This window comes from Phyllobates terribilis, unplaced genomic scaffold, assembly GCF_046119375.1.
Source record: "Phyllobates terribilis strain yellow unplaced genomic scaffold, ASM4611937v1 Scaffold_13__5_contigs__length_258822181, whole genome shotgun sequence".
Classification (NCBI taxonomy): Eukaryota; Metazoa; Chordata; class Amphibia; order Anura; family Dendrobatidae; genus Phyllobates; species Phyllobates terribilis.
Window position 1 is genome coordinate 209637545 of NW_027362773.1, and position 144179 is coordinate 209781723.

The 144179-nt window shown below is 45.0% G+C and overlaps 2 protein-coding genes across 5 annotated transcripts; one reads left to right on the top strand and one right to left on the bottom strand.

The window, feature by feature from the left end:
* Positions 1–22481: 22481 nt before the first annotated feature.
* On the top strand, positions 22482–29583 carry TRAPPC2L (trafficking protein particle complex subunit 2L). 2 transcript variants are annotated; one of them, XR_012252846.1, is made up of 6 exons: positions 22501–22601; positions 23098–23270; positions 27387–27474; positions 27649–27728; positions 27800–28468; positions 28737–29583. XR_012252846.1 is itself a non-coding variant. In XM_073659179.1 (5 exons), the coding sequence occupies exons 1-5, from the start codon at positions 22569–22571 to the stop codon at positions 27843–27845; spliced, it is 420 nt and encodes a 139-aa protein (XP_073515280.1). In that variant the 5' UTR covers positions 22482–22568; the 3' UTR covers positions 27846–29583. The 2 variants fall into 2 exon arrangements, 1 of the variants encoding a protein (XP_073515280.1); XM_073659179.1 differs by having other exon boundaries at positions 22482–22601; positions 27800–29583.
* Positions 29584–43312: 13729 nt separating this feature from the next.
* CBFA2T3 (CBFA2/RUNX1 partner transcriptional co-repressor 3) lies at positions 43313–96988 on the bottom strand. 3 transcript variants are annotated; one of them, XM_073659180.1, is made up of 11 exons: positions 96547–96988; positions 69088–69234; positions 64251–64492; positions 58858–58947; positions 58468–58652; positions 53868–54103; positions 52746–52816; positions 52093–52297; positions 51929–51997; positions 50255–50445; positions 43313–50160 (listed from the first exon to the last, which is right to left on the bottom strand). In XM_073659180.1, the coding sequence occupies exons 2-11, from the start codon at positions 69206–69208 to the stop codon at positions 49903–49905; spliced, it is 1668 nt and encodes a 555-aa protein (XP_073515281.1). In that variant the 5' UTR covers positions 69209–69234; positions 96547–96988; the 3' UTR covers positions 43313–49902. The 3 variants fall into 3 exon arrangements, with proteins under 3 accessions (XP_073515281.1, XP_073515282.1, XP_073515283.1); XM_073659181.1 differs by having other exon boundaries at positions 50023–50160; positions 50255–50485; XM_073659182.1 differs by having other exon boundaries at positions 50023–50160; positions 50255–50440; positions 96547–96987.
* Between the last annotated feature and the right edge of the window lie 47191 nt (positions 96989–144179).

Sequence of the window (144179 nt, forward strand, 5' to 3'; positions counted from 1 at the left end):
CTCTCCCCCACCCCACATTCATTATGTGCAGCTCATTATCCCCCTACTCCTAATTCCCCCATGTGCAGCTCATTTTCTCCCAATTCCCCCATGTGCAGCTCTCACCCCCCCATGAGCAGCTCTCACCACCCCCCCATGTGCACATCTCTCATCCCCCTCCCCCACATGTGCCCCTCTCTCATCCCCCTCCCCCACATGTGCCCCTCTCTCATCCCCCTCCCCCACATGTGCCCCTCTCTCATCCCCCTCCCCCACATGTGCCCCTCTCTCATCCCCCCCATGTGCATCTCTCATCCCCCCCATGTGCATCTCTCATCCCCCCCACATGTGCACATCTCTCATCCCCCTCCCCCACATGTGCACCTCTCTCATCCCCCGCCATGTGCATCTCTTATCTCCCCCCCATGTGCATCTCTTATCTCCCCCCATGTGCATCTCTTATCTCCCCCCCATGTGCATCTCTTATCTCCCCCCCATGTGCATCTCTTATCCCCCCCACATGTGCACCTCTCTCATCCCCCCCACCCCATGTGCATCTTTTATCATCTCCCCCCCACGTGCACCTCTCTCATCCCCCTCCCCCCACGTGCACCTCTCTCATCCCCCTCCCCCCACATGTGCACCTCTCTCATCCCCCCACCCCATGTGCATCTTTTATCATCTCCCCCCACCCCATGTGCATCTTTTATCATCTCCCCCCCCCATGTGCATCTCTTATCTCACACACACACACACACACACACACACACACACACACACCTCCCATTCCCCCCACTCCTAGTAAATTGTATTTTGAAAAAAACAAAACTTGTTATACTTACCCCCATGCGATCCCTGCAGAATCCTGGCGCTCGTCCAAATCGCTGACACTAGGTTCTCCTGACTTCCGGCCATGTGACGGCGCCGTCACATGACCGGAAATCAGGGGAATCATGAAGGCGCTGCCGCAGGAGCGCAGCGCAGCGCTGAGATGTCCCGGACCCGGCGCTTAGCATGGGGCCGGGGGCCCCATGAGGAGAGAGACTCACAAGAGGGGGCCCCCAACGGGGCTCCAAGGGGGCCCCTACCGGCTGGGCCCCACACTGGAGTCAGGGCAGACATGCCCTGATGGCGGCCCTGCTGGAGGCTGGAGGGGCCCCCTCTCCCTCGGGGCCCCCGTTCAATGAACCGGCTGCACGGGCGGTAGTTCCGCCCCTGCCTCTGCAGCAATGCTGGCAGCTCTGTATGTCTATTTTGAAAAGACAACCTCTAGATATGAGTCATTGATCACCGACTGATGGCCGAAATTTAGGATAAGCAACCTACAACATCCCCAAAATATCTGATTTGTTCAAAGAGTATAAAAATGATCATGGAGCTGAATAACTGTGGTAACGCACCTCAGCACTAGATGGCGCTGTACCCTCAGCCACAGTTCTGCATACGGACAACATGGAAAATGAATGATAGAACAAAACTCTGCAAAACTGAAGTTTTCCCTAAGATAATGCAGAGATCCTCAACTGTATAACGTTTTGTACTCAATCATATATTGTGATTTCACAGGGCTACAAAGATTTAAAGGGGTTATCCAGACTTTTAAAGGGAAGATTTTTGCTATGTAATCTGAGAGCACCAGGATATACAGGCAGAGACCCTGATTCCAGTGATGTGTCACTTACTAGGTTGTGTTTTGTGGTTTAAATAAAATCAGTGTTTTATCAGCGGGAGATTATCACTACAGGACTAGGTTTCTTGTGCCTTCTGGTCCAACTACGCCCCCCAGCACTGATTGGCGGCTTTCTGCTAACATAGTGTAACACAGAAAGTAGCCAATCAGTATTGTGGGCGGGGTTATACAGAGCTCAGCATTCTGAGATCTGCTGCAGAGAAAACTGTGATTGTATCATAACTGCTGCACCCAGTAAACTAAGTGATACATCGCTGGAATCAGGGTCTCTGCCCCTACATCATACTGCTGTCAGATTACTTAGCAAAAACGTGTTGACAGATTCTCTTTAAAATGGAGGAGTTATCAATATTCGATTGTGGGGGGCTGATTTTTGGCACCGATTAGCTGACTGAAGGGGCCAAGGTGCTCATATGAGCGCCTCAATGTCTTTGTTGTTTACAGTTAGATTTTTAGTAGTGGCTATGCTTTGTCCCATTAATGATTTATTCCCATCTTCATAGATGGATATTATCAGATAGTGTTTAGAAATGCAAGCAATTTTGCAATTTACTGCTTATTAAAATTTCAGCCGTTCTTGAGATATTAACACTTTTCTTTTGTTTACAGCTCATTGCCTTGGAGACCGACCACAGCTGCTAGACAGCAGAACAAACTCCGTGCTTACAAGCTCTTTTCTATTGAGCTTGTAAGCTCGGTTTTGACGTTGGACAGGATCACTGGAACGCGCTGTAACCTTGTAAGCACTGAGTTTGTTCTGCTGTCTAGTAGCTGTGGTCGGTCTCCTCGGCAACAAGCTGTAAACAAAATAAAAGTGTTAATATCTCAAAAACGGCTGCAAATATTAATAAGCAGTAAATTGCAAAAATGCTTGTTTTAACAAGCTCTATCCATCTACGAAGATGGGAATAACCCTTTAAAGGGCGAAAACTGCAGTACCAAGCATAGCTGCTGCTAAAAATCAATGCAAAATCAGATGTAAACAACAAAGTGGCAGCAATCCCTTGAAGTAACTGATGGACAGTCTGAATTAGGATCTTCTTCATTATTTGAGTCTTATGTAATTCTGATGACAATATTACAAGGAACGTTCGTGTATGTGGGACATACACACCCCTGGTGAATATCCCAGCCACTCACCATGACAGCCAGGTCAAACATCTGCTGACATGGTCGCCTCCAGAGAGCACCGAAATCCCAGTGCAGCATCACGAAGGAAATCCTCTACCTGTCATCAGCAGAGAACAAGTGGGACTTAGGGAATTACAGAATGGTCTGACGACATTGCAAAACTGTGCACGTCCCCAACACAAAGTCCATTTAGTAACAGAGAAGAGCTGCAATAAGGAAGGATGTCACTGTTCCCAAAATTAGTCTCTGTTTGCATTCGCATCATGGATCGGTGGTGCCATATGGAGTCCCATACGGGAAAAATACAGGTAGAGGTGTAAATCCCTACCCAAAAAAAAGGCTCCATGTTCCGAATTTGTGCATTGGAACCTTGACTGTGCATGTCGGGGAAAGAAATATTTCGGAAGAAGCCTGGTTATAGCAGGTCTGGTCCCTTTGGGGCGCAGGATTAACCCTTCCAATGTCACAGTAGACATTCTAATAAGAGCGGGGATGTAATGGAGCGATGTGCCGGAGGTTCCGATATTCTCAGAAATGTCGTACTGACGGATAACACCCCCCCCCCTCCTCGCAATCTTTCCAAAGACCTGCCTGTCCTGTCCCTCGGGGTCCTGAGCACAGGTGTGCAGTGCACTTACTTCATTTATTATAATTGCCCCTTTGGAGCTTCCGGTGCAGGGAAGCAGCTGCATATTAAGACACCAAGGTCACATTCCTGATGCTGGAGAGACCTGTGGGACCCCAGGTCTGGTTGCGTATCATTTGCTTTGGACTGTCTGTATAATGGCAGAGAAAGGGAAAAAAAAGCAAATCTTCTCCCATCTGTCACTGCATATAATAAACTGAATGTATTCCTCTACTATACTGGTGCCGTCAAGTACCCCTGTGCAAGAACAATATATAAGCCCTTTGCAGCCAAAGAGCTCTTAAAAATGCAAAATTGCACCTGCTTTGGATGTAGAAATGGCCCGCCACCTACCTCTTGGGAGCCTGGTTGCAGCAATATGTTCGCCCATGGGTGCCGTAATCAGCGTGGAGCAATGGAGGAGCTTTGTACAGGATACACGCATCAGGGCGTCAAAAACACTGTATGATCCAATTATAAGTCAAGTGGATCTGTAAGGGCTCGTTCACATGGGTTGGATTTGCAGCAAATTGTTTTGTCTGAAAAAAAATCTACAGAAGTAGCATTGTGGCTTAAAATGTCTAAAAATAAAATCCATTATTGAAATTGACGTTAAATTTTGCAGCAGATTTTCACCGCTGATTTTATTCTTTGCAAATGGGTAAAATCTGCGTAAAAAATTTCTGAGAAAAATTTGCAGTGAAAAAGTCTCGTGCGGACATAAGTGTTAGAAATATCAGTAATCAGAGTTGACGTTGGGTGTCTAATTAGTGGCCATGAGGGTAAGGAGCTGAAATCTAAAGGCAGCCGTAGTGACCAATGGGCACATGATTTTGTTTCGGCCTCCGTGGGTGGCCAGGGGGTCAGGCTTTGTCGCCTATGTGATCTTCACATGTCCACATTCAATGGACCTCGATTTTCGGACCGACCACAGTTTTCCTGATCCAAACTAATAGCTTTGTAGGATACAAGGCTGTTAGTACAGGTCAGGAGAACTGAGGCCAAACTGTATATTGTAGTCTGTCTACAGAAAAGAGGACACAGGAATTTGCCATGATGGAAAGTGACCACACTGGGGTCTCAGTGGTTCTAAGAAATGGCGTAGTAAAAGTAAAATTCCTTAGAAGCACTCAGAATCCCAGTGGTCGGACATTGATTGCATTCTCATTAATCATTGCTGCTTCTAGGCTTGGACTGGCCTAATGGAGAGCAGGAGAATCCTCCGGTGGGCCCCTCTTATATGAGCAGTCACAATGTACTGAATCACTATGTACAGACAAAGGCAGCAACTTATTCATTTAACAATCTACCCTGTTCATTGTTATATACAGTAAATTTGGGATTGAGGATAATGTCATATGTAGTTGAAAAGTGGGGCCCTGGAGTTGGTTACTGGTGGGCCCTTGGCACCCCAGTACGGTACTGGCTGCTTCTCAACTTTTCTGCAGTAATTAGTTCCTTTTTAGTGGTTTTTGCACCTGTACCTCATTCACTAAAAGTTTTGCGCCACTTGTCAATTTCTCTTTCTTTTTTAAGTCTTTTTTATTATTATTATTATTATTTTTCCTAGACAATTTGATGTTTTAGCCACATCCATGAAATGCAACTTTTACCAAATGTTGCCTTTTTTTGGCATTTTTAGGGCACATCTCACTTCAATCTTCTTCCCTTTCTGGGAAGGTTTATGAAAGAGTTTTGAATTTTGTGCGTTTTTTGCGACTTTTTAAAGAATTTATGACTTTTTGTACTAAGAAGTTGCAAAAACTGATTAAAAAAAAAAAAAGAATATTTTTTAATTCATGAACGTTCGTTCCATTTTGAAGAATTTTGCCAAGGAAATACATCAGGGAATACCACAAGACAAAAAAAAAGGAAAAGGAGATTTCAATAAATTGCAAATGAAGAATCGGGCCCTATATTCTCTCAATGACCCCAATTTATCAGGACTGATGTTGTTCTCGTCAATCTGGTTGGGGGGCGTGGTAGAGTCATAGTCTCCTGATTGATTAAGAGGTGCATGCCAATTAAAGAATCCGTTGTGTCTTAAAAAGTGGCGCCACAATTTTTACTCCAGTTAAAGGTAGAGATGGTCAAAAATGGCGTAAAAACGCCAAAAATCTCAATATTTTTTACTCAAATTTTCAGACTTTTCAGTGTTTTACAACAGATTTTTGGCTTAAACACTTTGATGAATCAGGGCACAAGTCTCCAGCTTCAGTCGGGAGGAAATGGAGACGATCTCAATGAGAGAGGCATCTTGATCCCTGGAGATAAATCACTTCATTGATTCCGTGTCTTATGAAGATTTATCTCCAGAGATCGCAGATTTTCATCTTCAGCGTTGTATCCATTCACTTAATAGTCCTAATCAGAACGCTGGATCTATGGACACAATGATATTGTCTCCCTCATCTAGTTAGACAGGGTGTAAGTGTCACTTGTCATTGTCTCGCAGTTTTAGTGCATAAGAGCAGTGTTTTTAGCAAGACCCTCACCAATCCACAGCACATTTAAGTATATAAAACATACAAAAATCATTTAAAATTAAAGGTACCCTTTAAGGAAGGTAAGCTGTCGGCATAAGTGTCTGGCAGTGGCTAGGGTGTGGTGAGGTGAGAAGATGGTTATCTAAATGTATGGCCAGCTTAACAGAGCGGCTCTCTGGAATGGCGCATAAAAGGGGTTCCCAACTGAGGAGGTCCCGTTATGACATCCAAGATATATACAGTACAGACCAAAAGTTTGGACACCTTCTCATTTAAAGATTTTTCTGTATTTTCATGATTTTGAAAATTGTACATTCACACTGAAGGCATCAAAACTATGAATTAACACATGTGGAATTATATACTTAACAAAAAAGTGTGAAACAACTGAAAATATGTCTTATATTCTAGGTTCTTCAAAGTAGCCACCTTTGGCTTTGATGACTGCTTTGCACACTCTTGGCATTCTCTTGATGAGCTTCAAGAGGTAGTCACCGGAAATGGTCTTCCAACAATCTTGAAGGAGTTCCCAGAGATGCTTAGCACTTGTTGGCCCTTTTGCCTTCACTCTGCGGTCCAGCTCACCCCAAACCATCTCGATTGGGTTCAGGTCTGGTGACTGTGGAGGCCAGGTCATCTGGCGTAGCACCCCATCACTCTCCTTCTTGGTCAAATAGCCCTTACACAGCCTGGAGGTGTGTTTGGGGTCATTGTCCTGTTGAAAAATAAATGATGGTCCAACTAAACGCAATCCTGATGGAATAGCATGCCGCTGCAAGATGCTGTTGTAGCCATGCTGGTTCAGTATGCCTTCAATTTTGAATAAATCCCCAACAGTGTCACCAGCAAAGCACCCCCACACCATCACACTTCCTCCTCCATGCTTCACGGTGGGAACCAGACATGTAGAGTCCATCCGTTCACCTTTTCTGCGTCGCACAAAGACACGGTGGTTGGAACCAAAGATCTCAAATTTGGACTCATCAGACCAAAGCACAGATTTCCACTGGTCTAATGTCCATTCCTTGTGTTCTTTAGCCCAAACAAGTCTCTTCTGCTTGTTGCCTGGCCTTAGCAGTGGTTTCCTAGCAGCTACTTTACCATGAAGGCCTGCTGCACAAAGTCTCCTCTTAACAGTTGCTGTAGAGATGTGTCTGCTGCTAGAACTCTGTGTGGCATTGACCTGGTCTCTAATCTGAGCTGCTGTTAACCTGTGATTTCTGAGGCTGGTGACTCGGATAAACTTATCCTCAGAAGCAGAGGTGACTCTTGGTCATCCTTTCCTGGGGCGGTCCTCATGTGAACCAGTTTCTTTGTAGCGCTTGATGGTTTTTGCAACTGCACTTAGGGACACATTCAAAGTTTGCCCAATTTTTCGGACTGACTGACCTTCATTTCTAAAAGTAATGATGGCCACTCGTTTTTCTTTACTTAGCTGCTTTTTTTTTGCCATAATACAAATTCTAAGTCTATTCAGTAGGACTATCAGCTGTGTATCCACCTGACTTCAGCACAACACAACTGATGGTCCCAACCCCATTTATAAGGCAAGAAATCCCACTTATTAAACCTGACAGGGCACACCTGTGAAGTGAAAACCATTTCTGATGACTACCTCTTGAAGCTCATCAAGAGAATGCCAAGAGTGTGCAAAGCAGTCATCAAAGCAAAAGGTGGCTACTTTGAAGAACCTAGAATATAAGACATATTTTCAGTTGTTTCACACTTTTTTTGTTAAGTATATATACTGTGTTCCAAATTATTATGCAAATAATATTTTCTCAGATTTTCCCAAATTACCTATATGAATTGCAGTCATTGTAATTTTCCAGTCAAATAACTATTAGAGTACAAATGAAAGGTTTTTGTAAAAACTGCCTATGATAACAGTATATTTTTTAAAAAATAAAGAACTCAAACTGCACTCAAAATGCATGTTCAAAATTATTATGCACAGCAGAGTTTTCAGCCTTTTCATTTTAATAAAGAACAAAAAAATGGTCATTTTTGAAATTATAAGCATTAGCAGGTTATTACAAACTGAAATCAAACAGTTTTCAACTCAAAACTTTATTCTAGGTGATGTTACATTTGCACATAGGACCGCTTGTTCGAAAGGAGCTTCTGAACTCTCTCGTCCATTGAATTTGTCAGGTTTTGGATGGTTTCTGCTTTAATTGTTTTGCATGAGGACATAATACCCTCCCAGAGCTGTTGCTTAGATGTGAACTGCCTCCCGCCATCATAGACACTCCTTTTGATGATGCTCCAGAGGTTCTCAATGGGGTTGAGGTCAGGGGAGCATGGGTGCCACACCATAAGTTTGTCCCCTTTTATGCCCATAGCAGCCAGAGATGTAGATGTGTTATGTGCAGCATGAGACGGGGCATTATCATGCATGAAATGATCTCGATGGTCCAGATGGATGGAGTGGAGGATGGCTGGTTGATGGACACCCCATGCAAACACGGCTACGGCGCTAACAAGGAGGAGGTGGAGTAATGTTTTGGGCTGGAATCATGGGGAGAGAGATTGTCGGCCCTTTTAGGATCCCTGAAGGGGTAAAGATGGACTCCATAATGTATGTTGAGTTTCTCAAACAGCACTTCCTTCCATGGTTCAAGAAGAAGAACCGTGCATTCCGCAGCAAGATCATTTTCATGCATGATAATGCCCCGTCTCATGCTGCACATAACACATCTGCATCTCTGGCTGCTATGGGCATAAAAGGGGACAAACTTATGGTGTGGCACCCATGCTCCCCTGACCTCAACCCCATTGAGAACCTCTGGAGCATCATCAAAAGGAGGGTCTATGATGGCGGGAGGCAGTTCACATCTAAGCAACAGCTCTGGGAGGGTATTCTGTCCTCATGCAAAACAATTGAAGCAGATACCATCCAAAACCTGACAAATTCAATGGACGAGAGAGTTCAGAAGCTCCTTTCGAACAAGGGGTCCTATGTGCAAATGTTACATCACCTAGAATAAAGTTTTGAGTTGAAAACTGTTTGATTTCAGTTTGTAATAACCTGCTAATGCTTATAATTTCAAAAATGACCATTTTTTTGTTCTTTATTAAAATGAAAAGGTTGAAAACGCTGCTGTGCATAATAATTTGGAACATGCATTTTGAGTGCAGTTTGAGTTTTTTATTTTTTTAAAAATATACTGTTATCATAGGCAGTTTGTACAAAAACCTTTCAATTGTACTCTAATAGTTATTTGACTGGAAAATTACAATGACTGCAATTCATATAGGTAATTTGGGAAAATCTGAGAAAATATTATTTGCATAATAATTTGGAACACAGTGTAATTCCACATGTGTTGATTCATAGTTTTGATGCCTTCAGTGTGAATGTACAATTTTCAAAGTCATGAAAATACAGAAAAATCTTTAAATGAGAAGGTGTGTCCAAACTTTTGGTCTGTACTGTATGAGCAGGGTTTTGTCACGCAAGGTGTGGGAAAGACTAAGTGCAACGCGAAGGGAAGAGGGGAAGGGAGCCCAGACACTAGGTTAAGGGGGAGTGGAGACCTCCTAGGCAGATCTGATATCACCCTGACTCCCTTATCGTCCCTATATTGGTTCCTCACAAATCGCTGCACAGGAACCTAAACCCTGTATTTCCCTAGAGCTTGGCCCTGGATAGGGAAGGGGGGATGAGCACGAGTCAGTCCCCACTAGCAACTAAAGACAACAAGGGAGACAAACACAGGGAAAAGTAACTTAACTTGAGCCAACTTCAGAGAGATTACACCAAACTTCCTCCTAGCACCAGGGAGAAAGTAAGCAGACTGCAATAGCGCCAAGCCTTCACAAGAAAACATGTGAATATCACCAGCACCACCCTGCTGCAAACTGAAAGTATTTAACCACCCAGGCCTGGGTGTCAATTAGCAGGAGGGAGGTAGCCGCTGGGTCCTTGACTGAGACAGATTCAAGACGGTGTCTGTAATGCCAAATAAAGAGATCTTCTACAACCAACTGCAGAGTGACTGTCACATCTGATACATCCATGACAGGTTTGTCCTGATGGAACAACCCTTTTTACTCTTAGTATACAATACTTTGCAAATATATCTCTTTAGTAATCTTGTAGTTAAGTTTTGTTTTACACACGTGGTCAAAATTGTTGGTACCCCTCGTTTAATGAAACAAAAACCCACAATGGTCACAGAAATAACTTGAATCTGACAAAAGTAATAATAAATTAAAAATCTATGAAAATGAACAAATGAAAGTCAGGCATTGCTTTTCTGCTTCCACAGAATTAAAAAAAAAATTAAACTCATGAAATAGGCCTGGACAGAAATGATGGTTCTTCTTAACTTAATATTTTGTTGAACAACCTTTTGAGGCAATCACTGCAATCAAACGATTCCTGTAACTGTCAATGAGACTTCTGCACCTCCTGACAGGTATTTTGGCCCACTCCTCATGAGCAAACTGCTCCAGTTGTCTCGTGTTTGAAGGTTGCCTTTTCCAGACGGCATATTCAGCTCTTTCCAAAGATGCTCAATAGGATTTAGGTCAGGGCTCATAGAAGGCCACTTCAGAATAGTCCAATGTTTTCCTCTTAGCCATTCTTGGGTGTTTTTAGCTGTGTGTTTTGGGTCATTATCCTATTGCAAGACCTATGACCTGAGACTGAGACCAAGCTTTCTGACACTGGACAGCACATTTCTCTATAGAATCCCTTGATAGTCTTGAGATTTCATTGTACCCTGCACAGATTCAAGACACCCTGGGCCAGATGCAGCAAAGCAGCCCCAGAACATAACAGAGTTTCCTCCATGTTTCACAGTAGGGACAGTGTTCTTTTTTTGATATGCTTCATTTTTCCGTCTGTGAACATAGAGCTGATGTGCCTTGCCAAAAACTTCCATTTTTGTCTCATCTGTCCATAGGACATTCTCCCAGAAGCTTTGTGGCTTGTCAACATGTAGTTTGGCAAATTCCAGTCTGGCTTTTTTATGAGTTTTTTTCAACAATGGTGTTCTCCTTGTTCGTCTCCCATGAAGTCCACTTTGGATCAAAGAAACGACGGATGGTGCAATATGACACTGATGTTCCTTGAGCTTGAAGTTCACCTTTAATCTCTTTAGAAGTTCTCCTGGGCTCTTTTGTTACCATTTGTATTATCCGTCTCTTTGATTTGTCATCAATTTTCCTCCTGCTGCCAAGTCCAGGGAGGTTGGCTACAGTCCCATGGATCTTCAATTTCTAAATAATATGTGCAACTGAAGTCACAGGAACTTCAAGCTGGTTGGAGATGGTCTTATAACTTTTACAGTTAACATGCTTGTTTATAATTTTCTTTCTAATCTCCTGAGACAACTCTTTCCTTTGCTTCCTCTGGTCCATGTTGAGTGTGGTACACACCATGTCACCAAACCGCACAGTGAGTATCTGTAACCCTATATACAGGCCCACTGGCTGATTACAAGATTGTAGACACTTGTGATGCTAATTAGTGGACACAATTTGATTTAACAAGTCCCTTTTGTCACATTATTTTCAGGAGTACCATCATTTCTGTCCAGGCCTATTTCATCAGTTTAATTTTTTTTAAATTTCTGTGGAAGCAGGGTTGAAAAGAAATGCCTGACTTTCATTTGTTCATTTTCATAGATTTTTAATTTATTATTACTTTTGTCAGATTCAAGTTATTTCTGTGACCATTGTGGGTTTTTCTTTCATTAAATGAGAGGTACCAACAATTTTGACCACATGTGTATACTAATATGTTTTTTTTATACTAATTGGTCTCTGTTTTACTAAACCCTCTCCTCTCCAATCCATGCTAAATGCAGCAGCCAGGATCATACTTCTGTCAGCTGCTATACTGAGGCCTCCACACTGTGCCAGTCATTGCACTGGTTAGCCATCCGCTACAGATTACAATCTAAACTTATCACAAAGCTCTCCACAGTGCTACACCGCCCTACATCTCCTCCATCATCTCAGTCTATCACCGTATCCATGCTCTCCACCATGCTTCACCGCCCTACATCTCCTCCACCATCTCTATCACTGTATCCATGCTCTGCACAGTGCTGCTCCGCCCTACATCTCCTCCGTCTTCTCTGTCGATCACCACATCCGTGCTCCCGACCATTCTGCACCGCCCTACATCTCCTCCGTCATCTCTGTCTATCACCATATCTGTGCTCTCCACAGTGCTGCATCGCCCTACATCTCCTCCGTCTTCTCTCTCTATTCTCTCTATCACCGTATCCGTGCTTTCCACCATTCTGCACCGCCCTACATGTCCTCCGTCTTCTCTCTCTGTCACCGTATCCATGCTATCCACCACTCTGCACCGCCCTACATCTCCTCCGTCATCTCTGCCTATCACCGTATCCGTGCTCTCCACCATTTTGCACCGACCTACATCTCTTCTGTCATCTCTGTCTATCACCATATCTGTGCTCTACACAGTGCTGCATCACCCTACAACTCCTCCGTCATCTTTCTATCACTGTATCCATGCTCTGCACAGTGCTGTAACACCCTCTATCTCATCCGACATCTGTCTATCACTGAATCCGTGCTCTCCACCGCCCTACATCTCTTCCGTCATCTCTGTCTATCACCGTATCTGTGCTCTCCACAGTGCTGCACCACCCTACATCTCCTTCGTCATCTCTGTCTATCACCGAATCCATGTTCTCCACGGTGCTGCACCACCCTACATCTCCTTCATCACCTCTATCACCAAATCCATGCTCTCCACAGTGCTGCACCGCCCTATATCTCCTACGTCATCTCTGTCTATCATCATATCTGTGCTCTGCACAGTGCTGCACTGCCCTACATCTCCTCCGTCATCTCTATCACTGTATCCGTGCTCTCCACCATTCTGCACCGCCCTACATCTCTTCCGTCATCTCTGTCTATCACTGTATTTGTGCTCTCCACAGTGCTTCACCGCCCTACATCTCCTCCGTCATCTGTCTATCATTGTGTCCGTGCTCTGCACAGTGCTGCACTGCCCTACATCTCCTCCGTCATCTAGGTCTATCATCATTGCTCTACACAGTGTTGCACCGCCCTACATCTCCTCCTTCATCTCTGTCTATCATCTTATCCATGCTCTCCACGGTGCTGCACTGCCCTACATCTCCTCCTTAATATCTGTCTATCACCGTATCTATGTTCTCCACAGTGCTGCTCCGCCCTACATCTCCTCCGTCATCTCTGTCTAACATCGTACCGTGCTCTCCACAGTGCTGCACTGCCCTACATCTCCTCCATCATCTATGTCTATCACTGTATTTGTGCTCTCCACAGTGCTTCACCGCCCTTCATCTCATCCGTCATCTGTCTATCATCGTATCCGAGCTCTCCACAGTGCTGCACTGCCCTACATCTTCCCCCTCATCTCTGTCTATCATTTTATCCATGCTCTCCACGGTGCTGCACCGCCCCACATCTCCTCCATCATCTCTATCACCGTATCTGTGTTGTCCACTTTGCTGCAGCGCCCTACATCTCCTCCGTCATCTGTCTATCACCGTATCCGTGCTCTCCACAGTGCTGAACCGCCCTACATTTACTTCTTCATCTCTGTCTATCATCTTATCCATGCTCTCCACGGGGCTGCACTGCCCTACATCTCCTCCATCATCTCTGTCTATCACCGTATCTATGTTCTCCACAGTGCTGCTCCGCCCTACATCTCCTCCGTCATCTCTGTCTATCACTGTATTTGTGCTCTCCACAGTGCTGCACCACCCTACATTTCCTCTGTCATCTGTCTATCACCGTATCCATGCTCTCCACAGTGCTGCACCGCCCTACATCTCCTCCCTCATCTATGTCTATCACCGTATCCGTGCTCTCCACAGTGCTGCACTGCCCTACATATCCTCCATCATCTGTCTATCACCATATCCGTGCTCTCCACAGTGCTGCACTGCCCTACATCTCCTCCATCATCTGTCTATCACCGTATCCGTGCTCCCCACAGTGCTGCACTGCCCTACATCTCCTCCATCATCTATGTCTATCACTGTATTTGTGCCCTCCACAGTGCTGCACCGCCCTACATCTCCGTCATCTATGTCTATCACCGTATCAGTGCTCTCCACAGCGCCGCACCGCCCTACATCTCTTCCATCATCTCTGTCTTCCACCGTGTCTGTGCTCTCCACAGTGCTGCACCGCCCTACATCTCTTCCATCATCTCTGTCTACCACCGCATCCGTGCTCTCCACAGTGCTGCACTGCCCTACATCTCCTCCTTCATCTATGTCTATCACCGTATCCGTGCTCTCGACAGTGCTGCACCGCCCTACATCTCCTCCCTTATCTCTATCATCTTATCCATGCTCTCTACGGTGCTGCACTGCCCTACATTTCCTCTGTCATCTCTGTCTATCACCGTATCTATGTTCTCCACAGTGCTGCACCGCCCTACATCTCTTCCATCATCTCTGTCTACCGCCGTATCCGTGCTCTCCACAGTGCTGCACTGCCCTACATATCCTCCCTCATCTATGTCTATCACCGTATCCGTGCTCTCCACAGTGCTGCTCCGCCCTATATCTCCTCCGTCATCTATGTCTATCACCATATCCATGCTCTCCACAGTGCTGCATTACCGTACATCTCCGTCATCTATGTCTATTACCGTATCAGTGCTCTCCACAGCGCCACACCGCCCTACATCTCTTCCATCATCTCTGTCTACCGCCGTATCCGTGCTCTCCACAGTGCTGCACTGCCCTACATATCCTCCCTCATCTATGTCTATCACCGTATCCGTGCTCTCGACAGTGCTGCACTGCCCTACATCTCCTCCGTCATCTGTCTATCACCGTATCCGTGCTCTCCACAGTGCTGCACCACCCTACATCTCCTCCCTCATCTCTGTCTATCATCTTATCCATGCTCTCCACGGTGCTGCACTGCCCTACATCTCTTCCATCATCTCTGTCTATCACTGTATTTGTGCTCTCCACAGTGCTGCACCGCCCTACATCTCTTCCATCATCTCTGTCTATCACTGTATTTGTCCTCTCCAGTGCTGCACTGCCCTACATCTCCTCCGTCATATGTCTATCACCATATCTGTGCTCTCCACAGTGCTGCACCGCCCTACATCTCCTCCGTCATCTATGTCTATCACCATATCCGTGCTTTCCACAGTGCTGCACCGCCCTACATCTCCTCCCTCATATATGTCTATCACCATAACCGTGCTCTCCACAGTGCTGCACCGCCCTACATGTCCTCCCTCATCTATGTCTATCACCATATCCGTGCTCTCCACAGTGCTGCACCGCCGTACATCTCCGTCATGTATGTTTATCACCGTATCAGTGCTCTCCACAGCGCCGCACCGCCCTACATCTCTTCCATCATGTCTACCACCGTATCCGTGCTCTCCACAGTGCTGCACCGCCCTACATCTCCTCCGTCATCTCTGTCTATCACTGTATTTGTGCTCTCCACAGTACTGCACCGCCCTACATCTCTTCCATCATCTCTGTCTATCACTGTATTTGGCCTCTCCACAGTGCTGCTCCACCAGATATCTCCTCCGTCATCTATGTCTAACACCATATCCGTGCTCTCCGCAGTGCTGCACCACCGTACATCTCCGTCATCTTTGTCTATCGCAGTATCAGTGCTCTCCACAGCGCCGCACCGCCCTACATCTCTTCCATCATGTCTACCACCATATCCGTGCTCTCCACAGTGCTGCACCGCCCTACATATCCTCCATCATCTGTCTATCACCATATCCGTGCTCTCCACAGTGCCGCACCGCCTTACATCTCCGTCATCTCTGTCTACCACCGTATCCGTGCTCTCCACAGTGCTGCACAGCCCTACATCTCCTCCTTCATCTATGTCTATCACAGTATCCGTGCTCTCCACAGTGCTGCACCGCCCTACATCTCCTCCCTCATCTCTATCATCTTATCCATGCTCTCCACGGTGCTGCACTGTCCTACATCTCCTCCGTCATCTCTGTCTATCACCGTATCTGTGTTCTCCACAGTGCTACACCGCCCTACATCTCCTCCGTCATCTCTGTCTATCACTGTATTTGTGCTCTCCACAGTGCTGCACCGCCCTACATCTCTTCCATCATCTCTGTCTATCACTGTATTTGTCCTCTCCACAGTGCTGCTCCACCAGATATCTCCTCCGTCATCTATGTCTATCACCATATCCGTGCTCTCCGCAGTGCTGCACCGCCGTACATCTCCGTCATGTATGTTTATCACCGTATCAGTGCTCTCCACAGCGCCGCACCGCCCTACATCTCTTCAATCATGTCTACCACCGTATCCGTGCTCTCCACAGTGCTGCACCGCCCTACATCTCCTCCCTCATCTCTGTCTATCATCTTATCCATGCTCTCCACGGTGCTGCACTGTCCTACATCTCCTCCGTCATCTCTGTCTATCACCGTATGTGTTCTCCACAGTGCTACACCGCCCTACATCTCCTCCGTCATCTCTGTCTATCACTGTATTTGTGCTCTCCACAGTGCTGCACTGCCCTACATCTCTTCCATCATCTCTGTCTATCACTGTATTTGTCCTCTCCACAGTGCTGCTCCACCAGATATCTCCTCCGTCATCTATGTCTATCACCATATCCGTGCTCTCCGCAGTGCTGCACCGCCGTACATCTCCGTCATGTATGTTTATCACCGTATCTGTGCTCTCCACAGTGCTGCACCGCCCTACATATCCTCCGTCATCTATGTCTATCACCATATCCGTGCTCTCCACAGTGCTGCACCACTCTACATCCCCTCCTCCATCTCTGTCACCTTATTCATGCTCTCTGTTTCGGTAGTGATCTAAGACTCCATAATCCGAACCTCCTACTCCCGTCTCCTAGACTACTCTCGTGCTGCGCCAGTTCTCTGGAATGCTCTACCCTGGACAATCCAGCTAATTCCCAGTATTCACAGTTTCTCCATCACATCCAAAGCTGGTTTCCTGTTTGTTACTGTGGCGCCCCTGCGGGTTCAGTCGCCACAGAGGTACTGCATCTCACTCAGAGGTGTGATATCCCACTCTCAGGTAAGGATAGAGTGCTGCCTGGGACCTTAACACCTGCATCCAACACATCCACTTCAGTAGGGCAGGGAGAGATTGCTCCTAAGGGAGAGCACAGTCCCTGGTCCCTAGCTGAAGGGTGGAACTATGTAGTGGGTGTGGGTGGAGGACGTAGTTCAGGGGAGCACAGGAAAGGAGGTGATATAAAAGAGGGAACCATCTTGGAAAGACAGGTCAGTCAGAGGAGGAGAGTGTGTGGAGCAGGAGCTCAGCACGAGCTCTGCTCAGGAGGAGGGCCTAGTGAGAGGCCCAAGGCTGTGAAGGAGAGAGGAGCAGGGGAGAAGGCTCCAGGAGGAATGAGGGGATCCTAGGGGTACGGGCAGTGCTGGCGGCCACCCGTACGCCCGAATCTGCAGGAACGTGGAGGGATCAAGCCGCAGAGAGGGGACCGGCCCCTAAACTAGTGGAGAACTACAAGGCTCAGCTAGAAACTGGAGGCTTCTGTACTTTTAGGGTGCAGTTGCCACAGCCACAATTACATCGCCGAAAAGGTGGCCACAGAGGGTCCAGGGGACTGCAGGTCGCCCGACAAGATCCGAGGCTACCGGCTTGGGACACTGATTGTGAGGCGCAGGGCAGGAGGGTGAGAGCCAGCGCAGGAAGACGACCGAGGAAGGCACATAGAAAGGGGTCCCGTTAAGTGCTCTTGAATTACCTGAGGGATTGCTGAACCCCTCCCTGAGTAAGCACAGGACGACGTGGGAAGTTACACCGGTACCTGTAACTTGGATTGCAACAACTGTGAGTAAACTCTGAAGACTGCACCCCACTGTCTCCGTTAATTACTACTGCGCCATCATCCCTGCAGTACACTGCACTACAATGCCCAGCAACATCTATACATCTACAGTGCCCTGGAGCTAAGCTCTACCTGTGGAGAGCTGAACCAACTCTGCTGCATTCACACCAGCTCCAGAGGATCTGCTCCGCAGCGGCGGCTCCCTTTAGCCGCATACCACAGGTGGCGTCACGAACAGTATATAAAAACTATAAATCCCCAGTAAATAACCCCCTTTTGATTGACAGCCCTGGGTCACGGACCGGGTCACCGCCACTGTGACATCTCCCCTAGTAACAACCGGCCCGGCACCGAGTACCCCACGGCCCAGGGGGCGCGTCATTACCACATTACTGAACCTTGCAGTTACTTTCTGGTTGAAGGTGTCCAATAATCAGTAAGTGACAGCACATGTGGGGAGCACTATTCTACAAATAAAGTGCAATCTTGAGTGGTCCTGCATTAGATGTCAGTTTTCGCCTTTGCAAAAAAAAAGTTTTACTGTAGACGAAAATAAATAACGTTCTTGGCGAGAATAAGAAAGGGCCGTTCCTAACAAAGCCCATGAAAAATTACTCAGCTCTGCAGCATGAATAAGTAATAACGCCGCTCCAGAAAAGACGTTCACCTTTCTCCTGGAAGACTCCTCGGAAGGTCAATGCATCATTATCATCTATGGCAGCCGCTCGCCAGGGAGGATGTTATTGGGTGCCGGCCATCCTTACATTGCTCCAGTATCCAGTCCTCCTTTTTTTATTTTGCAGCAAATAAAGTTATCAGGAGAGAAAATGTAAAAAAATTATAGATTGAAAAATCAGGAGGTACTGCCTGTCTACTGTCTCTTGTGGGGGCACTGCTGCTGTCATTATTACAGGGACATTGGCTGTCTCTTATGGGGGCACTGCTGCTGTCATTATTATGGGGGCACTGGCTGTCTCTTGTGGGGACACTGCAGCTGTCATTATGGGGGCACTGCTGCTGTCATTATTATGGGGACACTGGCTGTCTCTTGTGGGGGCACTGCAGCTGTCATTATTATGGGGACACTGGCTGTCTCTTGTGGGGGCACTGCAGCTGTCATTATTATGGGGGCACTGCTGATGTCATTATTATGGGGGCACTGGCTGTCATTATTGTGGGGGCACTGCTGCTGTCATTATTATGGGGACACTGGCTGTCTCTTGTGGGGGCACTGCAGCTGTCATTATTATGGGGGCACGGCTGCTGTCATTATTATGGGGACACTGGCTGTCTCTTGTGGGGGCACTGCAGCTGTCATTATTATGGGGGCACGGCTGCTGTCATTATTATGGGGGCACTGGCTGTCTCTTGTGGGGGCATTTTTGCTGTCATTATTACGGGAGACACTGGCTGTCTCTTGTGGAGACACTTGCTGTCATTATTATGGAGGGCACTGGCTGTCTCTTGTGGGGGCACTGCAGCTGTCATTATTATGGGGACACTGGCTGCAGTCATTATTATGGGGCACTGGCTGTCTCTTGTGGGGGCACGGCTGCTGTCATTATTATGGGGGCACTGGCTGTCTCTTGTGGGGGCACTTGCTGTCATTATTATGGGAACACTGGCTGTCTCTTGTGGGGGCACTGCAGCTGTCATTATGGGGATACTGGCTGTCTCTTGTGGGGGCACTGCAGCTGTCATTATTATGGGGACACTGGCTGCTGTCATTATTATGGGGGCACTGGCTGTCTCTTGTGGGGGCACTTGCTGTCATTATTATGGGAACACTGGCTGTCTCTTGTGGGGGCACTGCAGCTGTCATTATGGGGATACTGGCTGTCTCTTGTGGGGGCACTGCAGCTGTCATTATTATGGGGACACTGGCTGCTGTCATTATTATGGGGACACTGGCTGTCTCTTGTGGGGGCACTGCAGCTGTCATTATTATGGGGACACTGGCTGTCTCTTGGGGCACTGCAGCTGTCATTATGGGGGGCATTGGCTGTCTCTTGTGGGGGCACGGCTGCTGTGATTATTATGGGGACACTGGCTGTCTCTTGTGGGGGCACTGCAGCTGTCATTATTATGGGGGCACGGCTGCTGTCATTATTATGGGGCACTGGCTGTCTCTTGTGGGGGCATTGTTGCTGTCATTATTACGGGGATACTGGCTGTCTCTTGTGGAGACACTTGCTGTTGTAGCACCCCGAGGGCTCGGCTGCTACAGGGGTATTGCACCTCAGTCCAGATGTGTGATATTCCACTCCCGGGTAAGGATGGAGTGTGGACTAGGGCTCGGTAGGCTGCATGCACCACACACACCCCATTTCCGAGGAACAGCTCAACGGTGCTCCCACTAGACAGAAGTGCAGGCACAACAGCATCTGTTCCTGGCCGGAGTGGGGAGGGGGGTGGAATACCCAGTGGTGTAGGAGCAGATAGGGGTGGGTCTCTGGGCATAGGTAGGAGCCCATTGGTTGCTAGTCACCTGGGCTCGGGTGTCAGAAGGAGGTATATAAGGTGGGCACCATCTTAGAACAGAGTTCAGTCCAGTAGCCAGTTCAGTGGAGACAGTCTGAGGAGAAGACGGGAAGCAGAGCCCCTGCATGGGCTCTGCTCTGCAGGCAGGCCTTGTCAGGAGGCTGGAGCCTGAGAGAGAGAGAGAGAAGAAGGAACAGAAAGGAAAGTAGGAAAGGAACTGGAACAGAGGAGAAAGGAAGCAAGGAACACAGAGAAAGGCCCAGAGACACGAAGGCAGAAGGAACCCCATATGCCCAGGAGATACAGGGTGAAGGGTTGGCAGAGCAGGGTACCGGAACCCGAATTGGTGGAGGCGACTAATCCTCAGCCAAAACCGGAGGTTGTGACCACATCTTGGTGCGACCCCTCACTACATCCACCAGAAAGGCATACCGTATAGGGTCAGGGAAACCGGAGAGAGGTTTCGCCAACAGAAGGCCCGAGGAAGCTGGACAAAGGTGGGTCTCTGGTGGGGACGGCCAGTAGAAAGGAAGAGAGGGGAGCTCTGAACCACACTCTGGAATTGCCTGGGAGTTGACTGAGTCCCTTGCCTGGTGAACGCAGCACGGCTCAGGCGGTCCCTCATGTGCACAAGTGACCAGAATAACAACCGTGAGTAAAGCTTTGAAAACTGCAACTGCACGTCTCTGTGATTCCTTGCCGCTCCTGCACCATTAGCACTGGGACCCTCACACCATCACTCCCATCATCTTCCACATTAGCTGCCCTGAGGCAATACTCCTCCCGTGGGGAGTTATCCCATACTCGGCTGCGCAACCAACATCAGCCTCAGCGGTCGGCAGCGCAGCGGCGGTCCCCACTGACCGCAATCCACGGGTGGCGTAGTCGGACACTTATTACAACATTTAGACTGCCACTGGTTTGACCACCCTGGGCACGGACCGGGTCACCGCCACGGAGAACTACAACCCCCAGCGATCCGGCTCCGGGTATTCCCCCTGCACAGCAGCAGCAGCACAGGCCCAGGGGGCGCGTCACTGTCATTATTGTGGAGGGCACTGACTGTCTCTTGTGGGGGCACAACAGCTGTCATTATTATGGGGACACTGGCTGTCTCTTGTGGGGGCACTGAAGCTGTCATTATTATGGGGACGCTGGCTGTCTCTTGTGGGGGCACGGCTGCTGTCTTTATTATGGGGGCACTGGCTGTCTCTTGTGGGGGCATTGTTGCTGTCATTATTATGGGGACACTGGCTGTCTCTTGTGGAGACACTTGCTGTCATTATTATGGGGACACTGGCTGTCTCTTGTGGGGGCACTGCAGCTGTCATTATTATGGGGGCACTGCTGCTGTCATTATTATGGGGACACTGGTTGTCTCTTGTGGGGGCACTGCAGCTGTCATTATTATGGGGGCACTGGTTGTCTCTTGTGGGGGCACTGCAGCTGTCATTATTATGGGGACACTGTCTGTCTCTTGTGGGGCCACTGCAGCTGTCATTATTATGGGGGCACAGCTGCTGTCATTATTATGGGGACACTGGCTGTCTCTTGTGGGGGCACTGCAGCTGTCATTATTATGGGGGCACTGCAGCTGTCATTATTATGGGGGCACTGCTGCTGTCATTATTATGGGGACACTGGTTGTCTTTTGTGGGGGCACTGCAGCTGTCATTATTATGGGGGCACTGCTGCTGTAATTATTATGGGGACACTGTCTGTCTCTTGTGGGGCCACTGCAGCTGTCATTATTATGGGGGCACAGCTGCTGTCATTATTATGGGGACACTGGCTGTCTCTTGTGGGGGCACTGCAGCTGTCATTATTATGGGGACACTGGCTGTCTCTTGTGGGGGCACTGCAGCTGTCATTATTATGGGGGCACTGGCTGTCTCTTGTGGGGGCACTGCAGCTGTCATTATTATGGGGGCACTGGCTGTCTCTTGTGGGGGCATTGTTGCTGTCATTAATACGGGGACACTGGCTGTCTCTTGTGGAGACACTTGCTGTCATTATTATGGAGAGCACTGTTGCTGTCATTATAATGGGGGGGACACTGGCTGTCTCTTGTGGGGGCACAGGCTAAACCTCATGGAGGCTCTGCTGTCGCAGTATATATGTAGGATAACACTAATAAAAGGCGGGAAACCCACAAGCTTCATTGAACACCAGGAAAGAACACGAGCGCGATATCGGCGACTATTTTGGACTCGCGCGGCTTCCGTACCGTAACTGACGCAGAATACCCACGTGATCACTGTGTCATGTGATTACAGGCCAGCTCTCGCGGAGTCATGTGACCGGTAGTGGACGTTCTGGGTTGTTTTTCTTTGGGAGGACTAAGATGGCGGTGTGTGTGGCTGTCATCGCTAAGGAGGTGAGCAGAGCTGTGCGATATCGGCTGATTCTGCAGATCCATCTAGCACTGGTCTGTGGAGGAGGAGACCTGGAGGGCAGCTGTGGGCTTATCTGAAGCTGATGTTTTAGGGAAGGATTTGATTGATTGTGATGGGAGTTGTAGTCCCTCAACCCACATCGGGCTTGTCATCACAGTGTGCCCTTGCTAGTTTTTGATTGGGAAGACATGCTGGGACTTATAGTGCTTCAAATTGCTTCACAACTTCTAGTATTCATCTGCTAGGAGTAGTAGTTGTCCATAGTTTTTTTTTTAAACTCCCTCAATGCACTTGGTGTTGGGAGTTGTAGTAATCCGCTGTTCAATGATCTTGAAGGTATGCTGGGAGTTGTAGTTGCCCATGGGTTTTTGCATCTGCTGTTTTCTGGTTGGGAGTTGTAGTTTGTGTATCACGGCTCATAAGGAAGGCAGGAGGGGGGCGCTGTAATAACCATGGCTGTGCTGATCTCTGTCGCAGAATTACCCCCTCTACATCCGCAGCATTCCCACCGAGAACCAGCTGAAGTTCCACTACACGGTGCACACCTCCCTGGACGTGGTGGACGAGAAGATCTCCGCCATGGGGAAGGCGCTGGTGGATCAAAGAGAACTGTACTTGGGACTTCTGTATCCCACAGAAGACTACAAAGTGTATCCTCCATAGGGGAAACCCCAGCTCTGCACAGGAAGAGGGGAGGAAGGGGCTTCTGGGGAAAACTACAACTCCCAGCATGCTCAGCAAAAGCCTGAAGCTGCCAGAGCTTATTCCCCAAAAGTCGGGGAGCCTTAGGTTATGTACAAAATATGTTTTTTTTTTTCATGCAGAGCTTGCCTGAAAAGAGCTAAATATATATATATTAGTACAGACCAAAAGTTTGGACACACCTTCTCATTTAAAGATTTTTCTGTATTTTCATGACTATGAAAATTGTACATTCACACTGAAGGCATCAAAACTATGAATTAACACATGTGGAATTATATACTTAACAAAAAAGTGTGAAACAACTGAAAATATATCTTATATTCTAGGTTCTTCAAAGTGGCCACCTTTTGCTTTGATGACTGCTTTGCACACTCTTGGCATTCTCTTCATGAGCTTCAAGAGGTAGTCACCGGAAATGGTCTTCCAACAATCTTGAAGGAGTTCCCAGAGATGCTTAGCACTTGTTGGCCCTTTTGCCTTCACTCTGCAGTCCAGCTCACCCCAAACCATCTCAATTGGGTTCAGGTCTGGTGACTGTGGAGGCCAGGTCATCTAGCGTAGCACCCCATCACTCTCCCTCTTGGTCAAATAGCCCTTACACAGCCTGGAGGTGTGTTTGGAGTCATTGTCCTGTTGAAAAATAAATGATGGTCCAACTAAACGCAAACGGGATGGAATAGCATGCCGCTGCAAGATGCTGTGGTAGCCATGCTGGTTCAGTATGCCTTCAATTTTGAATAACTCCCCAACAGTGTCACCAGCAAAGCACCCCTACACCATCACACCTCCTCCTCCATGCTTCATGGTGGGAACCAGGCATGTAGAGTCCATCCGTTCACTTTTTCTGCGTCGCACAAAGACACGGTGGTTGGAACCAAAGATCTCAAATTTGGACTCATTAGACCAAAGCACAGATTTCCACTGGTCTAATGTCCATTCCTTGTGTTCTTTAGCCCAAACAAGTCTCTTCTGCTTGCTGTCTGTCCTTAGCAGTGGTTTCCTAGCAGCTATTTTACCATGAAGGCCTGCTGCACAAAGTCTCCTCTTAACAGTTGTTGAAGAGATGTGTCTGCTGCTAGAACTCTGTGTGGCATTGACCTGGTCTCTAATTTGAGCTGCTGTTAACCTGTGATTTCTGAGGCTGGTGACTCGGATAAACTTATCCTCAGAAGCAGAGGTGACTCTTGGTCTTCCTTTCCTGGGGCGGTCCTCATGTGAACCAGTTTCTTTGTAGCGCTTGATGGTTTTTGCAACTGCACTTGGGGACACTTTCAAAGTTTTCTCAATTTTTCGGACTGACTGACCTTCATTTCTTAAAGTAATGATGGCCACTCGTTTTTCGTTACTTAGCTGCTTTTTTCTTGCCATAATACAAATTCTAACAGTCTATTCAGTAGGACTATCAGCTGTGTATCCACCTGACTTCTGCACAACACAACTGATGGTCTCAACCCCATTTTTAAGGCAAGAAATCCCACTTATTAAACCTGACAGGGCACACCTGTGAAGTGAAAACCATTTCCGGTGACTACCTCTTGAAGCTCATCAAAAGAATGCCAAGAGTGTGCAAAGCAGTCATCAAAGCAAAAGGTGGCTACTTTGAAGAACCTAGAATATAAGACATATTTTCAGTTGTTTCACACTTTTTTGTTAAGTATATAATTCCACATGTGTTAATTCGCAGTTTTGATGCCTTCAGTGTGAATGTACAATTTTCAAAGTCATGAAAATACAGAAAAATCTTTAAATGAGAAGGTGTGTCCAAACTTTTGGTCTGCACTGTATGTGTGTGTGTGTGTATATATATATATATATATATATATATATATATATATATATATATATATATATATATATATATATATATATATATATATATATATATATATATATATAGTGCCTACAAGTAGTATTCAACCCCCTGCAGATTTAGCTGGTTGACACATGCGGAATTAACTTGGCATTGTGACATTTGTACTGTAGATCAGCCTGGAAGTGGGAAATGCACTGCAGCAAATTTTTTTTTTTTTTTTTAAACGTAAAAAGTTAATTCAGAGTGTCATTTATTATTCAACCCCTCAAACCACAAGAATTCTGTTTGGTCCCCCTAAAGTATTAAGAAGTAGTTCAGGCACCAAGAATAATGAGCTTCACATGTGTGGATTAAAGATCTCTTTTGCCAGCCTTTTCTGACTATTTAAGACCCTCCCCAAACTTGTGAACAGCACTCAGACATGGTCAACATGGGAAAGACAAAGGAGCATTCCAAGGCCATCAGAGACAAGATCGTGGAGGGTCACAAGGCTGGCAAGGGGTACAAAACCCTTTCCAAGGAGTTGGGCCTACCCGTCTCCACTGTTGGGAGCATCATCCGTAAGTGGAAGGCTTATGGAACTACTGTTAGACTTCCACGGCCAGGACAGCCTTTGAAAGTGTCCTGCCGTGCCGAGGCCAGGCTTGTCCGAAGAGTCAAGGCTAACCCAAGGACAACAAGGAAGGAGCTCCGGGAAGATCTCATGGCAGTGGGGACATTGGTTTCAGTCAATACCATAAGTAACGTACTCCACCGCAATGGTCTCCGTTCCAGACGAGCCCGTAAGGTACCTTTACTTTCAAAGCGTCATGTCAAGGCTCGTCTACAGTTTGCTCATGATCACTTGGAGGACTCTGAGACAGACTGGTTCAAGGTTCTATGGTCTGATGAGACCAAGATCGAGATCTTTGGTGCCAACCACACACGTGACGTTTGGAGACTGGATGGCACTGCATACGACCCCAAGAATACCATCCCTACAGTCAAGCATGGTGGTGGCAGCATCATGCTGTGGGGCTGTTTCTCTGCCATGGGGCCTGGCCATCTGGTCCGCATCCATGGGAAGATGGATAGCACGGCCTACCTGGAGATTTTGGCCAAGAACCTCCGCTCCTCCATCAAGGATCTTAAGATGGGTCGTAATTTCATCTTCCAACAAGACAACGACCCAAAGCACACAGCCAAGAAAACCAAGGCCTGGTTCAATAGGGAAAAAGTCAAGGTGTTGGAGTGGCCTAGTCAGTCTCCTGACCTTAACCCAATTGAAAACTTGTGGAAGGAGCTCAAGAATAAAGTCCACATGAGACACCCAAAGAACCTAGATAACTTGGAGAAGATCTGCATGGAGGAGTGGGCCAAGATAACTCCACAGACCTGTGCCGGCCTGATCAAGTCTTATAAAAGACGATTATTAGCTGTAATTGCAAACAAGGGTTATTCCACAAAATATTAAACATAGGGGTTGTATAATAATTGACCCACACTTTTATGTTTAAAATTTAATAAAATTCAACTGAGCAACATAACTTTTTGGTTTGTAAGATTTATGCTTCTGTTCATAAAACCTACTCTCGTTTGCAGTTTGAAGGCTCTAACTTATTTGCATCTTATCAAACCAGCTAAATCTGCAGGGGGTTGAATACTACTTGTAGGCACTGTATATTTTACACGCACCAATTTGCTGTACACGTTTCGTCCTTTGTCACTTTTAACCGCTTCTGACTCCGTAAACCGTGAAGTGGATAAAAAGAGTGACCGGTCCATTCTTCAGGAGGCTTCAGCTTGGAAGATGCCACGGCGCTGTCCTAAAGCTTCTTCAGCCTCAAAACCCATGCTGGCATCTAAAAGACACTGTGTGCACGTACCCTTAGCTTGTAGACTGCTGGAGGAAAAACCCTAGAACAATTAAAAAAAAAAAAAAAAAAAAAGTATTTAATCACCCTCCCCAGGTCCAGTGGGGAGTCTCTACCGCTGCTTCTGGTGTCACATTGAGAGAGCTGCAGCCATTTACAGCTTCCTGAGTTGACACTACTCACTGATCAGATGCAGAGTTGTGATATCAGCCCTGCAGACAATACAATGCGCAGCAGCAGAGACTCGGCGCTGGACCCGGGGAGGATGAGTAAAGATCAGTTTGTTTTTGTTTTTTTGTCTTTTTTAAATAAACTACACCGGAGAGATATGGGTTTTTGTAAGCTAGTAACCTCTCAATCATATTGGATAGGATCATCCTTAATTCTGTCTTCAGATACGGCTACGTCACAAACTCCAAAGTGAAGTTTGTGATGGTGGTGGACTCCTCAAACACCGCTCTCCGGGATAACGAGATCCGCAGTGTGAGTACAGGACGCGGCCACCTCTGATTCTACATTTATATGTTCGGTGATTGCATCTACAGCAATATGTAGATTATGGAATTGCTTTATATGCATTTTCCTAACATACAAGAGGAGACTGATGATATTTTTCAGTGATCGCTTTTATGGATGTGTTTCTATTTAACCCATCAGATGTTCCGGAAGCTTCATAACTCCTATACAGATGTGATGTGTAACCCCTTCTATAACCCCGGAGACCCCATTCAATCACGGTAAGTCGCTACTTTTCCACTTGCGGTGTCGTATGCGTCTCTTTGCTGACCTTCCTTTCGTTTATTTTCAGAGCCTTTGATAACACAGTCGCCTCCATGATGGTAGCGGCGTGCTGAACTGCGCACTCGGATCAGATCAGAATCAAGTTCCCAGAACTTTGTATTCCCAGCACCTATGTCGGTTACTGGGGATGTGTGTGGATCCTTTCCAGTGGGCTGGTCTGGTTGCTGCTACACAACCCTACAATCTACCAGTCCTACACGTGTAACATGACAGGAGTACATCATATAATAGACTTCTTATCTTCATATGTGCATGGTATGCGAGGACATTGCAGTATTGTATCAATTCTTTCATTAAAGGGGTTTTCTGGGACTTTAAGGGAACAATTGGCCTCGGACGAGGATCGCAACACAATGTTCGGACTGTCTGTCGGCCTTCTCGACCCGAGTGGGACAGCTGCATAGAAATACGTGCTGTCACAATCGGGTCAGGAGAGTCGCCGGCCGATCCGAGCATTGCCTTGCGATCCTTTTTGATTTTTCCCTAATGTTGATGGCCTATGCTTAAAGGGAACCTGTCACCAGACAATCCCCTTAATCAGCACCTGTGCTGCATTCCATAAATGGGTATATAACACCCTGACTCCCCCTGTAAACCTTTATAAATTCGCCCGTGCTCTATATAAATCCTGCCGGTCCGATAGCCATCTTTTCTGTGGTTTCTATCCCTCCTCCCAGCTTCTGATCGCCGTCCTTCTGCTCTGATTGACGTGGATGATGCCTCCTGTGTCAACCACCTATTCGAGTGACATCCCCCGGCTGCACAGAGACATCACCTGCTCGTGCCTGTGCACTTTGCTCTGCCCAACAGTGGGCAGAGCCCAAAACATGAGGGCGCATGCACTCATGTTTTAGGCTCCTCCTGCAGTAGAACGCATGCACACTTATGTTTTAGCAAAGTGCACAAGTGTGAGATGTCGTCCGGCCATGTGAATGATGCAGGAGGCTTCATCCACTTCAATCAGAGCAGGAGGCTGATTGAAGGCGCCATACATTGTGTAACTGCTGTGAATGGTAGTGGAAACCCTTGCTCTTTTTCACTTATGATCAGTGAGTCTGACCTCCTTCAATATCAAAGTCCCTTTAAGGGCTATTCCAGCTCTGCTCACTTTTGGGTAGGGTCGGTTAGTGACGTCACATCTTCTGCTACCTGCCAATCACACATGACCCAGCGGGTATTAGTGTTGATCCTGATGCAGAATAGTCCTTTAATTTACCCCTAGGTTGACAAATGGTTGCCACACCTCCACCCTGCTTCTATCACCACCTAATATAACTAGCTGTTACACAGGCAAATATAATGTATTATACTCAGCCCATTTTGCACAAATCTTTCATAGGCTGCATCAACACATCCTAGCGCTGTCTGATTTATTTATTTTCCACTCCTTGGACAGCACTCGGACCCATAGAGTAGAATTGATGTGAAATCAGCGAGACTGAGGTTGTCCCATCCTCATCAGTCTTGCTGATCAGACTGCCATTAAAGTCTATCGGGATTCCTATAAGACGGATGCAACGTGGAAGGCAGACTTTGTACATCAGCGTTCCATCCATGTTGCATTTGTTTTTTACTCAATGGATAACAATAAGACAGTCCACTTGCTTCAGAGAAAAAAAAAATGTAACCAAGATTAGACCTGAGAGCGTAACACACGGAGGTGTGAATGTAGCCGTACAAAAAGGCATGTAAACTTCTTCCATCCAAAGTTGCAAGAGAGTCATTAATTGCCCCTAGTGTGAATATATTCATATGTTTGATGTATGGAATAAATGTAAACTGTTCAATGTGTTTTATTCTTGAAGTGCATTAATCCACACGTCCTGACCGGCATTTAAACACATGAAAACCATCATTTAGGTGCTATATAAATAAGCATGTCATTTGGAAGCGGCCTCCTGGAATATCTTTAAAGGCTCCCATACATATTAGATTAACGTCGGTCGTACCCACCAATAGCGGTGGCATTGGCTGACAGTCTGTGTATGGTGACCTAATTTTGAAGGACTGATTCTCTTGGTTCTCCTGAGAAACCACTGCCAGAGATTCTCATGAAGAACACAGGAGCCAAGCACTGCTGCAGGGTATGGAGTAGTCGGGAGAGATAGTTGTCAGCTGAACGATTTGTTCAGCCGACAACTATTATATATGGGGGGGGGGGGGGGGGGGGGGTTTAGACAAAGCAGCTGCTTTGGGGGAACTAAACAAATTATTGCTTTCCTTGCAGTTAAACAAATGAGGGATTCAGATGCAACAACCTCTTCATAATAGAAAGTATTGTTTGGGTGCTAGTACATATAATTGCACCCCCGATCCCAGCAATAAGCTAAGACAGTGGGGGAGGCTGCTTGAGGCCACTGAACTAGTGCTTGCAGGACCCACCCCTCCCCCCACAATTATACATTAGTCATCTATTATGATAGATGTCCATTGTATCTGCACTGATCAATGATTAGAACAGGCGGCCACGAGAGGTGGTGAGTTCTCCTTCAATAGAAGTCTTCAAACCATCCGTCTGAGATAATTTAGTGAACCCTGCATTGAGCAGGGGGTTGGACACGATGACCCTGGAGGACCCCTCCAACTCTAACATTCTAGGATTTCTCAGATTGGAGGACAATCCGCAAAGTTGCTTTGCACAAATCGGCCAAGATACATGCATGCACCAGTACTGTAGATTTTGGGGCCGATAAGTTGACAGCCCTCCTGTTATGGATATTTTTCCACAGCTTATGCCTACTGTAGGAACATTTTAAATTAGGGTTCCCCAACTCCAGTCCTCAATGCCCACCAACAAGTCACGTTTTCAGGATTTCCTTAGCATTACACTGGTGATAATTGCATCAGCTGCACAGGCAATAATTCCATCACCTGTGCAATACTAAGGAAATCCTGAAAACATGACTTGTTGGTGGGCCTTAAGGACTGGAGTTGTCTGAATGCTTTAGAACAGGGTTCCACAACAGTGGTTCTCCGGATGTAGGACCCCCACTGATCACTTATCAATATAATGTGATCATCGCACAACCCTTTTTTAAAGGGGTTGTCCGAGACCCAAGTTATCACTTATCCACAGGAGAGGGGGATGACTTACTGACTAGTAGAGACTTTACCATTGAGACCTGCACAGATTGTAAGGGAAGAGTCATACGGCACAGTGCCTGGTCTGGACCGCAGCGCTGCATAGAAACATATGCTGTCACACTCAGGTCAGGAGAGCCGACTTCCAGTCCAAGCACTACGTTGCGATCCTCGTCAAACGACCTTCCCTACCATTATCAATAACTTATCCACTGGACTAGTAATGTAATAAAATTGTTTTCACCGGACAATGCCTTTAAAGGTTTTAGCACTATTGTAATGAGGGGTAGAATTAACATACTATGCCCCATATCATATAGTGTTCTTATTAAGGGAACATTGCAGTCGTCAAAATTGTATCACACAGCCACATGCAGAAGAAGATTTACTCAGAACCATATATCCAAGATCCTTTGTGCTTTCCCATAGAAACGTATTAATACAATATCAGGTATCCATCGTCACTGAAGGAATTGTGACCGACACATTTGTACTTAAAGCAATAGAGATATTTATTTATCCAGAAGAGAAAAAAAAAAAAGTCCAGTGCGACGTTAAATTGTGCGGTAACCACACTACGTGCAGATAATTCACGTTTCTCCGATTTCTCAGCACTACGTGTAGGTCACACAAGAATAATCTGTTGTTTTGAAGAGGCACTGACGCCAGGTGTAGAAGAGGTGGGAGGTCTAGGAGGGCCTAAACCGTTCTTGACACGGGGCGGACATACTTATACGACTTCCAGCCACAATACTGAGGTTCAGTAGGGCTTATTCCATTGGCCGGTTCTTCCACGACCTCTAGGGAAAAGAAAGAATTGGGGGGGGGGGGGGGATCAGAGGAATCCAAAGCACTGAAAATATCCACACAGTTTATGTAAGGATAATAAGACGGGTATTTTAAATTGAGTTAGTGGGGAAAAAAAAAAAAGAAATGACATGGGGGATGAGGCATCAGCGCTGCCTTACCTGACAGATGAGACACAGAACCCCTATACTAGTCTCATACAAACCCTTCAGTCCCCGTTCGAACATATGGATGAAAGGCAAAACAACCCCCAAAAATGAACAACCCCTGGAGTTCAGGTAGTGGGTGCTTTGTGGCACATGCCATTTAAAAAAATATTTTCCCTATTTTTTTTTTTATTTTAAAGAATCCATGCCTCTTCTTCGCCTCTCTCCCCTCCACCCAACTGAATGTAGAGACACAAGAAACCTTCCTTGAAGGCTTTATTGGTGCCAAAGAGATTTGCCAAATTCTTCCAAGTGTCTTGGAAGTCTCCCCTTTTTCCAGGAGAGTCAGCAAATATGGTCCATGATGTCTCAAGTTCTATTCCAGGACAGATCACAAGGGCAATCACAAGTTACAGTATAAACCACTTTGCTGGTTTCCCCTTTCCAAAAACAAGTGCACAGACCTGTATGGACGATTCCTGGGCCTCTGACCTCTCTGGAAGTTTCCCCTGGGCCCTCGGGGTCGTCCACGGAACCCTCCCCTGTCTGTGGAGCTAATGCCGGGCATGTTTGTCCTCTTTGGTAGAACCTACAGGAGGGCAGAAAAACAATTAGGGGTCCGTATTTAGAAGTGAAACGGTTAGCGGGGCAGGTACAATAAACTATTGACCACCACGTTTCCTCAAGAAGGATTCCCCTCTAGGGATCATTGTGCCAGTACAATGGGACCAGTTTTTAATATTTCCTAGTCAGTTAGAACCATAGACAGGTGAAGTGAACAACATTGATCATAGTGTTACAGTGGCATGAGGGGATTGGGTATATTAGACCGCAAGTGACATCAGTTCCTGAAGTTGACGTGTTGGAAACTGAAAAACTGGGCAAACTTAAGGATCCGAGTGACTAGGACAGGGGACAAAGATTTGGAGAAGGTGTCTGATCATAGCAACGTGCCGTCTATGGGGTTGCATAATCGCAGACCAGTCAAGGTGCCTTGCCGACCCTCTGTCCACCACCGAATGCACCTGCAATGAACCGGATTTGGTGGTTAGTTGGGGGGTGAGTGGATCTGCCACTCCGTTGGGCCCTCATGATAAGATTACGGTTGTATAATGGCAGGTACTTGCTTTACACAGTTTGGGCATGGTTCAAGATGTTGACTTGTCTCTAAATCTCAATCTAAAAATTGATAGTCTGTGGGACGTGCTAAGAGAACAGGTCATATCCATGGAGGTCACACCAAGCAGTTTACTAGAAGAAGGACCTGCTGCTGACATCTTTATAGGCATTCTGGTTTTATGGTGGATCGGATCTATAACCTCACCTTGATTGTTCGTCCACGGAAAACAGATTCATCCATTGCGATGGCAGCTTCCATTGAGCTCTTTTCTGCAAACTCTATATATGCATATCTACAGGATAAGGTAGGACCAAAAAAAAAAAAAAAGTTACACCTCCATTATAAAAACACACAGTGCAGATTGGACTCTTCTACCTGTCCATTATCTCACATGCACAGAACGTCAGGAATTCAGTGTGCCAACATTTTTTGAAGCAGTCATTGTTCTCCTGTTAAAAACCATGGATAGAAGATCTCTGAATAAGGACTTAAACCACAGAGACTTCTCTTACCCTTTGGGATGTCCTGAAAATTTGTCACATAGAATTGTGATCCGGTTGATGGACCCACAACTGCTAAAGTGAGATTCTAAATCCTGGGCTGTGCCTCCATAATCCACCTGAGAGGATAAAATACAAAAACTTTACCCAAATTATTAAAAGAATTACCAATCATGCCAAAATCCTGCTCAGATTTCCCTCTCTCCAGAGGCCAAATCAATACGACTAGCGTCAGAAAATAGATCCTTATTTCCTCCTATTGGACCGTCAAGCAGTCCCTATGACCACTGTATTGCAGATTGGCCAAATAAAAATAGTTTTATCTTAAAATAAATAAATCTACACATTGTAGACATCTTAGTTTTTGTTCATATCACATTGGAGTCTCCATCATACATTCATCCTAAACAAAATGGCAGTTTGTTACACTATTTTGTTTGTAAAATGTCAGAAACCCCATGTACCGGGTTAGTCAGACACCTAGTACTGCTCTTAATTTTTTTTTCTGCTCCGTCATAGCCAAAATGTGAACAGAACCCTAATATTTTTTTGTTCTGGCTCAGAGGAGGTCCAGAGCAGAGGACCGAAGAGTTGTGTATAGAGATAAATACCAAATGTACCATAGAAAGTAAGACTTAAGTAAATTCCTAATTAGTGAGGCAAGTTCTTAAAGACTTACATTTCCTACATATACAGAGCGTTTATCAGCCTCCCGCTTCTCTTCTGCACTCAAAGAATAAGGAAGACCTGAGAAATGGAGAGAACAGCACGTTAGCTTGTGTGCCAGATGTTGGAGGATCTAATGCCCTTTGGATAACCAGTAAATAGTAAGTTAGGTATGATAATGGGAAAGCACATGTCAAATGAAGATTACTTTATATCACTGCTCCAATAACCAAGGGAACACATGCACATCACGGTACAACCATAAGAAAAAAAAAAAAAAAAACAAACAACCTTTGAAAACTGACTGGAGAGGAAGCATCAAAACTGCTCAAGAAGGAAATGGTTTTGCAGGTGGTGGCCACAGATCGTTCCTCTCTCCTCTTCCGTCCTCTAGTTTTGCTTGTGTCCATGTCACTACTTGTAGTGTGACATGCAGAAGTAGTGCTGTTGCTTCCAAAGCATCCAGCAACTACTGCAAATAAGCACAGGAGACAGGAAGTGTTGTGCTTCAGAAGCATCCAGCAACTAGAGGGGTTAACACAGTCACAGGAGACAGTGAGTCTTTTATCAGAGCCCCAGGGGGATTGTGGGGAACTTGTTATTGTAGTCTGGCTGAAGCCGAAGGGATAGGTAGTGTGTTATCTGGATCTGACAGAAGGCAACTGAACAGGATTCAGATCAGGTGAGAAACTAAACACAGGTCAGCTAAAATCCCTGAACTAACAGTGCAGAGTATTATCAGGCTGGAAAATAAGGACTGGAAGGAATTGTGTCACAGGGATCATCTCCCTCATCAAACCCTCCCCCCTCCATCTCCATGCAGGATGAAGAATGCTGTGTACTATTGTGTCCTTGTGAAGGAAAAGCCTGTGGTTGTGTATGTATAGAAGTGTGCTGCTAAGAGATCTAATCTATGCTGAATTATGCTACTGAAGAGACTAATACTGTGCCTTGTGAAGAAACTACTGTATTGTTACTGGAGTCGGTTGCTCAAGAAACTCAGACTGTACTATAATGAAGATTGTTGCTGTAATATCCCTGGCCATGCTTCAGATTAAATTCCACTGTTAAACTGTTGAAAAAGACTCTTGTCAGATGCGTCTGGTCAGCAATTGAATCCATCGTGTGACTCTGAGAAGCTGCAGCCTATGGTTGCCCTGAGTAACGGTTCCCCCAGGATTCCAAAGAATTCATAAAAACCTGTCTCGCCCCATCTGAACCTAGTGGCGTGCGTGTAACAGTAGTATGAGGTGGTCCCTGCAGCCAATTCAGGTTGCACAGATCGTCCCGTGTCTACAGACTAGCAAGAAGTGTGCTGGGAGACAGCAAACAATAATAATTTTTATTTTTAAAGTGCCAACATATTCCACAGCACTTTTACAAATTTTAGGGGGAACTTATGCTTATTCTGTATTGTCTGTATATCTCATATCAAAAGGAGTGAGGGCCCTGCTCGCAAGCTTACAATCTATGAGGAAGTGGGGGAGACACAAAAAGGTAGAATGTACATATATTGTATAATGCAGCCTTGATATACTAAATAGGATAAATACATGGACTGGTTGCCTGCCAGTATGTGTACAGTCCTGAACGAGGCTATTAAGTGCATGGTTGATATGAACCTGAAATTGAAGATTTTAATATGGGGGAAACTGGGATGGACAGATAGTGTGTGGAGGCGATACGCCAGTCTAAAGAAATGGGTTTTTAGGGTCCGCTTGAAACTGTGGGTATTGGGAATTAATCAAGCTGTCCTGGGTAGTGCATTCCAAAGAATTGGCGCAGCACGCGAGAAATCTCGGAGACGGAAGTGGGAAGTTCGGATTATGGAGGATTTTAGTTTTAAGTCATTGGCAGAACGGAGGGCACGTGTAGGGTGGTAGACTGAGACGAGGGAGGAGATGTGGGTAAGCGTGATAAGTTTAAATTGAACTCTATAATAAAAAAATATATATATAAAAATAATAGGACATGGACCATTACACGAGGAGAACTGGGTAGGGCATCAACCCAGCAGCAGGAACGGTATCTACTCCTTTGCATGAGGAGAAGGAAGAGGACAGCCAGATCTCTACAAAATGACCTCCAGAGACTACTTGTGGAGCAAATTTCTGCCAAAACTGTCACAAACCGACTGAGGGCAGACGTCCTGTAGTGGGACCTTACATCCCAGCATCTTGTTGCTCTATTGACATTAACCTGAGACCACCAGAATTGGAAGGTCTACCGTTCTCTGCACAGATGAGAGCAGGTTCACAATGAGCACGTGAAAGTCTGGAGACACCATGGTGAAATTTTATGCTGTCTAAACCATCGTCCAGCATGATGGGTTTGGCCAGCAATGGTCCGGCCGGGGAGGCTTCTCCCTGGAGGATCACACAATTGTCCATGTGGTAGCCAATAGCACTTGTACCGGTGAGGTACCAGAATGAAATCCTCAGATCCACTGTCAGACCTTACTCTAGTACAGTGTGCCCTGGGTTCCTCCTGGTGTCGGACAATGCCTGTCCATAGTGGGTAGGCAGTTCCTTGATTAAGGCGTTGATGCCATTTTCTATTCCTCAGACCTGAATCCAATTGTGAACCTGTGGGGCATTAATTTATCAATGCAACCAATTCTAAGTAGCGCCACAGGTTGTCCAAGAGCCACAGATGCCCTGATCCAGGTCTGGGAGTAGATCCCACAGGACACCATCCACCGTGTCATCAGGTGCATGCTGATACATGGGGGACCGTACACACCACTGACCACATTGTGAGTTGCCGTGATGAAATTCACCCCAATTGAATCTGGCTGTGATTTAAGTTTGTTTCCCCCGCCCCCCCCCCCCCCCCCTTTGATTTTCAGGTCAATTTGGAATCCAACAGTCAATGGGCTGATTATTTTGTTTTAATCAAATTATACAATTTCAGTAAAGATTTTCAAGTTGAATATTTTGCTAATGAGATCCAATATGTAATATTTGTTCCATTATTTTTCTTAAGCAGTGTGTAATACATCTCAAGTTTGACAGTCCATAATCCCCCATCATGCAACACACAGGTAGATTACCTACCAACTTTAGAGTTCTCATCTGTCATCTCATCCCCGGTCAGTCCCTTCAGGCGCTCCGCCTCTTCTTCCATCTCTCGTACCCGCATCTTTATGGCTTTCAATTCCTGGAGAATGCATACCAATGACTACAACTGTACCGTTATTTGGATGTGCAGTAACTATCAGCTCACAAGGCTATGGGTACAGGCCAACTGTCTGCAACTTCCATTGAAATTGGATTTGACTACATTTGCACAAGAATTAAGGTTTGCTGCTGCACCAGTGCAAGTTCCCCGCCTCTAGTCATTGCTGCTGTGGCAAAAGGTCCATCGATGTGGCTGCAGTGCACAATGTAATGTCGACATCATATGACCACTGCAGCCAATCGCTAGGCTCAGCGGTAGAGCCGACCAGAAGGCTGAGCCCATTGGGTGGCTACAGCGGTCATATGATGTCATGACTTCACATCAATGGACCCATTGTAAGATCGTATACAGAGCATTATACATTGTTTTTTTTTGTTTGTTTGTTTTTAAGATGGTCAGAACAGAGTGACTATTCAAAAAAAAAAAAAAGCACTGGCACTTGGTGCATCATTGCGTCTCCAAATATTTAAAGGGACTGTCAGCACAGAATGACTGTTCAAACTAAGTCCAGCCACTTGGTGCTCCACGGTGGGGGCAATCATTTAAATACACCTTACCACCTGCTTAATTTCCCCCTCTCTCCACCCCTCCCCCCCCTTTGATTGACAGCTCTGGCTTCAAGGGGCCAGAGAAGGGTGGAGATAGATGGAAAGGTGTAGTTAAATGTTTGGCCCGACCACAATGCACCAAGCGCCTCTACTTGGTTTGAACAGTCATTCTTTGCTGACAGAGTCCCTTTAACCCTTTCACAACCAATGACTTATAGGTACGTCATAAGTAGTGTCCCTGACTTTGATGCGGGCTACGGCGCCGAGTCCGCACCTTTCCCTGCACATGACAGCTGATTCGATCAATTGTCATGTGCCTCTAGCAGCCACAGGTACATCCGCGATCCACCAGCGGCACTTAATGCGCTGGCGGGAAGTGCATCACATGATCGCTGAAGCACTGCTATGTGTAGCACAAGCGATCAGATGATCGCAGCTTCAGGTCTCCTAAGGGGACTATTGAAGCCAGGAAAAAAAAAAAATATTTATTATATTATATTATTTAAAATCACCCTCCTTTTGCCCCATTCAAAATGGAAATACAGAGTTGGTATCGTTGCATTGAGAAATGTCCGATCAAGATAAAGTAAATTAACCTCATCAGTAAAATAACGTAACGAATGAGAGAAGAAGAAGAAAAAGAAAAAAAAAAAAAAAAAAAAAAAAAACACATACCAGAATTATGTTTTTTTGACCACCTCAGGCAATCAAAACATCATATCTACCCCAAAATGGTATCAAAAAATAAGCCCTCACCCAGCCCCACATCCTGAAAAATGAAAAGGCTACGGGTGGGTCTCAGAAAATGGCAACATAGCGGCAGTTTGTAAGAAAAAAAAAAAATAAAAAATAATAATAATAGCGTTTTTTTTTAAAACAAGAACATTTAAAACATTTTTAACATTTAAAAAAGAACCTATACTTGTTTGGTACCTGCGTACCCACACTGACCTGATGAATCATATTGCCAGGTCAGTTTTAGCATTTAGTGAACATTGTAAATAATCAATCGGGGAATTGCATTTTTTTTTTTTCCCCCAGTTTCACCGCACTTGGAATTATTTTTCCCGTTTTCCAGTATATGGTAAAAATCAATGGTGTCGTTCAAAAGCACAACTGACGTAAAAATAAAAGTTATGGCTCTTGGAAGAAGGGGAGGAAAAAAAATAAATAAATTGTCCGGAAAGCGAAGGAGTATACGGTGGTATTTTAGTATATAGTGCAAGCGATTATACGACTGCAGGTTAAAGTGCCCTAAAAAAATACAAATCACCTTTCCCTGTTAAGGAAATTTTTTTGCTTTTTTAAAATTAACATAATCGCATCTGTAAAAGTCAACAAAACATACTAAACACCTTTACGAGTCAAAAAAAAAAATTTATATATATATATATATATATATATATATATATATATATATATATATATATATATATATATATATATATATATATATATATATATATATATATATTCCAAAAAGCACCAGATGCAAGTTTGATATTGCTGAATTCATGCTGACCTGGAGAATCAGGTTTCCAGGTCATGTAGACAAAAAAAATAAGTTACAGCTCTTGGAAGAAGCCAAGGAAATAAACCAAAAGTGCAAAAAGTCATTAAAGGATTAAATATTAGCACCACGATATAGGAACGGCAGAGCGCGCTGGGACTCCAACTTACAGGATCATCAAAGTCTCCATCTTCATGGTGGTCCCTTTCACCGCTGTTGATCTCCAGTTCTGAATCCTTCCCAGACATTTCCCACGTTACATCCCAGTCGGGAGGCAACTGGCTGTGGTTGCCCCACACCTGACTACTGTAGCCCAGGCCTGAAGAACAGAACAGGAGAGCAGCAGACATCAATGCTATAGAGATAAGAGCAGAAATCAGTCTCAGCTGCAGCTATTCACGGCCACATGGCAGCGGCAGCCATCTTGTACCACAATGGCATCATATTAGGTGGCTACATAATAGATTAAATACTTTCTTTAGCTACACGACTAACTAGATACATGGATTTGATACAGATAGATAAATTCCCAAGCATGTATCCTGGATTTTTTTTGTTTTTTTTGGAAACACCAAGCACCTCTGATTTACCTGTGTGTATCATGACACTCACACCAAGACTCCTGCAGAAAGCTGCATGACTGCAAGGAGGAGACAGCCATTCCTAATACAGCCGCCCTCATATTGCACGCACTCATCCCACCCTTTCAGGCCCAGGAGAAAGGCCTGGTACTCTGCACAAAGGACCTGCGGACTCCCTGACGGCAATGCAGGGGTTAATGAGACAGGTGCAGATGCAATCAGGAGGACTGAATTTAAAGGGAGTGGTGCAATGGAAAATTTAGGCGGTTGCCCTTGGCGACATAGCAAGATTAAGGCTTTAATTTACCCTAATTTTATCAATGGCGTGGAGTTGGTTGCTATGGGGCATGTTCATAGCAACAGGTGCAATTGCTACTCCTAGATAGGCTGGAGGGCCTGTTAGGCCTCGTGTATAAAAGGAGCCCAGTAGACATATATACGTTGATTTTGGGCCGAGTACGCACATTCATCGTGCACCTACAGCAACCAATCAGACCTTGACTTTCATTGTCTATGTTGCACTGGATACATGAAACGTGCTATAGGTAACAAGGGGGCCACGTTCCCCGGACAGCTTGGATATGAAGCCCCCTGGGATCACTGGATTGCCGGGCAAAGAAAACGTGTATATTATATTTTACACTATTTGCGTCTTCTTTTTTTTTTTTTTTTTTTTATCATTGAGGCCTCATTCAGGAATACGTTTTTTTTACTCTTACGTTCGCTTCTTCAGTGTTCGTCTATGTTCACACTGGTTCAGATTTTTTTCAAAAACTTTGAGTTTTTCAAGCAGAAACTTCTTCAGGAAACAACCTTTTTTTTTCTGGTGGGGGGAGGGGGTTGAGAGGACGTTTTGGAGGAGTTTTTTTACCTGTAGAGTTTCTTGAAGCAGTTTTGGAAAAGTTTTTTTTTTTTTGGCCAGAACAGGCCTTTTTTGCAGTCTTTTGATTGGACAGTGCCTAGTTTGGACAGGGTTCCTTCAGAATAATCTACAAAGAAGTGACCTGCACTTTATTTTTTTCCACCAAGAGCTTTTTATAAACCTCTTTAGAAAAAAAAAAAAAAAAAAAAAAAACACCATCATATGAACAGCAAAGTGGATTTTCCATAGAAAATAATTGCAACAGTTTTCAAAAATTTTTAGAGGAGCGTTTTGGAGAAGGCGCGCTCAAAAAAACTGAAAAAAATACACTCAGTGTGAACATAGCCTTATGGATCAGATTTTCCTCAGTGTTTAGTCCACATGTCAGTTTTTTTTGCCATCAGTGTTTCATCAGTTTTTGTTTTATATATATATATATATATATATATAGCTAAAACTTTCTCAAAACTTTCCTAACAAAATGGACAGCACTAGGATAGTATCAGGATGCTGTCTGAATTTTTCACTGACCAATAGGTCTGAATGTGTGAATTTGATGCATGAGGGGTCATTCAGACGTCTGATTTTCATATACGAGTGCTGTCTGTTTATGGGGCCATTCACATGTCCCATTTTTTTCCTCCAACCGGTTGGTCCTCGGAAAATATCTGTCACGTCTGATTTTCAACTCAGGATCGGATCAATGGATCTGTGAAAAAAATCAAACCACGCTCAGATGATATCCGAGTACAGTCTCATTTTCACGGACTGTGAGAATGGAGAAGGTGGAGAATTTTTTTTTTAATTTTTCCACATGTGAGAAAATAGTATGACACTCGTACTGCACTCTGATCAGAGTCTGATCAGAATAATAGGTCCGATTTTCTCGTACGTGAAAAAATTGGACGTCTGATATAAGCGACGTCACTTGTCTAACGCTGACTCCTCGAATTTTGACACTGTCAAAAGGCTAAAAAACATTGCATGGAAAAAATCTCTTTAAAAAAAAAGGAGAGTTTTCTAAAGCGGATTCCACTTGAAAAAGTTGTGGGATTTTACGCCTCCAAAAAACTCCAAGTGACACTAGCTTATGGGTAAATACACATATATTGCCGATTAATTGCAAGAAAATTGAAGATTTTTGTAGATGATTTTGCTGCGGCTTTCCATGGCAAAAAATGTAATTTATGCTGCAGATATAAAATCCACACTGGGGGTAAATTTTTGCACCAGAATAATTTTGGTAAAATCTTTTTAATTTTGTTGTTACTGTAATGCGCTGCGGATGTTTCATTACAAAATCTGGACAGGGTATCCACTAAGTGTGGACATATCTTTAAATTTAGGTTGGCCCTCTTTTTGGTAACTTTATTAGAAGAGAAAAATCACAACGTTTCGGCCACGCAGGGCCTTTATCAACTAAAAAATATGCATCTCTCTTGTTTTATGGCTTGATAAAGGCCCTGCCCTGCTGAAACGTGATTTTTATTATTAAAAAAATTATTATCTAAAGGAGGACGTCTGGTACCCTGGTTCTTGGATTTCTCTCCTATTCAGGCTTTTCACTCAATTTTTTTAATTTAAACTGAGTATCTCCTCTAATTCTGGAACAGTCTTTCTTTTGTGACCCTCCGTTACAAAGTTATACCCCCCCAGAAATAATGATGCAAAATTTACCTTCAAAAACTGGGTTCTTTGTTGGTGTTTCCTTTTTCCATTCTGCCCAATCAAAACAGAGCCACGCCCACAGAGAAGTTCTGTGGTACACGCCCAGTTGGTTGAAATGAAAATTTCCTTCTTTCTAACTAAGGGGCATAACTTTGGAAAGGAAGGACACAGAAGAAAAAGGAAAACTGTTCCAGAATCAGCAGAGCAGTGCCAATTCGAGGAGGTAATCAGTTTAAATCCAGTTAGAGGTCCTCTTTAATAGTGTCAAGAGATGTTCATTATGATCAGACTGCAGAGGTCTGGTTTCATCAGAATTTCTCAGTAGTGCAGCCTCAGGGTTTGGGCCCATATCTTCAGAGGAGCATATCTCCAAATAGCAGAAATATATTAAAAAACTGTTTTCACATGTGTATAAAGGGCCTCTTATCTACCGATTGATGACTTGTAGGATTATACCTAATACTGAAATCAGAAAACAAGCCAATCTCCATAGTAAAGTTTCCTTTATGACACATAAACTGATCACAGAACAGACATTGATCTGAATGAATGATTACAGCTGTCACAGATCAGACATACAACACATTGAGATACCAGCATGCAAAGATACACAGCTCTGTGTCTGCTGGGGCCACAGGGGACCCCAAGCCTTTCCTATCAAGAATGCCCGTCCCCAGTTCTTTGTGCATTCTGCCTTTCAGCGTCCTGCTTGGTGCAACTTTATTATGCTCTGGTAGCAAAAGTCCCCCTATGTAATGCCAATATCTGTCCTCTAGTGGTAACCTAACCCTTGTAGGACCACCATTACATTGCTTGTAAACATGATGGGTATAAAAGTCAAGATTTTATTCTCTGCATCCCCCCTACTAGCTCCTGTTGGGTAACTAATGCTGTAAGTAGGGGTTTTATTTTGGAAACTAATGTCCTATCATAAATATATTCCAATATAATCATGTGGTCAGGGACTCCCAGTTAGTTTGGCCCATTTTAATAAAAAAAAAAATTGTAGGAGGCCATGTTCAATTTTCAGACCCATGGCAATCCCATTGTATATTTTTAATAATTTTTACATGCATTTTCTTCCCTCTTATAGGAATCGGCTGATACAGCTGGTGCTTGGAAAAGTTTCGTTGTCAAGTTTTGCGCCATTCTCCGCCTACAGGACACAGCAGGTATTACAATTCATTCTAAAAAGTTAGAGGTAAACTACGTGGTACACGCTAACGCTGCAAGCAAAAATAAAACCTTAAATGAAGGCAGGTTCACTTCCTAGTTTTACTGTTTCTTACATTAATTAAAAATATATATATTTTTTTGCTTATGCTGTCTGTTATTTGGTCTGTAACAATGTTATATCATCTTTAATAGGTCATTCTTCATCCATTGTTACATTGATTATGATAAAATAAATAAAGCTTAATCACTGTATAGTAAATTTCTTAATAATTTTAGGTCCTGATTGCTGTCAGCGAATGAACGTACTTGTCATGACATAGTTGGGCAGCTTTGATGTACTCCTATTATCTAAATATATCCAAAATTATGAGTTAATTAACATAGCTTTATAATGGTGTCTGTTTTTCGGACACAGAGTTCCAAATCACCTGCGTAAACAGTACAATAAACTATCATTCTGGCTGCCATCAGGGGGAGCTTAAGAGCCAACTGTATACTGTTTTATTATTGAGTTCAATGCACATTCAGTATGCAGTTAGCCCCACCTAATGGTGGCAACAGGTAATTAGAATTTTATATTCAGATTTACTAAAATTTTAAGTCTTAAATTGTAGTAAAATGTACAAAATTTACTAAAAATATGCAGCACATTTGGACTAAAATTGAAATCTGTGTAGATTTGTGCTATAATTTGTGCCACTTTGAGAGTCATTATTAATCAATGTTTGGACCGACGGTGTCTATCCTTGATCCTGCTGACTTTATTGGCAAGAGGAGTAATAAAGTGCAAATATAATGTGTAACTATTTATTTTGCAAGCAAAGCCTTCGACAAGTTTCTCCATAAGTCTATGCAGGGAATTCAAAAATCCAAACCCCAAAAGAAGACCCAATCCAAACCCAAAAACCCAAACCCAAATCGGCTCAAACTTTTTTTGGGCATGGCGTTAAAATGTGGACCAGCCCTTTAAGGTCACATTCAGACTTCTGTGTGTCATGTACATATAAAATCCATATTGTTTTTATCAATTGAACATGTACCCATTATAGTCTATGGGGCTGTTCACGTGTTTGTCTGCAAAAAAAAATGGAGACGTCCAATGGAGTCATGTATCAAACCTGCCCATTGAAATCAATGGCACCATGCAAAAAAAACGCACAGCATCAGCAAGCCATGCGAATGCTGTCTGGTTTGTACCGGTGAATGGGTAGGAGAAGCTTTAACATATTTTTTTTGCATACAGGAAAAAAAATTGGATACCATACTGATCATAAAAAAAAATAATTAACTTTTCATGATTGGGGCGGGTTTCAATCCTCTGGGTGTAAATAATAACATGTGCATTCACTGACAGCAAGCAACTAGTGCAAAAAAAGGTGAAAAAAAAAAATTAAAAAAAATCCTTAATTTTTAATATGCAATAATTAAGCTTTATTTACATGAATCTGCAAAAAAAACCTCTTTGAAGATACTTTGGCAGTGAAAGAAAAAAAAATGATCAGAAAACACAGTAATGAAATAATTTATAACAGAAGTATTGCAACATAAAAATTTGGATTATTTGGATTCAGGGCTGAGGCTTAGAAATGACGGAACGGTGGCTCTTGGAGGTTGACAGTGTGATGCAGGAAAGCCATCCCCGGTGCCAGGCTTGGTTTTTTTTTGGAGGCCAAAGCAAAAGATATAAGAATGAATCAAAGAGCTGCCATCTTTTAAAGCTACGACCTCTCGGAGTTAACGACAAGCCTCGGACTGTGAGGTCCTTGTTAACTGATCCTCGGGACATCAGATTTTTTATTTTATTTAAAGCTGCTTTTTTTATGTTTTTCAGTCTGCACTGCCCAAGTCCGTTCTCCACGATGACATTTTGGTTTAAGTATGAAGCTTGGTGACCATTTTGTAGTTCCACATAGGTTCGTGAACGTAAGAGGTAGTGCAAGAGAATCAAGAAGGGCAGTAATCCGTGCTGAGATTGAAAGTCCGGCTGTTCAGATCTCCTCAAATCCACCTTAAATATGGCCCCGTTTGGAGGCAAGTGCATTGGATATGGGTTACAAAAAAAAAAAAAACATAAACAGAACAGAAGGCGTCGGGTGAGACGGCCTCAAGAACACAGGAAGAGACGGCTGCATGAAACGAGGAAGGTGCCACCTTAACAAAATTCGCGCCCATACGGGGATCATACATACAGTAAGGATTAGGGAAGGGTACAGCGTCTTGCTGCTATAAATACGCACACACACATCAAATATTTTATATATTACTTTTCATAAGATGTATAAAAAAATAAAAGTCCTTCATATCTGAATAATGTAAAGAGCTGGATGCACAGCAACACGGGGGACGCATTTAAAGGAAAACTATCATAAGTCTACATATTATATAATAAACTGTACATCATCAGATAATGCAAATCATAACAATCCTTGCGATATTATCTAATATTAATATCGTTCGACCTGCCGAAATGGCTCAGTGGGGCGACAGGTGTCCTTTGAGGTCTAAGCGCAATTTTTCAATATGGCCAACAGGTGTCACTCTAGGTAGTAATATTTAGGGAGAATTTTTTTCGTCTTTTTTTGCAATTTAAATAGAGGATGTAATCTATGCAAATAAGGAATAAGTCAAATTTATGGCATTAAAAAAAAAGCAAATAATGTGAAAAAAAAAAAAGAAAATTACAGAACTGCTATACCTACAAACGGAAAATTAGGTTTGGCACAAACAATAGGTGACTTTCTTGTGGGTGCAAATTCCCTCCTTTCCTGAGTGAGTGGTTTGTCACCAGCTGTTGTAGAACTACAACTCTCAGCATGCTCAGGTTGCAGACCACCTTAGATACTGTACTTTAGTATTGAAGATAATGTATTTTTATGATAGTTTTCCTTTAAAGGCATTGCAGATGTAAGAGGGGATAGGGAAAAATACTTGATTTTTGCACCGTGCGATTCGGATGCCATTTCCAAAATATCCCATGGAAATCCAGTAAACGCTGGCGCTTATACTGGTGGTTTAGATATTGCTTTACTGGTTTTTGGTTGCAACGTGGTGCTCAACTGTGTACTGGGAGACATAGTCTGACCCCCTATGGACTTTGTGGACATTTTTTTGGCTGCCTTTTATTATCCCTTTTGCTTTTGGTTACAGGACTGGGATAAGGATGAGCATATATAGGCCATAATACATCTATATACTAGTGGATGTCTAATGAGGGGGTTAAAGGCTAACGAGCCTATAGGTAATGAGCTTATATGGCGGCTTCTCCGTCCTATAGTGATCTTTAAATGAACTCTGCTGCGGCCGGTGCCCGCGTCCGAAATTCCCGGTCCCAGTACGGGCCACGCTATCCGGGCCCGCTACGGGTCTCCTAGCCCAAACTCAATAATAGCCTCTCATATATGACAATGAGGCTGCTGAGTTCAGGACAAGAGACCCATGGCTGGTCCAAAGTCAAACCACGAGTGTCGGACATGTAAAACCGGCCGTGGCAAGCTCTGGGGCTCCAAAGAAGCTGAAAAAGTTTGTGCAATCCTATAGGATGACGCAGGATGCATCCATATAAGCTCATTATTGGGTCTTCTGGAAATGTAAAAAAATAATAATAAAAAACTATTAACCATATTTTAACCCCCAACTTGTCACTGCAGCCAATCACTAGCCTCGAATTTGGCACATGTGGGTGAATGTGCAAGACGTCATCCCTGCGGACCACCGAAGCGCCAGTGTGGGATTTATCAGCAATACTATTTTTTTTTCTATTTTAACACATGTCCAATTATTACTTGAATTTTTTTTTTAACTCCTGCAAAAGCTAAATATTCTGCACTGCAGGGTCAGGAAAATTTAGAGGAGCGATTGCCCCTACTATTGTATCGGCTCTAGGGTATTGGTGCAGGAAAGATCCTATTAGGCTCTGTTCACACGTAACCTTTTTTTATTTTCTACATGAAAAACGCAGGCTTAAATCGAGGCGTAAATTTACATGCATTTTTGGTGTTTATCCGCTGGGAAAAACTGCAGTAAAAACTTTGAAAGAATTAACATGCTGCGTTAACAAAAAAAAAGGCACCATGGGTCAAAAAAAATGCAAGAAAAAAAATTAAAAAGGGCAACGTGAATAAGATTTTGCAAATCAAAATCATAAAACACTGGGTTTTTTTCGTACAAACCAAAAGCGCTACGTGTGAATGAGCCCTTGGGGTCCTGTCCTGCAAAATGCATGGAAATAATTGTGACTTGATTAGTAAGAGTTTCTCTATGCAAAGTTTCCTCGACTCATGGTCCCGTGCGGAATACTAAAACCAGTCCTAGATCAGTGGTCTGCAAGCTATGGCTATCCATCTGCTATAACTCCTAGCATCCCATGTCAACGGATGCCTGGAGTTGTAGTCTCACTACAAGTACAGATCTTGGAAGTGTAATGGTTTCCTGTGCAGAGATCCAGCATAGATTAGGGAGACTTGCTTTTTTTCCCCAGGGAGCATTGCCTGTATGTAAATGAGCTCCGCAGAAGGAAAAAAAGTGTCTCTCTAGTGCCACCTACAGGTACAAACTAAAAAGCCAGAGAATGATATAAGTGGGGATTTGGAGCCTCCTGCACGCACAGGAAAGCTGGTAATGGAAGAATAGCACAATGGAGATGTGGTTCCTCATGGGTGGGTATGCTACATGATATTAAAGATAGTAAATATATAACCAAGAAACGTAAGCTCCATGCAAAGGATCGTTTAACAAAACGGTTGTTGCTTGGCCTAAGTGCCATGAATTCTTATTACAGCGGAAATCTGCCGCAAATATTGGGGCGTAATGACATCACAATGCTTTAGCAGCTCAGACGACCACCTAATGTTGCATGTGACGGTCCCATACATGGACTGTCCGCAGGTCTCCTGAGCCAATATTAGGCTGCGGAGGTGAAAATGTAAATACTTTGCTCCTCCCTACTCCCTATAGGAGACGGTAAGCCCCACCTATGAGTTAACCGTGATAAAGCAAAACTGCTTTTAGAAAAAGACCCTAATGAAAACTTCTACGAACTGTTCGCCATTGACGAGCTGCCATGACATTCACGCCCGGATTATACCTAGGTAGTTGCACGCTGCATAATGACAGTTACCCTTTTTTTAGGGGCAACAATGCACCCCGCCGACAATCTACCGGTGACGCTGACTGCCGCCATTCCAGCAGCCACCGTCACTAAATTATTGCATTGGAGCACAGCTGCTTGGAAAAATTTAATTTGGGAAATACATTAGATGATTTTTAATCTCTGCTATCAGGCTTTTTTTGGGTTGATCTTATCGGTCGCCCATATTTTTTTTCTTTTTTTACAAATATATAAATTTGCAGCTGACATCCCGTCCTTCAGTAGCCTTACACTTTTTATATTGCACTCATGTCCCCTACATGGGATTTTTTTTTTTTTGTTTTGCATTTATAAATAGAAAATAAAAAAAAACTGTACAATTTAACCCCCCAGCCCCAAAAGTGGACAAAAAAGTCTGTGATCCAGGATGGGAAGGGTCCTGGGTTCACCTCCCACCAAGTCCCCAAAAATTGACGTGTTAGCTGCAACAATCCAATAAATATTCCATTCAGTGATTCTCCACACTTTTGACACAGAGACGAGAAGAACTGGGGATGTAGCCAAAGACGCTTATACACAAGATCTCAATGTCAGTCTGAACAGGACAAGAAGACGTGTCTTTTTTGGGGGGACGGGGGGCGTCTTTTTTACTCCCTACTCAGATGATCCAAGAAAGCCTCCTGGATGTCCGAGCATTCAAGAAAAAAGTAGAGGAGAGGAAGATCCAAGTGTTCTCCGCCAGTGACTCCTTCCGTTCCTCTCGCCATGACGGACCAGGCTTTGGCAAGGCTGGTAATGGTTTGGATTAGGGTTTCATTTTTGGGATTTCTTTATAAGAGGTGTTCTTGGTGTCTGACATTTCTTGGCTGTCTAGCAAGGTAGTTTCATTTGTACATTTCTGTTATTTTATTTTATTTTTTTTTTTGGATTTCAATTAGGTTTAAAGCCAAAGATATGAGTGTAGTTTTAGGTAAAATAATTCCCGCACCCCATAAAGTTTGCCTCCTCTTAGGTAAAAAAAAAAATGGAGGGGTACGGCTTTTCTACGGTGATCCATTCCATACTGACGCGGCCTATTACCCACCTAGAGGCAGAAGCAACAGGGGGCAGGGTTGTCTTCACAGAATTGGAGGTGCGCCTGTTGAGTGGCTAGTCTTTTTGCGGATATTGTATGATCCATTAACGAGAAGCGGTATCCAGCAGGAGAGGTGTGGCGGGGGTCCCGGAGCGAGAGGCTGAACTGCTGGCGGTGGGACTGGCAGCAGGTGTGGCTGGGTTGGTTGGTGCTGGCTGTACGCTGGGTGGGTGGTGCAAGGATTGGCCGCAGATATGATGGTGTTTCTCCCAGTCTTTGTGTTGGCAGAAGGAACCACAATATCGCGCCGTGTTGCAGCCGCTGCAGGTCTCACTTGCTTTCCGTCCGCAATTCCAACAGCTCTGCGCATGAGACGAAAAAGAATTGAGAAAGAATTGAGAAATGACAGATCCTAGTCTACGAAAACCCAATTATGCTACGCGCTACGGCCGTTACCTCACTTGAGTCTTCCTGTTGATTGATGACGGACACGGCATCCTCTGACGCTTGCCGCTTTGCTTCCGCCAAGGCTCGCTCCATCTTGGCCCTCTCTAAAGTGATGAGGTCGTGAGCCTTGCGTTCCGCTTCGGACACAGCTTTCTGGAGCTCCGACATGGCCTGGCGTTTGACTTCGTTCACCGCCTCCTCTGTGCGGGCAGAGAGACAGCTCAGATGGGAAGATGAGCCCTGAGAGGTGGGGGGGACTCAGGTATAGGAGGGGTTTAAACATTTAAGTATATACCCTACAATACAACTTTTATACAGTATGTGAACATTTCATCATTTGTACGACATCGTATATAACAACCATGACATTTTACTGATACATGCAATATTACAGAAATGCCTTAAAGGAGTTTTCCCATGAGCAAAATAAATTTTAATCAACATTTTAATCAATAGATCTTGGAATAATAATACCTTCCACAATTGGATGTGTTTTAACAAAATGTTCCTGTGCTGAGATAATCTTATAAATGTGCCCCTGCTGTGTACTGTGTAATGGCTGTGTCTCACCGTGCAGGAACATGATCTGATCATACCACATCTCCTGGGCAGGGGAGGAAGCAAAAGAGAGGACACAGACATTACAGCAGGGGATCGCAAATTATTATTTCTTTTATGTAAAACATTGCTTAAAAACAGACAGTGAAATGTTTTGCCTCACAAAAAGAATCCGCTGTGATCCCGTGCTGTAATGTCTGTATACTCTCTCCTCTGTCCAGGAGATGTGGTATCATCAGACCATGTTCCTGCACGGTGAGACACAGCCATTGCACAGTACACAGCAGGGGCACATTTCTAAGATTATCTCAGCGCAGGAACATTTTTTTAATCACATCCAATTGTGGAGTTTATTTTTATTCCAAGATCTGTTGATTAAAATATACTTTTGTTAGTGGGGAAAATCCCTTTAAGGCCGCTATACACATTAGACTAATCGTCGATATCGATGGGTTCAGCCAACGATCTAATGTGTATGGGGGCACCGGCCAACTGATGGTCGAGGGACATGTCGATTAGTCATGTCCGATTTTGGACACGCCAATCCCATTGTCCTCCATGACACAAGCAGCCAGCCGACATGTCAGAGATAGAGAACAAAGCACTTGCCTGAACGACCGCTCCGGTGTATGGGAGTGTCGGCAGAGAAGCATGGTTCAGCCAACAACCTTCTGGCGTGTATAGCCAGCTTGATTCTCTTTTCTTTATCTAGGGCCCAATTTGCAATCTAAGGGCCCCCTTTAAATAATAAGCAACACTCGATGGAAGAAGGATAGTGGGTGCAAACATAAATGACTGGGGAAAAATGAGACTCCCATCTCCCATCCCATAAGATATGCCATAACTGTATCTTAGATGCGAGTCCCGCCAACTAGACGCTCATCTGTCTCCAGAACGTTGGTTGAGCATGCCGCACCATTCTAATAAAAGTGCTCCCTTTTGCCGATCGGTGTGGGTCCAAACTGACCCACAACGATCAACAAGTTATCTTCATTGGTCAACCCCTTTAAGGCTCCACATGTGGGATGCAGATGATAACACTATGGTCACTATGCCAATGTTACACCATTTGCCACTTATGTACCTTCTGCCCTCTCCCTGATGCCCACAGAGCTTATCACTCACCCGCCTTTCTCCAGATCTCTTCTGGCATATACCCGGCTGGCGTCCTATGTAGGAATTCCCGTGATGGTTCTAAAAAGAGGGGAAAAAAATTGGGAAAAATAAGTGCACAAGGCCAAAGATGTCAACCATGCACAACCATGCCCACAGATGTCATTATTTCTAACCTGCTGGGGAGGACTCGGTGCTGGAGGAACTGCTCAGGTGTCTGGCCGGCTGAGCCACAGAGCTGGCACTCTTCTTCAAGTCCTCAGCATCGCTGTAGCGGCGTACCCAGTGGTTAAGCTCTTCTCTGTCTGCTTCTTGACAGCGACGGAGGACGGTCAGTGAACGTCTGGTTTTTTCTACCATATCCATGATGCAGTTTAAGAGCTGGAAATAAATGGTAATAGTCGTCATGTGAAAACTAGCTACCACCCATCCATAGAGGATTTCCGACCTCTGAGACCTGCACTAACAGGTATAGATCGGCAGTGCCCATGCCAAACCTCCGCTCCATCCATTTTCTATAAGGCTGTTTTTTTCAGAGAGGCGGACGGCTTCCGATCTGCAAGCCCAATTTTGTAACTTGGATAAAAGTGCCCGGTCGGGTATAAAAATTCAAGTTGTGCCGATCCCTGGTGATAAGTAAGTTATAACTTGTTTTCACCATACAACACCTTTAATAGTGTATCTACCAGACACATCTCTTTATTCAACAGGAATTTAATATGCGGGACTCTGATCCCTGGAGTGGCCAATACATAAACTAGAAGGATTATTTTTTTTGTAAAGTAGTATCCCTTTCTCTTTAATACCGCCGTTGACTTGGCCCACTCACGTTGTTAAGATGTTTCCATTCCTCCGCCCACTCGCGCTCCGTCAGCCTATGATCAATTACTTCGTGCACAGCTGAAACGTAGAAACAAAATACAAGCTGGTTAGGATAAAATCCTTTAACAATTAGGTTTGCTTTCCCCACAGCCTTGGAGGAAGACATATGGGTCAATTTCACAAGCACATTTCTAGCCTTCTGGCAATGCAAACCTGCAAAAAGCAGTGAGCAAGCGTTTTGTATGACGGCGGTTGTGATCGCCCGGTATGCAGAATGTAGGCAGCACGGTGGGAGTCTTCACACTGATGTACGAGTGACACAGCGCAATGGTGAGATCACACCGTATTATTGGCAAGCACCTTCTGACATTGTATTCTATAACTCCAAAGTTGCATACACACCTTTAATAGCGCTTCGGCTGACAGCTATTCCTCCCGACCACCCCCACAGACATGCACGCTCCTCCAAGAATGGCTGTGGAGTAATAATCCACTGCCAGATGCTTTAGGTGGTGGATTATTTCCTTTGAGAACAAAAGGATTTGGCATGTTGAAATTCAACATGTCCAATCCTTCTCCCCCTCCCCCCCCCCCCTCCGAAATGGCTTGCTAGGATGAATATGATCTTATGTGTATATAACACAACTGTCAATTGAGAGAACGCCAATAGCAGTCACTCATATTTGGTGGCTCTCGACTTTGGTTCATAAAGGAGGTTTCCAGAGTTGAGGACCCCCATCTTTGATGTTCATGTGCCCTACTAGGTTAAAGAGGTTGTTTTGGTTAAAAGAAGTTATCACTTCTATAGATCGGTGGGGGGGTCTAACTGTTATACCCTTCACTGAATGGGGCATTTTTCTCCCCATTAGAATGGAGCGGCAGAGCGCATGCCCGATCTCAAAAGTCAAGCGCTATGCTCAATAGTCCTATAGAAAATTAATGGAGAGGTGGTCGGGCACGACCACTACTACTCCAGTCCAAAATGGATAAAGGTGCCCCGTTCAGTTGGGGGTCCCAGCGATCGTACGCTCACCAATCTATAAGTGATCACATATCCCTAGGATAGGTAACAACTTTTCTTCACCAGGTAACCCCTTTAAGTGTGAGCACACGGCATCATCTCTCTCACCTGCCTGTCGGTGACGTTCTCGCATCTCCCGTGGATCTGTATGTCGATAGTGGTGGGCCAGCACCATATCCTCTAAGCGATAGTGCTGTGTCGGTGGAGGTGTGGGGTGTGGGAGGCCATTGGTGGGTGGGTGAAGAAGCCCATTACTGGGACTGTATCTTTGTGCTGGACTTGTGGTGCATGGACGTTTGGGGAGGTGATCCGGATGGAGACCTTCCTGCGCACTCTCTTTGGTCCTGATGGTGAAGAAAAACATCATTATTCATTTTTAGTAACACAAGCTCCTTTGCCTTTTTTTACAGTACACAACAGAAGTAAATTAGATCTTTTCGCAAAGTCCCATCAGTAAAAAGTTTCTTACTAGCTCCAAAAGGGGCATCCAAGAATCACAGTGGTGGACAAAAAAGATTATTTGGCATTGAGGGTTACAAGGAGTGTAATCCCGCGTGTATGTAGCGATCTAATGTTTTCGATTAAAGACTAACTAATTTTTGAACTTTTAAAAAAAAATAAAAAATTTTAAGCACTTAATTTGGCTGCAGATCTGCAGAGCCCCCATTGATTGCTCAAAAAAACCTCTGAGAAGATGGAGTACGAATTCAGTAGAAAACCTATGACTTTCTATTGAGTCCGAACTCTGCTCTGTGCACTTTCTCAGGCAGGCGTGCACATTGGTCTTTTGAGCAATCGGTGAGGGTTTTGGGACCCGGACCCCCACCGATCTGCAGGCAATTAATGTGCCTGAAAATATATGTATATACAAAAACTGTTTAAAGTTCTCATTATGATACCAGATCAGATAGAGATCGTGCCTTTGAGAAAGTGGCACAAGCCATTGTTTTGTTGGGGATGTTGTACCTGTCGGGTGCCATTGTTTTGTTGGGGATGCTGTAGCTGTCGGGTGTCATTGTTTTGTTGGGGATGCTGTACCTGTCGGGTGTCATTGTTTTGTTGGGGATGCTGTACCTGTCGGGTGTCGTTGTTTTGTTGGGGATGCTGTACCTGTCGGGTGTCATTGTTTTGTTGGGGATGCTGTATCTGTCGGGTGTCATTGTTTTGTTGGGGATGCTGTAGCTGTCAGGTGTCATTGTTTTGTTGGGGATGCTGTATCTGTCGGGTGTCATTGTTTTGTTGGGGATGCTGTACCTGTCGGGTGTCATTGTTTTGTTGGGGATGCTGTATCTGTCGGGTGTCATTGTTTTGTTGGGGATGCTGTACCTGTCGGGTGTCGTTGTTTTGTTGGGGATGCTGTATCTGTTGGGTGTCATTGTTTTGTTGGGGATGCCGTACCTGTCGGGTGTCATTGTTTTAACATAGTAACATAGTTTGTAAAGCCGAATAAAGACTTGCGTCCATCAAGTTCGACCTGTTAGTTCTGTAATTGCTAAAGTTGATCCAGAGGAGGGCAAAAACCCCAAATGATTTAGCCAATCTTCACCTGAGGAAAAATTCCCTCCCGGCTCTGAAACCAGCAGTCAGAGTAAATCCCTGTATCAACCTACTATTTTATTTTATTTTTAAGTATACGCTGAAATCTGCCTGGTATCTAGAAAGCATCCAGTCCCCGCTTGAACTGGTGTAGTGAATCCGACATTACCGTCTCCTCACTCAGTGAATTCCATATTCTCACTGCTCTTACCGTAAAGAACCCCTTCCTATGCTGGTGCTGAAACCTTTTCTCTTCCAGTCTTAGTGAGTGCCCTCTTGTTACCGTAATATCCCTCCTTTTGAACAAATCCCGGGCAAGATCTCTATACTGTCCCCTAACATATTTGTACACATTTATTATGTCCCCCCTCAACCTTCTCTTTTCCAGGCTGAATAGTCCTAGTTTTGCCAACCTCTCTGGGTATTGCAGTCCCTCCATTCCCTTTATTAATTTTGTTGCCCTCCTTTGTACCTTTTCAAGCTCATTTATATCCTTTCTATATATTGGGGCCCATAACTGAGCACAGTATTCCAAGTGTGGTCTGACCAGTGCTTTGTACAGTGGAAGAACAATGTTCTCATCCTTTGCAGCTATACCTCTTCTGATACATCCCATTACCCTGTTTGCCCTTACAGCAGCGGCCTGACTTTGGGCACTCCAATTTAGTTTGCTATCAATCAAGATGCCCAAGTCCTTCTCCATCTCTGAATTCCCCAATGATTTCCCATTCAGTGAGTACTGGTGACTTCCATTTTTCCTTCCCATATGTATGACCTTACATTTCTCCTCGTTAAACCTCATTTGCCATTTAATGCTCCACCTACCCAGCTTATCCAAATCCCTCTGTAGGTCTGCACTGTCCTCTTTTGTATTAATTGTTTTACATAACTTTGTGTCATCTGCAAATATTGATATTTTACTATTTATCCCGTTGACTATGTCGTTAATAAAGATATTAAATAACATTGGGCCTAGTACAGACCCCTGTGGTACCCCACTAGTGACGCTTACCCAATCTGAGTATATTCCATTTATAACCACCCTCTGCCTTCTATCCCTTAGCCAGTTTGCTACCCACTTGCAGACATTTTCCCCCAGCCCCATCATTCTCATTTTGTATACCAACCTATTATGTGGCACGCTATCGAACGCTTTTGAGAAGTCGAGATACACGACATCCACTGGTTCCCCCTGATCTACTCGAGAGCTAACCTCCTCGTAGAAGTCAATCAGGTTTGTTTGGCAGGAGCGATTCCTCATGAATCCATGTTGGTTCGGGATTAAAAGATTATTAGCATCAAGATGCTCCGTAATTGCCTCTTTAATGAAGCTTTCAAAAATTTTGCCCACAACGGACGTCAGACTCACCGGCCGATAGTTTCCGGCGTCACTTTTCGCTCCCTTTTTGAATATTGGCACTACATTCGCCTGTCGCCAATCAAGTGGCACAGACCCAGTCTCAACAGAGTCCTTAAATATAAGATATAACGGTCTGTCTATCACATTACTTAGTTCCCTTAGTACCCGTGGGTGTATGCCATCAGGTCCTGGTGATTTGTTTATTTTAATGTTACTGAGGCGTTTCTGTACCCCAGCTTGGGTTAGATTTGTCATACTTAGTGGAGGATTAAGCTTGTCACTTCTCATTTCTCCTGTTAGTTCTATTTCCTTTGTGAAAGTTGTCGAAAAAAAATTATTTAATAGATTAGCTTTATCCTCATCTTTCTCTATGATTTTGCCTTCCTCACTTTTTATCGGTCCAATATTATCCGATTTAATCCTTTTACTATTTATATACGTAAAGAACAGTTTGGGATTTGATCTACTTTCCCTAGCAATACGTCTCTCTGTTTCCTCCTTCGCTATTTTTATTTGTTTTTTGCAGGTTCTCGTTTTTTCCTTGTAACACATTAGTGCCTCCTTACTGTTTTCCTGTTTTAATCTCTTGAATGCCTCTTTTTTGCTATTTAACGCCCCTTTTACGTTCTTATTCAACCATATTGGTTTCCTCTTATTTCTGGCCCTTTTATTCCCATACGGTATATACCTCTCGCACTGAGTATTCAGAATTCTTTTGAAGGTTTCCCATTTACTATTCATATTCCATTGATTAAGTACTTTGTCCCAGTCAATAAGTTGAAGGTTTTCTATCAGTTGATCAAACTTCGCCCTCCTAAAGTTTAATGTTTTAGTTGTTCCCTTATTGATAACCCTACTGAAGGGCATTTTGAAGTCGATAATATTATGGTCGCTATTACCTAGGTGCCCCCCTATCTGTACCTCAGTTATTCTATCAGGCCTATTAGTCAATATTAAGTCCAACACGGCCTTCCCTCTCGTTGGTTCCTGCACTAGTTGGGAGAGATAGTTATCCTTAATATTTGTCAAGAACCTTTTTCCTTTCTGAGATCTACAGGTTTCTGTTTCCCAGTCAATATCCGGGTAGTTGAAATCCCCCATTACAATCACTTCATTATGTTTTGCTACTTTGTCTATTTTGTTGGGGATGCTGTACCTGTCGGGTGTCATTGTTTTGTTGGGGATGCTGTACCCGTCGGGTATCGTTGTTTTGTTGGGGATGCTGTACCCGTCGGGTGTCATTGTTTTGTTGGGGATGCTGTACCCGTCGGGTGTCATTGTTTTGTTGGGGATGCTGTACCTGTCGGGTGTCATTGTTTTGTTGGGGATGCTGTACCCGTCGGGTGTCATTGTTTTGTTGGGGATGCTGTACCTGTTGGGTGTCATTGTTTTGTTGGGGATGCTGTACCTGTCGGGTGTCATTGTTTTGTTGGGGATGCTGTACCTGTCGGGTGTCATTGTGGATGCTGTACCTGTTGGGTGTCATTGTGGATGCTGTACCTGTCGGATGTCATTGTGGATGCTGTACCTGTCGGGTGTCATTGGGGATGTGGTATCTGTCGGGTGTCATTGTTTTGTTGGGGATGCTGTACCTGTCGGGTGTCATTGTTTTGTTGGGGATGCTGTACCTGTCGGGTGTCATTGTGGATGCTGTACCTGTCGGATGTCATTGTGGATGCTGTACCTGTCGGATGTCATTGTGGATGCTGTACCTGTCGGGTGTCATTGGGGATGTGGTACCTGTCGGGTGTCATTGTTTTGTTGGGGATGCTGTAACTGTCGGGCATCATTGTTTTGTTGGGGATGCTGTACCTGTCGGGTGTCCTTCTTTTGCCGTTCTCATTCACTTCCAGTAAGATCTCGGAAGAATCACTCGGAGAGCTGCTGACACTGGTGTCAAGGAGGAGCTGTTCATGGTGTGCTAAATACTGTGCAGGACTTTGCTTTGCCAGGCGAGCACAGTGGAGAAGCTCCCGCTGCAGTAATGGGAGGTTAGCCTACAATAGAAAGGAACAGGAAGCCTATAATTTCATGTTCTTCAATACTAAGAGGCTCAGTCAGCGCCGAGAATGTCGAGGAAGCGGAATCATAGAGCAGATGAACACGACGATGGGATCACACACACAGAATTTCTACATGCAATAAGAAACCAAATGGTTCCCTTAATAATAGGATAACCTATGGATGCTCCTAGGGCTATACCTTAAGAAAAGGGATGACAAAGGGACGGAGAGGAAAGTTGGTGGCTTCTTGCAGCTTCGAATGGAACTCCTCAATTGTGAGAGTAGAATTCTACAAGAAAAGAATAAAAAAAAATACAAAGTTTACTCCGCTGCTGTATTTGTAAGGAATAAAATAGGTTATCCATCTTTGGAGACAATTATTTTTTTTTTTTTACTTAAATGCATGTATTTGGGGCTAAAAATCATTTTTGCAATTGGGTTTAATTAAAAATTTTGCACCATTTGGCTTTTACAGGTTGTCTCGCTGCACGTTCAACCTTTATGTGGTCAGCGGTCATAAATCAGCTCAGAAAAAGACAGGTAAAAGAGTGACAAACTCTCTCATCATTCATTCTGAATAAGCTCACTGACAGATTATCAGTTAACTCACTCTGTAGCTAGCAATAGAAAGCAAACTGTGCAAAATTTGAACAATTATTAGTCCCAAATGCAGGCATTTAATAAACACCTGCTCATAGGAAGTGATTTTAGGACAATCTAAGATTATGCTACAAGTATTAAGTGGCAGTCACCTTTTAATAAATTGACTCCAATAATCTCTTTTTGTAGACTGGCATATAAAATGTCAGTCTTGCTAAATCTGCTCCAGTATATGTATAAAATAAAAACTGGCGGAGAGTTCTGATTGGTCCAGACATTGGGAGCCTCAATGATCAACCCTATTTTGGAATATGCCGGATATATATAAATATATATCCAATACGTTTTATATAGAGATGTAATTACGCTGAATTTGTTAGCTGTACAAGTGCATATAAGTTGTATAAGTTTGCCAAAACTTTTCCCTAAGTGCGCTTTCAAATACAGCTTTTTTTTCGCAAAAACAGCAAAGTTTTTTGGAATTTTTGTAGCAAAAAAGCTGCTTATAATAATTTTTTTCCACCCTTTAGGTGCATCCTTTTGGGTCGCTGACAGCTTTTACCCAAATGCAGTATACGGTGTTTTTTCCATGTCTTTTCCCATAAGATTTTTATAGAAAAAAAAAACATTTAAAAAAACTTGTCAAAAATGCATGAAATGAATGGGAAAAAAATGCTGCAAAAAAACAAACAAACCACAGTGTGAAGGAAGTCTAAGGCTATGTTCACACGTTGCGTTTTTGATGTGTTTTTTTTTTTTCTCTGCAGACAAAACCTGCTCTCTTGGCAGTAAAGAAGCTGCTTACAAAAAGCAGGTTTTTGTGAATTTTTGGTGCAGATTACATACAGATTTTCTGCACCTATTAAGTAAAATAGGTTACTTGAATTTTTGCAAAAATACGCAGTGTAAAAAACTCACCAAAAACTCATTGTGGAAAACGTAGCCTACAGCTATATTCACATGCGTTCAAAACGCCCATTTTGCAGCGTTTTCTTGCTTTTTTTTTTTGCAACTTTTTTTGGACTTTCTATGCGTGAAATAAACGCTGCAAAAACATTTCTTGCTTTTTTTGCACTTTCTATGCGGGAAATAAACGCTGCAGAAACATTTCTTGTACCTTCTATGCGGGAAATAAACGCTGCACAAATATTTCTTGCTTTTTTTTGCACTTTCTATGCGTGAAATAAACGCTGCAGAAACATTTCTTGCACTTTCTATGCGTGAAATAAACGCTGCAGAAACATTTCTTGCTTTTTTTTGCCCTTTCTATGTGTGAAATAAACGCTGCAAAAACATTCCTTGCACTTTCTATGCGTGAAATAAACTTTTTTTTGCACTTTCTATGCTTGAAATAAAAGCTGCAAAAACGCTTCTTGCACTTTCTATGCGGGAAATAAACGCTGCAAAAACATTTCTTGCACTTTCTATGCGGGAAATAAACGCTGCGGAAACATTTCTTGCTTTTTTTGCACTTTCTATGCATGAAATAAACGCTGCAGAAACATTTCTTGTTTTTTTTGCACTTTCTATGCGTGAAATAAACGCTGCAGAAACATTTCTTGTTTTTTTTGCGCTTTCTATGCGTGAAATAAATGCTGCAAAAACATTTCTTGCTTTTTTTGCACTTTCTATGCATGAAATAAACGCTGCAGAAACATTTTTTTTTTTTGCGCTTTCTATGCGTGAAATAAATGCTGCAAAAACATTTCTTGCACTTTCTATGCATGAAATAAACGCAGAAACATTTCTTGCTTTTTTTTTCACTTTCTATGCGTGAAATAAATGCTGCAAAAACATTTCTTGCACTTTCTATGCGGGAAATAAACGCTGCACAAATATTTCTTGCTTTTTTTGCACTTTCTATGCGTGAAATAAACGGTGCAGAAATATTTCTTGCTTTTTTTTTGCACTTTCTATGCGGGAAATAAACGCTGCAAAAACATTTCGTGCACTTTCTATGCGGGAAATAAACGCTGCAAAAACATTTCTTGCTTTTTTTTGCACTTTCTATGCATGAAATAAACGCTGCAGAAACATTTCTTGTTTTTTTTTCACTTTCTATGCGTGAAATAAATGCTGCAAAAACATTTCGTGCACTTTCTATGCGGGAAATAAACGCTGCAAAAACATTTCTTGCTTTTTTTTGCACTTTCTATGCATGAAATAAACGCTGCAGAAACATTTCTTGCTTTTTTTTGCGCTTTCTATGCGTGAAATAAATGCTGCAAAAACATTTCTTGCACTTTCTATGCGGGAAATAAATGCTGCAGAAACATTTCTTGCTTTTTTTTTTGCACTTTCTATGCATGAAATAAATGCAGAAACATTTCTTGCTTTTTTTTCACTTTCTATGCGTGAAATAAATGCTGCAAAAACATTTCTTGCACTTTCTATGCGGGAAATAAACGCTGCACAAATATTTCTTGCTTTTTTTGCACTTTCTATGCGTGAAATAAACGCTGCAGAAACATTTCTTGCTTTTTTGCACTTTCTATGCGTGAAATAAATGCTGCAGAAACATGTCTTGCACTTTCTATGCGTGAAATAAACGCAGAAACATTACTTGCTTTTTTTTTGCACTTTCTACGCGTGAAATAAACGCTGCAAAAACATTTCTTCCACTTTCTATGCGGGAAATAAACGCTGCACAAATATTTCTTGCTTTTTTTTGCACTTTCTATGCGTGAAATAAACGGTGCAGAAATATTTCTTGCTTTTTTTTTTTTGCACTTTCTATGCGTGAAATAAACGCTGAAGAACATGTCTTGCACTTTCTATGCGTGAAATAAACGCAGAAACATTACTTGCTTTTTTTTTGCACTTTCTATGCGTGAAATAAACGCTGCAAAAACATTTCTTGCACTTTCTATGCGGGAAATAAACGCTGCACAAATATTTCTTGCTTTTTTTGCACTTTCTATGCGTGAAATAAACGCTGCAGAAACATTTCTTGCTTTTTTGCACTTTCTATGCGTGAAATAAATGCTGCAGAAACATGTCTTGCACTTTCTATGCGTGAAATAAACGCAGAAACATTACTTGCTTTTTTTTTGCACTTTCTACGCGTGAAATAAACGCTGCAAAAACATTTCTTCCACTTTCTATGCGGGAAATAAACGCTGCACAAATATTTCTTGCTTTTTTTTGCACTTTCTATGCGTGAAATAAACGGTGCAGAAATATTTCTTGCTTTTTTTTTTTTGCACTTTCTATGCGTGAAATAAACGCTGCAGAAACATGTCTTGCACTTTCTATGCGTGAAATAAACGCTGCAGAAACATGTCTTGCACTTTCTATGCGTGAAATAAACGCAGAAACATTACTTGCTTTTTTTTTGCACTTTCTATGCGTGAAATAAACGCTGCAAAAACATTTCTTGCACTTTCTATGCGGGAAATAAACTCTGCAGAAACATTTCTTGCTTTTTTTTGCACTTTCTATGCGTGAAATAAACGCTTCAGAAACATTTCTTGCTTTTTTTTTGCACTTTCTATGTGTGAAATAAACGCTGCAAAAACATTTCTTGCACTTTCTATGCGGGAAATAAACGCTGCAGAAACATTTCTTGCTTTTTTTTGCAATTTCTATGAATGAAATAAACGCTGCAGAAACATTTCTTGCACTTTCTATGCGTGAAATAAATGCTGCAAAAACATTTCTTGCTTTTTTGCACTTTCTATGCGTGAAATAAACGCTGCCGAAACATTTCTTGCTTTTTTTTTGCACTTTCTATGTGTGAAATAAACGCTGCAAAAACATTTCTTGCACTTTCTATGTGGGAAATAAACGCTGCAGAAACATTTCTTGTTTTTTTGCACTTTTTATGCGTGAAATAAACGCTGCCGAAACATTTCTTGCTTTTTTTGCACTTTCTATGTGTGAAATAAACGCTGCAAAAACATTTCTTGCACTTTCTATGCGTGAAATAAACGCTGCAGAAACATTTCTTGCTTTTTTTTGCACTTTCTATGCGTGAAATAAACGCTGCAAAAACATTTCTTGCACTTTCTATGCGGGAAATGAACGCTGCACAAATATTTCTTGCTTTTTTTTGCACTTTATATGCGTGAAATAAACGCTGCAGAAACATTTCTTGCTATTTTTTTGCACTTTCTATGTGTGAAATAAACGCTGCAAAAACATTTCTTGCACTTTCTATGTGGGAAATAAACGCTGCAGAAACATTTCTTGTTTTTTTGCACTTTTTATGCGTGAAATAAACGCTGCAAAAACATTTCTTGCACTTTCTATGCGGGAAATGAACGCTGCACAAATATTTCTTGCTTTTTTTTGCACTTTCTATGCGTGAAATAAACGCTGCCGAAACATTTCTTGCTTTTTTTTTGCACTTTCTATGTGTGAAATAAACGCTGCAAAAACATTTCTTGCACTTTCTATGTGGGAAATAAACGCTGCAGAAACATTTCTTGTTTTTTTGCACTTTTTATGCGTGAAATAAACGCTGCCGAAACATTTCTTGCTTTTTTTGCACTTTCTATGTGTGAAATAAACGCTGCAAAAACATTTCTTGCACTTTCTATGCGTGAAATAAACGCTGCAGAAACATTTCTTGCTTTTTTTTGCACTTTCTATGCGTGAAATAAACGCTGCAAAAACATTTCTTGCACTTTCTATGCGGGAAATGAACGCTGCACAAATATTTCTTGCTTTTTTTTGCACTTTATATGCGTGAAATAAACGCTGCAGAAACATTTCTTGCTATTTTTTGCACTTTCTATGCGTGAAATAAACGCTGCAGAAACGCTGAAAGAATTGAAGGCTGCAGATGTAAAAAATGCTGCAATTCTCAATTTCAGCCAGGAAAAAAAACAAAAACAAGAGAGTGGATGAGATTTCTGAAATCTCACAGCTTTTGCTGGTACTTTAAACAGCAGATTTTAATTTGCATAAAAAAAGCTGCAAAAAAAACCTGCTGTATGTGAACAAAGCCTAAGTCCAGTCTGGGATGCAGTTTTTCAATCTTGCACTTACCACAAGCCCGAGCACCAGTGCACGTACGCGTTCCCCGATCTCTGGAGATATATCACTGCCAAACTGCTGTAAGGTGGTCAGGAAGCGCTTGAGTTTGCTCAGCTGACGAGCGCCGCAGGCCGGGGGTAACTGCTGATTGGTTAATGCGGCAGAGGATGATGCTGAGGGTCCATTGCTGAAACCATTGGGGGTAGACGGTGCTCCGTTGATGGCGGTGGGAGAGTGGCTGCTCCCGTTCATCACTGTAAGGAAGAGTCATTAAGGATTATTACTTCACGGCGCTGCACAGTTGCACAACCCGACGTGATATTTATAAACCACACGTTACATTCCAACCCAAAATCCCACCCAAGATGCATTTCTTATACCCACGTATAAGAAATGTATTTGTATTCTAAACAATCTCAAGATTTTTATATTATCTCTCCAAACGCAAGTGCACGACTAAATGGCTGCCTTGCATAGTATAAAAAAAATCTATAATAATATAATTGAAAAAAATATGCAAAAATTTAAAAAAAAAGTGCATAACATTTTGGATTGTTTTCTATCGCTTCTACAAAAGATTTAATTGCAAGGAAAATAAAAACTCGTATTTTGTCCATAAAACAAAAATTCGCACATTTTCCCCCATGCATCATATCCATATCCACGTGTCTCGCAAATCCAAATTTTCTGCTATTTGATCTGCATGCAACAGAATGGCATACAATAGAAGGGCTTCCATGGTCTCATAGTCGTCACTTACCTTTCCCGGTATCTCTACCCCTATCCCTATCGCAGTCTGCTCTCCGAGCACTGACACACTGGCACCGAGTGCAAACTGAGGGGCGGCCCACGAAAGAGCAGCCCAAAATAACCACATGCCCACAACTGACAGGTGGGATCCCAAAGTGACACAGGGTATGTGTGTGTCCGTCTCACATGCTCTCTATGTATTAGAGCTGCAAGGGGATAAATGAAGAAAACAGACTATATGCAGAACGTCAAAAACCCACCACGGCCGCCGCACAATAATAAATACAAACGCGTGGATTACAGGCACAAAAAACACACACATTAGGGACGCGGATTACGGACACGCATACACACACATGCATCTGTTCCTCTTCAGCTTAAACTAAAACCCATCAGATCAGAAGCTTCCACGACCCAACATCTAATTAGACAACATCTGGCCAAAAGATGGCAAAAGCTCATGGACCTGTCGAGAGGCAATGCTGCAACGTACGAGAGTGCAAGAGTCATAATTGTGGAGCAGGGATGTCAAACTCAAAACATACGGAGGGCCAAAATTAAAAACTTGGACAAAGTCATGGGCCAACCAGCATACAGTATAATGGGCCCCACATAGTTCTCCATACAGAAAATTGGGCCCCATATAGTCCTCCATATAGTATAATGGCCCCACATAGTCGGCTATACAGAATAATTTTGCCACATAGTCTTCCATACAGTATAATGGCCCCCCATAGTCATCCATACGGTGTAATGGCCCCACATAATCCTCTATACAGAATAATGGGCCCCACATAGTCCTCCATACAGTATAATGGTCCCACATAGTCCTCCATACAGAATAATGGGCACCACATAGTCCTCCATACAGTGTAATGGGTCCCACATAGTCCTCCATACAGTATAATGGCCCCGCATAGTCCTCCATACAGTGCAATGGGCCCCACATAGTCCTACATACAGAATAATGGGCCACACATAGTCCTCCATACAGAATAATGGGCCCCACATAGTCCTCCATACAGAATAATGGTCCCACATAGTCCTCCATACAGTATAATGGCCCCAGATAGTCCTCCATACAGAATAATGGGCCCCACATAGTCCTCCATACAGTATAATGGGCCCCACATAGTCCTACATACAGAATAATGGACCCCACATAGTCCTCCATACAGTATAATGGGCCCCACATAGTCCTCCATATAGAATAATGGGATCCACATAGTCCTCCATACAGTATTATGGGCCGACATAGTCATCCATACAGAATAAGGGGCCCTACATAGTCTTCCATACAGAATAATGGGCCCCACATAATCCTCCATACAGAATAATGGGCCCCACATAGTCCTCTATACAGAATAATGGCCCCACATAGTCCTCCATACAGTATAATGACCCCACATAGTCCCCCATACAGAATAATGGGTCCCACATAGTCCTCTATACAGTATTATGGGCCCACATAGTCCTTCATACAGTATAATGGCCCCACATAGTCCTCCATACAGTATAATGGGCCCCACATAGTCCTCTATACAGTATTATGGGCACCACATAGTCCTCCATACAGAATAATGACCCCACAAAGTCCTCCATACAGTACTATGGACACCACATAGTCCTCCATACAGAATAATGACCCCACAAAGTCCTCCATACAGTATTATGGGCACCACATAGTCCTCCATACAGAATAATGGCCCCACAAAGTCCTCCATACAGTATTATGGGCACCACATAGTCCTCCATACAGAATAATGACCCCACAAAGTCCTCCATACAGTATTATGGGCACCACATAGTCCTCCATACAGTATTATGGGCACCACATAGTCCTCCATACAGAATAATGGCCCCACAAAGTCCTCCATACAGTATTATGGACACCACATAGTCCTCCATACAGAATAATGACCCCACAAAGTCCTCCATACAGTATTATGGGCACCACATAGTCCTCCATACAGAATAATGACCCCACAAAGTCCTCCATACAGTATTATGGGCACCACATAGTCCTCCATACAGAATAATGGCCCCACAAAGTCCTCCATACAGTATTATGGACACCACATAGTCCTCCATACAGAATAATGACCCCACAAAGTCCTCCATACAGTATTATGGGCACCACATAGTCCTCCATACAGAATAATGACCCCACAAAGTCCTCCATACAGTATTATGGGCACCACATAGTCCTCCATACAGAATAATGACCCCACAAAGTCCTCCATACAGTATTATGGGCACCACATAGTCCTCCATACAGAATAATGGCCCCACAAAGTCCTCCATACAGTATTATGGACACCACATAGTCCTCCATACAGAATAATGACCCCACAAAGTCCTCCATACAGTATTATGGGCACCACATAGTCCTCCATACAGAATAATGGCCCCTAAATAGTCCCACATAGAGGCAGTGGTTCTGGTGTCGTGGGCTAAATAAAACCACCCTGTGTGCCAGATTTGGCCCACGGGCCAGAGTTTGACATGTATGTTGTAGAGAAAGGACCAAATATGCCAAACTTGACCTGTCTCAACAAGGCACCAAGCATGGAGCACACAGGAGAAGCATCAGCCATCATTAGGAAAGGCTTTTTTTAATGGAACCATTTGTGGTCAACTCTTAAGTAAAATCGCCGAAGAGGGCGAGCAATCAGAAGATAGACATCATACTTATAACCAACAACGTCAAGTAATCACAGCGGTCCTATACTTATGCACTAACTGAAGATGGGTTAGAGGACAGTCAGTCACCGGTCTTGAAATTACTTCGTCCATGAAAGGGTTTTTCCCATTTTCATAGATGGATATTGTGGGATAGTACTTGTAAAAACAAGCACTTTTGCAATTTACTGTTTATTAAAATTTTCAGCCGTTCTTGAGATATTAACACTTTTATTTTGTTTACAGCTCGTTGCCTAGGAGACCGACCACCACCTCTGTCAAGCTTATAAGAACTGCACTGATGCTGACTGGGATTAGGAGGTAACAGCACGCTGTAGTGATTCTGAAAACCTTCAAAATTGTGCTTACAAGCTCTATAAAAAAAAGCTTGTAAGCACTGTACTTGTTCTGCTGTCTAGCAGCAGTGGTCGGTCTCTAAGGCAACGAGCTGTAAACAAAAGAAAAGTGTTAATATTTATAGAACGGCTGCAGAATTTAACAAGCAGTAAAATGCAAAATTGCTTTTAGTTACAAGGACAATACGATGATACCCATTTATGAAGATGGGAATAACCCTTTACATGGCGTAATAAGGCTATAAAGGAAAGGAACTGTCATGTGAGGTCTCTCGTTGTGTCCTAGATTGGGAGTATACAGAGCCGTCACATATGAGGGTAGTAGATGTGATTGCAGCTCAGGGGGCATTTTGTGAGCCACTTGGCACACAATCCATCCAACTCTCATCCATGCAACGCTCATCCATGCAACGCTCATCCATGCAACGCTCATCCATTCAACTCTCATCCATGCAACTCTCATCCATGCAACTCTCATCCATGCAACTCTCATCCATGCAACTCTCATCCATGCAACTCTCATCCATGCAACTCTCATCCATGCAACTCTCATCAATGCAACTCTCATCCATGCAACACTCATCCATGCAACACTCATCCATGCAACTCTCATCCATGCAACTCTCATCCATGCAACTCTCATCCATGCAACTCTCATCCATGCAACTCTCATCCATCCAACACTCATCCATCCAACACTCATCCATCCAACACTCATCCATCCAACACTCATCCATCCAACACTCATCCATCCAACACTCATCCATCCAACACTCATCCATCCAACACTCATCCATCCAACACTCATCCATCCAACACTCATCCATCCAACACTCATCCATCCAACACTCATCCATCCAACACTCATCCATCCAACACTCATCCATCCAACACTCTTCCATCCAACTCTCATCCATGGCAAACCCAGTGGAACCATTTCTTTATGCCTATATAGAAAATTAGATAGAAAGCCTCTTTCATACCAAGGAATTTGTAAAAAAAAAACACTAAATAAATATATTTCCTTAGAGGAAGAATAACATGCTATAGAGCCATCTCACTTGTGCTCGGGGTGAAGGAGGAGTTGCGGTTGGCCCCCTGGCTCAGGGCAGGTGATGGAGGGGGCATGTTGGGTGGAGTGGTCCTTGTCTGGGTCTTCACATCAGCCGGGGAGTCTGGCATTGTAATGACCGTATTGTAGAATTTGCCTGTGAAGAAGAAGAAGCGGACGCATGAGTCAAAGGATGCTCGGAGGATTTACATCATCACCTGGAGAAAAAAACCCCCACAAAGTATGTCAGGAGGGATGATGGCTAGAAATTACCATTCAGGTGGAGCGCAGCGGAGGCGGAGACCAGGGGACAAGACAGAACACAGCAGTTAAAGCTATTCCCAAACACCTGCTGTTAGGATCAGCTGTGCCCCCTCCGTTGCCCTCCCTCCTCCTGCCGCGCTCTGCTATTATTAACCCTTGCCTGGCTGCTGGCGCTCGATTCCTTTGCCAGCAGTACAGTCCTGAGGGTTCACTGCAGTTTGAGAGCTGAGGACAGGTGTGTGGCAGCTGCTGGGATCTATCCCGCTCTTCGATGTAACTCCGGCCAAGACCAAAGAAGGGAACATAGGGCAGGAGACAGGAGGATAGAAGTTTGCCAGGGGCAGCCCTTTGCCTGCAGCCTTAACCCATTCTTTCCTGCACCACAAACCATTCTCCCTAGAGTTACTTTCGAAACGTGTCGTGTCTATTGTGTTGCATGGAGCTGTCACAGCAGCATATGGGATTGCGTCCCCGGTGCCGATCTCACAGTCTGTGCCACAGATAGAGACTCCTGTTTGGAGAAATCATTTCTCACCACTGGGATTGTTTTTGCACTGGGTTTTTGACAGATCCCTGGAAAACTCCAGAGCTCCCAGAGCAGGCTCCAGCCAGGAACTCTCCTCCTCTCCTTGGATTATTTTTATTTGCTCTGTAATGGACTGCAGCTGGACAGAATCTGACATCTGGATTCCATCACCCTCCGCCTGGGCAGCCGGCTCCTTGCATACTCACATCCCTACAAATGTGCCACATGCACAGAGAAGGAAGGAGCAAGCGGGAAAAAGAGGGCACCTTCCATCTGTGCCACGCAATCAACCAGAAGTTCCAGCAGAGCTCTGCCAGCTGAGCCTTACAGTTTGTGCCCAGCTGAAGCGACACCAGCCGCCTACATCTGCTCGGACTGGACACAACATGGCTCGCAGCTGCCTCCGCACAATGAGAAGAACTGTGAGAAATTCATTTGGCGGCCATGAAAAATATGCCAACTACATGTAAAAAAAAAAAAAATTAAAAAAAGTTTCCTGGTCCAGCTGCCCAAAAGAAGTGGCGGCGGTGCCAAATTACCCATTTATATTAGACTTTTGTTCTGAATTTATTACAGGCAGATTGCAATCCAATATCAGATTATATCGATAACACAATCTTATCGGAAACTCAGGATATTGCATCTCATGCCCGTGCAACATTGCACTATGGTCTACTGCAATCACCTTGGAGCCTCATCCTTAAAGGGGTTGTCCAGGATTAGAAAAACACAACTGCTTTCATCTAAGGCAGTGACACACCTGTCCGTAGGTTGCAATTCTTTCCTCGTTGCCCTACTTTTATGGAACTAGACCTCTATACTAACAGGGTCTAACTGGTAAAGTTTGTCCTTAAGGAGCCAGACCTGGGAAATAAAATCTGAAAATAACCTTATGACAAAGGAAAAAAACACAGGTGGGGTTGAGGTGACACCTATCGGATCCTAAAAGAGCCTAGTCGAGGATAAAAAAGCCAAACAAGCCTCCATTTGCAGAGCTGTTCGGGGTTTTTTGCCCCTCATCAGTGCAAAATAGTGCAAAGTAAGGGACTGGTTGGATGAGTGAGAAGCCTTTGATGAAGTCTAGATATTGTGGGTGAAGTTCTGCCAGCCGCAGTGGGCAATTGCCGCACAATTTTTGCGCTACACCATCTAGCCGTACACTAAGGATATATGCAGGCATGTTTTTTATAATCCTGTGCAAACCGAGAGCTTTGTCCTTTAAAGCTTTAATCACATTTTCTTCTGTTTTATCTGTTTCTGGAAAAACGTGGTTATGACTGCCATGGCAGCTATGTAGGAAATAACCCAGACCCTTAGGATATGTTCACACATTGCTGAACATTTGGTTAAATCTGTGGTTTAAAGCATTGTATAAGTTGAAATAAGCAGTGAAAATCCGCACGGGAACGAGCACGCCGCTGATTTTGAAATCCGCTGCATGTTCTCACTTTCCAAGGAAAAACGGACATATATAGAAAATATATATAGGCCATAAAGTAGGCCATAGAGTACAAAAGTCACGCACCCCCACCTTCTACAGGGACCATTGGATAAATCCATTTACCGGGACAGGAAACATAAAGCCCGATTCATCACTTCATTTTCGACACTTTTTTGCGTGAATAACTCCCACTTTTTGATTTGTCACAAATTCATCAAAGGGTTTGCACCTTTTTTAAAGTTGTTTTTGGTTCATAAAATATGAACATTTTTCAGATTTTTAACGTCACTGTGACTTTTCTAGATGTTTTCGCCTGATTCCTCAAATGCAACTTTTTACAAAAATTGCACAATTTTTGAATAAATTTATTCCAGATTGCCTCCGAAGTCATTTTTTTATTTGTACGCCTAAAAATTTTTGTGCAAATTTGTGACGTTGTGCAGAAGAATTGACTTTTTGCACTAAAAAGGTGCAAAAAAAAGTTAAAGACAAAACTAAAAAGCGTTTTTGACTTTTTGTAAAATTGATGAACCGCTTGAAGAATTTGGCAACGAATACCACAAGATAAAAAAAGAAAAATAACTTACAAAAAAACCTGCAAACGATGAATATGGGCCATAGTTTTTGCTTCTGTTACTGTTTAGTAGTAGATGTGACGGGTCCACATTATGAATGAAAAGTAGAAAAAAAAGGCACAAAAAATGCACATTAAAGTCAAATAATCTCATTAATTCCTGAAGAATTAATGGTTGGAATAGCAGTTTAGTCCAAAACGTCCGTCCTGTACTGTGTGGAGTTGACAGATCGACCTTATTACTTGAAGATGTGGGGAAGCGGCAAAAAAGAGGAAGAAAATTAACTATATTAATGCAAACAAGTACACGGGAAGAGGAAGAGAGAGAGCGTGAGAAATGGAGATGTGCTGGGATCATACAACCATCTGACAGAGGGTGAAAAATGACAAGTAGGGAGCGTGGGAGGAGAGCAAGGGTTAAAAGATTCCCCCCATAATCAGTCCCACTCCATGCTCTTTAAATGGCTGGAAATGCAGAGCAGATGTTGGGAGGCTGATCCGAGCCAGAGCAGGCTCTGCTCCTAAATAAAGTAAAGTATTCCTGAAATTCAGGACTAAGCCCCGCCAAGAACAACTCCAGATAAGACCCTGAGACACTGGGCTCCATCTGGTCTGTGTTATGGAAACACTCAGTGCAGCTGGGAGCCAAAGATCGGAGCTGGGAATGAAAGAATGCGCATCTTGTAATGGCGAAGACCAGGATAGGCAATACCTGCACACATGTCCCGATACACACCGGCTTTAAAGGATAATTCCACCCACAGAATATTTACGCATTTATGACATCTGCATCCATGTATAATTCCAGAATTAAGGACTGTTTGAAAAGTAATTGCTTCTATGTCCCCTTTTTAAAGGTCCGAAAAGTAAGGACTGTGATGCTTTGCACAAGAGTGCTGCATTCAAACTTGGAAGCCCCACCCAGAGTAGGAGGTAAGGCCCACCCAGAGTAGGAGGTCAGACCTACCTAGAGAAGGAGGTCAGGCCTTGCTACAGTAGGAGGTCAGGCCTACCTAGAGTAGGAGGTCAGGCCCACAGAGAGTAGGAGGTCAGGCCCACCCAGAGTAGGAGGTCAGGCCTTGCTACAGTAGGAGGTCAGGCCTTGCTACAGTAGGAGGTCAGGCCTTGCTACAGTAGGAGGTCAGGCCCACCTAGAGTAGGAGGTCAGGCCCACCTAGAGTAGGAGGTCAGGCCCACCTAGAGTAGGAGGTCAGGCCCACCTAGAGTAGGAGGTCAGGCCCACCTAGAGTAAGAGGTCAGGCCCATCATGAGTAGGAGGTCAGGCCTAAATAGAGTATCAGGTTAGGCCCACCTGGCGTAGGAGGTCAGGCATACCTAGAGTGGGGCGTCAGGCCTACCTAGAGGGGGAGGTCAGGTCCACCTAGAGTAGGAGGTCAGGCCTACCTAGAGTAGGAGGTCAGGCCTACCTAGAGTAGGAGGTCAGGCCCACCTAGAGTAGGAGGTCAGGCCCACCCAGAGTAGGAGGTCAGGCCCACCCAGAGTAGGAGGTCAGGCCCACCCAGAGTAGGAGGTCAGGCCCACCTAGAGTAGGAGGTCAGGCCTACCTAGAGTAGGAGATCAGCCCCACCTAGAGTAGGAGGTCAGGCCCACCTAGAGTAGGAGGTCAGGCCCACCTAGAGTAGGAGGTCAGGCCCGCCTAGAGTAGGTCAGGCCCGCCTAGAGTAGGAGGTCGGCCCCGCCTAGAGTAGGAGGTCGGCCCCGCCTAGAGTAGGAGGTCGGCCCCGCCTAGAGTAGGAGGTCGGCCCCGCCTAGAGTAGGAGGTCGGCCCCGCCTAGAGTAGGAGGTCGGCCCCACCTAGAGTAGGAGGTCAGCCCCACCTAGAGTAAGAGGTCAGGTCCGTCTAGAGTAGGAGGTCAGGCCTACCTAGAGTAGGAGATCAGCCCCACCTAGAGTAGGAGGTCATTCTCTGCCAACTGGCCTTTCTTAAAGAGAACCCATCACTAGGTTTGGGGCCACTAAACCACTAGTTTGCTATAATGCTGCTTGGGATTAGCATTCCACATATGCCCAATGCAAAACCACCTATTTTGGCATTAAAGGTGTTTTCCCCTACTTTAAAAGTTACTGTCAATGAGAACGAGGTGAGGTGATAAAGAAAATGCTATATTCACCTCCCAGACTGGCGACACTCTCGTGCACTCACTATAGTGTAGTCCGCGGGTCCCAGGGCTTCAAAATCTGCAGAGGGCATCATATAACCACTGCAGCCAATCAGTTGCCACTAATCACATTCTGACTGATGATTGGCTGCAACATTCATATGATGCCCCCTCCAGAGCATAGTTTTTTTCTTACCCCAATCTAGTCTCAATGACAACTCTTAAAGTAGGTCAAAACCCTAGGCCTGTTAGAAGAGTCATAGAATCATAGAATGGTAGAGTTGGAGGGGACCTCCTGGGTCATCTGGTCCAACCCCCTGCTCAAAGCAGGATTCACTAAACCATCTCAGACAGATGTCTGTCCAGCCTCTGTTTGAAGACGTCCATTGAAGGGGAACTCACCACCTCTCGTGGCAGCCTGTTCCACTCATTGATCACCCTAACTGTCAAAAAGTTTTTTCTAATATCTAATCTGTGTCTCCTCCCATTTAGTTTCATCCCATTGCTTCTAGTCTTTCCTTGTGCAAATGAGAATAAAGATGATCCTTCTACAATGTGACAGCCCTTGAGATATTTGTAGACAGCTATTAAGTCTCCTCTCAGTCTTCTTCGAGTCCAGGGGCAGTGGACACGTGCATTGTGCAGAAAAAGCCAAGGTTAGTACACCTGGCATACTGGTGGTGTGGTGGCTTCAAACCAAGTGTTTTCTATGAGTTTTTTCCCCCCAGAAATTAAAAAAATTATACAGAGCCACTATTGTCTATGGCTGTTTATGATATTGCAGCTTATCCCTATTCAAATGTAATAAGGTTTAGCTGAATTCTAAGACATAGACCCTGGACTCAATTTTTTGTGTGTCTATAGTCGGTAGTATTTCAGGGTTTAGTGCAGATTAAAGATTTTCATCCTGCTTTACAAAGTATCTCACCTGGCCAACTGTGCTGAGGAGGAGAAAGAAGTCAGTCTGCAGATACGTGCCTCCGGTTTGGCTGATATCCGTAAGCCTCTCATACACATTACGCAGCTGTCAGCGAAACGATCATTCAGCCAACAGCTATCTGCCAGAGACAGTGACACTCGGCTTCTGTGAGGGAGCCAATGCCAGAAAGCAAAAGTGCTAAACACCTGTCCTGACTATCCTGGGCTCCACTCCCTTCTCCCAGGTCCGCTGCCCTCTGTTGCACTCCACGTTGGGTTTTGCAGGTTGCCCGGCGTGGATCTATGACATCATCTCTCTAGACCAGGGATGTTAAACTTAAACACACAGAGGGCCAAAATGAAAAACTTGGACAAAGTTGCGGGCCAACCAGTATACAGTATAATGGGCCCCAAATATTCCTACATACAGAATAATGGGCCTCATATAGCCCTTCATACAGTGTAATGGCCCCACATAGTCCTCCATACAGAACAATGGGCCCACATAGTCCTCCATACAGAATAGTGGCCCCACATAGTCCTCCATACATAATAATGGCTCCACATAATCCTCCATACAGTATAATGGGCCCCACATAGTCCTCCATACAGAATAATGGTCCTACATAGTCCTCCATACACAACAATGGCCCCACATAGTCCTCCATACATAATAATGGGCCCCACATAGTCCTCCATACATAATAATGGGCCCCACATAGTCCTCCATACAGTATAATGGGCCTCACATAGTCCTCCATACAGTATAATGGGCCTCACATAGTCCTCCATACAGTATAATGGGCCCCACATAGTGCTCCATACATTATAAGGGGCCTCACATAGTCCTCCATACAGAATTATGGTCCCACATAGTGCTCCATACAGTATGATGGCCCCACATAGTCCTCCATACATAATAATGTGCCCACATAGTCCTCCATACAGTTTAATGGGCCTCACATACAGTCATGGCCAAAAGTATTGAGAATGAGACAAATAGTAATTTTTCCAAAGTTTACTGCTTAATTTTTTGTAATGGCAATTTGCATATACTCCTGAATGTCAAAGAGTGATCAGCTTAACAGCAATTACTGTACTTGCAAAGTCAATATTTGCCCAGAAAATGAACTTTAACCCCCAAAACACATTTCAACATCATTGCAGTCCTGCCTTAAAAGGAGCAGCTAACATCGTTTGTGATTGATCCATTAACACAGGTGTGGGTGTTGATGAGGACAGGGCTGGCGATCAATCAGTCATGATTAAGTAAGAATGACATCACTGGACACTTTAAAAGGAGGCTGGTTCTTGGTATCATTGTTTCTCTTCAGTTAACCATGGTTATCTCTAAAGAAACACGTGCAGCCATCATTGCACTGCACAAAAATGGCCTAACAGGGAAGAGTATCGCAGCTACAAAGATTGCACCTCAGTCAACAATCTATCGCATCATCAAGAACTTCAAGGAGAGAGCTTCCATTGTTGTCAAAAAGGCTCCAGGGCGCCCAAGAAAGACTAGCAAGCGCCAGGACCGTATCTTAAAACTGTTTCAGCTGCGGGATAGGACTACCAGCAGTGCCGAGCTTGCTCAGGAATGGCAGCAGGCTGGTGTGAGTGCTTCTACACGCACTGTGAGGCGGAGACTCTTTGAGCAAGGGCTGGTTTCAAGGAGGGCAGCAAAAAAGCCACTTCTCTCCAGAAAAAACATCAGGGACCGACTGATATTCTGCAAAAGGTACAGGGAGTGGACTGCTGAGGACTGGGGCAAAGTCATTTTCTCTGATGAATCCCCTTTTCGATTGTTTGGGACATTTGGAAAACAGCTTATTCGGAGAAGAAGAGGTGAGCGCTACCACCAGTCTTGTCTCATGCCAACTGTAAAGCATCCTGAAACCATTCATGTGTGGGGTTGTTTCTCAGCCAAGGGAATCGGCTCACTCACAGTCTTGCCTAAAAACACAGCCATGAATAAAGAATGGTACCAGAATGTCCTCCAAGAGCAACTTCTCCCAACCGTCCAAGAGCAGTTTGGCGCCCAAAAATGCCTTTTCCAGCATGATGGAGCACCTTGCCATAAAGCAAAGGTGATAACTAAATGGCTCATGGAACAAAACATAGAGATTTTGGGTCCATGGCCTGGAAACTCCGCAGATCTTAATCCCATTGAGAACTTGTGGTCAATCATCAAGAGACGGGTGGACAAACAAAAACCAACAAATTCTGGCAAAATGCAAGCATTGATTATGCAAGAATGGACTGCTATCAGTCAGGATTTGGTCCAAAAGTTGATTGAGAGCATGCCAGGGAGAATTACAGAGGTCTTGAAGAAGAAGGGGCAACACTGCAAATATTGACTTGCTGCATTAACTCATTCTAACTGTCAATATAACCTATTGGTACTCATAATATGATTGCAATTATATTTCTGTATGTGATATAAACATCAGACAAACACTAATAAAAACCAGAGGCCAGCAGATCATGTGAAAATATAATTTTGGTGTCATTCTCAAAACTTTTGGCCATGACTGTAGTGCACCATACAGAACAATGTGCCCACATAGTCCTCCATACATAATAATGGGCCCCACATAGTCCTGCATACAGTATAAGGCGACTCACATAGTCCTCCATACAGAATAATGGTCCCACATAGTGCTCCATACAGTATGATGGGCCTCACATAGTCCTCCTTACAGAATAATGGCCCCCCATACATAACAATGTGCTCACATAGTCCTCCATACAGTTTAATTTAATGGGCCTCACATAGTCCACCATACAGAATAATGGGCCCCACATAGTCCTCCATACAGTATAATGGCCCCACATAGTGCTCCATACAGAAGAATGGGCCTCACATAGTCCTTCACACAGTATAATTGGCCCCACATAGTCCACCATACAGTACATTGGGCCCCACATAGTCCTCCATACAAAATAATGTGCCCCACATAGTCCTCCATACAGAACAATGGGCCCCACATAGTGCTCTCATACAGAATAATGGGCCCCACATAGTCCACCATACAGAATAATGGGCCCCACATAGTCCTCCATACAGAATAATGGGCCCCACATAGTCCACCATACAGTATAATGGGCCCCACATAGTCCTCCATACAGAATAATGGGCCCCACATAGTCCTCCATACAGAATAATGGGCCCCACATAGTCCTCCATACAGAATAATGGGCCTAACATAGTGCTCCATACATAATAATGGGCCCCACATAGTCCTCCATACAGAATAATGGGCTCCACATAGTCCTCCATACAGAATAATGGGCTCCACATAGTCCTCCATATAGTATAATGGCCCCACATAGTCCTCCATACAGAATAATGGGCACCACATAGTCCTCCATATTGAATAATGGGCCCCACATAGTCCTCCATACAGAATAATGGGCCCCACATAGTGCTCCATACAGTATAATGGGCCCCACATAGTCCTCCGTACAGTATAATGGGCCCCACATAGTCCACCATACAGTATAATGGGCCCCACATAGTCCTCCATACAGAATAATGGGCCCCACATAGTCCTCCATACAGAATAATGGGCCCCACATAGTCCTCCATACAGAATAATGGGCCCCACATAGTGCTCCATACAGTATAATGGGCCCCATGTAGTCCACCATACAGTATAATGGGCCCCACATAGTCCTCCATACAGAATAATGGGCCCCACATAGTCCTCCATACAGAATAATGGGCCCCACATAATCCTCCATACAGTATAATGGGCCCCACATAGTCCTCCATACAGTATAATGGGCCCCACATAGTCCTCCATACAGTATAATGGGCCCCACATAGTCCTCCATACAGAATAATGGGCCCCACATAGTGCTCCATACAGTATAATGGGCACCACATAGTCCACCATACAGTATAATGGGCCCCACATAGTCCTCCATACACAGTAATAGGCCCCACATAATCCTCCATACAGAATAATGGCCCCACAAAGTCCTCCACACAGTATAATGGGCCTCACATAGTTCTACATACAGAATAATGGCCCGACATAGGGGTGGCGGTTCTGGTGTTGCAGGCCAAATATAACCACCCTGCAGGCCAGATTTGGCCCATGGGCCAGAGTTTGACACGTATGCTCTAGACCTATTTTAGGCTCATTTGGGGACACACTTGTGTCTTGGGAGTGAGACTCTAGTTTTCCTTGTTTGGTGTGCTCCATTATCTGTGTTTCAACTCGCATCCATCTCTGCTGGGTTCCACTCCATTAGTCCATCTGCTTCTGAACTTCCAGTTAGTTCTAGTTCTAGTCTCCATGATTCCACATGTCTTCTTCAAGCTCCACTAATGGGGTCCACCCGAATCAGAGGCTTAGCGGATCCACCTCAACTGGTGAACCATAACAAAAAGGATCTTCCATTGACAATCCAACATTCTGAATCCTTCTCTCTCAAGACATCTTAGATCTGGGGGAGAGTCGGGAGCCCCCATACACATTAGACTTTCAGCCTACACCAGCTTCAAGGAGACAAGGAGAACTTTTACCTTCTAAGTGCAACTTTTTTACCCAAATTTTCAGCCAGAAATTTGCTCCTAACAGTTGTCACCCACCTTTCCTCAGTTCTACTCAGGTCATAAGTGCTCTTAGACCTTGAACGAACAGCACCGTATATGCCAATAATGAGGACAATATGGGTCACAAAACCCAGAAAATACTACTCATCCAAAGATCAACTCAAAAGAGACCAGAGAGGACCACCCTACTAGAAGACTATTTTGGGTGGTCGTTCCCAAGAGGTTTCACTGTATTTATAAATAAATTGTAACTTGCTTCCTTACATATTTTTCCTTAATTCTTGCACTTCCTATGAGTTATCCTGGAGCTGTCACAGCCGGCTGAGCCTATCCATAGTAAAGCACCTAGCATGCCCTCTATTATAAACTTGCTGAGCATAATAACACCTTTAATACAGATCTGCACACGCTAATATCCCATCTGTTACAGATCTGCAGGAAGCAGTCAGCCACAGACACATCAAGAGTAATGCTGAGTGCATGGGCTACCGGAGGATAACAAACCACCTCCGAGCACAGATCGATACAGATCCGAGCACCAGACATTGGCAGGTTAATATCCCCCGGGTATCACAGCTGTATATCCTAATATATGCTCAAGTGTCCAGTGTGTAATAATAACGACAGCCCGCGCACCTCCTGAGATTTATACTTACCGTCCTTGAAGACGTCTTACGTCAATAGTCTATCGCAGATGTTTCCTACTTACTCCTATTTCTGGAAAAACTAGTGAATAACCAATATGACTGCCATGTAGATTTTATGATCTACTCTCCCCAAAAATACAATTCTGCTCCAACTATCTCAAGACACATGGAGATGAGGGTTTGAAGTCTTATATATTTGTCATGCAGAAGTCTGGGAAAGACAAAAGTTGCACAATTCTTTAAACAGTTTAAAATGTTGTGAACTGTGCAAAAAAGAAAATTAAAAAATTTTGCACAAATAATTTTTGAGACATTTTCGAAAACATCTAGATCACCAAAACCGGATCCATAATGGCAAACAGAATAAAAAAAAGTATAACAGATGAAACCAAGTAAAGTTAGCTTAGAAAGGGTGCAAATTAAATGATGAATAAAGCGTAAAGGAAAAAAAAACACTACTGGAATAAAAGTGCAAAGATATTGATGAATGGGGCTCTACGAACGTATAATCTCTCATCCGAGAGAATCCGGACAATTATGCTAATCACACTCTGATCATAGTGTGATCCGATTCTCTCGGATGAGGAGACGATGGAGAAAAAAAATTCTCCATCTTCTCCATTGTGTCCGTGAAAATCGGACTGCACTCAGATGTCATCGGAGTGCAGTCTGATTTTTTTTCACAGACTCATTGACTTGTATGGCTAAGTGCGACCAGATAATCGGATTCAACTTGGACATGCTGCGATTTTTTTCCTCTGATCGGCTCTGTCCGAGAAAAAAATCGGACATGTGCATGGCCCCATAGAATAACATTGGTCATAGTGTGATCCGATGTTTTGTCGGACCGAAAATATAGTCGTCTGCATGAGCTCTAATAGTTACCAATTTGCATTTAGCTATTAGAACATGCTAGGGGCAACAAAGCGCCTTGTCTGTCCTCAAATGAGGTCCCAAGTGTCCCATAAACAACATATATTACCTATTCCCAGGATAAAGGGTAAATGTATGATCACTGAGACTTCCTACTGATCCAGGGTACGGAGGTCCCAAAATTGCCTGTGTGAATGCAGTGGTAGTGAGCATGTGAATCACCAGTCCTGTGGTTGCACATGCTCACTACCGGTCCATTCACATTTTCTTGTGACTGGTGGGGTTCCCAATGATCAGACACCCAGCAATCATACATTTATCATCTACTCTGTCATTGAGTAATATATAGGTTTTTTTAATTGGACAACCTTTATAAAGAGAATCTGTCACGATTTTTTTGCTATGTAATCAGAGAGCAGTATAATGTAGGGGCAGAGACCCTGATTCCAGGGATGTGTCACTTACTCGGCTGCTTGCTGCAGTTCTGATAAAATCAATGCAGAATGCGGAGCTGTGTATAATCCCGCCCACACCACTGATTAGCTGCACACTGTGCATAGGCAGAAAGTTGCCAATCAGTGGTGGGGGCGGGGTTACGCAGAGTAGGAGGACGGGGAGGCACGAGACACCTAGTCCTGTAGTGATAATCTCCTGCTGATTTTATTGAAACTACAACACAGCCTAATAAGTGACACATCGCTGGAATCAGGGTCTCTGCCTCTACACCTACACAATGATCTTTAAGGGTGATCTTTAAAAAAATGCTAAATTAGTTAGGATTTTTGGGGTATAGTTATCAATATTCTCATCCACATCCTTGCTCCCCTTCTTTGTCATATCTTGGTATATGACTCCCCAGAAGGTCTTGGGTGGGGACAGTTTTCTGTCTCTTTAGGGCACAGGGGTCAGCGGTGTCCTGCACGTCTTCACCGACACCGCAGTGATAAACCCCTTTAATTTTAGAATATCGCACCTCAGCCATCAGTAGATCCTTTCTGCAGCACATCACATATCACCTTGTCTAATGAACAGTCTGCAGAGCATTCCACGACTCTTTGACAGACAGCCAAGATGGGGAAGGCGAGATAGAAAGCAATCTTCCCCAAGGCTAAGCCGAGACTCTTTTTTTTCTTGCCATAGGCATTTTTTTTTCCTGTTTCTTACAGAACTTCAGATGTACAATACAAAAAAATAATTGGCACGCTGCAAAAAAATCCTAGAAAGGAGGGCAGGGGTGCCACTTGTATAATAAAGCATGGTGTGCATGGAGTAGAAGTTTGCCGTCAGGTTGATATTTTAGCAGCCAAGTACAAAAAAAGTATCCCCAATAAATTACCGCTCCCTCGCCATCTGTTATCCCCATCTAATGAGCTGAGTGGCATCACTTTATCCCTGGCATTTGGGCAGGATAAATTTCTTATCTTGCGAGCGACTTCTTCCTTCCTTTTTTCCTCCGACCAGTGTGAACAAGCGCATAGAGTACGTTCCCAGGACACCTTTCCAGACAGTGTTGGACTGGGTTGGCAAAGGCCCACCAGTAACATTGATTCTTGGGGCCCACTGTTCAGCTACATGAAAAAATAACCTTACCCTAGTACACAAATTAACTTTTTCTTCTATGTAATATTAACTTGGCTAGCTTGTTTAATGAATGATTAGATTACCGTATATCTTTTTCATCAAATTTTGAATGAAGTGTAATAGCACTGCTCATCTACACTTCTTTAGAGGGGCGGCCTACCGGAGGATTCTCCTCTTCTCCGATGGGCCAGTCCAAGCCTGTTTCCAGATGTTGTGTTACAGTAGCAGGATGGGATATGAAACTTTACAAAATCTCATTCTGAGAAAATCCACATTGGAAATTCTCAGACACTTTGGATTTACCATGCTGAGGATTTCACAGGCAATTAATAATAATAATAATAATAATAATTTTTACTTCTATAGCGCCAAAATATTCTGCAGTACTTTACATTTTAGAGGGGACTTGTACAGACAATAAAAGACATTACAGAATAGCAAGAATAATAATAAAAATAATAATAATCACATAAATCAACAGATACCAGGAGGAGCGGGGACCCTGCTCGCAAGCTTACAATCTATGAGTTACAATGTAATAGATAAATCAGGTTGCAAATCTGCAGCAGATAAGTGTCATGTGGACGTTTGTAAGTAGACCTTTTATAGTGCATAGTATTATAAGGTTTCTCTAGAGCTGACCAAAAACAGCACCACTTTTTTTCACTGGCTGTTTTTGGTATTGCAGGTTTAATAAATGCAAAACTGGAGCTGTTTTTGGAAGACACCATTCATATTTTTTTTCCAAATCGTTACAATTAAATGATAATTTTTGATGGATTAGATGAATCTCCTCATCTACAAACAAGAATTTGCAGGGTCTGTTTGGCGTATGAGTCAAATGTATCCATAAGGCTCCATTTACCCGATGGAGGCCAAGAGAGTGTTCTTTTGGCCTCCTTTTTTTCTGACCTTGTGGAACAGGTTACCCTGCTTAAAGGGACTATGTCAGCACAAAATGACTGTTCAAACCAAGCCCAGATGCATGGTGCACGCGTGGCGGAGCAGTTCAGTGCATGTTTCCATCTGTTTTCCATCTATCTCCACTAGAGATGAGCGGATCGATTCGTGGGCTACTTCGGTAGCGTCCAGGTCAGTGGTACCTGCCGGCTAGACAGGAGGCTCTCGAGTCTCTTACCTTGTGGTGTCCTTGGAGTGGCTTTTGATCGTGGCTTCTGGCGCGGCACAGGTGACATTGCGCCGGCCCTGCCACACCGGGGATGCCGGAAGGTAAGAGATTCGTGGGACTCCCATCCGGATACTGGAGCAGAATTGATCTGTTCATCTCTACTCTCCACCCCAATTTTCCTTGATTGAGAGCTCTGGCTTTATAGCCATCAGAAGAGGTTGAAGATAGGTGTAAAACAAGTAGGTAAGAAGCTCAACTCAACAGCTCGGCTGTATCAAGACCCTGTGCTTGGTTTGAACAGTCATTTTGCGTTGATAGACTTTCTTTAACAAACCCAAAACACCACTCACATAAAATACTTTGTGTTCTTGGTCCACAGAACTACCCCGCCTATAATCTGCAAGCAAGTATTTGTCTCGATGCAATGTTAGGAGCTATAGTCCCTTCCCAGCTGGAGGACCTGGGGTTGAATACACCCGATTAAAAGTGTTATGTTGCACTGAGCGGTATACTGCACGGCTGCGTCTTGGCACCTCCACACCCATCTGTCAGGGTATAAATGATAATCACCCCTCCTTCTCCCAAAAACCAAGTTGCGCGGACTTCTGCCAGACAATATAAATGACAGTCTGATGATCTTTGGGTTTTGTGTTCTAATTGTCCCAGGGCGTCTTGATGGCGCTGGTTGTCAGGCATGTCACACTAGGCCTGTCACTCACGCGCTTCACTTTTGTTTATATAAACAGGTGAATTGTTTGATGCCACAATTAAAACCATCTGCCATGCAAATGACTGCCAATTAACTCATCCTGTTTTAATTACCCTGATAATTGAACTCAATGTGTGGAGAGAATCACAGAGAAATACTAAGTGGTCATAAGGTTCAAAACACCCCCCCAAAAAAAAGCCGAACACGGACCACTTAATATTTAACTCGATGCCTTTGTGGAGCTGTGACATGGACGCTGGACTGGCGCCAACTGTTAATCTGCGATTATTTAATTGTACACATGTATTTAATCGCGGTAGACGACAACAGAAAATACCGATCCTAAAAGGAAGTCGGTCAAAAATAAAGTTGCTTAATTAAAAAGTATCAGTATGACTAATGGATTGTTTCTGGATTTAACCCGTCCCTTTGTTACAAAGCAGAATAATATATAATTTTCAGTAGAACTAATTTATTCCCTTTAATATCTGATTTTTCTAGGCTTAAGAGTCCGGGAGGCGGTCCCACATATAAAAATAACTGTCAACCATTGAGTAGGACCGCCCACCGGACTCCTAAACCACAAAGTTATAATTCATCTTTTCCTACAGAACAATATATCAATCTGTTCAGCTCTTCTTGCTTTATAATATTCTGCTTGGAGATTTATTATTATTCCAGGTTACCTTTAAGAGACGATAAGATTGGTATAACTTGTAATTTATTGATCTGAATCCCTGCTCTTTTTTTATTTTATACATATGTAGCACCCTGAGGATTCGGCTGCTACAGGGGTATTGCACCTCAACCCAGAGGTGTGATATTCCACTCCCGGGTAAGGATGGAGTGTGGAACTGAGCTCGGTAGGCTGCATGCACTACATACATCCCATTTCCGAGGAACAGGCCGACGGTACTCCCACTTAGAAATGTGCAGGTACGACCGAGTCTGTTCCTGGCTGGAGTGGGAGGGGGGTGGTACATCCCATGTAGTGTAGGGGCAGATAGGGGGAGCAGCCTGGGTAAAGATAGGAGCTCATTGGGTGCTGGTCACCTGAGCTCACACATAGAGGGTGTATATAAGGTGGGCACCAACTAAGATCAGGGTCAGACGCAGAGAGTCAGATGCAGAGAGGATCAGCTGCAGAAAACAAGTTAGGAGAGGAGAGAAGAAAGACCAAGACCCAGAGTGAGAGAGGAGAAAAGAGAAAGACCCAGAGCACAGAAGAGAAGGGACCCAAGAACCCAAATCAGAGCACCGGGTGAGGAGTCAGCATCAGGGTACCGGAACCCAAGCTGGTGGGGGTAAAAACAATCCCCAGCCAGAGACCGGAGACCGTGGGCAGTGTCTGTCACGGTCACCCACCACATTCACCCCGAAGGCACACCACATGAAGGGTCAGGGAACCCAGGGCCAAGGGTGTCCCAACAGAAGGCCCGAGGGAGCTGGACCTAGGTGGATCACTGGTGGGGACGGCTGAAGAAAGGACAGAGGGAGAGCTCAGGGCCACGCTCCGGACTTGTTTGGGGGTTGGCTGGATCCAGGACCTGGTGGACGCAGCACGGCTCGGGTGGTCACTAGCAGCTGGAGTGACCAGTACAACATCTGCAGTAAGTAAACACCCTTAACTGCACAACCCGACTCTGTCTTCACTGCCGTCTGCACTACACCACCACAACCCCCATCCTCTGCGCCTGTCCCCTCTGAGGCTATACCCCTCCCGTTGGGGGTTATCCCACCAAGCTGCGCACCCACCATCAGCCTCAGCGGACCCTGCTGCAGCGTCGGCCACAGTGACCGCATCACAACGGGTGGCGTAGTCGACACAAAAGAACTTTAGTAACATCTGTAGAACTGCCACATCACACTGAGCTTGACGCCCTGGGCACGGGACCGGGTCACAGCCGCTCGGAGACTACAACCCCCCATCTGATCCGGTGCCGGGTATTCCCCTCAAAAAGGAATATGTCCCAGGGGGCGCGTCAACTTTGGCGTAGTCGGCAGGATTACGTGCCCGCAACACCCGGGTACTGCGTGCCTGAAGAAAAGTGCAAGTTTACCTCAGAAAGAAGTCTCCCGCCGGTTCCGGAGGGTCCACGCCATCGGACCCCATCACAAGTCGTTTCCCGCCGATTGTCCGCCATTTCCAACTTGTTCCCGCCATCTGCAGAGTTTCCCGCCACTGGGCGACGCTTCCCGCCAAAACCGCAGATTTCCCGCCTTGGAAGAGCAGCGGACGCCATTATGGGCGTGCCAAAGGAGGGCAAGAGGCCACCTCCCATCGTGGGCCGGGACAGAAAATGGCGCCAAAAGTGGAAACCGCCCCCACCAACAGAGACTGTGATGCTGGAGGTGTCTGTCAGCGTGAAAGAACTACCCCTGGAGCTGACAGTCACCGAGTTGCCCCGGGACCGCCCTCGAAGTGGGAGGAGACGAAAGGAGAGAACAAAGATGGGTGCCGCTTGGAGCAGTCTGGAGCGAGCGCACCCGGAGGCAGGAAGCCTGGAGAGGAGCAGCAGAAAAGCTCACCCGGAGATGTCCAGAGAGCAGAGCAGCACCGGCCCGCTGGCCAGGAGCCTGCTGGAAGAAGAGCAGAGCAGCACCGACCCGTTGGTCAGGAGCCTGCTGGACACCACGACCCCACTAGGCCTAGTGGAGGTCCTTGCACAGCTCCCCCGAGACCGGGAGTGTGCGCAGACTGCCCTGGAGGGCCTCGCACGGAGGATGGCCCGGGTACAGCGCGAGATATTGGCGGAATGGAGCCGGGAGATGGCCCAGCAAGCTGAAACCAAGACGCAAGCTGAAACCAAGACCCGGAGCACGCCAGCCGAGATGAGGAAGGAGACCGCCTCTGAGGATGGCGCGGGAGGACCCAAGGCCAGAGACGGCGCCGAGAAGGGAGCCGAACGCATGGAGGCAGGTAAAGGGGACGCCTATACCCCAAGCCGTGACACCGCTTACCTGCCCCAGCTCCCCGTCGCAGAGCCCGAAAGTTCCCCTGCTGTGCCCGAAAACGCCATGTCACCGACGCAGACTAGGCCCCAACCGGAAGCCGCCGCCGCGACCCCTGTGACGTCACGCGCCTCGACCCGGGGCGTGACAAAGCAGGAAATACCACCAGCCTGGTCGCAAGGCCTAGTACCCCCGGGCGCCGAATCACCAACAGCGCCCCCTACCTCCGCGGAGCCTCCGGCCTGGCCGCAAGGCCAGGTAGCCCAGGGCGCCGCCGTCCTAACGGTGCCCTTTACCTTCCAGGTGCCCCAGGCCTGGCCGCAAGGCCTGGGCAACCCGGGCGCCACCACCACCGCGCCCGCGCCCATAAGACCAAGAGTGCCGCATCTGGGAGAGGACCTGTTTGCCCAGCATACGTGCCCGAACGGGTCTGAAACTGAAACTGTCCATAAAGAAAGAGCAGGAGGACGCCGTCGTTAAGTACAGCAGAATAGAGACTGTATATAGTTGCCCGTCGGGGCACAGTGAACCGTTGCTGCTAAAATAGTCCCCGTTGGGACCAGTGAACTGTTTACCCGTTAACCCCTTCATCCTACAGGCTGAGGACTGTGAGCAGCCATTCCCTTCCCTCTACCTGGCCGAGGACTGAGAGCGGCCAACTTCCCCTGTAAATAGTTGCGCGTCCTAAAGCGCCCCCTACCGGTTTTATAGAAAACCAGATTTTCTAAGAGACTGTCGCACTTTTCCCGGACACACGGTGCACAGTGTCCGGAGGAGGAACCGGAAACAGGAGACGACGAGAAAGTTTTATCTGCTAAGATATGTTATTTATATAATGTTTTTTATATGTTTTATATGTTTATATGAAAAAATTTTGTATGTTTTGGTGTTTTTGTCTTTACAGCCCGAGGACGTGCTGTGATTTACCAGGGGGGAATGTAGCACCCTGAGGATTCGGCTGCTACAGGGGTATTGCACCTCAACCCAGAGGTGTGATATTCCACTCCCGGGTAAGGATGGAGTGTGGAACTGAGCTCGGTAGGCTGCATGCACTACATACATCCCATTTCCGAGGAACAGGCCGACGGTACTCCCACTTAGAAATGTGCAGGTACGACCGAGTCTGTTCCTGGCTGGAGTGGGAGGGGGGTGGTACATCCCATGTAGTGTAGGGGCAGATAGGGGGAGCAGCCTGGGTAAAGATAGGAGCTCATTGGGTGCTGGTCACCTGAGCTCACACATAGAGGGTGTATATAAGGTGGGCACCAACTAAGATCAGGGTCAGACGCAGAGAGTCAGATGCAGAGAGGATCAGCTGCAGAAAACAAGTTAGGAGAGGAGAGAAGAAAGACCAAGACCCAGAGTGAGAGAGGAGAAAAGAGAAAGACCCAGAGCACAGAAGAGAAGGGACCCAAGAACCCAAATCAGAGCACCGGGTGAGGAGTCAGCATCAGGGTACCGGAACCCAAGCTGGTGGGGGTAAAAACAATCCCCAGCCAGAGACCGGAGACCGTGGGCAGTGTCTGTCACGGTCACCCACCACATTCACCCCGAAGGCACACCACATGAAGGGTCAGGGAACCCAGGGCCAAGGGTGTCCCAACAGAAGGCCCGAGGGAGCTGGACCTAGGTGGATCACTGGTGGGGACGGCTGAAGAAAGGACAGAGGGAGAGCTCAGGGCCACGCTCCGGACTTGTTTGGGGGTTGGCTGGATCCAGGACCTGGTGGACGCAGCACGGCTCGGGTGGTCACTAGCAGCTGGAGTGACCAGTACAACATCTGCAGTAAGTAAACACCCTTAACTGCACAACCCGACTCTGTCTTCACTGCCGTCTGCACTACACCACCACAACCCCCATCCTCTGCGCCTGTCCCCTCTGAGGCTATACCCCTCCCGTTGGGGGTTATCCCACCAAGCTGCGCACCCACCATCAGCCTCAGCGGACCCTGCTGCAGCGGCGGCCACAGTGACCGCATCACAACGGGTGGCGTAGTCGACACAAAAGAACTTTAGTAACATCTGTAGAACTGCCACATCACACTGAGCTTGACGCCCTGGGCACGGGACCGGGTCACAGCCGCTCGGAGACTACAACCCCCCATCTGATCCGGTGCCGGGTATTCCCCTCAAAAAGGAATATGTCCCAGGGGGCGCGTCACATACATATAGCTTGAACTGTTCAGCCACGGTATTACCTACGTTTGTACACAGTATTTCAGGCAGAAGTATGCAAATGAGCTAGTTTGCATACTTTTTCTCCCATGGAGCATTGCATGTAAGACTCCATACTCAACTGGTCTCTGTAAGGGAAGAATCAGACTGACGTATAATCGGATGGGTATCGGAACGCAGTTCATGGACTGGCCGGCAGCTCTCCCTACCATAGAGTGACATCATGTATTTCTATGCAGCTGTCATGTTCGGGTAGGTAGAGCCGCCGGCCATTCCGTGCACTGTGTTCCGATCTCCGTCCGATTTATACGTCCGTCTGATTCTTCCAGCACTTCCCCCAATGTAGGCAGAAGTATATACTGAACTGTATGTAGAGCAGTAAATAGATTTTTATACGGTGATTAGAATATGTTGAACTTTTCTAAAAATTAAAAATACTGAAGTAACACAAGTGGCACAGCGTTGATGCCAGCGCCTGGGGGCAAGTATTATCCACTCCCTAACCTGTGGACCATTAACTGTCCCTGAGTCCCTTCCACTAGGTCAGTATTTGAACCCCTTTATTCCCCAAACACATGTATTTTAAGAAAATACTGATGTAATTAAAATAGGGCTACATTCACATATCCAAATATTCCGGAATTCATGTGCAAAAAGTATTTTAACAAAATTGATAATTATGGGGTCCTTTGGGTTCCGTTTTGTGCCAGTTTATAAAATGAAAAAGTCCTTCATTGAGGACTTTTTTTTTCCTATCTGAAAACTGACACAAAATGGGACCCAGAGAGACCACCCAAAAAAATCAGTGGGGCCCCTTTGCTTTTGTTTCCATCATTAGTGCAACAGATCGTTTGCACATGAATTCCACGTGTTTCTTTAAACAGAACAGACAAACGGAATGTTGGCCCCGACGCCTCCATACCCACATCTCTAATCATCGTCATCCTCCTGCCCTTCAGCCTGCCTGCATAGATATGCAGAGCACACCGATGATTAGCTGCTCTACACATGAACACTCAGTGTGGCCTGCGTTTATTCCCCCGACCGAGCTTACACCAGTATACCCCGGGTACAGCGCCCCCCGTCCAGTAAATATTGTCTTCAGTCTTCACTTAGTCTTTATTCACTAAGACTTGCGCAGACTGTCATACAGTAACTCTATTTCTGCCTATTCAGAGCGCATCATTCAATATGATTCATTATAGTGAGAGCTTTGTCATTTTGGTCACTGTCTATGTAGAGCGCAGCAGCCTATGCGAGGCCCATTATACTATGTGGAGGACTATGCGGGGCCCATTATACTATGTGGAGGACTATGCGGGACCCATTATACTATGTGGAGGACTGTGGGGCCCATGATACTATGTGGAGGACTGTGGGGCCCATTATACTATGTGGAGGACTATGTGGGGCCATTATACTGTATGGAGGACTATGTGGGGCCCATTATACTGTATGGAGAACTATGTGGGGCCATTATACTGTATGGAAGACTATGTGGGGCCCATTATTATGTATGGAGGACTATGCGGGCCCATTATACTGTATGGAGGACTATGTGGGGCCCATTATACTGTATGGAGGACTATGTGGGGCCCATTATACTATGTGGAGGACTATGTGGGGCCCATTATTCCGTATGTAGAACTATGTGGGGCCCATTATTCTGTATGGAGGACTATGCGGGGCCATTATACTGTATGGAGGACTATGTGGGGCCCATTATACTGTATGGAGGACTATGCGGGGCCCATTATACTATGTGGAGGACTGTGAATAGATATTAAGGTTGGCCCGCGACTTTGTCCAAGTTTTTTATTTTGGCCCTCTCATGTATCTGAGTTTGACATCCCTGCCCTAGAGGCTGATCCTGCTATCCAGGATCCTTTTGACCATGGGGGGGATTTTTTACCCCCTCAGAATTTGTGCTTCCCCACACTAAGCCAATGAGTAACACTACACAGTAACAGATCAATCGTATTGACTAAGCTCTGCCATTGACCAATTTTCTGTCCAAATGAGCCCAGATGAAGGATATAGGAAATAAATCCATTTTTGCAACCTATAGACTCAGGATCAATGAGGATCTAGATTCCAATTTACTAAACTTGACCAACTTTCAACATCTTAAACCCAACACAACAATGAAACGGTGAAAACAAGACCTTGCAATGTTAGCAATCTGGAGAAAGGCACCATGTTACAGATCCTGTCAGTGTTACTTGGCATACGTCCGGCTGAAGCATTGAGGGGGTTGAGGTGTCTCTGCACGCTGGGTGCGAGGATGATCGCGTGGCACAGATAGCACACTGTTTGCACAGAAACAGAAGGGCTGGCGCTGATTGCTATCACGGCGTGTGGATGGCATTGTGCCACCCCTGACAAACCTTGGCGAGAAGAAGAACGCTTAGAACTGGTACGGTATAAATCATAGTGCCCTTGTCAATTATTCGGGATGAGATGTGAACAGAATCTTACTGAGCAACATTGGGCCCACCAGAGATCTTGATCTCACCTTTCATCTATAAAGAGCCCCATAGCGGCTGCAAAGTCTGAGAAGCTAGGGCCCACCGGAGGATTCTCCGGTTGTCAGGTGGTCCAGTCCAACCCTGGATGTGAATCTATATGGTATATATCAGCACAAATCCCCGGATCCAGGTAGATATTGGTGCCAGTGACTTCATAAGAACGAAGAGCTCCACAATATATATATATATATATGCATGTGTGTGTTTGTATACTATATATATTCAATGGTTGCCATGTATGACATGGAAATGCTTTCATCTGCAAAATCCCTATAGAAGGAGAAGACTGATTGGCTGATTTATTTTGTATTTGTGCTTTTTTGTCTATTTTTGGTGTTTTTCACCTGTTTTTACACTTGCACTTAATTCTTCTTTAAATTTACGACCTGCTTAAACTCTATTTTACATGTGTTCGTCTTTTTTGTGAGCGGTGTTTGGCACTTCCAGATATTTTCGGCTAATTCATCATTGGTGACTTTTCAAAAAGTCGCAAAACTTTTGTGCAAATGTACTCCACTTCCCTCCCACCTATCCCAAGAAATTGTTTTTGTACATATCAATTTTTTGAGACATTTTGTAAAATCGGGCTTCAAAAATAAAGACCTTTTTTTTTACTTTGCCAAAAAATTCATGAACTATTTGTACCATTTCAAAGAGTTAAGACACAAAAACAGCAACGAATACTAAAAGTCCAAAAAGTGACTTGATTAAAATGTCAAATGATAAATTGGGGTCTGATAGGATTGGCAAGGATCTTAATAAAATCTGGAGGAGGACACAAACTGTTAGATTATTGGAGGAAAGTCTTTTTATCTGTGCCATCCTGAGAGCAAGTGGGTTGCCCATCTCCTACCTCTTAAATATCATTAAATCTAAGTGGATTCCAAATATTCCAATCATGAGATCCAGAAGAAGCCCTGCCCTGCGAAACAGGGAACTGTGTCATGTGATGATTCTTGGCTCTGCTGATTGGCTGTGAGCGCCCACAAAGGGGAGGTGCTTATTACCATCCATCCCCTTACCACCCTTTAAAAAATTTTTTTTTAGAAAATTTGCAATTTGCTCCTTTGACATAGATTGTAGTGATCAAGCACGCAGTCACGTAAGAGATGGTGTAACGTGTTCCTGCGCCGATGAGTATAATAACCGTTATAACATCTGGAACATATCCCGCTGCATATAATTATTGAGCCATTGTTTTAATTAGTCGTTAAATTAGCTACGGCATCCATGAACCCGTAAGAGTCAGTTTTCCCGTTAGAACTTGGCAGGACGTCTCTTCCTGTGGGACTCTCGTGATCTCATCAGTATCACAAAGGAAGTGTGATATCAGAGGGCGAATTATGGAAAATTGGGTCAATTTTATTCACCTCCCCCCCCCCGAGAAAATAAAATTAAACAGGCATGAAAGAGGAAAAAAAAACCTCTCCCCCCGACTGCAGTTTGTTTGTTTTTAAAAATAATCTGTTCTTTACTCACCCTCCTCTGGTCCAGCGCTTAGTCTCCGCCGCTGCTCCCTGGTGTCTTTATCTATGCCGGCAACTTGAGCAGAACTGATTGTCAATGTGACATCAGCACTGCAGACAATAACAGACACCAGGAGCAGCAGCTGAGACTCAGTGCTGGACCTGGGCAGGGTGAATAAAGCACAGTTTTTGTTTTTTTTTTAAAACTAACTGCAGCCAGTCGGGCATATGATTTCAGAAACTGGAAAATCCATCTTCCCATTCATTGTTATTGGCAATGGCCAGTCAAGTAAAGGACACGACCGGTCAGTAGAAAAAGTCGGAAGATGCAGATCCATGGGGTTCCAGCTTATGGGACCCACACAATCACTTTTACATTGAAGGCTTTTCCTTAGGATAGGCCATCAACATCTGATTGGTGGAGGTGCGCCCCCCGGACTACCGCCAATCAGCTGTTCCCAGGGCTGGCGACTGAATGTGGTCAGTTACGTCATAGTGGCCATGGCCGGGTACTGCACACCTGCCCCCCATTGACTCGAATAGGGGAAAGGGAGCAGGAGAACAGATATAATTCTGCATAAAAACATATATATATATATGTATATGTATATGTATATATATATATATATATATATATGTATATACACACATATTCATATATATGCCACTCAGGATCTGTAGTAATGGGTGACAACTGCTATGCAATAGTAATGGCTTGCACAACGGGTTGTCAGCTTTGGAAATCCAGGCTAATATACAAGTAAGAGGATGACGCACAGACATACATTTTAGGTAAGTAGAATCATAAAGACATAAATGTTAATTACATAATTAGAATTTTACACCCCTACAAAGCACAAATACATAAATTCCTCTAAGCCTCCACCTCCTCTTGTTGCTACAGATAAAAGTGAAGCAAGTTACCCTCCATATTATGTAACAAAGCCAACATGCCACAATTTCTCCATTGTGATGCCGCAGCTATAATGCAGCAATCAACTGAACACTGGCAGAGGGGAATAAACTCATCTATGCAGATGTAGCAGTGCCGAGTTCATCATGTGGCGCAACCCACTGCGCTGTAGCTTTACATAGGACTGCAGGTGCAATATAATGGCGGGCAAACGTTGCAATCCAATAAGTGTTACAAAACAAGTTCAGATCTGCGACATCTATAAAACTCATGCAAATGGAGCCCTGATTCAGTTCTTCTATGCACTTTTTGCTTCAATATCTGAAATATTAGTAGTAAGATCCAGTGCGTAGATGAACGGTCGCAAAGTACGCTCTATACGCCATAGATATAATACGCTTTTTGGATGCTGGCGCTTCGTAAGTCGCTGTGAAAAGTCTAGAATTTTAGTGCTTGTAGTGATTTGCATTTACTAAAGAAATTTTACAAAATAGATAGATAGATAGAAGGATAAAGAGATAGATAGATAGATAGATTAAAAAAAATCAATAGGTGGATGGATGGATCTATGGATGGATGGATAAATAGATAGATAGATGATAGAAAGAAAAATCGATAGATAGAAAGATCGATGGATAGAGAGATAGATGGATTGAAAGATAGATGGAAAGACAGATGGATGGATAGATGATAGAAATAAAAATTGATAGAAAAATAGATAATTGAAAGAAAAATCGATAGATAGAAAGATCGATGGATGGATAGATAGATAAGTAGATGGGTGGATGGATCTATGGATGGATAGATATACATGTAGATAATTATCTTCCATTACTAAAGAAACGCCCCCTGTAGACATAAACATAAAAGCATATACCTATGGAGAACAGTCATGAACTAAAATCCACCGTTATGTGCATAGATGCCTTTAAGGGGGTCTAGGACTTTAAAGCCTCCCTGCTGTCACCAGCCAGGTGTCAGGGTCCTCTGGTACATGGTGGGCTCTGTGTCACTCTGGGTGACAGACGGATTCTGCAAACAATACCCAGGCAGTGCTTAGAAGAAGATTACATCTTGTATTGTTTGGGAGATGACAAGGCTTACCAAACAGTCCATGAAACATCCTCCTCTCCTGATGGATCTTGGAAGCCCTCCATCCCCAGACTCCACCAAGAGACATGCTTCCTTGTAATAAATATAGGATTCGATTGTAAGCTCCCCAGACAGATCTCCCCCGAATGCTTTATAGCCAGAGTTTTTTTTTTTAATTCACTTTCCCTGGTAACTTCACACAGAACATCTCTGGATTTTCTCTAAAATAATTTCCGAGTCTGGAAGCTGTTGGAGCTGGGGGACCTGATCCACCCCACATTCATTGTTTCATGTTTTTATGGGAAATGCTAAATATTCTCCGCCAGCAAAATATTATAGAAGAATATTTACAAAACACAATAATGATTGTTTACATTTAGTAAAATAAGAAATTGAGGAAATGAGAACACAAGGACAACAAGGTAAGAAAGGTGACACTCCATGTCCTGTATAGGGTCCTCTGTGAGTGCCAGCATGGCAGAGGGCAATAATAGAGGAAAAGTCATGGTAAATGGGATGCCAGAAGGGCAAGTGGAGATCAGAGAGCAAATGGGGTCTGCCCAGTCCAGATAGATAATAGATGATAGACAGATAGATAGAGACATGGATGGATAGATAGATAGATAATATATAAATAGATAGATAATCGTAATAGACAGATAATAGTAATAGATAAATATGAGATAGATAATAGATAGATAGATAGATAGATAGATAGATAGATAGATACATGAGTGGATAGACAGATAGATATAGATAGATAATATATAGATAGATAATAGATAGAAGGATGGATAGATAGATAGAAGGATAGATAGATAGATAGATAGATAGATAGATACATGAGTGGATAGACAGATAGATATAGATAGATAGATAATATATAGATAGATAGTAGATAGAAGGATAGATAGATAGATATGAGATAGATGATAGATAATAGATAGAAGGATAGATATGAGATAGATGATAGGTCCATGTCCCATCAGGTCACTCACCTTTCCCAGGATCAGACTGGAGCTGGAGGTTACAGATCACTGGGCACAATGCTGGGTCCAGGCAGAGGTGGCTGCAGCATGTCACATCCTGGGCTCCCCCATCCCAGCCTAGAGGTGCCTGTCACAGGCAATGTCCCCAGAGTCTCCTTGCACAATGTACAGAGCTGTCCCTGCAGTTGGTGGCTATCACCTTCCTTTCTGGCCACTTTGCAATCTTTGTTGCTTGTGCTTCCTTCTTTCTTTTTGTTGCTGTTGTTACTTAGATGCCTGAGTGACAGTGTTGCCCCCTGCAATCCCAGATCAGGGTGTCCAGAGTGTTGGGGTCCTGCTCCTGTCCGGCTGCAGCATGTCCCGTTGGCTTTGCAGAGCTGGGTGCCCTGATGCCTCCTCCTTGCTTGGCTCTCAGCCTCACACTGCCGCTGCTGCTCCTCTGCTTCTCAGCTGAGATGCACAGGCTGCAGTATCCTGAACAGCCTGCAGAGGGAGCTGAGCTCCTTTCTCTGCTTTGTTAACCCTCTCCTGCCCTGTACACAGCAGGCACAGTCTTTCCTTTAGAGGGGAGGTATCAGTAGGTTTGTCCCAGGTCAGGTTTGTCTGTTTGGGTGCAGCACATGCTTAGTTGTCCATATATATTTCAGAACATGAAAGCAACATGTCATGATATCCATCATCGTGCACAGCAGATCTAGAGACTATAGATAGCTCTGATTCCCTAAAATGTGGCAGCTGCTAAGGCTTTAAAGGTTGCACATATGGACTGGCAGGGTAATCCTAAGAGAGCACCACCATGCCTGCAAACTAAGCCGGGCAGTATGTGCAATGCCGTCATACCAACTTGTCATATGTGATAACGCCGGGCATCGGACTAGAGCGCCATGATACTAGGCCACTGAGAACCTAAAATGCCCGAAATGTGACCGGTACCGACCGACTATCTATGCAAGCAAATACCCAATGGTCCTTTAGTTGATAATCTGCGATGATAGTTTGATGCGTCTTTTTTTTTTTTGCAAAAATTTTACTTTTTTGTGTGTTTTTCACTACAAAAATTTCTGTGGTCAGAATTCGGCTGTGATTCATTCGGAAAATATAAAACGCTCTGCAAATAGTGCATTTTTGTGGCATTTTATCACACTTTTTTTGGGTGCTTAGTAGTTGTTTTTTTCCCCCCAAAGGAGCATGCTGGGTTTTTTTTTTACGTATTTTCCCATAGGAAAAAAAAGTAGCTCACTGACATATTCACTGTTAACTCATTCTGCAATCTTCTATGTACTGATAGTGTATAGAGGAAGTAGAAGCCAAACGATTCAGCATTATTAAGAATGCCCAATGGTCCATAGTTGATAAGCTCTAATGGTGCTTCCACACATTGGTTTTTATTTTATTTTTTTCAAAAATGTTTTTTTTTTCAGGTGTTTTTTTTAGGACAAGAAATGCTTTGGTCAGATGTAGGAAAATATAAAATCCACTGCAAGAGAAGCATTTTTCATGACATTTATTCACACGTTTTTGGTTCCATGGTGTTTTTTTCTTGTATTTCTCACAAATTTTCCCATAGGAAAAAAAAGGAGCTCAATGACAGATTCACTGTTAACTCATTCTGCAGTCTGCTATGCACTGTGATGCATAGAGGACGTAGAAGCCAAACGATTCAGCATTTTGAAGAATACCAAATGGTCCATAGTTGAGAATATGGTGCTTCCACATGTGGATTGTTTTTTTTTTTTTTTTGCAATAACGTTTTTTTATGACAACAAATGCTGTGGTCATTTGTCAGCTATGACTCATTTGGAAAATATAAAGCACTCTGCAAATAGTACATTTTATGTGTCATTTTTCCACACCTTTTAGGTTCCTTGACATTTTTTTCCAAAAAGCAGCATTCTGTATTTGTCACATATTTTCCCATGGGGAAAAAAAGGAGCTCACTGACAGATTCACTGTTAACTCAGTCTGCTATGTACTGTGATGCATAAAGGATGTAGAAGCCATTTTAATAAAACCCTATTAAGGAGAAAAAAATTAGGCAAAAAAAAAAATGTCCTCAATGTTGGCCATCATAAGAATGGTGGTTGCTTGGGGCTTAATGAACATTATTTATGGAGTTTTGCATTTTTTTAAAACTGGAAAAGCTAATGGAAAATGATATAAAATAATACAAGAATTTTGCATTAAAGTTGCACCAAATGCAGAATAAAATTCTGATTCTACTTTATGCCATGAATGGAGATGGTTTGACCCATTTAATGCCGCCGCTTTGCGTTCTTTTGCATGTATATTGCTGTTCCGTACGGCCATAAACTAACGCTCCCCGTGGCAATTTAAGGCTCACGATATCGCATGACTGCTTTCATTGTGCCCTCCGAGTGTAATGTGCAGGCGGTCAGAAAAAGTCTAGAATAAATGTCTATCTCGAAAGATAAATAATCAAACTCGTCCCCTCTAAATATACAGAGAGAGCGTGAAAAAAAAGAAGCAGAGATCTGCTCTACTCATTCTTTTAGGTCATTTTATAGATGGCTTTGCTCCAGCATGGCAGAGGTTAACATCGGCTTTGCTCCAGCATGGCAGAGGTTAACAGCATCTGATGTTTCTCCCCTGGTGTGACACTGTCCCTGAGAAGCATGACCTGTCACCGCTGGTTGTCAGCGACTCCCTATCTCTCTGCTGCCTCTCTGTGTGGCTGCAATTACCAGCACTTGGTAGACAATGCTCCCTCCCTCTGTTTGGGTGACGGATGGATCCAGCTCTCAGGTTCTGTCATATCACCGCAGACAGACGGCATGCTCTCATTCCTGATTAACAATGTATAGAGAGAGCGGAGTGGCAATTCAGGGGTTAACCCATTCATCGACAAAGGCCCTTGGACAGTTCAAGGTGAACTGGTTAATAGGGTTTGTGAAGGGCTCCTAATAATACATATTCAACCTTCAAAAAACTGCATGGGATTATGCATTGTATAAATAATCCCGCCATATAATGCACATATAACAAAGCTGTATAAGCGATAATGCCATACAGCTATGCAATGCCTATCAGAGCTTTAAAGAATTGTAGTTTTTAGGATGGATGATCCCCCTGGACGTTTGCTCCTTACCCTTTCTATAATCTTGACCTTGGCAAAGAAGGGGTAAGGAGGCTTAGTAGTACTCAAATCAGGACTGCTATCTGCTGTGCTAATGATCTAAGACAAACATTCTCCATAGTCCGAACCTCCAGCTTTCGTCTCCAAGACTTTTCTCGTGCTGCACTAGCTCTCTGGAATGCGCTACCCCCCACCCACAAGCTGGTTTATTGCAAGTATCCAGTTTTAAGGGGATTGTCCACTATTCGGACACCCCCTTCTGAATCCCTATGTTTCCCCCCAGTAAAATAATAACACTTATACTCACGTCTGGTGTTCCCACAGTGTCAACACTGGCTCTCCCAGGGATCGCATGACATTATTATGTTATGTGATCCCTGCTGCCAATCACTCTACTATGGACGTAATTGATATCTGGAAGAAGTCAGAGCTGCGGCTGTTCTCTCACTTCCTCCGAATGTCTTGATTTGTCCGAAGGAGTGGAGAGTGAAGCCAGCGCTGATTGGCCCCAGGGATCATGCGACATAATAATATCTCGCAATCCCTGGGAAAGCCAGTGCCGACATCGCTGGAATCGCGCCAGCACTGGAGGTGAGTGTGTTATTATTTTACTGGAGGCAAACATAGGGGATCAGAAGGGGTTGTCCAAGTAGTGGACAATCCCTTTAAGCGTGCCCTAAACCCCAATCTAGTTACACAGGTGTGTCAATCACTTCACTAATCTAACTTTCCTTGGTTCTACCTTCCTACACTTTTCCCAGAATGTGGCCCTTTCTATAATCTCCATTTCTACTTGCTACCCATGTCATGTTGCAAAAACTCCTCCACCACCGACCTTCAGCCTGTTAACCATACTTCAAGAACTCTGCCAACCCTGACCTTCAGACTGTTGACTGTCCTGCAATAACTCCGCTAGCCCTGACCTTCAGACTGTTGGCTGTCCTGCAAAAACTCCGCTAGCCCTGACCTTCAGACTGTTGACTGTCCTGCAAAAACTCCGCTAGCCCTGACCTTCAGTCTGCTATCCATACTGCAATAACTCCACAGCCCAGATCTTCTGACTGTTATCCATACTGCAATAACTCCGCCAGCCCTGACCTTCAGCCTGTTATCCATACTGCACTAATTCCACCAGACATGACCTTTAGTCTGTTATCCATACTGCAATAACTCCACCAGCCCTGACCTTCAGCCTGTTAACCATATTGCAAGAGCTCTACCAGTTCTTTAGACTGTTATCCATACTGCAATAACTCTGCCAGCCCTGACCTTCAGCCTGTTATCCATACTACAAAAGCTCCACCATCCCAGACCTTCTGACTGTTATCCATACTTCAGTAACTCTGCCAGCCCTGACCTTCAGCCTGTTATCCATACTTCAATAACTCAGCCAGCCTTGACCTTTAGCATGTTAACCATATTGCAAGAACTCTGCCAGCCCTGATCTTCAGCCTGTTATTCATACTGGAATAACCCCACCAGCCAAGACCTTCTGACTGTTATCCATACTGCAATAACTCTGCCAGCCCTGACCTTCAGATTGTTATCCATGCTACAATAACTCCACCATCCCAGACCTTCTGACTGTTATTCATACTTCAAGAACTCTGCCAGCCCTGACCTTCAGCCTGTTATCCATACTGGAATTACTCCACCAGCCCAGACCTTCTGATTGTTATCCATGCTGCAATAACTTTGCCAGCCCTGACCTTCAGCCTGTTATCCATACTGCAATCACTCAGCCAGCCCTGACATTTTGACTGTTATGCATACTGCAATAACTCCACCAGCCTTGAACTTCTGCCTGTTATCCATACTGCAATCACTCAGCCAGCCCTGACTATTTGACTGTTATCCATACTGCAATAACTCCACCAGCCTTGAACTTCTGCCTGTTATCCATACTGCAATCACTCCGCTAGCCCAAACCTTCAACCTGTTAACCATATTGCAAGAACTCTGCTAGCCCTGACCTTTTGACTGTTATCCATACTGCAATAACTCCACCAGCCCAGACCTTCTGACTGTTATCCATACTGTAATAATTTTGCCAGCCCTGACCTTCAGCCTGTTAACCATACTGCTATAACTCCACCAGCCCTGACATTCAGCCTGTTATCCATACTGCAATAACTCCACCAGCCCTGACATTTAGCCTGTTATCCATACTGCAATAACTCCACCAGCCCAGACGTTTTGACTGTTCTCCTTACTACAAAAACTTTGCCAGCCCTGACCTTCAGCCTGTTATCCATACTGCAATCACTCAGTCAGCCCTGACCTTTTGACTATTATCCATACTGCAATAACTCGACCAGCCCTGGCCTTCAGCCTGTTATCCATTCTGCAATAACTCCACCAGCCCAGACCTTCTGACTGTTATTCATACTGCAATAACTCAGCTACCCCTGACCTTCAACCTGTTAACCATATTGCATGAACTCTGCCAGCCCTGACCTTTTGACTGTTATCCATACAGCAATAACTCCACCAGCCCAGACCTTCTTACTGTTATCCATACTGTAATAACTTTGCCAGCCCTGACCTTCAACCTGTAATCCATACTGCAATAATTCAGCCAGCCATGATCTTCAGCCTGTTAACCATACTGCTATAACTCCACCAGCCATGACATTCAGCCTGTTATCCATACTGCAATAACTCCACCAGGCCAGACGTTCTGACTGTTATCCTTACTACAATAACTTTGCCAGCCCTGACCTTCAGCTTGTTATCCATACTGCAATCACTTAGCCAGCCCTGACCTTTTGACTATTATCCATACTGCAATAACTCGACCAGCCCTGGCCTTCAGCCTGTTAGCCATACTGCAATAACTCCACAAGCCCAGACCTTCTGACTGTTATCCATACTGCAATAATTCTGCCAGCCCTGACCTTCAGCCTGTTATCCATACTGCAATAACTCCACCAGCCCAGACCTTCTGACTGTTATCCATACTGCAATAACTTTGCCAGCCCTGACCTTCAGCCTGTTATCCATACTACAATCACTCAGCCAGCCATGACCTTCTGACTGTTATCCATACTGCAATAACTTTGCCAGCCCTGACCTTCAGCCTGTTATCCATACTGCAATCACTCAGCCAGCCCTGACTATTTGACTGTTATCCATACTGCAATAAGTCCACCAGTCTTGAACTTCTGCCTGTTATCTATACTGCAATAACTCCACTAGCCCAGACCTTCTGACTGTTATTCATACTGCAATAACTCAGCTACCTCTGACCTTCAACCTGTTAACCATATTGCAAGAACTCTGCCAGCCCTGACCTTTTGACTGTTATCCATACAGCAATAACTCCACCAGCCCAGACCTTCTTACTGTTATCCATACTGTAATAACTTTGCCAGCCCTGACCTTCAACCTGTAATCCATACTGCAATAATTCAGCCAGCCATGATCTTCAGCCTGTTAACCATACTGCTATAACTCCACCAGCCATGACATTCAGCCTGTTATCCATACTGCAATAACTCCACCAGGCCAGACGTTCTGACTGTTATCCTTACTACAATAACTTTGCCAGCCCTGACCTTCAGCTTGTTATCCATACTGCAATCACTCAGCCAGCCCTGACCTTTTGAATGTTATCCATACTGCAATAACTCAACCAGCCCTGGCCTTTTCAGCCTGTTATCCATACTGCAATAACTCCACCAGCCCAGGTCTTCTGACTGTTATCCATACTGCAATAATTCTGCCAGCCCTGACCTTCAGCCTGTTATCCATACTAGAATCATTCAGCCAGCCCTGACCTTCTGACTGTTATCAGTACTGCAATAACTTTGCCAGCCCTGACCTTCAGCCTGTTATCCATACTGCAATCACTCAGCCAGCCCTGACCATTTGACTGTTATCCATATTGCAATAACTCCACCAGCCTTGATCTTCTGCCTGTTATCCATACTGCAATAACTCCGCCAGCCCAGACCTTCTGACTATTATTCATACTACAATAACTCAGTGAGCCCTGACCGTCAACCTGTTAACCATATTGCAAGAACTCTGCCTGCCCTGACCTTTTGACTGTTATCCATGCTGTAAGAACTTTTCCAGCCCTGACCTTCAGCCTGTTATCCATACTGCAATAACTCAGCCAGCCATGATCTTCAGCCTGTTAACCATACTGCTATAACTCCACCAGCCCTGACATTCAGCTTGTCATCCATACTGCAATAACTCCACCAGCCATGACATTCAGCCTGTTATCCATACTGCAATAACTCCACCAGCCCAGATGTCCTGACTGTTATCCTTACTACAATAACTTTGCCAGCCCTGACCTTCTCCTGTTATCCATACTGCAATCACTCAGTCAGCCCTGACCTTTTGACTATTATCCATACTGCAATAACTCGACCAGCCCTGGCCTTCAGCCTGTTAGCCATACTACAATAACTCCACCAGCCCAGACCTTCTGACTGTTATCCATACTGTAATAATTTTGCCAGCCCTGACCTTCAGCCTGTAATCCATACTGCAATAACTCAGCCAGCCATGGTCTTCAGCCTGTTAACCATACTGCTATAACTCCACCAGCCCTGACATTCAGCCTGTTATCCATACTGCAATAACTCCACCAGCCCTGACATTCAGCCTGTTATCCATACTGCAATAACTCCACCAGCCCAGACCTTCTTACTGTTATCCATACTGTAATAACTTTGCCAGCCCTGACCTTCAGCCTGTTAACCATACTGCTATAACTCCACCAGCCCTGACATTCAGCCTGTTATCCATACTGCAATAAGTCCACCAGCCCAGACGTTCTGACTGTTATCCATACTGCAATCACTCAGCCAGCCCTGACATTTTGACTGTTATCCATACTGCAATAACTCCGCCAGCCCTGACCTTCAGCCTGATATCTATACTACAATAACTCTGCCAGCCCTGACCTTTTGACTGTTACCCACACTGCAATAACTCCACCAGCCTTGAGCTTCTGACTGTTATCCATACTGCAATAACTTCACCAGCCTTGAGCTTCTGACTGTTATCCATACTGCAATAACTTCACCAGCCCTGACCTTCTGACTGTTATCCATGCTGCAATAACTCCGCCAGCTTTGACCTTCTGCCTATCAACTCCTTTGCCAGAATGCCAACATGCCTTTTAACTTGAAGATTCTGAGTTTAGCCAAATCTGTAGCAGTATAGAGGATTCACCACTCCAGGTAAGTCTTGTGTCACATCTAGAGTTTGGGATTAGACACAATGCACAAGACAAGAAAGCATGTTTAGATGACATTGCATGGAAAAATAAAACTTCCGATATCTTTCCCCACCAGTGATGTACCCGGAAATCAGAGGCAGTTGGATATGGCATCTGTGATATGAAAGATTTGATACAGAACAGTCTCCCTAGGATATGAATCCACCCAGTATATCATTGCAAAGCATGTGGCTTCCAAACTGCCTCCAATTACAGAAGTCTCTGCAGGAACCATTTTTGAGAGTGATCTGCTGGTGCAGGGGAGCAGATAAGCGCAGCCTAGCAGACTGGGATGTGATAAGAAGCAGTTTGCATCCTTGTAAACAGGCAGCAGATGGAAGTTATAACCAATACGCTATGATGATGCGTTTCGGAGTTTGTGCACTTAGCTCATACGCACTGGCATAGAGCCTCGGCAAAACAGAGCCACAATACATAGCCATGAGCCCTTAAATTGATTTACCAAAGGACAATACAGCAGACCATTTACATGTTTTTAGAGCAGGTGTAATTGGGGCAGGGTCAAAAACATAGACCTCATTTGAAGATTTTAAAGGGTTAGTCCCAAAAATTAGTTAGTCCTTAGGGTACCATTCTGCAGCGCCCCAATTCGTGGGACTCTGGTCCAGCATCAAGGTCATGGCACCCACCGGCTAGATGGGAGGCCCGTGAATCTCTTACCCTTCAGCTTCCTTGGAGAGGCTTTTGATCATGGTTTCTGGTGTGGCACAGATGACATTGCGCCAACCCTGGCCAAACAGTTCAATGCACCTTCCCGTCCACTTAGTTTCCATCCATCTCTGCTGATCTCTGGCTCTATAAAGCCAGAACTGTCAATCAAAGAATAGTGGGGTGGAGATAGAGACAAAACAAGCAAGGTGCACATAAATGCTTGGCCACACCAAGGGTGCACCAAGTGCCTGTGTTTGGAGTGACAGATACCGGCAAAAAAAAAACATATGGTGGCTTCAGTTATATATATTCTTCACGTCGTCTACTTCAGACATGTCATTAAAAAAGTTGCTTTTGACCCCTCTATAAAGTCAGAGCCCCTTTCGTGGAATAATTTGGTGCTCGATTCTCTCACTGCAGAATAAGCTCCAGGCTACTAGTCCTTTAGCTTCCAACTAATTGTGCCGGCTCGCTGTCTATCCACTGCTCCACGCGGTATCTGGCTCAGTGTGCCGCAGCTTTTGCTTGGTGCATGCAAAGAGCAGATAAGGGGCTCAGTATGAAAACAGGGAAGTCTCAGCCGGGTGTTAGCGGATATCACACACTACAGCTGGGTCTGAGTGGCCACATCTGGCATCAGCCTCCCCTCCTCCCTCCGCCGCCTCTATAAGCATCTCACCTCGCCCCCTCCCGCTATTATCTTTTTCTTGTCAGTCTCTCTCAGGCGCTTTATTTAATATGGTGAATTAAACTTACTGCATTGTTGACTGTGCCTGCCACCGCTCCTCGCAGGACTGAATAGAAAATCTTCCTTTCTGTCTTCAGGACTTAAGAAATAGGTTGTCCCATATTACTTTGGCTGGCGGCCTGTTTTCTTCTTTTTTTTGGGAATTTTCTGTTATTATTATTGTATTGTACCGAATATTATTGATGCAGCTCTTTTTGTTTTACGGGTACTCCCAATTTGGCCATCTTTGGTACAGAATGACTTTAAGAATGAAAGCAAATAGTTTGCAAATTGGCATTGTACATTCTGTGCAATTAGGTTCCATGAAACTGGAAGTGAATGGACAAATTGATTATCTGATCTCTATTCCTTAAAGGGGTTGTATAGTTTAGAAAATCTCTATCAGTATCTTCATCACTTGAGCATAGAGAGGTTACAAAGAGCATCTCTCGCTCCAGAGGACCTCTCCTGTCCTGCATTACAGACAACCTATTGATATAAAAGTGTAATGTTTGATTTCTCCTGTAGAGGCGCTGCAGGAAAACTGATCACTCACTGCTAGACATTATACACATATCCTGGGTCCAGGCTCTGCTCCCTTCACCCCGGTCCGCTAAACTCTAACTTGCTTCACATCAGGCTTTGCAAGTGGCCCAGCGTGCTCCCATGTGATCATCTACCTAGGCCTGTATAAGGCTCACCAAGACACACACCTGTGTCATGGTATTAAGACTCTTAGGCCACGGCCCCACTATCAGTGTTTGGTCAGTACTCGGTCAGTATTTTTTCTCAGGAGTGGGAGCCAAAACCAGGTGAGGAACAATCAGAGAAAAAGTATAATAAAAACAAGTCACCAATTCTGCATTTAGCACCCACTTCTGGTTTGGGCTTCTACTCCTGAGAAAAAATACTGACCGAATACTGACCAAATACTGATAGTGGGGCAGTGGCCTAAGTCTGTCTGTGCAATATGACCTGCTCAGTAACGGTCTATGGTCTCCAGGACCTCTGCTACCTGTCTATGGTCTCCAGGACCTCTGCTACATTTCTGCTGTGTCCAGGACCTCTGCTACCTTTCTGAGATGTCCAGAACCACTGCTACCTTTTTGTGGTGTCCAGGAACTCTGCTACTTTTCTGCGGTGTCCAGAACCACTGCTACCATTCTGAGATGTCCAGAACCACTGCTACCTTTTTGTGGTGTCCAGGACCTCTGCTACCTTTCCGCGGTGTCCAGGACCTCTGCTATCTTTTTGCGGTGTCTGCGTTCACCAGGTCCTCTGCTACCTATCTGCGGTCTGCAGGACTTCTGCTACCTGTCTGGGGTCTCCAGGACCTCTGCTACCTGTCTGGTGTGTCGAGTGCCTCTGCAACCTGTGTTGGGTCTCCAGGACATCTGCTACCTGTCTGCGATCTCCAGACGTCTGCTCCTGTCTGGGGTTCCAAGACCTCTGCTACCTCTCTGGGGTCACCAGCTCCTCTGCTACCTGTCTGCTGTCTCTGGGAACTTTGTTACCTGTCTGGGGTCTCCAGGACCTCTGCTACCTGTCTGCAGTCTCCAGGAACTCTGCTACCTGTCTGCTGTCTCCAGGACCTCTGCTAGCTGTGTAGGGTCTCCAGGACCTCTGCTCTCTGTCTGTGGTCTCCAGGACCTCTGCTCCCTGACTGTGGTCTCCAGGACCTCTGCTCCCTGTCTGGTGTCTCCAGGACCTTGACTCCCTGTCTGTGGTCTCCAGGACCTTGACTCCCTGTCTGGGGTGTCCAGGACCTCAGCTCCCTGTCTGGGGTGTCCAGGACCTCAGCTCCCTGTCTGGGTTGTCCAGGACCTCTGCTCCCTGTCTGGGGTCTCCAGGACCTCTGCTACCTTTCTGCAGTCTCCAGGACCTCTGCTTCCTGTCGGCGGTCTCTAGGACCTCTGCTCCCTGTCTGCGGTCTCCAGGACCTCTGCTACCTTTCCGCGGTGTCCAGGACCTCTGCTATCTTTTTGCGGTGTTCAGGACCTCTGCTACCTATCTGCGGTCTGCAGGACTTCTGCTACCTGTCTGGGGTCTCCAGGACCTCTGCTACCTGTCTGGGGTGTCGAGGGCCTCTGCTACCTGTGTTGGGTCTCCAGGACATCTGCTATCTGTCTGCGATCTCCAGTACCTCTGCTACCTGTCTGGGGTCTCCAGGAACTCTGCTACCTGTCTGGGGTCTCCAGGACCTTTGCTAGCTGTGTAGGGTCTCCAGGACCTCTGCTAGCTGTGTAGGGTCTTCAGGACTTCTGCTCCCTGTTTGTGGTGTCCAGGACCTCTGCTATCTTTTTGCGGTGTCTGCGTTCACCAGGTCCTCTGCTACCTATCTGCGGTCTGCAGAACTTCTGCTACCTGTCTGGGGTTTCCAGGACCTCTGCTACCTGTCTGGTGTGTCAAGTGCCTCTGCAACCTGTGTTGGGTCTCCAGGACATCTGCTACCTGTCTGCGATCTCCAGATGTCTGCTCCTGTCTGGGGTTCCAAGACCTCTGCTACCTCTCTGGGGTCACCAGCTCCTCTGCTACCTGTCTGCTGTCTCTGGGAACTCTGTTACCTGTCTGGGGTCTCCAGGACCTCTGCTACATGTCTGCTGTCTCCAGGAACTCTGCTACCTGTCTGGGGTCTCCAGGAACTCTGCTAGCTGTGTAGGGTCTCCAGGACCTCTGCTCTCTGTCTGTGGTCTCCAGGACCTCTGCTCCCTGTCTGTGGTCTCCAGGACCTCTGCTAGCTGTGTAGGGTCTCCAGGACCTCTGCTCTCTGTCTGTGGTCTCCAGGACCTCTGCTCCCTGTCTGTGGTCTCCAGGACCTCTTCTCCCTGTCTGGGGTCTCCAGGACCTCGGCTCCCTGTCTGTGGTCTCCAGGACCTCGGCTCCCTGTCTGCGGTGTCCAAGACCTCTGCTACCTGTCTGCGATCTCCAGGACCTCTGCTACATGTCTGCGGTCTCCAGGACCTCTGCTACCTGTCCACGGTCTCCAGGACCTCTGCTACCTGTCTGCGGTGTCCAGGACCTCTGCTACCTGTCTGCGGTCTCCAGGACCTCTGCTACCTGTCTGCGGTCTCCAGGACATCTGCTACCTGTCTGCGGTCTCCAGGACATCTGCTACCTGTCTGCGGTCTTCAGGACCTCTGCTGTCTATCTGCGGTCTCCAGAACCTCTGCTACCTATCTGCGGTCTCCAGAACTTTTGCTACCTGTCTGTGGGCACCAGGACCTCTGCTCCCTGTCTGTGGTCTCCAGGACCTCTGCTCCCTGTCTGTGGTCTCCAGGACCTCTGCTCCCTGTCTGTGGTCTCCAGGACCTCTGCTCCCTGTCTGTGGTCTCCAGGACCTCTGCTCCCTGTCTGGGGTCTCCAGGACCTCTGCTCCCTGTCTGGGGTCTCCAGGACCTCTGCTCCCTGTCTGGGGTCTCCAGGACCTCTGCTCCCTGTCTGGGGTCTCCAGGACCTCTGCTCCCTGTCTGGGGTCTCCAGGACCTCTGCTCCCTGTCTGGGGTCTCCAGGACCTCTGCTCCCTGTCTGGGGTCTCCAGGACCTCTGCTCCCTGTCTGGGGTCTCCAGGACCTCTGCTCCCTGTCTGGGGTCTCCAGGACCTCTGCTCCCTGTCTGGGGTCTCCAGGACCTCTGCTCCCTGTCTGGGGTCTCCAGGACCTCTGCTCCCTGTCTGGGGTCTCCAGGACCTCTGCTCCCTGTCTGGTGTCTCCAGGACCTCTGCTCCCTGTCTGGTGTCTCCAGGACCTCTGCTCCCTGTCTGGTGTCTCCAGGACCTCTGCTCCCTGTCTGGGGTCTCCAGGACCTCTGCTCCCTGTCTGGGGTCTCCAGGACCTCTGCTCCCTGTCTGGGGTCTCCAGGACCTCTGCTCCCTGTCTGTGGTCTCCAGGACCTCTGCTCCCTGTCTGTGGTCTCCAGGACCTCTGCTCCCTGTCTGTGGTCTCCAGGACCTCTGCTCCCTGTCTGTGGTCTCCAGGACCTCTGCTCCCTGTCTGTGGTCTCCAGGACCTCTGCTCCCTGTCTGCGGTCTCCAGGACCTCTGCTCCCTGTCTGCGGTCTCCAGGACCTCTGCTCCCTGTCTGCGGTCTCCAGGACCTCTGCTACCTGTCTGCGGTCTCCAGGACCTCTGCTACCTGTCTGCGGTCTCCATGACCTCTGCTACCTGTCTGCGGTCTCCAGGACCTCTGCTACCTGTCTGCGGTCTCCAGGACCTCTGCTACCTGTCCGCGGTCTCGAGGACCCCTGCTACCTCTCTGCGATCTCCAGGACCTCTGCTACATGTCTGCGGTCTCCAGCACCTCTGCTACCTGTCCGCGGTCTCCAGGACCTCTGCTACCTGTCTGCGGTCTCCAGGACCTCTGCTACCTGTCCGCGGTCTCCAGGACCTCTGCTACCTGTCCGCGGTCTCCAGGACCTCTGCTACCTGTCCGCGGTCTCCAGGACCTCTGCTACCTGTCCGCGGTCTCCAGGACCTCTGCTACCTGTCCGCGGTCTCCAGGACCTCTGCTACCTGTCCGCGGTCTCCAGGACCTCTGCTACCTGTTTTGTCAAGGATCAATCAGGTCCTGCCAATAAAAAAAAGCTTTTTATCAAAAATATAGCAAAGTCTGTACAGGTTCATGAACGTCTGTGTTTACACAAAACTTCTCAGCCCCCAAAAATTTGCCCCTAGGGAGTGAGCTGGAAAGACATATTCTGGAGTAGAGTCCAGGCGGTGGACATGTTATTTATTTGTACAAAACTAGAGAATTCCTTCAAGTAACTGCCAAGAACAATTTGTTTTTCGGCTGGTATGTGTGACCCGTATGTAGTTTTTTTTTTTGCATATTTTCAGCAAAACTTGAGTTAATAGAAAAAAATTAAAGTATGTGGACACTTTCAGGGTCAATATTTCAAAGGTAATTGCTTTTCATTAAAAAAAAAAAAGAAAAAGTGTGCACCGTTTGCCTTTTATAGCCTCTGTGCTGCACTATCGCTAGCTGCAGAATTAGTTAACTGAGAATTTGTCAGTGAGGTCGTTCCAACAGTTTTGAACTCTTTTGTCTTTTTCTGAGCTGATTTATGCACAGTTAGTTCTGATCAGGTGAGAGGAGAGCGGTAAAAGACAAAGAAAAGTTGCAAAGAGCCCCATCAGAATGAGCTCACTGACACATTCTCAGTTTTCTCATTCTGCCGATAGAAATGTGCATGCAAACAAATAATCTTAAAAGCTAAACGGTGCAAAATATTTCACGAAACCTAATTGCAAAAATTAATCTTTGACCTAAATACATGCATTTAAGTAAATAGAAAAAAAAATAAACAGCCCCCAAAGGGGTCAATATCCTTTAATATAACACTAAAAAATATTATTATATTTGTCAGTGGTAAGGCATTTTAGGAAAACCAGGGCAGAGACTGGCGACTGCATAAAGGGTCCTTCAGTAGATTTACTTCTCAAGTAGTAAACTAGTGTTCCCCTGAAAAAGCAGAGAAGGTGCAAAGGTGGAGCGCTACAGCTCCAATCAATGGAGATTGCTGAATAAGGTGCGAAACCCTACAGATCGTGAGAATGTGGGAGAATGTCTATATGAGTGACAGAGATAGCTAAGACCCCCATCGATGGTGAAATGGGGTCCCCGATTTAATTGTAGGGGCGGTCATATGTGCACTACTATTCCATTCAATGTCTATTGTACCGATGGAGATAGCCATCCATAGACTTTGGTACTTTCCGCACTCCAAATGGGAGACATGGACCCCCATTCCCATGATAAGTAGAGGTCCGGTTCCAGCAATAACATATTGATTACCTGTCCTGAAGATTGGTGAAAAGTATTTTTCGGAGACCAACCTCTTTAATTAGTTTGTTTCTACGCTGTTTTGTTTATGCAGTGGTCTTTTATATGTTGGTGCTATATAAATATTATTATTATGTGTTTACTAATTATTAAAATGGTTTTCAATTTCCCCCAGCTTCTATTCTTTTATAAAAAAAAATAAATAAATAAAAATAAAAAAATACTGTTCTTTACTCACCCTCCCCAGGTCTGGGGCTGATTCTCCGTCATGTGTCTGTTATTGTCCGCAGCGCTGACGACACATGAGCTGCTGAGCTCAGTTAGTGGCCAATGTATCAAAACAATAACAGAGACCGAGACTCATTTTTGGACCGGGGGAGGGTGAATAAAGACCTTTTTTTTTTTTAAAGCAGAAATTAGAAAACCGCTTTAATAAAAGTAATCTGATGCTGTTCCTAACATGCTAGAGACCAGCAGCAGGTGAGCATATGACGCCGCCATATAATAGAGTTTTACAAGTGTAACGTTTGCTTTCGGCCTATCCTCCACCCTTTCGCTCTCCTGACTTTCCCCGGGGTACTCTTGTCTTTTAATAAGAGGGAGTGACGTTTCTGCTGTCTGTGGTCACTCCAAATGCCCGATGTCACATTCAGAAAACAAGCTTGTTTAAGACTCTAGCACCTGCCATCTGTCCCTTGCCGGACTCTGCCCGCTTAGAACCCATGTGCCAGCCAAATACAGATTCATCTCCCAGCTGTCTACTCCAGGCTCCCCTGAATCTGTGTCAACAGCTATATGTGTGCACAGCCCAGTGTGTCAACATATGTAGTTTGTAGCATGTGGTTTCCTACACAAATTAACCTATTGAGGCCAATGGAGGTATAAATACATAAATAAACCCGATTTAAAGGGCATTTCCACCTGTCTCATTCATACATGCCACTCACAAATCTAGCAATAAATAAGCAATTATAACATGCTCTTGGTCCATTCAGACTGATGCGTTCTTGCTGCCATTATGTCGTGAAACATGTAAAATAAATATGTAAATAAATCACCTAAAAAGAAAAAAAAATAAGCTGCATGCACTTTATCAAATTTGGCTTATGATGCACCAAACTGCACCATCTGACTATAACCTTATTAGCAGCTGCCATGATTTACTGTAAACTAAATGAATGAACGGGTGCGAATGAGATCAGTGTGTGACTGACACGATTGGACTATTTCATATCATTCACACCTGTAGGGAAGTGACATGGTGTCTCCAAACTCTACTGAATAATAAGGAGCTCACTGAGGGGCATTTTGTTCCTCCAATGGACACTTAGCCATCTAATTACATTCCATGGTAAACATATGTATAGATTACGTAATATGTTTGAGACAATACAACTGCATGCCCTAGAAGGAACCTAAATGGCGAAACCCAAGGCCAAGTTCAGGCAAGGCATGCTTTGTCTTTTATTGTTTTAAGTGCTATTTCTAATAGTTTTGTCAGTATAATGAAGAATTTCCCTTTTTTAAAGTGTTATCGCAGTATTATATCTTGTAAGCTTTCCTTGCCATTTTCAGCTTAAGGCCGTGGCCCCACTATCAGTATTTGGTCAGTATTCGGTCAGTATTCTTTCTCAGGAGTGGGAACCAAAACCAGGAGTGGGTGATAAATGCAGAATTGGTGACTTGTTTCTATTATACCTTTTCTCTGATTTGTTCCTCACCTGGTTTTGGCTCCCACTCCTGAGAAAAAATATTGACCGAATACTGACCAAATACTGATAGTGGGGCCGTGGCCTTAGGGATGACACAGGACACACTGGCTTCTTCCCATTATGAAAGCATTGACGTCTGTTTACCATGAGTGACCACTCCGGCTATTTGGGTCTACATAGGTGATAATTTATCAACCAAATTGCTGAGACCACACAACTGGATGCCCTGGAAGGAGCCTACATGGCGAAACCCAAGGCCAGCGCCAGGCAAGGCGTGCTTTGTCTTTTATTGTTTTGAGTGCTATTTCTAATACTTTTGTGAGTATAACAAAGAATTTCTCAGTTTTTTAGTGTTAGTGCAGTATTACATCATGTAAGCTTCTTTTGCCATATGCTGTTTGAGGGGTGACACAGGACATACTGTCTACTTCCCATTATGAAGGCATTGATGTCTGTTTATCTTTTATCATTTCTTCAGGTATTCAGGTTTACATAAATTATCACCTATCCACCAAATTGATGAGACCAAACAACTGGATACCCTGGAAGAAGCCTAAATGGTGAAACACAAGGCCAGGGCCAGGCAAGGCGTGCTTAGTCTTTTATTGTTTTGAGTGCTATTTCTAATACTTTTGTGAGTATAATAAAGAACTTGCCTTTTTTTAAAGTGTTATCACAGTATTATATCATGTAAGCTTCGCTTGCCATTTCCAGCTTTAGGCCATGGCCCCACTATCAGTATTTGGTCAGTATTCGGTCAGTATTTTTTCTCAGGAGTGGGAGACAAAGCCAGGAGTGGGTGATAAATGCAGAATTGGTGACTTGTTTCTATTATACCTTTTCTCTGATTGTTCCCCACTTGGTTTTGGCTCCCACTCCTGAGAAAAAATACTGACCAAATACTGATAGTGGGGCCGTGGCCTTAGGGATGGCTCAGGACATACTGCCTACATCGCATTATTAAGGCGTTGATGTCTGTTTACCTTTTGTGATCACTCTGGCTATTTGGGTCTACATAAATTATCACCTATCAACCAAATTGTTGAGACCACTCAACTGGATGCCCTGGAAGGAGCCTACATGGCGAAACCCAGTGCAGGCAAAGCGTGCTTTGTCTTTTATTGTTTTTAGTGATCATTCCGGCTGTTTGGGTCTACATAAATTGCCACATATCCACCAAATTGATGATGATTGTTGGATGGGTGTGGGTCCCATCACTTCGAGTCCCTGACTGACAGAATAGGGAGTTGGCCGAAAAACCATACCCAGGAGGAGCTGACGGGAGTGACTAATTGTATCAATTCATAGTCTATGGCACTGAAGATAAGAAGATAGACCATGTTTGTCGGTGCCGTAGCCTTTTAATAGAGAGGCAGGGGGCACACACGACAATCCACTGCATTCACTTCCTGATGGGTGCGTTTATTTTGTCTAGGGGACACAAGTTTCGCTATTGTGGCAATTGGTGGTCTATCAATTATTACATATTCAGGGGATACGTGATGATCTATGCAGACTGGAATATCCCTTTAGTTTTTCCAATGGGGATACGACACCATATTGATCAATTGCCCGAACCGTTTAGTGCATGTTTATGGTGAGGTTGGAGAAGATAGCCTTAATTCATGTCTATTGAAAATGGAGTAAAATCCATAGGGATTCTCCTTTTTTTTAGGAAAATGAATGCAAATCTACATTACTTTTTTACAAATTTCCCTGACTATCCAATCTATGATCCCCAATCGTGCCATCCTTAGTAACCAATCTTTTTTCAGACCCTTTTGTCAGACCCCGGAATTGTTCTACCAGAATATAACAGATGCAGTTGCAGCTGAATACTCCGTCCTCACAGATGTTCCACTTTCACAACCCCCGCATTGCCCACAAAACCTCTCCAGCTCACCATGAGGAAACACACATCATACACGGCTGGCTCAGTACTATTCTTGTACACATCTGCAACCATGTTTATCCTCCTAGAGCCGTACACCTGTTATACCAGTATCTGCAAACCTCCGAAAGTGTTACCAGCAGGGTGTAACTGCTAGGCATATTTAACCAATATGTGTCCATAACAAGCCTTGATACAAAATTACATTTCAGTAGTAGTTTCACATATGACTTAAAGGGGGGGGGGTCGCCTAAATTTCACGCTTAAATACCAATTCTATTGCATAAAGTAAAGTGGAAAAAAAGAGCTAGAAACGGTATTGATTTAATTAGGTATTGTGTTATCATGGGCAATATTATTAAAGGATAATAGACCACCCCATGTCTGGTCCCCCCTGCAATACCAGCTGATCATTAAAGGTCTCAACAGCAGAATCCACAGAGATCATCGATATACTGCAAGATTCATCAAACATTTATTTCAATCAACGGCCAGCTTTCTGTATAATATGATGTATGAGACTTTTCATCCTAAAGTCAAATCATCACATATCTTGGGGTATAGAGAGGGGTTGGGGTACAGTGATTGCAGCCCAGGGCAGTCTTCTAGTAACACTTAGCGGAAAATATGCTAAAAGAGGATGTTATGTACCTGTCTCGAATGCATGGCCGGGCTCTGCTCTCTTCGCCCAAGACCGGTGCCCTTTTCTGTGCTCCACGTCAGGTTTTACTAGTAGTGTGACACCCCAGGGGTCTGGTTGCCACAGTGATAGAGATATTACGTCTGAGAGCAGGTGGGAGGTCTCTTGGTCAGGGATCCTATGCATGCCACACCTCCTGCCCAGTCCTGGGAGGGGAAGAACTTCCCCTATATAAACCTAGGGCTGAGGCAGGGTTAGTGAGTAGAGAAGAAGTAGAGAAGAGAAGCAGCATAGGAAGAAACAACAGGAGCTCTGTGGGAGCAGTGCTACAAGGAGTCAGGGGCTGGCAGCTGCAGAGCTCGCCCTGACTGAGAAGTTATCACCGGACCCGGAGTCCGAGGCTGTGGGGACTAACTCCTATCCAGCAGCAGAAACCGACCGGCAGGGGATTGCAGGTCCTCTGGCCAAGAAACCCGAAGGCACGGTCACACGCGTGGGACCAGCACCGCCGTCGTGGAGCGGAAGCTACTAGAAGGCCCCGAGTCACCGGCCATACGGGTGAGCACCACACGGTACACTCAGGGACGTGGGCTACTTATACCCGCCTCTAGCAAGGTAGCCAGAAGAGTACAGTTAGTTTGGGAGGCCTACAACTCCGCCTGGCCAGGGGAGATCCCATCTGCTCAAGGACTGACCAGGCCCCAATCGCTAGCCAGTACTCCGGGAGGGTCTATCTTTGTCACCAGTAAAGACCCTGAACTACACCATACCGTCTCCGAGTGGTTCCTGCTACCCCCATCATCCACGTCGGCTGCCCTGAGGCCATACCCCTCCCGTTGGGGGTGATACTATCACGCTGCACAATCCTACCACCGGCCTCAGCGGTCTGCCCTGCAGCGGCAGCTCCTTCGCTGCATTCAACGGGTGGCGTAGTCGTACATCTACCGCTAATACAGCGTCACTTAGTCTGACTCCCTGGGCACGGACCGGATCACCGCCACGAGACTACAACCCTCAACAGATCCGGCTCCGGGTAAGCTCCCGCGTGCGCAACGCTGCGCGACACAGGCCCAGGGGCGCGTCAACTTTTGGCGTAGTCGGCAGGATACCGTGCCCGCAACCACCGGGTACTGCGTGCCTGAAAAAGACTGTTCAAACTTACCTGTGGTGAAGATTCCCGCCATCCGGCGCCATCTTCCGCTTCCTTCCCGCCATCGGTGGAGTTTTCCCGCCATCCGGCGCCATCTTCAGCCTTCTTCCCGCCACACGTGGAGTTTTCCCGCCATTGGACGCCATCTTGAGGACGCCGCGCGGGAAGAAGAGGGGCGTGGACTCCAAAAGCGCGCGAGAACTGAAGCCCCGCCTCACGTCCGGACGTTGCGTAAGGTCCTGGAAGGAGCCCAGCAGACGCCGACGTCACAGGAGCGCGACGGAAGGTCCTCAACCCTGACGATCCACTGCGGAGCCGCGGCCTACGGAAGAGGATCATCGCAAGGTAGGCCACGGTCCACTAGGGGGGAGAAGGATGTCGGATACGGAGGAGAGCTTCACCGCTTCAACCCCCGCCAGCGCCACCGCTGTTGCGGTCATGCCTTTCACCATGCCCTATATCCCGGGGGCAGCCTGGCTACCCCAGTACTCAGGGGAGTCACATACCCTGCATGACTTTAGAGAAAAGCTGGATAGCCTCTTCCAGGTGTACCCCCTCACAGAGGAGCAAAAAGTGAGCATCCTGGTGGCCCAATTAACCGGGGCAGCCTGAAGGGAGGTAAAGTCCTGGCCACCTGGGAGGAGGACTGTCGCAGAGATACTAGCCCGGCTGAGGGACACCTTTGATACCCGCACCTCAGCCGAGATCAAGCTTAGATTCTACGGGTGCAAACAGCGGGCACATGAGAGTATAAGGGACTATGCCCTGAACCTACAAGAGGCCCTGAGAGCCATTAAGCAGACCGACCCTGACGGCGTGGGAGACGAGGACAGGCTGTTGACTGAACAATTTATAGAGGGTTTATATTGCAATGCCCACCGAACCCAGTTGCGGGCAATGGCCTTACAGGACCCTCATCTGGGATTTGCACAGTTCAAGGACAGAGCCATCCGGGTGCTCCGAGAACCGGCACCAGGTGGCGTTGTGACCCACAGACGCCCCACTACCACTTACCACCAGGAGGCGGCACCCTTGTCGGCAGGGCCTGTGGGAGCTGATGCACAGGCTTTGAACAATGACCCGGCTCCAGACCTGCACCATCAGGTCCAAGAGCTAGCTAAAAGCGTTGCCGCGCTAACCCGAACTGTGCAGTCTTTACAGGTTTCCACTCCAGGGAAGATCCAGCTGGCATCCGGACCGGAGGACATCCCGTGGCGTCGACCAAGGAGGACCCCACCGGCCAGAGGAAGACCCAGCGACCGATACAACGAGGACGGACAACCCATCTGCCGCAGCTGCAATCAACCCGGACATATGGCAAGGTACTGTCCTTTAAACTGGCACAACCTGGGGTAGAGGGCCAAACCCCAGGAAAAAGATCATCAGGCCCATCGAACTGGCACGACAGATATGTGGGAGGACGTCCAGTCTTGCCTGTGGTACTGGATGGCATCCCTATGAGTGCCCTATTGGACACCGGGTCACAGGTCACCACTATCCCGTACGTGCTCTTCAAGCAGTACTGGAATGACTCGGATATCACCCGCTACCCTGACGACGACTTGAGTATCATCGCCAGCAATGGTCAGCCCGTGCCACAGATTGGATTTAAAGAGGTGACCATTAAAATCGGTAGAGTCGAACTGGCAGCACAGGGACTGATCATTGTAGACATTGACAAACACGAGAGTCACCCAAAGATAACTCTAGGAACTAATGTAATTGAAAATTGTCTTGCAGAGGTGATTTTCCTTTTACAACAGGTTGCCAAGAACGCCAGCTCCGGCCAGCAGCGAGTGCTCCAGAAAGAGATCCGGGCACTGATGCGACGGCAACAGATAGAACTCTCCGGTGGTGAGATTGGTAGCGTGCGAATGTGTGACCCTTTCCCTATTGCCATGCCCCCGAAAAGTGAAATGATGATTTGGTGCCGGGCAGCTATTGGTCTGAGAGGTAGAGATTACCAGGCAATGGTAGAACCAGTTTACTCAGACAGTAGGCCCACCATTTTGACAGCACGGGGGGTGGTCAATGTACGCCATGGGAGGGTGCCCGTTCGCATAATAAATATCGGGAAGAGGGAAGTGTACCTGCCCCGGTATGCCACGCTAGCCAAATTGTATACCATCAATCAAGATTCCATACAGTCCGTAGAACCCTTGCCTCCATCTTCCCCGGAGGAAGGTAACGGCTCTAAGAAAACAATGGAGGACTGGTGTCAGCAACTACATTTGGGTACTGACTCCACTCCCTCACACCAGAAACAGGGAGTCTATCGGGTGGTTCAAGAGTACGAGAGAGTGTTTAGTAAACACCCGTTAGACTTCGGGCGAGTCAAGGGGGTAGAACACCACATCCCCACGGGAGACCATCCTCCCATAAAAGAGAGGTATCGACCCGTACCCCCTGCACACTACCAACACGCCAAGGGGATGCTTAGAGACATGAAGGAGGCTGGGGTGATCAGGGATAGCTGTAGCCCCTGGGCAGCTCCACTAGTCTTAGTCAAAAAGAAAGACAACACCATGAGGATGTGTGTAGATTACCGGAAAATCAACCGTATCACACACAAGGATGCGTACCCCTTACCAAGGATAGAGGAGTCTTTGGCTGCTTTAAGATCTGCTAACTTCTTCTCTACCTTGGATCTCACTAGTGGGTACTGGCAGGTTCTTGTAGCAGAGGCGGACCGGGAGAAGACCGCATTCACCACCCCGATGGGACTTAGCGAGTTTACCTGCATGCCGTTCGGACTCTGCAACGCACCAGGAACCTTCCAACGATTAATGGAGTGCTGTCTGGGCCACAGAAACTTCGAGACGGTCTTGTTGTACCTGGACGATGTCATCGTATATTCCAAGACGTATGTGGACCACCTGAAACACCTGGCGGAAGTGTTCGAAGCTCTGGCAAGCTACGGCCTAAAGGTGAAACCCTCCAAGTGTCACCTCCTGAAACCAAAGGTGCAGTACCTGGGACACGTAGTGAGCGCTGATGGAGTGGCTCCCGACCCTGATAAGATCACCGCAATTAAGGAATGGCCAAGTCCCTCCAGTGTAAAGGAAGTGCGGCAGTTCCTCGGGTTGGTAGGCTATTACCGCAGATTTATCCCCGGTTTCACCAAAAAGGCAGCTCCTATGCAGGACCTCCTGATAGGCCAGTCCCGGAAGGCCAAGAACCAGAAGCCACCCTTCAGATGGGAGAAGTTAGAAGAAGAGTCCTTCCGCCAGCTGAAGATGGCCCTCACTGGGGATGAAATCCTGGCGTACCCTGATTACAGCCAGCCCTTTATCCTCTACACCGACGCAAGTAACATCGGGCTAGGAGCCGTGCTGTCCCAGATCCAGCAGGGGAAAGAACGAGTAATTGCTTACGCCAGCCGAAAACTGCGACCCACCGAGAGAAACCCTGAGAATTACAGCTCATTTAAGCTAGAGTTCCTGGCAGTGGTGTGGGCAGTCACCGAACGCTTTAAGCACTACCTCGCTTCTTCCCGGTTCACCGTGTACACGGATAACAACCCGTTGACACACCTGGACACGGCAAGACTCGGTGCCCTAGAGCAGAGATGGATGGCCCGTCTGTCCAACTACGAATTCACAATCAAATACCGGGCAGGACGCTCCAATACCAACGCGGACGCCCTGTCCAGGATGCCAAACCTACCGGACGTAGGAGAAGATCCAGAGGGACTGGAAGAAGTTGAACTCCCCACGTTCCACCGTCATGGGACTATCCAGTATTCCCATCGGGTAAGGAGTAAGCAAGCCACTACGTTTAACCCCTTGCCTCACTACAACTGGGAGGAAACGCAAGACAGTGACCCTGCCGTCCGACTGGTGAAGGAGATGCTGACTCGGCCAGAGGCTCACCTTGACCCAGACGCTCCGGAGGAAGCCAAGCAACTGTGGGCTGAGAAGAGTCGACTATTCCTTTACAAGGGGAAGTTGTGCCGCAGAATGGTTAACTCCTGGACGCATGAACTAATCTGGCAAGTAGTGGTGCCACGGAGAGACGCAGCCATGGTGATGGAGGCATACCACGACGGGGCTGGACACTTCGGATGGAAGAAGCTGGAGTTCCTGCTGCGCGGGCGGTTCCACTGGGTAGGCATGAGGGGAACCATCGAGAGGTGGTGCAGAGACTGTGGCCCGTGCAACCTAAGAAGGAAGGACCGTGCCAGCCAGAAGACTCCCCTGCAGTCCATCGTCACCCGGCAGCCGTTGGAACTGGTAGCCTTGGATCATGTAAAACTGACCCCAAGCAGAAGTGGATACGTTTACGCACTAACCATCGTGGATCACTACTCCCGGTTCTTGGTTGTCGTCCCCGTCAAGGACTTAACAGCTCGAACAGCAGCTAGAGCCTTCCAGCAGCACTTCTGCCGTCCACACGGGTACCCGGACCAAGTGCTGACGGACCAGGGACCTGCCTTTGAAGCGGAGGTCTTCCAGGAATTCTGCAATCTGTATGGCTGCCGGAAGATAAGGACGACACCCTATCATCCGCAAACTAATGGACTTTGTGAGAAAATGAACCAGGTGGTAATGGATCTTCTGAAAACGTTGCCCCTGGAAGAACGCAGTCTGTGGCCTGAGAAGCTGCCCGATCTGGTGGACCTATACAACCACATCCCGGTAGGTTCCACCAACTGTACCCCGGCTTACCTAATGAGGGCAAGGCCTGGTAAGCTACCTGTTGACCTGGAGATGGGAGTCCTGACACCCGAGGACACTTCACCAGAAGCAGACTGGGACACAGAGAGGCAGCAGCAGTACCGGAAAGTACAGGAGAGCGTGGAGCGAAGTCTCTGTCAAGCTAGGGAAAGACAAGAGAAAACTTACAACCAGTATGCTCCCGCTGTTCCCCTGGTACCCGGAGAGCAGGTCTTGAAGAGGAAAAGGCGGCTCCACAAGTTGGACGACCAGTGGGAGAAGGACCCGTACATCGTACTGCCCTCAAGCCACGACAACCCAAAGGTCTGTACCATCAGTAAAGACGGAGGGGAAACCACAACCATTGTATCCCGGGATCACCTGAAGAAGTGTCCCGAACAGCTACGGAACCCTGAAGAGGAACAAGAAGACCCTCGACCCGTAGAGGAAAGGGAAGACATGGTTAGTACTGTGCTCGGAGACTTCCCTCGGTCTTGGACTCAAGTCAATGGCGCAGTTGTGGTACCCGTACTCACCTTCCTCCAACCAGCATCCCAAGCACCTACGGAGCAACAGGTAGAGCTGGAAGAACAGCCGGTCCAGGAGGCAGAAGACTCCACACAAGCAGAACAGGAGGATCAACCCTCTGCTTATAGTGAGCCTGCCGTACCCCTAGTGAGCCAAAGAGCCGGTAGACAGCTGCCCAGTTTACCCTTGACAGCTCCTACACCCTGTAGTTCAGGGCTAGACAGTCAGCTCCGTAGGTCCACTAGGGCCACTAGAGGCCAGTTACCCGCACGTTGGAGGATTTGAAATGTATAAATTGTTTTATTTGTGGTTACCTGTTTTTCTTGTTGCTTGTAAATAATTATGTGTTTCTAGTTATTTTTAGGAGTCCTTGGTGGATTTACCGGGAATCCTTGTACAATTAGTTGGAGCGTAACCCAGGATGGACTAAAAGACTGATAAGGACTCGGGGCAGGACAGACCCCTACCTGGTTACGTCTCCCTGTTTTGGTGAAATGGACACCTTTGTTTTCTTCAAAACTGCACCCGGTTGCGGACACGCCGTAACCATCTTTATGTGTTTTTCTTATTGTATTATTATTGTTTATACCTTGTTATGTTTTTCTAAAAATATGTTTAGTCCCGGAGTACTAAATTTCACTAGGGGGGAATGTGACACCCCAGGGGTCTGGTTGCCACAGTGATAGAGATATTACGTCTGAGAGCAGGTGGGAGGTCTCTTGGTCAGGGATCCTATGCATGCCACACCTCCTGCCCAGTCCTGGGAGGGGAAGAACTTCCCCTATATAAACCTAGGGCTGAGGCAGGGTTAGTGAGTAGAGAAGAAGTAGAGAAGAGAAGCAGCATAGGAAGAAACAACAGGAGCTCTGTGGGAGCAGTGCTACAAGGAGTCAGGGGCTGGCAGCTGCAGAGCTCGCCCTGACTGAGAAGTTATCACCGGACCCGGAGTACGAGGCTGTGGGGACTAACTCCTATCCAGCAGCAGAAACCGACCGGCAGGGGATTGCAGGTCCTCTGGCCAAGAAACCCGAAGGCACGGTCACACGCGTGGGACCAGCACCGCCGTCGTGGAGCGGAAGCTACTAGAAGGCCCCGAGTCACCGGCCATACGGGTGAGCACCACACGGTACACTCAGGGACGTGGGCTACTTATACCCGCCTCTAGCAAGGTAGCCAGAAGAGTACAGTTAGTTTGGGAGGCCTACAACTCCGCCTGGCCAGGGGAGATCCCATCTGCTCAAGGACTGACCAGGCCCCAATCGCTAGCCAGTACTCCGGGAGGGTCTATCTTTGTCACCAGTAAAGACCCTGAACTACACCGTACCGTCTCCGAGTGGTTCCTGCTACCCCCATCATCCACGTCGGCTACCCTGAGGCCATACCCCTCCCGTTGGGGGTGATACTATCACGCTGCACAATCCTACCACCGGCCTCAGCGGTCTGCCCTGCAGTGGCAGCTCCTTCGCTGCATTCAACGGGTGGCGTAGTCGTACAACATCTACCGCTAATACAGCGCCACTTAGTCTGACTCCCTGGGCACGGACCGGATCACCGCCACGAGACTACAACCCTCAACAGATCCGGCTCCGGGTAAGCTCCCGCGTGCGCAACGCTGCGCGACACAGGCCCAGGGGCGCGTCAGTAGTACTTCACTTACATCAGCCGCTCTGCTACACTAGTTATCGCTGTTCCAGCTCAGCTATATCAGTCATTGCTGTTTGAGCTCTGCTACAGAATTCAACGCTGCTACATCAGTCAACACTAATGTTTGCTACATCAACCATTGCTGTGCCAGCTCTGAATATCAGTCAGCTCTGCTACATCAGTCATCGTTGTTCCACCTCTGCTCTGTTATTGTTGTTCCAGCTCTTCTACCCCAGTTCCACTTTGCCTCTACAGCCAATTACTTCTTCGACACCACTTCATCCCGACTAATTTGTCCTGCTGCACCAGTGCTACCTTTCCATGTTGCTCAAGAACTGCTTCTCTAGATAAGGGGCTTTGAGGATCCAGCTCACCAGGTGCTACATAACATGTAGGGTGTGTGATGGCATGAAACACCAACTGTAAAGGAACCCATATTTTAATTTTTGCTATACCTAGATTAGTTCTTGGTATTTTATGTTTTTGAAAGTATTGAAGCTCAGAGAAATAAGAATGGGCTATAGAGAAGGCATGTGGTTATAGTGATTGCAGCGGAGGGCAGTAACATTTAGTATGTGGAACTATTGGCACAATGGACTTGGGCTGTTGCCCAAATTAGTTTGATCTGCATGATACAATCAATAAAAGTGCTTTTATACAGCGGTGGTGAGAGCTCCGGCTCCCATCTCAGCCGAGAGTTTGCAGTCTGGACTGTACTGTGACATGTGGTCTGGAGCTCCAGTGTTGTGGCTTTTTTCCCCTTTTTTTCCTAATTTGGTGTCTGGAAAACATCCATAAAAAAAAAACACGCTTGTGGAAACATGATGGAAAATATTGTTTTGTACTCTCAACAAAAGAATGTCAATCACTGATTTATTATGATTATGGTAAAATACTTTTTGCAAGAGGTCCCAAGTGCCAAAGTGGTTGTATCTGTGATTATCAATGTTTGCAAGCACTTTTTTTTTCAATAGGTATCTGTCACCAAGTTTTTTTGGGAGCAGTATGATATAGAGGCAGAGACCCTGATTTTGGTGATGTATCACTTACTGGGCTGCTTGCTGTAGTTTTGATAAAATCGCTGTGTCATCTACTGCACATCTAGCAGTGCTATGAATGCTGAGCCTTGTTGTATAATCTCGCCCACACCACTGATTGGCAGTTTTCTGTCTACACTGTGCATAGGCAGAAAGCTGCCAATCAGTGGTGGGGGCATAGTTGGACTACATGGCAGCAGGTAGTGATAATCTTTAGTGATAATCTATTGCTGAGAAAACAGTAATTTTATGAAAACTACAGCAAGCAGCCCAGTAAGTGACACATTGCTGGAATCAGGGTCTTTTAATCATTTTGTGTTACAAAATAACTCAAGTCTCAATCAATCCTTATCAGGAACTTCATTCTGCCCAAAAATTACTCCAAAAGCGTCTGCAAAGCTTTGCACTTTTTGACCTTGACAGTGACCATACAGTGCATTGTGAAAGTATTTGGCCCCCTTGAACTTTTTACCCTTTGCCACATTTCTGGCTTCAAACATAAAGATATAAAATTCTAATTTTTTTGGGAAGAATCAACAAGAAGTGGGACACAATCGTGAAGTGGAACGAAATTTATTGGATATTTTAAACTTTTTAAAAAATAAAAATAAAAACTGAAAAGTGGGGCGTGCAGTATTATTCGGCCCCTTTACTTTCAGTGCAGAAGTTCAGTGAGGATCTCTGAATGATCCAATGTTGTCCTGAATGACTGGTAATGATAAGTAGAATCCACCTGTGTGTAATCACGTCTCCGTATAAATGCACCTGCTCTGTGATAGTCTCAGGGTTCTGTTTCAAGTGCAGAGAGCATCATGAAGACCAAGGAACACACCAGGCAGGTCCGAGATACTGTTGTGGTGAAGTTTAAAGCCGGATTTGGATACAAAAAGATTTCCCAAGTTTTAAACATCTCAAGGAGCACTGTGCAAGCGATCATATTGAAATGGAAGGAGTATCAGACCACTGCAAATCTACCAAGACCCGGCCGTCCCTCTAAACTTTCATCTCGAACAAGGAGAAGACTGATCAGAGATGCAGTCAAAAGGTCCATGATCACTCTGGATGAACTACAGAAATCTACAGCTGAGGTGGGAGAGTCTGTCCATAGGACAACAATCAGTCGTACACTACACAAATCTGGTCTTTATGGAAGCGTGGCAAGAAGAAAGCCATTTCTCAAAGATATCCATAAAAAGTCTTGTTTGAAGTTTGCCACAAGCCACCTGGGAGACACACCAAACATGTGGAATAAGGTGCTCTGGTCAGATGGAACCAAAGTCGAACTTTTAGGCCACAATGCAAAACGATATGTTTGGCGTAAAAGCAACACAGCTCATCACCCTCAAAACACCATCCCCACTGTCAAACATGGTGGTGGCAGCATCATAGTTTGGGCCTGCTTTTCTTCAGTAGGGATAGGGAAGATGGTTAAAATTGATGGGAAGATGGACGGAGCAAAATACAGGACCATTCTGGAAGAAAACCTGTTGGAGTCTGCAAAAGACCTGAGACTGGGACGGAGATTTATCTTCCAACAAGAAAATGATCTCAAACATAAAGCAAAATCTACAATGGAATGGTTCAAAAATAAACGTATCCAGGTGTTAGAATGGCCAAGTCAAAGTCCAGACCAGAATCCAATTGAGAATCTGTGGAAAGAGCTGAAAACTGCTGTTCACAAACGCTCTCCATCCAACCTCAATGAGCTCGAGCTGTTTTGCAAGGAAGAATGGGCAAGAATTTCAGCCTCTCGATGTACAAAAAAATTAGAATTTTATATCTTTATATTTGAAGCCAGAAATGTGGCAAAAGGTAGAAAAGTTCAAGGGGGCCAAATACTTTCGCAATGCACTGTAGGTACAGTACAGACCAAAAGTTTGGACACACCTTCTCATTTAAAGATTTTTCTGTATTTTCATGACTATGAAAATTGTACATTCCCACTGAAGGCATCAAAACTATGAATTAACACATGTGGAATTATATACTTAACAAAAAAGTGTGAAACAACTGAAAATATGTCTTATATTCTAGGTTCTTCAAAGTAGCCACCTTTTGCTTTGATGACTGCTTTGCACACTCTTGGCATTCTCTTGATGAGCTTCAAGAGGTAGTCACCGGAAATGGTCTTCCAACAATCTTGAAGGAGTTCCCAGAGATGCTTAGCACTTGTTGGCCCTTTTGCCTTCACTCTGTGGTCCAGCTCACCCCAAACCATCTCGATTGGGTTCAGGTCTGGTGACTGTGGAGGCCAGGTCATCTGGCGTAGCACCCCATCACTCTCCGTCTTGGTCAAATAGCCCTTACACAGCCTGGAGGTGTGTTTGGGGTCATTGTCCTGTTGAAAAATAAATGATGGTCCAACTAAACGCAAACCGGATGGAATAGCATGCCGCTGCAAGATGCTGTGGTATCCATGCTGGTTCAGTATGCCTTCAATTTTGAATAAATCCCCAACAGTGTCACCAGCAAAGCACCCCACACCATCACACCTCCTCCTCCATGCTTCACGGTGGGAACCAGGCATGTAGAGTCCATCCGTTCACCTTTCCTGCGTCGCACAAAGACACGGTGGTTGGAACCAAAGATCTCAAATTTGGACTCATCAGACCAAAGCACAGATTTCCACTGGTCTAATGTCCATTCCTTGTGTTCTTTAGCCCAAACAAGTCTCTTCTGCTTGTTGCCTGTCCTTAGCAGAGGTTTCCTAGCAGCTATTTTACCATGAAGGCCTGCTGCACAAAGTCTCCTCTTAACAGTTGTAGAGATGTGTCTGCTGCTAGAACTCTGTGTGGCATTTACCTGGTCTCTAATCTGAGCTGCTGTTAACCTGCAATTTCTGAGGTTGGTGACTCGGATAAACTTATCCTCAGAAGCAGAGGTGACTCTTGGTCTTCCTTTCCGGGGGCGGTCCTCATGTGAGCCAGTTTCTTTGTAGCGCTTGATGGTTTTTGCACCTGCACTTGGGGACACTTTCAAAGTTTTCCCAATTTTTCGCACTGACTGACCTTCATTTCTTAAAGTAATGATGGCCACTCGTTTTTCTTTACTTAGCTGCTTTTTTCTTGCCATAATACAAATTCTAAAAGTCTATTCAGTAGGACTATCAGCTGTGCATCCACCTGACTTCTGCACAACACAACTGATGGTCCCAACCCCATTTATAAGGCAAGAAATCCCACTTATTAAACCTGACAGGGCACACCTGTGAAGTGAAAACCATTTCCGGTGACTACTTCTTGAAGCTCATCAAGAGAATGCCAAGAGTGTGCAAAGCAGTCATCAAAGCAAAAGGTGGCTACTTTGAAGAACCTAGAATATAAGACATATTTTCAGTAGTCTCACACTTTTTTGTTAAGTATATAATTCCACATGTGTTAATTCATAGTTTTGATGCCTTCAGTGTGAATGTACAATTTTCATAGTCATGAAAATACAGAAAAATCTTTAAATGAGAAGGTGTGTCCAAACTTTTGGTCTGTATTATATGTATTCCAGATTCTTTAGTCTTCAGATGGGGGTGTAAAGACTAACACACGTCTTGATGCCTACAGCAAGTGATTTACGGCTCCTCCTGACACCTGCTGCTGTAAGCCTTATTGATATGCGCGTATACTTATCAGGAGCTTCATTCTGCCCAAAAATGACTCCAAAAACATTCGAAAAGCTTTGCACTTTTTGATCCTCACATTGATCATAGGTGTATATTCCTGATAGTCTTTACACCCCCATCTGAAGACTAAACTATCTGGAATATACACCTATGATCAATGTGAGGATCAAAAAGTGCAAAGCTTTGCGGATGTTTTTGGAATATTTTTTGGGGCAGAATGAAGTTCCTGATAAGTACACATGTTTATTAATAAGGCCTGCAGCAGCAGGTATCAGGAGAAACAGTAAATCACTTGCTGTAGGCATCAACACATGTGTGTGATTCTTTACACCCCCATCTGAAGACTAGACTAAAATACAAGTGTTGAGGCCTACAGCAAGTGATTTACTGTTCGTCCTGACATCAGCTGCTGTAGGCATTATTTATATACGCTTTTCTATATTGTGCCTACGAAAAAATAAAATTTTTCATCCTTTCACATACTTTTCATCCTTACCATTTGTGTGTTATCCATTTTTTTATGCACTTAAAAAAAAACAAACGGAAATACGCCCAAGAGTAGATCTTTCAATTATCTCCATGCAACTGATCTATAAAAAATGGACAGCACGTGCATGGCATAATTTTCATGGACCCATTCAGTTGGATGTGTGAGTTTGGCCCCCCAAATTGTGCCAGAATAGGAAATGTCTCGAATTTTTCCATATAGACCATTGACGGGTGATAGTCTATAATAGGCATAGACTGCACACTGACGACAAACACTGACTGTATAAGACTTTAGGATTAAGACTAGATCTCATGTATGGTCGATACAACCTTGTAAAGACTCATTTTATGTATTTAGATGATTTGTCTACATCGGGTCAGACAAAAGAAAAATTCCCCTGTGCTGTCATGGGTGTGTCAGGTATGACAGACAGTCGCTCTGGAGCCAGCTGCAGAAGGTCACTGCGCTTGGCATTGCAGACACCTTCTTGATCCTCTCATCTCTTTAGTATTGTTATATCCTTCCTTTAGGACCCAGCAGCTACCTCCACCTTATGCTGCTGATTGACACACCCTTGCTTGGTAGTTAAATACTCTCAGTTTCTCCAGAGAGGCGCCGGTGATAATTCTATGTACCTCTATGTTGGCTTGGAGCACTAGCAGTTGGCTAGTTTCTTCTCTGGTGCCCTTGGAGGACAGTTGGCGTTATCTCTCTGGTGTCTGCTCAAGCTAAATGTATCCCCTTTGTTTGTCTACATTGTTGTCTTTAGTTTGTAGTGGGGCTTGACCAGTGCTCACCCCGTCCCCTCCCTATGTAGGGCCAAGCTCTAGAGACATTCAGGGCTTAGGTTCCTGCTCTTAGATAGGTGTGGAGATGGTAGGGTAGGCAGGGTATATTAGATCAGCCTAGGGGTCTCCACTTTCCCTTTCCCTATGTTTGGGCTTCCTTCCCCTCTTACCTTTGTGTTGCACTTAGTCTTTCCGTCACCTTGTGTTACATGTGCATTCTTACTAACCTTGTTTTGTTGGTAAATGTTATTTTTGGACCTGATGACTGATCTTTTAAAGGGGCTCGTCAGCAAGTCCCCACTGCATTTGATTTATGAGCAATAATGCCACATATTGTATACAAAGCAAACATCAGAGTTACTATAGAACTCTACAGGCAATGCACATACGACTCTGTCCTAGGCCAGGAGCAGCTTCCGCTGCAGATTCATGCGATTCAGGAATACGGCCATCCTAGCACTATTCCACCATTGGCAGTATACAGGCTGCAATAAATAGTGCCTGTATTCTGCAAGTCTATGCATGGCAATGGTGGGTAAAAGTGACTTCCCTGCAGGTTTAATAACAGATCCAATTCCAATAATGACAATATATTAGAGAATTGCTGGTTACATTTCCCCACATTTACTTGCCCATGTTTACGTTGGGATATATGAGTCATGAATATTTGTGCTTATTTCTCTGATAGATAAGGCTATGTTCTTCTAAGGCTCATATCTTCTCGACTTCTCATTGAAGAACAATCACCCTAGAAAGAAACACATGGAGACAAACGGGTGACGAGCCGGTTATCTGGCACACACACTTGATATGTTACATTATCCTACTGCACTATCAGTGCCGGGACAGCCGCACTCAGGCAAGTGTCTAGTCTGATATACACTTAATGAAGGAGTGTTACTTCAACATTTATACCTCCTGTAACATCTCCCTCTTAAGATTTCGCTGGAGTTAAAGAGTCAACGTGAAATAGAAATACTTTGTCTCTGTATAACAGAGCTGTAGGGACTGTGGATGCTGCCATATAAGCCATATTCTTCTAGAAATATTGCCACAATCAGAGTACAGATCCATACCATGGAAATGAGGTATGGCCACATAGAAGTCTATGGACACTGGTTATAGTTCTGTAGAATAATTAGCAAGGGCTGAAATAAAATTTCAAGGGGTATTACCATCTATAACTTATTAAAGTAGTTGTTCAGTATTAAAAATATATGGGTGTCTTGTTTTAAAAACAGTGCCACTCCTAGCTACTGGTTGGGCATGATCTTACAGCTGTGAGCCATTCACTTTAATGGATCGGAAATGCAATACCGGGCACAACCTGTAGACATGGGTGGCGCTATTTTGGAAGAAGGTTGCCATGTTTTTTATAATAATTGACATCACTTTCAATGGTGTATTCCATAAATGTTTAATAACTGCAGAGTCCACTTTCAGGACTTTTACCTATCAGGAGAACAGGTTCCTTTTCTGCTCAGTTCTTGTGGACGGTGCGAGCTCTATAGTAGTTTTTGTGAGTTTTCCAGCTGCTATAAACTACAATGACGCGGCCTCCCACATCATCCACTCTTTATTGGTGTGAAACAGAGGTAGCGGGAGACCACCATTGCTATCAATGTTCCACCGTGGAAGACATCTTAAGGAAGGTTTCATATCCTGGTGGCCATAGGATATCTCATAGGTGATGGTCACATTTCTGCGCCCGATACCTATTGGAAGAATAGGGAAACAATGTCCCTGGCTATGGTGAGCAAAACAGCTCAGTAACAAAAAAGATAGAGCAGGACGGGCATGTGGACTGCTCTGACCATAAAAGTTTATGAGCTGTATGGGGACAGCCAAGTCATTACACTCTCTTTCATGGAGAGAGATGAAAGATTTTCAATGTTACTGAAAGTATTTAGAGTCTGCTGACTCCTTCACCTCCCTTAGGGCTCATTTACACTGGCTGGTAACTGAGAATGAGCGCTCCAGTCTAAACAGGGTCAAATGAGCAATACACTTGTTCGTCGGGTGAAATGATTTTTAAGTTTGCTTAAAAATCATCATTCTCAGCAGCACATCGTCCTGTTTAAACAGGTAATGTGCTGCTGAAAACATGATGCTTATGAGAACAAAACAATCGTAATAACAATTGTTCTGTCACGCGATACCACGACAGAGAGGGGCCAGAAGACCGCGGTGTCTGGTTTAACTAATTCCTGCACTGGTTAGAAGTACTTCACTATCTTAATAATCAGTGCAGTTTTTTTCCTTGTTAGCAGTGCAAGGGTAAATCTGTTCAGTTGAAGCTCCTGGAGCTTTCCTACCTGGATTGTCGCAGCTGTTCAGTGTTGGCTACTCCCCTCTGCTATATATTATCGCCTCTGACACTTAGGGATTGCCAGTGTTAGGTCTTACTGCCTGGTTCTGGAGTTGGAGGTGTAGTTCGTGGTTGGAGTAGGTGTTTGAAGATTTGCTCAGGAGATTGTTGCTTGGAGTTTTGTTTGCGTGCACATCCTCTTCATCTCCTATTTGGTTTCTCCTTCCTTTATCTTCCCTGTGTTCCACTCTGTTGTCTGATGAGAGTATTTTGCATTATTATTATTTTCATTTACCCCTGTTTGTCTTTCCCTTGTTTGTCTGGTTAGTGCATTCCTGTACACTTCAGCTTCCACGCTTCCCAGGGAAGGGACAGATAAAGGTTCATTTAGGAGCTTAATAAGGCACGTGAACCCAGCGTCTCCACCTTCAGGAGTAATCAGGCGGACAGGGATAGACCAGGACACCCCTAGTATTAGGGACCTGGTTAGCACCCACAGTCCCTAGGAATTACTTGACATGTTCTGTACACATGAAAGTACGTTCAGTCTGTCTAAACAGGATACTAAATGAATATCGATTGACTTGCATAATCCACTTAACGGCCGACTTTGGCCTGTCTACATGGGCCCTTGCTAACCACAGCTCTCTTAGTCAGGCATTTATTACTTAGCCAGCAGATGCGCTGTGGATAGCAAGAACTGTCCCAATTCTCATGCTTTGTAACTTGCCATCCCCTCTTCTTTAATAGATAGTTCCTTTTCATCAGCATTCTGCCATCACTATACGTGCTGGAACTTCCTATCCCTCATTTCCCAGCATGTATTGTTCCTACCAAAGTCCATTGACTTGTCTGACCTGAGCTGAAAGCCCGCATTTCTGTTGTGCCTGTGACAGGAGAGCAGGAGCAGAGACATACAGCAGTGTTCAAAGTAATAGCAGTGTGTTCAAAAACATGCGTTAAGCACAAAATCTTTATACTAGTTTTTATTTCCAGCATTGGGAACATTGCACACTGTTTTCTAATTCACAACATGAAGAGAAATATGGATAATTTTTAACTACTGTACAGAAAATAACAAAAAATTAACGTTGGGCTGTTATAAAAAATAACAGTGTCTGCATTTGTCTTTACAAACTCACAATGTGTACTCTCTCTCTTTTTTTGAGGATTTAGCATTCCTGTGAATCACTAACCTAATGTTTAGTTGTATCCCCACAGTTTTTTAGAACTGTTTCACATCTATGTTGCATAGATTCAACCAACTTCTGGCCCCTGTCAGCTGTTATTCCAGCCCAGGATGCTTTGACTACATCCCACATTTTTTTGGCATTTGTTGGCTTTGCCTCAGAAACTGCATTTTTTATGTCACCCCACAAGTGTTCCACCGGATTAAGGTCCGGGAATTGGGCTGGCCGGTCCATAACCTCAATTTTGTTGGACTGGAACCAAGATTTTGCTTGTTTACTGGTGTGTTTAGGGTCATTGTCTTGGTGAAACACCCATTTCAAGGGCATATCCTCTTCAGCGTAAGGCAACATAACCTCTTCAACTATTTTAATATATGCAGACTGGTCCACGATCCCTGGTATGCGGTAAATAGGTTCAACACCATAGTAAGAGAAACATGCCCATATAATGATGCTTCACCACCATGCTTCACTCTCTTCAGCGTGTACTATGGCTTGAATGCAGAGTTTAGGGGTCGTCTGACGAACTGTCTGCGACCCTTGTACCCAAAAAGAACAGTTTTACTTTCATCAGTCCACAAAATGTTTCTCCATTTTTCTTTAGGCCAGATGATGTGTTCTCTGCAAATTGTATCCGCTTCAGTACATGTCTTTTTTAACAGTGGGACTTTGCGGGGACTTCTTGCTAAGAGATTAGCTTCACACAGGCGTCTTCTAACTGTCACAGGACTCACAGGTAACTTGAGACTGTCTGTGATCATCCTGGAGCTGATCATTGGCTGAGCCTTTGCCATTCTGGCTATTCTTCCATCCATTTGAATGGTAGTCTTCCATTTTCGTCCACATCTCTCTGGTTTTTCTTTCCATTTTAAAGCATTGGAGATCATTTTAGCTAAACAGCGATCATTGTCTGCACTTCTTTATAAGTTTTACCCTCTCCAATCAACCTTTCAATCAAAGTATGATGTTCTTCTGAACAATGTCTTGAACGACCCATATTTCTCAGGCTTTCAAGGAGAAATGCATGTACAACATGTGCTGGCTTCACCCTTAAATAAGGGCCACCTGATTTTATTTTATTTATTTATTTATTTTACTCACTTATATAGCGCCATTAATTCCACAGCACTGCACAGACATTATTGGCACTGTCCCCATTGGGGCTCACAATCTACATTCCCTCAGTATGTCTTTGGAGTGTGGGAGGAAACCGGAGATTCACACCTGTTTCCTCACAGAATGATTGACCTCACTAATTGAACTCCACACTGCTATTATTTTGAACACAATTATTTATTCAAATACACAGACTCAAAAACCTGCAGATCATGAATGCCGAGTCTGTTGGTTTCCTTAGCATTTACTGCACCAACTGGTAAATTGTGTGACATGTGGTAATATAATTTATACCAAAAACAGTGATTAATCTGCTTAGTCATACTGGACGTCTATTATTTTGAACACTACTGTAAAGACCAACCCTGTAGAAAGATAACGACCCACCCCACTCCATATAGAAATACCAAGGCCCACTCCACTCCCTGTAGAAAGACATCGACCCACCATATTCCCTGTAGAAAGATAATGACCCGCCCTACTCTCTGTAGAAAGACCACAACCCACCCTACTCCCTGTAGAAAAACCACGACCCACCCCACTCCCTGTAGAAAGAACACGACCCACCCCACTCCCTGTAGAAAGACCACGACCCACCCCACTCCCTGTAGAAAGACCACAACCCACCCTACTCCCTGTAGAAAGAATGACCCATCCCACTCCCTGTAGAAAAACCACGACCCACCCCACTCCCTGTAGAAAGACCACAACCCACCCTACTCCCTGTAGAAAGAATATGACCCATCCCACTCCCTGTAGAAAGACCATGACCCACCACTTCCCTGTAAAAAGTGCACGACCAACCCCACTCCCTGTAGAAAGACCACAACCCACCCCACTCCCTGTAGAAAGAACATGACCCACCTCACTCCCTGTAGAAAGACCACAACCCACACTACTCCCTGTAGAAAGACAATGATCCACTCCATGTAGAAAGACCACAACCTACCCCACTCCTTGTAGAAAGACAATGATCCACCCCACTTTCTGTAGACAGACAGCAACCCACCCCACTCCCTGTAGAAAGACAATGATCCACCCCACTTTCTGTAGAAAGACAGCGACCCACCCCATTCCTTGTGAAAAGATAACGACCCACCCCACTTGGAAGAAAGAAAATGACCCATCTCATTCCCTGTAAAAAGACAAAGACCCATCCCACTCCCTGTAGAAAGACAATGTCCACCCCACTCCCTATAGAAAGACCACGACTCACCCCACTCGCTGTAGAAAGACAATGATCCACCCCACTTTCTGTAGAAAGACAAAGATCCACCCCATTCCCAGTGTAAAGATAATGACCCATCCCACTCTCTGTAGAAAGACAATGACCCACCTCATTCCCGCTAGAAAGACAATGACCCATCCCACTCCCTGTAGAATGACAATGACCCACCCCACTCCCTGTAGAAAGACAATGACCCACCTCACTCCCTGTAGAAAGACAATGACCCACCCCACTCCCTGCAGAAAGACAATGACCCACCACACTCCTTGTAGAAAGACAAAGACCCATCCCACTCCCTGTAGAAAGACAATGACTCAACCCACTTTGTGTAGAGAGACAAAGAACGTACCCCAACTTACTGTAAACCATCTCAGTGTCTCTACTGATAATGGATTACACTTCACAACAGGCAGTGGACAGCAAGTTACACAGAAGGGAGACCCCTAGTGGCCGGCATTTTGAAATGATTTTTCAAGGGAAAGACAACATTTTCAGACTGTCGATTTATTACAATATCTATCAAAGGAGATCATGTTGTCCAAAAGTACAGTGATCATGTAACTCCAATAACTATTTTAATATAATTGTTAACAACTTGGCAGTAAACCACTAATAAACGCCTTACATTTACCAGCGAGGTTCTAATGATCTTTGACAAGGGGACTGCAGCCCTTAGTGATCTGGCAAGCTTCAGCTTCGGTGCACACAGCACATCTGGGTGTTATTTCTCTAAACATACCATAAAAAGCCTATAAACAGGACATACATATCCTTTAACACACACATACAGCACATACTATGTCCCTATATAACCCTCCTGTAACATTCCCCTCCTGTCTACCCAGTTACTCCCATCCCATTAAAGCGTGCGCTTCTTCTACATGCCTGCTGTCAAGTATATTTGTCTAAGTATGTTTCTTATTGATTATTCCTAATTCTCAGTGGGGTCATTTTCCACTCCATGACAGAAAAGCCCTTTAATACCTACAAGCACTCAGACACACTTATTTTTTGACCCTTCTAGTGCCAGAGAACTCCGGGCTGCAGATCGAGATTACATCACATGAAGCTGGTCGGGCCAGGACTGATATTATTACTAATAGTTCATTGAACCTTCCTGATACATTGTAACAACATACCAGTAAATGACGACAATCCGGAATGTTTGTGAACTTCGATGTTCGAAAGTATCAAAAAGTCTCACAAGTGTGAAACCAGAGGCTTGTACAGATATTGAATGAAGCCAATAGTCCATCACTGGCCATGTACAATCAGGGAAACTGATCATTCCGTATGGGGCTATTGAAATAAGGTTTTTATGTAAAATGTATTAAAAAATGGATAATGGTTTTGTTTTTGTTTATTTACAAAAAATCTTGCAATTTTGACACTCCCCACTAATATTAGACTTCTTCATCTTGTTCTTTACATGGACATTAGACTGATTCAGACCTTATCTGTTTATAAAGACGCATTATCTGAGCCTGCTCTTATCTGAGCAAAAGGAAATTATGCTGAGCGAAGGTGGAGGTGAGCTGTGACATCTATTGTGAATGGTGGATCCTGTGTTATCTACTGTATATAGAGGTGTTGTCAGACATTGTACAGGAGGAGGAGGTGATCTGTGATATCAGCTATTGTGAATGGTGGATCCTGTGTTATATACTGTATATAGAGGTGTTATCAGTCATTGTACAGGAGGAGGAGGTGAGCTGTGACATCCCCAAATGTGAATGGTGGATCCTGTGTTATCTTCTGTATATAGAGGTGTTATCAGTCATTGTACAGGAGGAGGAGGTGATCTGTGATATCAGCTATTGTGAATGGTGGATCCTGTGTTATATACTGTATATAGAGGTGTTATCAGTCATTGTACAGGAGGAGGAGGTGAGCTGTGACATTACCTATTGTGGATGGTGGATCCTGTGTTATTTACTGTATATAGGTGTTATCAGTCACTGTACAGGAGGAGGAGGAGGAGGTGAGCTGTGAAATTACCTATTGTGAATGGTGGATCCTGTGTTATATACTGTATATAGAGGTGTTATCAGTCATTGTACAGGAGGAGGAGGTGAGCTGTGATATCACCTATTGTGAATGGTGGATCCTGTGTTATATACTGTATATAGAGGTGTTATCAATCATTGTATAGGAGGAGGAGGTGAGCTGTGATATCACCTATTGTGAATGGTGGATCCTGTATTATATTCTGTATATAAAGGTGTTATCAGTCATTGTACAGGAGGAGGAGGTGAGCTGTGAAATCACCTATTGTGAATGGTGGAGCCTGTGTTATCCAATGTATTGTATATAGAGATGTTGTCAGTCATTTTAATCCTGTATGTGATGATAATGTGAGTACTGAAAAGTCATCTCTATAGAACAGGAAGTTTGAGTCTTATGAAAAATGTTTATTAAATACATTTAACATAAAAACCTAATTTAATTTATTTTATGGGTTCTGTTTTGGGGTCTGAATTAATCTTCGGGTCTAATTAGTATTAAGGGACTAGTCTGGGGTCTGATTCATATTCGGGGCTATTCTGGGGGTGTCATTAATTCTAGAGATCTGATTCATTTTTGGGGCTGGTCTGGACTAATTTTAGGGGTAAGATTTGGAGTCTAAAACCTTTTTTTAGATATGTTCTTAGGTGTGATTTATTTATAGGGGTTGGTGTAGAGCCTGATTCATTTTATCTGTCTGAGTTAATGAATTTGCAGGTTTCTGATTTGAGGTCTGAAGGAGTTTTGGGTCTGAGATATGACTGAGTGCAGAGGTAATTGTGAAGGGAGGAAGAGCAGGGTCAGCTGTGACATCACCTACCTGCTTACCTATGATTGTAATCCTGCCTCTGCTGATAATGAGACTGCTGAAAACTAAAGTTTAAAGCAGTGTGAAAAATGCTAGATTAGTCTTTATTTTTATTTTTTTTTAATAAAAATCATACTATGAAAAAAAAACCATTGCCAATTTTTTTTTTTTTTTTTTTCAATACACATGATTTAAACGATAGAGTCGACCATAGTCGTCAAGATGAGCTGAGGAGGGGAGGTGACAACAGCAATGACCCCATACCTGGATTATAAAAATGGTTGCCAATTTAACGTCCTATTAGCTGAATATCTTTACTTCTCCGACACTGAATAAAATGACGATTCAACCGATGGAGAAGAGCTTTTATAGACCATGGAAGGGTTAAGAGACAGAAATTGCGGTAGACAATAGGGGAACACTGGCAGCTTGTGATGGATCCCGAAACCATTCAGCCTCTGTCTGCTAAACTCTGTATTTTTAACAACATTTTAAATGGTGAGCGGCAGATTAATAAGGTGCTGGTAACGGGCTCAGCCGCCTGCATTTATTCTTTCTTAAATGGCACTTTGTCAGGCTGCGTGGCCGGGCCTTGCAGAGCTGGATTGGGGATAGCATATACTAGGATTTGGTGTTATCTCTCCAGAACAGGCTTCATCCTGTGTGTTATCAGTCCAATGCAGCCCTGGCTGGCTCTTAAAGTGACGGTAACCTTCTCACCACGCATTATTCCCTTCTCCGTCTTACTCCCTTTATCAGAAGAGACGCAGCAAGCTTGAAATTTCCATTTTTTTATCTCTTTTATTTACTCCTCTGTAATGTCCTTTTGGAGCATATTTTATTTTCATCAAGACTTTGCTATTGATGACCCTGCTCTACACCCCCTATTCCCCTCCCAACCCGCTTTCCCTTTTCCCAAACATTTAGCAGCACCACCTGATCTGCCTCTGGGTTTTTATAAAAGGGTTTATTTTTTTATAGTTTTTTCATTTATTTATTTTTATGCTCGTTTTATAATTTTAAATATGCACTTTTCAAATGCCCCTTTTTTGAGGGGTAGGTATGGTTTAGAAATGGAGGAAGGTCTAAAATGGGCCCCCCAAACCCTATATGAAATCTGCAGCTGATCAGAGGCTCTTGGGTAGGGGATCTGCTATATCATTGGGACTTTATTAGGTGATTGACTTGATCAGGCCAACTAGGGTTTTACGGGCTCCTATCCATGCTCATTAGTCATCTGAGCCTGCAATTTCGGTGGGAGCGGACGACCATCTGATGAGTATTGGGGTCTCCCAACTCTTTGACAGATGATCAGTTCGGGGGAGATGAGGATCGGACAATTTGAACATAAATGCCCAATTATTTACTACTCACAGGAGATAAACCCCCACCAGAGCTGTCTGATAGCGGCTTTCCCCCCTCTCCGCAGTCGAGTTGGTGCTAATCGATTTGCAGGAAACGGCCCGACGGCCATGCCAGTAATCTTTAGCCACTTTAGAAGGGTCTAACATGGGTCCCCCAACCCTATCTGAAGTCTGCAGCTGATCAGAGGCTTTTGGGTAGGGGATCTGCTATATCATGGGGACTTTATTAGGTGATTGAATTCATCAGGCCAACTAGGGTTTTAGGGGCTCCTATCCATGCACATTAGTCATGTGAACCTGCAATTTCGGTGGGAGCGGACAACCATATGATGAGTATTGGGGTCTCCCAATTCTCTTCGACAGATGATCAATTCGGGGGAGATGAGATTTGAACTCAAATGCCCAATTATTTACTACTGAGGGGAGATAAACCACCACCAGAGCTGTCTTCTAAAGCAGCTTTCCCCCCTCTCCGTAGTAGAGTTGGTGCTAATCAATTTGCAGGAAACGGCCATGCCGGTAATCTGTGGCCGACAAACGGTAGCTCTGAGAACAGCCTCCTTCCTATGCAGCTCTTCTTTTGATTAACTGGCCTGGTGATATCACACCAGGCCGGCTAATCAAAAGAGGAGCCACAGAGGTGATGGCCACAGATTATTGATGTGGCTCCGTGAATTGCACCATCTCTAGAAGTCGGAATATGGGCGTCTTTAGGGACAATAGTGGGTGCCTCCGCCACATTGAGGAGACCTTTACTATAAATTATGCATGATCTCTCTGTGGCGCTTTTACAGAATTTGCACTGGGGTCCAGATTGCTCCTCCGTTCATAGTCGTTGCTAAAGGGACAGATGGGTCAGAACAATGACATTTGTTTGCCCATCTATATTATAAGGGTAATCTATGCAGAATTTTTGTGGCACGTGCCCCCCAAAAATTTGCACATCACAAAGGGTTTATGGGGTCTGCATATTAGCGATGCTTTCTGCCTATGACTTTTATTTGGAGTGTAAGGATGCAAAAAATCAGTCTTTTAGATACCGTAGCCCGTGCTCTCTCTAACGCGCATCCTGGCATGGGGCAGAAACCCAGAGACACATGGCAGGTGTGTGGAGGTCTGGTGGCAGAGGGAGGGGAGGTGGCAGGCGCAGGAGGAAGCCAACGATTGAAATGAGCTCGCTCTAATCGCATTACACCTCAGCAGCGTCTGTCGACTGCCATCTGTTCACTATACCAAGAGCGTCAGAGGTGCGCAGAGAGGGCGGGGGAGGGCACGGCGCTATGTACAGATCCAGAGGGAACAGAGAAATAAAAGAGGGGAGTCAGACGTCTAAGAGAGCGCGAAAGTGAGCAAGGGAATGAGACAGTTTAAAAGAAAAAAAGAGAGTGAATTATCCTCAAGGCACCTAAATAATCACATCCTTTCTCTACTTAAAGGGACTGTGTCAGCATGGTTTTACAAATGGAAGTAGCGGTACGGCTGTACAGGCGCTTGTCCCTAAATAAAAATAATACTTTTTAGGTAGAGATCCGATGTGCCAGTCGTGAGAAATCTAGCGTAGATGTCATATGCAAATCATGATTGCAGTTCATTGGGGGAGTGTCAGTGCTCTCCCCCCCCCCCCCCCCCCCACAGTGCACTCCCAGCCTGATTTGCATATGACTTCTACGCTAGATTTCTCACGACCGGCACATCGGATCTTAAAAAAAAAATATTTTTATTTAGGAATAAGTGCCTATACAGCCGTACTGCTACTTCCATATGTAAAATCGTGCTGACATGATCCCTTTAAGTCTTGTCCACTGCAGGGAATTAGGGGGGCTAGGCAGTGAGAAACGTGTCAAGGGATGTATAGAATTTAGATTTTCTCTTACTCATTCAACTTTGGAATAAGTAATTTGTTAAGAGCAAGTGTTAATATTTTAAAGCCCTGGTGGAATTTTCGGCAAATATGGCAGCTAGATGAATTTTAACAATGCGCTAGACGTTAGGATTCGGCTCCAGAAGTTGTCATGGGAGTGCAGGATGCAATTTACTTGTGCCAATTTACTGTTTCTCTATTGAGAAAAGCAGGTGAGAATGTAGTCGGCATGTGACCGGAAGACGGCCGATGGAAGCAGCAAACTGCAAGACAACCCCTTTAATTTCTCACGCTCGAAACATTGTTGTAGAAACTTCTGTGGCTGGAAGTCGGTTTCCATTCACCTGAATGGGGTTTGAACAGGTAAATGGGACAGGCACAGAACTTTCCTCCAAAAATATTAAATGTTTCATTGCACCTTTTAGGGTGAATTACAACGCTGCAGATTCTGTTGCAGAATTTTTGGGCACTGCAAAAAATTGTTTCTATTCAACTGAATGGGATTGTAACAGATGAATGGGATAGTGTCCGCATGTAAATCAGCAGCAAATACGCAATGTGTGAACCTGCCCTCAGCGAATTCAAAGTGAATTTTGTGGGAGATATGACTCAGATTTCATCTTATTAAAGTGAAAAATCCACAATGAAGAAATTGACAAAAATTGTCAATTTACGCACATGAAAAATTCAGAAACTTGTAGATAACGTACGCAATGCAAAGAGTGTAATGTGCAGCTTATCTACTGGGATAGGCCAGCGAGAACAAATGAGAATTTGGGGAGTTTTTGATGATGCAGATTTTCTGGACCCATTAAGTAAGATTGGTTACTTGCATTACGCAGCATCAAAAACTCATCGTGGGCACTTAACCTAAGGCTATGTTCCCACAAAGAGTATTTGGGGAGTTTTTGATGATGCAGATATTTGAAAAAACACAAGTAACCTATTTTACTTAATGGGTGCTGAAATGTCGCAGAAAATCTGCAACATGAAAAACTCACCAAAAAACTCACCGTGGGAACGTAGCCTTAGGTTAAGTGCCCACAATGAGCTTTTGGTGAGTTTTTGACGCTCCGTAATGCAAGTAACCAATCTTACGTAATGGGCGCAGAAAATCTGCAACATCAAAAACTCACCGTGAGAACATAACCTAAAGGTGAAACCACATGGACATTCATTGCAGAATATTGGGATTTCTAGTAAGATTCCCTATTGAAGGAAGCGAAACAAGCCTTAGAAACTAAAAATATAAATGTTTCCTTTTTACGTTTTTGCAAATCTTTGGCCGCTGTTTTTTGGGGGGTTGTGAAATAATAAAATAAAATAAAAAATATGAATTTGAGTTTATTAAAAAAAAATATGGTCATGTCTTGAAAAAAAAACCTGACACATTATGAGAAGAGCGCGTTAACACAGGATTCCACCATCAGATACTACGATTGTCTTGCGGATTTCTCCATGCATCGGCCCAGTGATAACAGCGAAGGGATGTCCGTTGAGATCAAAGGAAAAGAATGTTATCTCCATTACAGGAAGTGGCATCAAACTGACAACCACAATGTGGAATTTACTGAAAAGGAAAGTTTTGGTTGCAGATTGTGTAAATCCACTTATGTTCTAAGAAGTGTCAGGCAGGAGGTTTCTCAGATCCTCGCTTTGTCTGACCTAAGCTGGATGAAAACACAGGAACTGTATGGGTATGTGCACATGAAGTTTTTATTCAAGGTGGTCAAAAATTAAGAGTTTTGCAACAAACCGCTTCTTTGAGGGGTTTTTTCATTTCCTAGAGTTTTTTCGAGACCAATACTAAGATAGTTAGAGACCCTGTTGGAGATTTTGCATTGGAGCCCATGAGCTTCAAGTCAATCCACTGGTGTGCACAATTATTAGGCAAGTGAGTTTTTTTGACCATATCATCATTTTTATGCCGACCACCGCTAAACAAGACACAGAAGTAGAAATGTCAAGAATGGGCCAAGAAATATCTGAAGACTTATGGACTGATGAGATGAGAGCGACTCTTGATGGACCAGATGGATGGACCCATGGCTGGATCAGTAACGGGCACAGACTTCCACTTTGCCTCAGACGCCAGCAAGGTGGAGA

Bases quoted from the DNA above. Each gene is read 5' to 3' on its own strand.
- TRAPPC2L (XM_073659179.1), top strand. From the start codon at position 22,569: ATGGCGGTGTGTGTGGCTGTCATCGCTAAGGAG. The intron at 27,475-27,648 runs GTGAGTACAGGA...TTAACCCATCAG, and splicing joins GGGATAACGAGATCCGCAGT to ATGTTCCGGAAGCTTCATAA. The intron at 27,729-27,799 runs GTAAGTCGCTAC...GTTTATTTTCAG, and splicing joins GGAGACCCCATTCAATCACG to AGCCTTTGATAACACAGTCG.
- CBFA2T3 (XM_073659180.1), bottom strand. From the start codon at position 69,208: ATGCCAGACTCCCCGGCTGATGTGAAGACCCAGACAAGGACCACTCCA. The intron at 58,653-58,857 runs GTATAGCCCTAG...TTTCTATTGTAG, and splicing joins TTGTCATCCCTTTTCTTAAG to GCTAACCTCCCATTACTGCA. The intron at 51,998-52,092 runs GTTAGAAATAAT...CCCTCTTTTTAG, and splicing joins CACCGAGTCCTCCCCAGCAG to AACCATCACGGGAATTCCTA.